This window comes from Dermochelys coriacea, chromosome 8, assembly GCF_009764565.3.
Source record: "Dermochelys coriacea isolate rDerCor1 chromosome 8, rDerCor1.pri.v4, whole genome shotgun sequence".
In the NCBI taxonomy this organism is placed as follows: domain Eukaryota; kingdom Metazoa; phylum Chordata; order Testudines; family Dermochelyidae; genus Dermochelys; species Dermochelys coriacea.
The window spans coordinates 5,867,452-5,995,397 of record NC_050075.1 but is presented as its reverse complement, the minus strand read 5'-3'; the positions used below and the strand labels follow the sequence as shown (position 1 = coordinate 5,995,397).

The window sequence follows — 127,946 nt, the reverse complement described above, 5'->3', positions numbered from 1 at the left end:
CATTAAGCCTTGGATGGTGTCCTGCTAACCACCTATGTCATCCCTGTATCTGAACAGTGCAACCTCTTCAGATTCAAACCCAGACAATTAATTTGGAATCTCGGGAGTGAAAAAAGGAAATAATGCAGATCTGCATATCTACAAAGGAGGGCACCAAATTTCAAAGTCCTTCTTTTGTGGTTTCTCTATCAAAAGCTGGGAATGGGCGATCACTTGATGATTACCTGCTCTATTCATTCCCTCTGGGGTACCTGGCACTGGCCACTGTCAGAAGACAGGACACTGGCCTAGATTGATCTTTAGTCTGACCCAGTATGGCCGTTCTTATGTTCTTAAAAGTCCTCTTTGAAGGCAATAGGCCAAACTCAGCTCTGGTATAAACAGGTCATGCGTGCTTAAACCAGGGCAGCATTTGGCACCTTGGGAGTTAAGGAGCTGGGGAAAGGGGAGTAAACAGCTATTCCAGAGCTGGAAAGTCCTCCTTTACTCAGTTCCTTGCTGAGGCCAATTTCATGAGTCATGGCTACATTAACAATGACTCAGGAATGAAATTTGGGGGGAAATTTGTTTTCAGCCCTACTTAGTTGGCTCGTCTTGGGCTGGTGGCTAAAGTCTGAGATCTGCTTTCACTCAGGCTGGTAACTCACCCACTTTGCAGTAAAGTTGCAGGCTAAACCACTCAAGGGCTGGAAGTCCTCCAATGTCTTCCCACATTTCCCACCACGCGCACAGGACAACTAAGTTCTCCCACAATTCACTGAGCGAGAACCCTAGAAAGGCTCATCTTACTGCAGCCCAAAGACTCATGGGCTGGGTCCCTAGAAGTCCTAGCGACGCAGGTGAGTGCAGCACCCCTGTGGGCCCCGTCACTGGAGTATGGCTTTGCAGTGCAGTTGCTCATAACCAGGTTAAGATAACTCGGGTGCTCTGCAGTGAAGACATACTTTTATGGCTTTCTATATGAACAGAAGATGCACTGATTTAGTTTAATCCTGGTTTGTATCAGTTTAGCTCGCTTCACCATGCATGCCAACAAAACCTTAGTGACAACCAGGTTTTTACAGTGGGGTAACCCATTAAACATCCTATCAAAGAGCAGAGTTCATTGCCAGCTATAGTGTAACGTAATGGATAAGCCCCCATGCAAGGGCAGAAGGTGACTAGCAAATAAAAGGAGAATGGTGTGGGGGAAGACGCAGACTGCATATAAACAAATGACAGTTTCCCAGATACACTACAAGTCAATTGCAATGATTCACATGGGAGGTGTCAAGAAACCATAATGAAACTGCACTGAAAGCACAAAAAGGCCCCCACCAAACCCACGATGTTCCAGAGTAAAGGCCAAAGCTTTGTCTTTAACTTACCCTATGGTGCCTGAGCAATGTACCATTATGTCCCCCCAGCTCCAGAAACAACTCTAGCCTAAAATCTTCCTTAACTAAGAGGGACTGAAGTTTAAATACCTAGATACAACACGGTGAGCTGAGAGGGGGGATTCAATGTGAAGTTAGATTGTCAGCCTTAACATCCTATTCATGGTCAAAATCCTTCATTTACATATTTTCAGAGCCTCATGTAGCACATATCTCCTTTCACCTCATGTTAACAGATGACCCTCAGAGCTATTTGATCCCTCTTCACAACCAACAGAATCCACATAGATGATAGCTGTCATGTCCCGACCCACAAGCAATGAGTGTGGAGGTAAGAAACAAGCATAGGAGAAATGCATGAGCACTATTTCTAGTCATGGCAAAAGCTCACACCCTAAGAGTTGTTTGGTGGTTTTCTGAGCTTATGGAAAGGACCAAGTCAAGAACACAGACCAATGTCCTGCCAAATTTCATTAAAATGTAAATAAAAAAAGTCCCTCTTGAAATCTGAAGATGCGAACGTGAGTGCATGTGTATAAAATATACATTAGAGCACATACACTGAAAGTGTAGCTAAAAATGAAATGGCAAATTTTCAGCCAGAAGTGGCTTTTTCAGGGTTGTGTTATAAATCCCCTGACGCAGGTTTTACAATGGAAATGCCTGCAGACCCTGACCTCTCAGGAAAAGAATAGGCACCGTACTGTCCTTCCCCACCACAGTTGTTGGTAGGATTTACAGCCCAGCTGGACTAGGCCCGGAGGGAATTGTGCTCTTTGTAGCTGGCATCTCCCTAGCAGGAGGCGAGCAGACAGCACCAGGAAGTTTTACAGACCGCAGCAAAGTTCAGCCCTGGCGTATTAATTATTTGTTAAGTGCCAAGAAGGTGGTTAGTTAATCCCTGCCCAAAGGAGCTAGCAATAACCTCCTGTCTATCAAGTTACGTTTGGACTGAATTTGACTCAGCGAACATTATACCAGCACTCTAACTGCTGCCTCTTCTGTGCAATGTTACACCTAGGACAACTCCCCTCCTCATCTCCACCACCTTATGGACTAGACCCATCTAAGTAACCACCTAAACACAATAAACGCCGGGGCAGATTATGACTAGTAAAGTATACAGGAGCGGTGTGGCCCAGGATCCCAATGCAGTCTGCCCCTAGAACCCTGGAGATAAAGTACATGATGACCAGGTTCGAGCCTCAGACTGGCAGAAGCCTGGACATATGAATGATATAAAACAGAGTAGCATATACAAGAGCCGCACCCTGCCTGTTAATCAGCACATGACATTTCCACCTTTTGATCTGTCAGTGGCCAGTTCAAGTGCTTTAAATGCCCATGGAAGACAAATAACAGAACATGGAATGAAAAAGAGTCTCTCCAGTTTATCAGTTGTTAATGCATTCCCCCTTCTCATCATCTACTAGGATGCTTACAGTTGTGTTACACTGCCTCATTCACCAGGGAAAAAGGCAACTCCCTACACTATCAGCAGCAGTCCTCTCTTTCTCTATGGCATGAGCCTCATTCAGATTTATTCCCCTGATGGATCCACATTACAATAGCCAACAGTTGGCATCAAACTGGAATTACTTCCACATTTGTACAATGCTATAATGAATGTACAGGGGTGAGAGCAGGGAGTTCTTGAAAATGACCAAGTTTCCAGGTCTCATCCTTTTAACTTACACTTGTAGTATCAGCAAATAATAAATACTAATAATAATTAAACCAAAATATCAGGCCCTCATTCCAAACCCAAAGACAATTCTTGTCCTGAAATCAAATTTTAATTGCAGGGCAAAGAATATATGGAAGAAAAATCCCAGATTTATGTTGTGTCTTCACTGCAGCAAAAGATGGGGTTTTACCTTGAGCTAGCTATACTGATGTAAAACCCTATGGGTGATAAGGCACAGGTAATTTTTAACCTTGATGTAGCTAGTTGAGGTCAACACTATACTTCCCACCTGGACTTTACCTTGACTAGATACATTGAGATAAAAACTCAAATGCTTTGTCTCTAGTTAGATTTTACTGCTAGATAGCCAACTCAATATGAAAACACCCCATGCTTTGCAGTGAAGACAAAATCCTAGTGGAAAATGAAACCTCAGCACCTTGTTCCAGAAGTCACAATCCAAACTGAAAGAGAGAGAGAGTGTGTGTGGTGGGAGTGGGGGGGGGGGAGAAAAGGATGTTCCAAAGAGAGTGGTAACAAATCTTTGTGCCCAATCAAAGAAAGGAAGTGGTTCATTAAATTTAAAATGGAATTGCTAGGTAATGTGGATTCTAGCTAGCTAATTCCTAGCTAATGAAGATGCCTGACTTGGTTAGATTTGCCCCACAGGATGGAGTGCCTCTCGCATCCGGTAGTGACGTTACAACACCTTTTATCAAAACACGTGTCTTTGGGATTGTACTGTATCCATGACATTAGTTGCTTAACCATGTTTCTTGCTCAGATGAGCTGATGACTAGTTTGGGATAGAAGAGAATGTTCCCAGTAAGGAATTGAGTTTTTTATGTCCTGGAGAGTGGTGAGGAGGGATCACCTGAAAGACTCGGAAGGCCATATTCTATTCTCTACTATCGGAGTTCATGATGAGTGAGAAGGGGCTATATCAAGGGACTTCTGTCCTTTTGTGTCATCTTCTTCTTGATCTTGCAAAGTCCTGGGTGCTCTCAACTCTCCGTGAGGTGAGGGCACTCATAACTTTGCAGGAGGAGCACTACCCTCTGGCAGGATTGGGGCATTTGTTTGCTCTGTAAAACATGATGAAAGTGGGGGCCCACAATAATATTTTGCGTGTGTGTGAAGGGGTGCTTGGACATAGAAGTGTCTCCTCCAGCCCAGCACACTCTTAAATTGAAGCCAACGTAGCAACGCAAATTCAGAAAGAAAAGTTTAGCCAACAAATTAGAGGGAAAGTGTTCCTCAGTCTTGCACCAGGCTCCAGGAATCCTATTTATTTAGATGCCCCTTGGCAGGTATTATGTAGGTGAAACACGATGGTGGTATCAACCAATGGCTCATGATCAGTCAGTGTGAAACAATAGAAGGGACAAGGTTACATTCAGCCATACTCTGAAGGCAATGGGGTCACACCAGGGATAATCTGGGCCCTACCCGTCTCACAGTGGGCAAGGTTCCACCTGAGCCCGGATTTGATACTGGGCTTTGATTTAACATGACACAAGGTCACTTCTGAACTGCCACAACCCACTGGCTCTCCAGTATTGGAGCACAAGCCATGGTGAGTTCAGTCACTCTAGTGGGGGAAGGAGCTCTCATCACCATATTCCCATGTCCTACAGTCATTCCTAGATAGGCTTTTCACAAGCACTGTTTCCTTTATAGCTATACCTGATACAGGCTAACTTTACGCACCGCAGAGCTACCTGCTTGTAGGAGCTTTTTACCCAGCATGCCTTTCTGGGGCTGGCCTTTTAAATTGGGCAGAATCCAGCAGCTGCAGGCCTAATAGGATCATTTTCACATTGTGCTTTTGCTAGCTGCTGCTCTTCTAGATGCTGGTAAGTCCCCTTTAGCTGCTACTATTTTTTCCCTTTCTTATTCTTGCCCCTTCTCCCAGGGCCCTTGCTTTTCGCTCCACAAAAAGAGAGTGAGAAATATCAGCAGGAGAAAAGAAATTCATCTGCACATTCACTGATGCAAAGGTATTTTCTAACTGGGAGAGGACCCATTCTCAGAGAGCTCTGCCGGGGGAGGTGGGTGAACTGGTTTTCTCTGCTGGAGGGTAGGGGAATGGGGAAGATTGCTGGGCATTTGCACATTGGCAAAGTGGAGTGATACCCTGGAAGTAGGATCTTCCTTGTGGGGTGGGATCGGCCTTAATTGAGACTGCTGTGCAAAGATATTATGCTAGTGTGTGTGTGCATCTTTCTTCCAGGTGAGGCACTCAGGCCAAGCTGCAGTGTGACCTTGTAGAATTAGTGAGGGCACATCCCAAGACAGTGACAGCTGGAGGTCAAACATTTAGGTGGGACTCAGTAACTCTCCTTAACTTCCACAGTGCTCCTTAATGAAAAGGGACTGCATCCCTTCAGCCCCGCCCGGACGCTGATCCTGCAGCTGGAAGAGCTGTTCCCTTAAATCAATAGCTCTGGATGGCTCATACTGGGGAAAGAAGGCATCTTATATTCTCTCATGTTCTTGTGCTGGGCAATGCCCCAGCTGCCTATGTAGCGGGGAGACTGTCTTCTGAAGTGAGCCGATGGGTCTATGTGGTATTGAATTACTTGATAGCTGGACAGTCAGTGGGTTGGCCGGTAGAGAAATCTGAATTTGGATTGTATGCTGTTGCCCTGGGCTCCTAGGAGCTGGGAGGGCCCTTATGAGGCATTGTGCAGGGTTTGGGCCCTCATGAGAGGGGTCATCTCAGAGGGCTCTGTCTGCAGCCATTCACCTCTGGCAAGGACAGCGTTGGGGGGTGGGTTCGGGTGAGAGAGAGAAAGATCTGCTTTGCTAGTGAGAGATTGGTCCTGACCCTTTGTGCATCTAGGGTCTGAGGCAGGTGTGGGGGAGAGGGAGAGGGGATGATTCCTAAAAGATAACAGTGAATTTGAGTATAGCCCACGGCACAAGCAGCGATTGAGCAGGGGAGGGGGGATCCTGTGCTGATGATCTCTCTTTTCTCCACTGACTGTCTTGTTTAATTGCATTTTAAAATGTAAAGCTCGAACCCTGTGATTTACAGACACGCACTAAAACAGTTCTGTGAGAAGAAAGAAGGGCCAATAAAAGCCATGCCATGAAAAGGGCACTCTGAAAAAAAAAAAAAAAAAAAAGGCCATTATTCTCTGAATATGTACTAAGCAAGTGCTTTTCATTCCCACATTAGTTATCTGAGGCTGGTTTGAAGCTGTTTAATGGGATTCTGCAGAATATAATTTCTATCAGAGATTGGTTTTTTTCTTACAAGCAATGTTATTTTGGGGTTTTTTTGGCTTTGCTTTGTCTTTATGCTGACTTTGGGATCTAGTGTTCTATTTCAAATTGGAGGGAGAGTGAGGGAAATGGAACATGGAAAAATTGTAGCAGTGAAACTGAGGAACCAAAGTCACTTTGCAAACCCCCAGGAATAAGTAACAGCCTTCAGGTATAGATTAGTTTGAACAAATGAGATGCATAACCCTAAGCAATGAAGGTGGTACTGATCATCAGTGAGAGAAAGGGGAGGGAAAGAGAGATGGGTAATGGCCTTGACTGGTATCAGAGGAAACCTTAATAATCCTAAAATTATTGCATGCTAATTTCCTCTTTGGTGCTAATCTTAATGCCCTCAAGAATGATCAAGTACCTTAATTATCTCTTTAACTAATGAAGTGCCTCTAGTTTAAAAAAAAAAGGGGGGGGGAAATCTATTCAGAAAGAGGAGCAGCGTTAGAGCTTCTTTCCACCAGCAAGCACAGTTTGAAAAGCTTCGTCATGGGAACAAGAGACTGCTAAATGCCTCCTGTAAGGGATAAGAGCCGAATCCTTCTCCCATTCAGCTGCGTGGGTGTTTTGCAATGGATTGAAATAGGAGCAGGACTGGGCCCTCAAAGAAAGGGTTTGCATTCATAAAGGCATGGTGGACACACAGCTTCCCAACTCATTAGGAGTGCTTTCGGCAGTGGGTTTGTGGCCTTTACAACTGTTTTTCCCTGGGAATATGCACTATTCTGCTGATGGACAGGTTATGTCCCATAACTGCCTACTACAGGGTTTCTTGTATCTTCCTGTGAAGCAACTGGCACTGGCCATTGCCAGGGTCAGGATACTGCACTAGATGGACCCCTGGCCTGATTCCAGTGGGGTGATCCCTACATTTTAATCAAGTAGGTTTGAGAATGACAAAAATATGATTTTATAATCTCTATGAAAGATAGTCAGTTTTTTAACATAGTGAAACCTTTTCTCCTAAATGTTCTTTTTAAAAAATAATAATTGTGAAATGCATGGAATCTTTGCCACCAACTTTAAGAACCTGCAGGGTCCCTGGGACTATAAATAAGACACAATGACCATTCTAATTTGAACCACCCTGGTTTTGCCTTGAAATTGACAAGGCTCAAGCAGCACCGTGTGGAGGGAAAAAATGTTTGAAACGTAAATCACTTATTTTCTGTTGGCAGAAGAACTTTCAGAGTTCTCAGGGGTCTCAGGCTTCAATCCCGCAGGGAGCTGAACATGCTGGCCTTGGTTCAGCAAAGCTTTCAAACACATGCTTAACTTAAACATGAGTACTTCCATTGAGATCAATGGATCTGCTCACAGGCTTAAAGTTCAGCATGTGCTTTTGCGGGATCTGAGGTCAATGCTCAGCATCTTGCAGGATCAAGCACTTTTACGGAATTACTTAGCACCTTAAGATACAGCTCAGCTCTCACCGATTTCCATGACAGCAGGATTAAGACCCGAAATGAACTTTAATTGTGAATTACAACTTAAAAAAATTAATTAGGACAAATGAAAATCTATATTACTACCACTGTCTATATTACAATTATTTTTGCCCTTCAATGGTCATATTTACATGTGAAAACATTAATTCCTGATCATGTGATTATACCATTTCAGCCACATGTCTGGAAGAAACAATGGGAGACAAGGGGTAAACATTTTCAGAAGTGCCTTAGTGATTTGGCAGTCTAAGTCCCATTTTCAAAAGAGATTTAGGTGCCTAAGTCTCGTTTGAAAAATTTATCTACAGATCACTATTTGTTTTTCTTGCCATTACATAATATTATGATTTGCCCTTAAAAAACACCTTCTGAGCCCAATTTCCATAAAGGGTTAACTGCTACAATAATGATATAATTCAGTTATGGCAGGAACCGACAGTGCAAATGGGAAACCTGTAGGTTGTTGCTAATAAATATTGTTGTTAGCAATAATAAAGCTGTATACTTTGGAGAGCAGGCAGTTTCTTTTAGTATATACAGGGTAAATACAGTATGTAGAAACATCCTGTGAAACCTTCCATAGTTGTCAGTGTTTAGGTACTACAAGGATGAATACTGTAGAAAAAACTAAGGGCTTTTCTATATGTGGAATGCGACTAGCAGAATTATATTCAATGGTATGATTATACTGCTGTATTTCTGCAGGTCAGTTTCCCATGTAGATAGACAAGCCCTTAGTCTGAGATATCATGTAAATATTAACTGGCTATGTAAGGAAATGACAAGAGACCTGATTGTGTTTACATTGAATGGCAAAACGTTGACTTTAGCACCACAGTAATTGGGTCCAGAATTTAGTTGCCAATCTCTCCCAGTTTGGCCCCTACAAGGTGCTCCATCTGAGTGGATTTATATGGCCCCATGAAGCCCTGTTGAAGTCAGTGGGGCTCCATGCAGGTGCAGCCATCTGCCTGGATTCAGGATGTTTCAGGATCTGGACATATGTCTCCTATTCTCTTCTGACATCCCAAACTAGACAGGACTGGAGATGACAGATGAACATGAGCTGCAAATTTGGCCATGGGTTCAGATCTGGATCTGAACTTCCTCAAAGTTTCAGGGTTGTTTGAGCTCAGTGCTCCTCTCTAAGCTGGATCAGACTCCAGTTAATCAGAAACATGTTTTCCTGGCTCTTGTCAGACCCGGGTTCCCTGCCCCACCCCACATCATGCCCTATACATGGGATGAATTGAAAAAAGCAAAGTAGGATGTAACAAAGTTATAACAAAAGATGTCACAAACTAGGCTCCAGATTCCCTAGTATCGCATACTGAGACGTGAGGTTTGTTAATCATCGAATGGCCACTACTCATAACAGCTAAGCTGTCACAGTGGTTCAGGAGAAAGACATCTGCAGATGGGAACTCTCCCTAGGGGGAACAGTTGACCCCTCCTGTAGTTCCCTTGAAGTTAATGGAGTTGCGACTGAGATGAATTTAGCCCAAACTAGGAATGTGAATTAGAATTTGAAAAGGGAGGGGAAAATCATTATTTAATGGTCAGGATCCAAAATATTAGTGCCAAGGATGGATCCAGAATCCATGTCACCTGACCGAAGACAGACAAATGCAGGCAGGGCTTTCCCCTGTGTTCCTCAAAGGGGACACGTGGGGGTATGGGTGTGTTAACTGCAGAGTCTGCCCTGGTATCAGACAGGTAGGAAATTCCCTCCGTCTGCTCGTTCACTTCAGGTCATGACAAGCTGTTGAGAGCGATTCCCCAGCACACAGCTGGCACAACAAGTCATTCATGCTGCAGAGGGTTCAATAATTCAACAAGCAAACTCAAGCCAGCAGCAGTCTCGGTCCCCAGCCAAGACTCAGTCATCTTCAGATTAAACATCGGCTCTGCCCGACTGATTTGTATTCCAGTGACTTCTCCATTCCTGGGAACGCTCTGTTACCCAGCGACAGAAGAACAAAATCCTCAACCTACAAGATTTATGCTGCCTGAGTGGAGGGAGGGGGCTGGTATTTCACTCCCTGTCCCCACCCCAGCAGTGATAATGAGCCCCTGAAGCTAAGCGATACCTCTTGCCAAGACTTCAGAAAATACTGCATTTTACCTTATTCTGTGCAACAGACCCACTTTTTTTTTTTGCCTTTTTTTCTTCTATTTTTAAATAAAGTGCATTTTGTGCTGGTGAAAGGTGCTGGCCCGGCAGCCCTGCAGACTGATGTCTGTCCACAGAACCGGTAGCACCTGGGAAGCCATGGGCAAGCTTTCCCCATCCTCATCCCTCTCCTTCCCAAGGTGCATCTGGCCTGTGCTAGAGTGGCCTTCAGTCTCCACCCTTGGCCTCTCTGCTCTAAGGTTGGCCGTTGTGACACGGGCTTGTGGACTGGGAGCTGAACTTAGCCCCTTTCACCGCTCTCCCATCAGATGGCTGGTTGCGACTGACCTGGGTCAGATCCGAGTTGGTGTTTGAGGCGAGAGGCTCTCTATTCCATCCCTGGTCCAGTAGACCTGCATAAAAGGGCTGGAGTTTTGCTTTGCGTTGCCTTGTATCACATGTAGAGATGCAACTCCTGAAATTGAACGTCTGCCTCCTACATGGATAGAAATGGATCAGTTCTGCCCCAGGCCAGTTGTTTCCAGCTGCTGAAAGGCAAATCCTGAGCAGGGGTGTTGAAAACCTCCCAAGGCGCCTCTGATCTGGCTACCTTAGTTCAGCATCCCGGTCTCTACATAGCAATCAAGACCCAGCCCGGGTGCTTCAGTGCTAACTGATTGTCTCTTCTTTCCCATTCGCTGCTTCTCTTTTCACCTGACACACTAAAGTGCGCAAAAATAAACAAATAAAATACAGCCATGGCAGCTCGGCAGCCTGGCTACTGGATCGAAGATGGCCCCAAAGACAGGGATAGGACAGCAACTCTGTGCTCATCTGCACTGCTCCTGAGCCTGTCTTTGAGATGCCAGCAACAGAACTGTATAAAATGCCCCATCCCTACCCCGAACACTGACATTACGCTTGTATCACAAGCTTGCCTGAAGGCCAACCCCCCTGCCTATTTGCCAGTGTTCCCGTCCCCTCTTCGGATGCCTGCCTCCTGGAAACCCTTTTCCCACCCCATGTAAACATTAATGGCCTTCCCTTCTCCTCATCTGCTTGGCTTTCTTGGGCTCCCACGGGGACCAGATCCTCCTGCCACCCGCCAAACAATAGAGGGAAAAGAAGGCTAGTTCCTCTTTCCTTGGACGTCAAAGCTAAATGCAGCAGTCAAAGGTTACAAAAATATAGTTGGGCCATCGACCCAGTTTCAATACTATTACTGCTATGCAATGCCAGAAAATAATGATTGCCCTCTCTGTACAGTTACCCCCCACCCCAGCCTTCATCAATACAAGTCGATTTCACTTATTTCTCTATCTTTTTCCTCATTATGAGGCGTGCAGCATTAGAACGCCTGGATTGTTTGTTTAAAGCTCTATTGAAACACAATTGCTCTTTGTTTTTCCCATTCACCCTCCACCCCCCCTTTCCAAACAAATGTGGCATAAAAGGGTTGAAACACAAATGCTGTCTTAAAACAATTTTGTTACTTGTGCTAATGGTAATTTCTGCCTCTTGAGATTGTCATTCTTTTGGTTTGCTGAAAAAGACAGCACATACTCGCACTTTCTTATGCCCTCGTGTTTTCAGATTTCTCATTGGACCAGTGTCTAAAGGGATGGGGACTATATTTGCTTTAACTAAGAGAGACAAAATATTTGATTTTCAAATCCTTGGCCAAAAGAATGACCCACAGCCTTTTCCTTAAAGTTCCCCCAATCCATCCCAACTTGAAATCACAGACACCAAACCTAGGGAAGCATAAATGACTTTCTTGTGTGTATGTGTGTGGGGGTTGGTTTTTTTTTTTTTTGCGTGCTTGGCTGGAAACTGGTATGGCCTTTTATATAGCAAAAGTCAGATTTAAGCATTATTGTAATATTTTCTGCACATGGAATCATGAATCATTCCAGTGGCTTTAGAATTTAAGCTGTTAATAGGCTAAAAAAAGGATTTTTTTTTTGCATTATAATTAAGCATGAATATATATTTAATATATTACACTGCTTGGACTGCCGCTGTAGCAATCCGAACCTTCCTATGCTGTAAAACACCTAGCCCCCTGCAATCCCCCAATTCAAGTTTTGGAAAACTTCCTTCCCCAGCCCCTGGTAATCCTCAGTTTGTATATTTAAAAGTCCCCCCCTTCCTCCCCCCCCGTTTATTTTAAAGTAGATATTGCCACATTCTTAAATTCATGCATCGCTGCATTGCTATTGCACATGTGTATAGAGGATTGCTTTTTCCCCTCTCATCCCGTTTGGCTCTCCTCTCCGGGCGGCCCTGCTCACTGGTTGTGCACGTCCTCCCTGCGGACGATCTTGTAGATAATCCAGTAGAAAATGTTGAAGATGAGGAAAGCCATGGGGAAGCCGATGCGCGAGATTTTGTCAATCTTCTTGGCTCGCTGGATGAAGAGCTTGCGCATCTCATCGGGAGACCTGCAGGCGGCCGGGGCCGTGTTGGCCGTGTTGTTGTTGTTGGCTCCTTTGACCGAGATGCCGTCCTTTGCTTGCAGGCAGGCAGGGCCCATCCCATAGGCGGAGAAGTTGAACCTACCTTCTCCGGCTTCGTCCTCCTGAAACAGATTCATCATAGGGCTCTACTTAAAATAAGATGGAGACAATGCACCCTTGCTATAAGACTCTCCACTGATGGCCTACAGCTCCCTTGATGTATTGGACAAACCCTTTGTCTTAGGAGATCAGCCTTATAGAGGGGTGCTATCTGTATTATGCACAGATGCAAATCAGGGGATACAGCTGGAGTTGGAAAGTGGGATTGACTTATCTTTCCTTATGGTTAGTCATTGGGTTTTTTGTGTGTTTTTCCTCCACACATCCCCTGTTTTGCTTCTGCCTCCCTCCCCTCATACCTTCTTTTTTGGCTTGCCCAGAAGGAGTGGGCTCCATGTAACTCATATAGTAAAAGCCGCAACTTGAGAATTCCTATGGAGTTACATGGACTGGGCAGCATAAAGGGCCGTCCATGAAAAGATCTCTGCAGGTGTTCTGGAATGAGCAATGAGTCCACCTTCCGTTTCTTTATCTGTTCCTGTAGGTCTCATCATGGCCCTGATTCCCCTCTTTCTCGGGAAATAGGTCAACCTGGTTTCATCTCCTCCCCATTTAAGGAAATAGTCATCCCACTTGAAATTCAGTAGTGCACCGATGTTTAGTGCTAGGCAACAGGCTTGCTCAAGAGTCTGCTTCACAATCCAGTGACTAAACAACAATACTGTGTCCTTACATGTCAGTCCTTTTATCTGCATCGCAAAGTGCTTTACAAAGGAAGGAGTTGGCCCCATTTCCCAAATGGGGAAACTGAGACGTGCAGTGACTTGCCTAGGGTAATATGGCAAATCAGTTGCTGAGTCAGGAATAGAAATCCAGGTCTCTTGACTCCTGGTTCTGTGTACTATCCACTAGACCATACTACTAATGAACTGTAATGATGCTCAAAATCCAACTGTCAGCTGGCAAGTCCATTTAACCTCTGCCCTAAATCTCTGAAGAAATGCAGCTTCTCCCGGTAGTGCTTTAGAGGGGCTTAATCTATAAAAATGCAGTGATGTGGCATCAGCCAATTCCAATTCCTCCATGATCTTTCTAAAAATGTCCCCCATTCCCGCCCCATCAGTCCTTCGTTGCAGAGTGTCTTTTATGGATGGCCCCTACCTTGGGCATGTAGCTGCACGGCATGGGGGAATTACACACTCACAGCTGGGTAAGTACACAGTGGAACCAAGAGCACGTCAGCACATCTGAGCAAAAAATGAAATAAAGCCTTGCTTTTATTTTTTAGACAAGCTTAGCAAGCTGGAGAGGTATTCGACTTACTGACACGCTGTACCTACTCCCTGTCCCTTGCTGGGTTCCTTCTGTAGGCCCTCACCCACATCCCCTCCTCTCTTCCTGGGGGGAGGGGTGTCTATTTATATAGCTCCCATTGCTATAGTATCTGAATACCTAGTTATCACCCCCATTTTACAGATGGGGAACTGAGACCCACAATAACTTGCCCAAAGCTGGGAATTCAACCCATCTCCACCAAGTCCCAGGCTAGCACTCTAACGACTGGCCCATCCTTCCTCTTTTGTCTCAGGGCTGTGTTCTCTGCAGCAACATTCCCTTCCTTGATACTCCAATTCATGCCATCCCAGTGGGCCCCTCTCCATCACTGTACTGCTCTCTGAAGTGGTACTAGGTATCTCCTATAGGCCCCAAAGCTCCTGAATGTCCAGCACTGAGAGAAGAGGAGAAACCTCCTCGGTACCATGCACATTGTTCCCAGACAGAAGTAATCAGAGATGAAGGAAACTTTCCCAATGCCTGCCCCCTGATGTCGATTCAAAGGAGCCTGCTGCACCCACATGGCTCTGTGCTGGGGTCAGGAAGATCAGCTGGGGGCAAGGCACCTAGAATCAGAGAAATGTCAGGCTGGAGAGGTTATCTAGTCCAGCCTCTGGCACTGAGGCAGGACCAAGTAAACCTAGAGCATCCCTGACAGGTGTTTCTCCAACTAATGATGGGGTTTCCACAACCTCCCTCGGATGCCTGCTTTAACTCTAAGTTTTTCCTTGCGTCTAACCCATATCTCCCTTGCTGCAGATTAAGCCCTGGTCAGTTGATGCTGAAATCCATGGGAGTTAGGGTTGCCAGTCCTCCAGGATAGTTGTGGAGTCTCCAGGAATGAAAGATTAATCTTGAATGAAAGATTGTCATGTGATGAATCCTCCAGGAGTATGTCCAAACAAAATTGGCAACTGTAGTGGGAGTGAACAGGCTTGCACAATGCAGGCCTAAGAATACAGGTTTTCAGGGCCAAATCCTTCAGTTTCCAATGGGGTAAACTTCTTCCTGAAGTCAATGGGAGTAACAAGGGACCGAATAAGGATTGACCTTAATGCGAATCAGCTCTGGTATGCTGAGGCCAAATGCTCTGTTCTAAATCAGCCTTTGATTTCAGTTGGGTGGGTTTGCTTCAGTGCTGGGAGTTTTGCCAGTGTAAAGACCGTAGGCCAAATTCTCCTCTCACTTACCCTGGTGTTAATCAGGAGGAGCCCCACTGGAGTTGGGGGAGGTACACTAGTATGATGGTGGGCAGGATCTGAACTGGGCATTGAGTCAGAACATCAGGATCTGGCTCATGGTCATTTATATTAAAGCCTAGAGGCCCCAGCTAATATCAGGGCTGCATTATGCTAGGTGCTGTATGTACACCTTGTGAGATACTCTGCCCTCAGCTCAAGCATCCTCCATATTTGCTTTGGGAAGTTATGTTGATACTTTTGAAGACAGGGATTCCTGAATCATGGCAGTACCTCCACTTGTCCCTATCAGTCCCTCCATCAGGCGTGGGGAGAGATGGAGGGAGGAAGTGAAGAGCTGAGCCAACATAACACACAAGCCAGGAATGAGTGAATCTGGGAGACAGTGAGCAGCAGAAACCCGCCTGAGGCCGAGCTCGTTGCAGGGATAACCCTTCATGAAACCCATCCTGACTCTCTGTAGAGCCCATTAAAGTCTCTGTGTGCCACCCCTTGGGCATTTCTGTGCCTGCGTAACATTGGCCTTAATTAGAAACAAGAGAAAAGGAAGTTAATAGTTCATAGAATTATTATTTCTACCATTTTAGTACCAAAAAAATAAAATAAAAATCCAATTTGTTTACTAGGCAGATTTAGATTATGGAGACACTGGGGAACATGGTTTTTCAGCCAGCAAGTGGATTTTGCTATTTTAATCTACATGGTAGAGGAGGCATCAGCAATTAGCATTGAGTAGAAACTGGGGTGACTGGTTTCTGAAGTGCGGGGGCCGCTTTTAACCTCCACATGACCTGGTGCCTCTCTCAAGTCCCGGAGCTTCTCTGAGCCAGCACCGGCACGTTCTCCTTTGCAGCAGATAGGCGACTACTTCCTACTGTTGCCAGCAGGTGGCAGGGAACCAAAGCAAGAAAGCCATGGCGGCCAGTTAGCACCTCGAGGGATGTGCTCCAAGTGCAGGTGAGGCAGATGTCAAGTACCTGATGAGCCACAGGTGCAGGCCTACACCTACAGCATCTCAGTGAAGACTGAAGTGGAAATCTCAATACAACTAGCATGCAGCACAAACACTGTGTGCCTGATTTTCAGAGGTGCTGAGAACCCAGACCCCTCCTCTAATAATCAGGTGCACGGTGCAAGACACATCTCAGCCTTAACTTTGGAGTTCTGACTATATCGCCATTACAGGTGTGTCAGGCAGGTACAAACACACACACAGATCAAACAATTGTGAATAATATTCACTGCAAATGTATCCCTTTTTGTTCTTTATGAACCATTCACGGGCCAGTCTTGATTTTCTGCAAATTTATTCTTCATTGGTGAGTGCCAGGTCTCAAGGGACAATTCAGCCAATCGTGCCTTTTTAATGAACTAAAATGACTTTAACTGAATGAGTATGGGCAACAACAAGAATAAAACCCACAAAGGGATCAAGCGGGCATTATCCTGTTCAGTCTCCAACCCAGCTCCAAGTGCAAATGATGAACCGGTCAATAGTGCTCTGTGAGACCAGAATGTTCTAGACCTTGAAGGGGCAGTAACCATGCATGGTCATCACAGTTTTTAAAGCTGCATACACCATGGTACGTAGTTGCCAAAGGGGGCTTGGACACTCAGTCTATGGCAGTGGTCCCCAAACTTTTCAGGGTCATGCCCCCCCTTACCCCTGTCTGCCTCCCATCCCACTAGAGCTGGGAGCAGGGACAGGAGTTAGGGGCCAAGGCTGAGGCCACAGCTGTGGGTGGGTCTGGGTCCGGGAATGGAGTCGTGGGTCGGGCTGGGACCAGGGCCAGGTGCAGAGCTGCGGCTGGGCTCTGGTCGGGGGCCGAGGCTCGGGTGGGGCTGGAGCAGAGCTAGGAGCGCAGTGGGGCTGGGTGGCGCTCCCTCCCCTTCCCCATGGGGGTTGGCCTGGGCCCTGTTGTGCCCCCCCAAACATTCCTCCATGTCCACCTAGTGGGATGAACCCTCAGTTTGGGGACCTCTGGTCTATGGGGTGTTCGCAAGTTGTTGCCTTTGGCTGTTTGCTGTTCATTATTTGTGGTGTGTATCTGGTCGTATGATATTGCATCTGCTCCCTGACTGGCCATCTCTCTCTCTCTCACTCACACACGCTCGCTGAATTTCACAAAGTGCATCCCTATAAAGTGTGAAATTGCAAATAGTAATGGAATGAAAATGTCCCTCTTACACGGATTGAGCGATCTTCTCTATCTGCTGCTGGCTTGATTGACACCTGCGGAAATGCACAACCCAGTGCTTCCACTGTTAGAAATGCGCCTCCATCCAATTTGCACGTGCTCTTTGCATAGTGGGGTGCTCAACAACGCAATTGGCATGCAGATATGCTTTTTTTCAGATACAAAACAAATGACTAGGCCTTTTTCCTGACGGAACATCATGGCTGAAAACGTGGCCCATTTAATCACTAAATGTATATTTTATGGGCTAGTTATTTGACCCTTTGTGAGGTCAATTGTACCTTCTAGTCCCCATGGAAGGACTCCACATGCAAGGTATAGGGGGGTATAAGTCTGCAAGCAGCTTTATGGGCGAGTTGAGTTTCTCACACTTGTGCATGCTGGAGCCAAGGGGGGGAGGGTGTTACGAATATGGGGGTACAACAGGGGTGAAGGTAACTTAAAGTGCGGCCAGGCTCCTGGGCAAGGGCGGGGAGGGGCGGCTCTGGGCCCCCAGAAAGGGCAGGGCCTTGGGCAGAAGAGGCTGCTGCCAGGATCCCCGGGCCCTTTTAAATCACTGGGTCCTGGGCAGCTGCCCTTTTGCCCCTCCCCGCCCCCATCAGCGGCCCTGCCGGTGTGGTGCTTAAAGTGCTCCCGTGGCAATGCTATAACGTTGGCTGTGTACCGGCCTGTACCAGCGGCCACTTTCTTGCCTGTACTGGCTTACTTTCACCTCTGGGGTACAAATGAAATCCGGAAAGAATTTTTTTGTGGGCAAGTGCCATTGCAGACGGGGAAGTCTAGTCAAGTTACATCGGCCACTAAGTAAAATGAAAATCAAAATGAACAGAATATAGCCGGTGTGTCCAGATTCACCTATGATAATACATCACTGAAGCACCTTGGTCACATGATGTGAAGGGGAGGCAAGGGGGCTAGCAAGTTTTGACCTGTACGGCCAATCTGATCGCTCCTTTAGTTTTGCCCATTTTAATACATTATTTCATTCAGTGTGATATGTCAGTGCTTAGAAGAGAGACATCAGAAGATTCCAGGGCACTGGGATAGAGCCATCAGGTTCTCCAGCAGCTGTACAATGTGCTTTGAATACACGCAATCAACCGCAAGTTTTGATGAGCGTGCAACCCCTGCTTACTGGGCGTGTTTTTATTTATGCTTTGTTCCAATTAAAGTTGCTGTGAGATTATGCAGGGATTGTAACAACAGCCTTGAGTTTGGTTGAATACCTCTGGCAAACAGATCTTTTGAAACGTTCTAACTAGAGTTTTTATTATTAGTTTGTCAACAGTATGACAGCGCGGCTCAGTAGAAAGGGATGCTTGAATCTGGACTGGGGATAAAAGCACAGTGAGGCAGCCGTGCTGGATGGCTGCAGCTCAGACTGGTTTAAGCAGGCAGTTCTCACTCCCTCAGAAACAGAATGTGCTAGTTTTCTCTCAATGACGTGGCTGGATTGTGCACAACTGAAGTTAATGGGAGCTTTGCTGTTGGTTCCCATGGCCCATAGAGAACTTGCCTTTGTGCATGTATATGGCATTCTTCATCCAGAGATCTGAAAATGCTTTACAAAAGTGAGCAACCATTATCACCCATTTTGCAGATGGGGAAACCGAAGCACTAGGTGAGAAGTTGGTTGTCTAGCTGTTACAGAGTTGTGAACAGAACCCAGGTCTCCTGGCATCTTATCCACTAGGTCATGCTGCCTCCTTAGATTGTGACAATGTCTCTGGCAGGTGAGGAACCATTGTGCAGCTAGAAGTCCAGTTGCTCCGTGGTTTGACCTATTTTTCTAGAGTTCTGGGGTGATTCTTCGGAACAAATTAACTCTTGCTCTAGGCCAGTGATTTAGGTAGGGTGCTGAAAATCTGCTGCTTCTTAGTTGATTGTCCTAGTTAATTGAGTTTGCAGCACTGTTGTAGCCCTGTTGGTCCCAGGATATGAGAGAGACAAGGTGAGTGAGGTCACATCTTTTATTGGACCAATGTCTGCTGGTGGGAGATAAGCTGGGCAGAGCCGGACCCAAGGAAGAGCTCTGGGTAGCTCAAAAGTTTGCCCCTCTCCCCAACAGACGCTGGTCCAATAAAAGCTCTGACCTCGCCCACCTTGTCTCTCTAGTTAATTGAGGCTCTTTTACAAGGGCCTCTTAGTCCTGTGCCGAGCTCTGTATTGAAGTTGTGGCGCCTCATTACATTCATGCCACTGCTCTTTGGAGGCCCCTACAGGACAGTGCCTGGCTCAGTGTAACTGCGTGGTTCCTAAATTCTTGTCTATGTCTTTTAAATGTTTACAGTTCTTGGGAGAGTCCCATGGCACTTCATCTAATAGGCTGTCTTCCTCTGCTGTAAGGGACGGGCCAGCTGGAGAGGAGGGTGTAAGACAACTTCCTGGAGAGAAGAGACTGGGAGAGGCGTGGTTCAGCCAAGTGCTAAATCTTCCGGTCTATGCATAGCAAGCCCCTTGGGCTATAGCCAGGGATCCCTGAGGTAGGCTGGCACTCCCAGTCTGAAGCAGTGGTCAGCACCACTAGCAAGTCAGGCTGATAAAGCTGCAAACAAATAAATCCCATGCTTTAGAGAGTCAGATCCCTGGTCTCCACTCCCTTCCAGTTTGCACAATGGGAAAACCCTAACAGGCAGCTGGGAATTCCCCTTATAGAGGGGAATCCCTGGGTGATGTCATCCTGGCAGAGCCAGCTGCATGTTATGGTGCCCTACTCCCTGCCTCAAGCTGCACAGTGAGTGCTGAGCGGGTGGGTGCAGAGAATGCTGCATTCTGCAGATCCTGAGCTGTCTGAGTGGGCCCTAAGCAACTTGTTCCAGGCAAAACAAATTAAAGCATCCCTGAGCCAAATCATCCCCCAGCACTGGGGAGATGGAAGGCGATAGAAAGGCAGCCTTTCATGGCAGGTATGAAGCTGTTCAAAATCCCAGCTGGTTATAGGCTAGGGATGAGTGCATGTGCAATGTCATTGCTGTAATGCAATGACAAACCCTTAGTAAGCCACTATACAGCAACCCTTAGAGCAGTCCTGGGGCACTGAGACAGCTGCCCCTCCCAGAATGTTCATCTGGAAAATGGAAGGTGAACACTGTTGTGCTAAATGCTGGTGATGATGCGTAGAACTGGGATGAAGGTAAAGTTCCCGGATTTATTCCCTGAATGAGATGGTGCACCAATGGCAGAATGGCCTGTAATCAAGGCAGGATCTTCTCCAGAAATAATTATGTACTTCCTCTCTAAGACCTTATTACCTACTGTTGAGTTGTTCTCTCTCAAGAGAGGCCAGGCACCTGCCATGTAGGAGATGACTTCCATTTGCTTATGAAGCTCAACTTCTTTAGTATCTATTCATCTCTGCATTTAGAGCCAGCCTGAGACAGCTATTTATATTCCTCTGCCTCTAATTGTATCTACTGTTATATTTCTCTCTCTAGTTCATTCGGTGGTGTAGCATCTCTGCTGTGGGCACAGTCCAAAGTGTTCCAAAGCTACTGGTGTTCAGACTGTAGATTTCTACCCAACACAGACATGCTCTGATTGATTTCGGCCATGGGGAACGTGCATGGAGCTTGGCTAAGGACATTTTAATGTTTTTGGTTTTTTTTAAAGACTGTTTTAGAGAGGTACGTCACAGTAAATCCGAGCAGCAGATGCTTCTGAACGTTGCGATATTCGGCAAGGTGACAGATACAATGAATGTGTCACTTACCTCCATGCTATCATAAGCTGCCTCACTAAGTTATGCCATTCCATGATAGACCCGCTCCCACCGCCCCCAAACATTAAAACAAGTAGCACTTCCAAATCAGTCCCTATGGAAGTCACTCTTGGGGGAACTGTCTTTTTCGACAAAAATCCCTGAACAGGCTTAGTAAACAAAATAAGAGAGTTTGGTACACCCCGGGAGCAAGCTGAATATTGGAGGAGAAACCAGAATCAGTAGAGCTGGCCATAAGCTCTGATACTTGCCCCTCTGTATCTCCCTGTATGTAAAGGACTTCACTGAGCGCCACTTGCTAGATCCAGCTGGCCATGTGAGTGACCCTCTAAGGTTCTAGAGGGTGGGGACTCCTTGGGTCCAGCTGTGCTCTGCATGACTTGTGTATTACCTTGTGGTGCCTCCTCTTCCTTCTGAATCTGAGCAACTCTTTGTGCTGCCGGGACACAAAGTTGACAGCAGCATACTCCAGAAGAGCTGAGAACACGAACAGCAAGCACACAGCCATCCATATGTCTATGGCCTTAACGTAGGACACCTGTGGATTAGAGAAGGGGACTGAGAGACCTTGTTCCAGCATCTGCCTTTCCTCTCGCTAGTTCCCCAAGCTCTTTGGAAAGTGATAATGAAACAATTGAGGCAGCCATGATATGCTCAGCAAGAGCTCATCGACATTAAAACCTGTCTTACCGAGTGAGGGAATGTTGTCCAGGACCCGATGTTAATCCTGGTTTTCCCTTAAAAACAGTCCCACATCTGAAATTATCTAGTGTATAAATGCAATGGATTGTACAGGGGAAAAATAGTAGCACATACAGAATAGGAAGAAACCCGAGTTTCAGTTGTTCTTCATGTTCACTGAAGGTAGGACAAAAAGTAAAGGGCTTAATGTTCGGCAAGGGAGATTTAGATTTGATACTAGGAAAAACTTTCTAACTATACAGGTAGTTTGGCTCTAGAATGGGTTTCTAAGGGAGGTTGTGGAATCCCCATCATTTTAGGTTTTTAATGGTTGGACAAACACCTGTCAGGGATGGTCTAGGTTTATTTGGTCCTGCCTCAGCACAGGGGGCCAGACCTGATGACCTCTTAGGTCACTTCCAGCCCTACATTTCTGTGATTCTGTGATTGTATCTTAGTGGGCCAGATTCACTATTAATATTGAATGTAGGAGAAACACAGTACATGAATTAATATAACATGCATGTTAAAAATTTGTAGGCACTTGGGGCATGGCCTGAGAGTGCTATTCTCTGTCTTAGAATGATGCCCCCTAGGGGGCAGTTACTGCTAGTGTAACTTAGCGCAGCTCAGCTTTAACTTGCGTTGAGGCTGGACTGGCCACGGGCGGCCCACAAATTTGGGAGCATACAAAGGTAGTGGAAAGCCCATGTGCAAGTTTGTTGACTGGAATTCTGGACATATTTGAAGATCTGGCCCTAACTGTTCAATACATTGGTATGAAGGAATTTCTTCCAAGTATCACGGGTGCTTTGTACCTTGGGCAATGATGCTCGGGAACCTGAACTCTGGGTGGTCATAGTGAGCACAGTGGTGATGCCCAGGCCAACACGGGCAGGTGCAGCATCCATGTTGATCCAGAAGGAGATCCAAGACAGGATGACTATCAGAAGGCTGGGAATGTACATCTGGATCAGGTAGTAGCCCATCTGTCGCTCCAGGTGGAAACGTGCTTCTATGCAGGTGAACTTGCCTGAGAATGACAGGAGTTAAATTAGAGGGTTACTAGTAGGAGGCATGATAATCTCATGGCATCCAACCTCAGCAAACAATGGCTGCCTGCAATTTCCACTCCCAGGCTAAGAAACGGTTCTTGCTGGGCAAAGGGGCATGTGGTAGGGGATGGCTGAGTATCACTAGTGCTAGCACATGCATTAATAACATCAGCACGACAACTCCATGAGTCTCCCTCTAACATCTTTTTTTAACTAAACGATAGTGAATTTGTGCTAGTGAAAGGTGCCAGATTAACAGCCCTGTAGACCGAAGTTCCCCACTGAGTTCTAGAATAGACACACCATGGAGATGAGCTTGGTGAGACGGTCCAAATTAAATACCCCAGCAGATGCAGAGACCTCTGATGAGCACAAGAAGGGTACATAGGAGACATAAGTTTTGGGTTTGTTAGCTTCTTACTGGCAATACATTTGTGTGAAGATTATATCTTCAGCAAGCCTTTAGACAGGTTGTTCTCCAGGATATATTTGTTAGATAAATGCTGGTAGCATGCAACAGATGATGTGTGGTAAATATACAGGGCCAAATTCTTACTGCAAGGAGCTTAGCGAGTAAAGGTAAATGGCACTGAGGATGGGAGACTGGAGTTTATGCCCTGTTACTGACCTGTGTTGTAATGCTTGGTGCAGTATCGTAAATCTTTTTCTTCCTTCAGGATAAACTGAGGCAAGGTTAATCCATCAGCAACCTGCACAGCTCCTTTCTCTTGCCATTCAAATATCAGATCATTCATTGTGTAGCCAACTGTTGAGAGTAGGGAACAAATAGGACACATGAGCAAGAAACCAAACTGTGTTGAAGACAGGTGCCAACAGGGATGGTATTGTGGGGAAGGGAGTCCTGGACAGATGCTGGGAGTTAGACTGGATCACCTATGATAGGATGGGTTTCATGGCTCTCCACTGGTTCGCACAACAAGTTTGCTGAGGCATTCCTGGTGATGAAAGTTTACATAGATGGTATAGGTGGGCAGTGATGGGTAGAGTGGTGAACTTTATGGGTCACAGTGGATTCCTGTCCAATAAATCAGATTTTCTGCTGGCTTGGGCTATTCTTGTATCTTAGCTTAGCTGAGCCTTTCAGCCCCAGCCTCTTCTTCTGCATTAAGTTAATCATTGGCTTTCTTTGTTAAGGAAGCACCTAGGAGTTCCTGTAGGTGCCAGCATGCATCCTAAAGGGGGAAAAAAGCCCCGCTTGGAGAACCTTCACCTTTCTCCTTCAAAGCAGGAGGCCAATGCAAATGCAGGTAAACTAGAGCTCCCCCTTCAGGAGTTCAGCAATTGCTTGAATCTGGCTCAAGCTAAGAGATGTCAGGTAGTTTCCTGGAAAACTGAGAGCTGTTCCCTGAGTGAATGCTAGTGGCAGGAAGGAAAACAATACCAGCAAAACTAACAAAAATTTGCAGGGATCACAGGGGCAGACAGGCTCATGTCAGCATGTCTGGGCTCTTGGGAGGGAACGATGCAAGGAGCGGAGGGATGTGGACCTCTACTTTGGCTTCTGATCCCTGATTTAAGAGCCCACCCCTCCCCAGCTCTGAATGCCCTTTGCCTTTGACAGGGGCTTTATTCCTCCAACACAGGAACAAGCAATAGTTGTTGGTAGAAACTAGAGCTAGGCAGGGCTGTGTGGGTGCTGGCAGGGAAAGGAGTGTGAGCAGAGGATCATACACATGCCAGGTGGTAGGTCCTGGCTTTTATCCCCCTTTGTCTTTCTTAATCGGAGAACCAGCTGAGAGTTGAAGCGGGACAGAGGAAAGGTGGTGGTTATCTTTAGAGGGGAAACCCCTCAGGACTCACAGCTCTCTAACTGCATGATGCACGTCTGCACGTCCATGGGGAAATTCTTCAGATCCATGGGACAAGCCAGCGTTAGTGTAATCCTGGGGCGAGAAGACAGATGGGAATTCCAGATGCATTCTGAACACTGACAAGTAGTTACATTACATCTGAACTATTTAGGTGCCCACTGTTGTATAGATAGGCTAGTCAGCTACCTGTGCAGTGCCAAACCTACCTGGCTTGGGGCATTGCCTGGATTATTTGCATCTTCCTTGAATGTAGTTTCAAGTGTGACATTGCAGCATGTCAGAAATACCGAGCAGTTGGGCTTGTGATTTAATCCCCAGCTGCCTTTTGCAGGTGGAGGGTTGTGACAACAACACTTCTTGGATTGTGCAGAGCAGAAGAGTCTCACACCAAACTGTCTTGCTGCTTCTATCTTTATTTCATGCCTCAGGCTCATAACAATCTGGACCTGTCTGATATCCTGAATCCACCAAATAGGGTATTTCTAAAGGCTAGCACTGGTTGAAAAATTTCAAACAAAACATTTTCCGGTTGGAAAATGGGGCTTTGTCCAAATTGAAATTTGCTTGGGGGTGGGGGGAAATGATAGATTTCAACAAAATTTTCTGTTGGGAAAATTGAAACAAAATATTTTGGGTTAGGTCAGTTCAGTCTCTATGTCTGCCTGAGCCACTGCAGTGCCTCATGGGAGTTGTAGTTCCAGATCCCTTGTGTCCCACTGTCTCCTCTAGCTGATGCCTTCTGGTCAGACGCCATGTCCCACGATGCACCACAGTGTCTCTCTGCATTATGTTTCATTCTCATAAGAATGACCAAACTGGGTCAGAGCAAAGGTCCATCTAGCCCAGTATCCTGTCTTCTGGCAGTGGCCAATGCCAGGTGCCCCAGAAGGAATGAACAGAACAGGTAATCATCAAGTAATACATCCCCTGTTGCCCATTCCCAGCTTCTGGCAAACAGGGGCTAGGGACACTTCAGAGCATGGCTTTGTATCCCTGCCCATCCTGGCTAATAGCTATTGATGGACCTATCCTCTATGAATTTATCTAATTTTTTTTTTGAACCCTGTTATAGTCTTCACAACGTCCTCTGGCAAAGAGTTCTACAGGTTGACTGTGCATTGTGTAAATAAATACTTCCTTTTGTTTGTTTTAAACCTGCTGCCTATTAAAACATCCTTCTGGCTGAGAAGGCCTGGATGGACCAATTGCAGTCCTCTCCATTGTTCCTTAATCAGCCAGCCGGGCTGCTGTTGAGCACTGTGACAGGGTGTCAGAGCAATGCCTGGTTCCCAGTCAATACAGGGCTGACTCTGGTTCAGATGGCTCTTGCTGTATGAGTGTCTGTTTGGAAGGCAGAAGGGAGTGAGAAGATCCCTTTGAGAAAGTTGGCCTCCACACCCAGGAGTCGTCAGACTGAGCTGATTGGTGATTAGCTGATTTACATTCCGGTTGTGGTCACATATCTTCCCTTTTGTTGGTAAAGAGAAACCAGGGGTAACAACCTTGCTTGGATATTGCTGGTATTTCTTCTGCTGAGTCATCCTACCATCTTACAGAGTAATTCCAGCACTGCAGTGACTCAGCACTCCACCTTTGGACCCCTCCCAGCCCCAGCCAGAGAGGGACCATCATGAGGACTCAAACGTGTCTCTTGCCCAGCAGCATACAACACTAACTACCAGGTCACCTGGTACCTTAGCTGATGGCTGTTTTATAACATACACATTATCGGTGGAGAACCGTTTCAAACAGCGATGTGATTTAAAAAGTAGGGGGAGGCATCAGGTCTCCAAACTCTGCCGACACGTTTGGCAGGTTTGATTACTGCTTTGGCTTGCTGTCTGATTGCTGCTTTCTGCACTGAAACCATCCCCCATTTTTGATGGTAGCTGTCTGCATTTCAGCACTGCCTGTTTATTTTCCATTTCAGAGCACCACGCAGCCACCGGAAACATGAGATAGCATAATGGGATGCAACTGCCACCTGCCTTTGGGGATTGTCATGTGAGGTTTGAGTGACCTGGAGTTGACCATGTAACACAAATCCACACTATGAAGAAGGCAAAATGTCTTTGGGACGTCTTTTTGGCTCCTTTCCTCCCTAGCATTTTTAATAAAACTGCTTGTTCTTAAATTTATTGCTTTAAAACACCAGGGAGAGTGGGGCAATGAATGTTTTCCAAAGGCGAATTAATGCAAGTAGGACAGTTCCACAGAAGTGTTCTGGATCCCTATGGCAAGTGAGTGACCCAAAGGAGTAATGCTGGGAAACGGCTGTGAGATTCTGGGGTAGGAAAATACCCCCCTATTCACCCTCCCAGCTCTCCTGAGTGAAAACCACACAGGAGAATGGAATAAAGAGGTTAGGAAACCAGGTGATCCCCAAAGCAATGTGAGTTTGTGGGGTTTCACTGTAAATTCTTAACTCGCACTGGGTTTCTTGCTGTGGTGCCCAAAGTTGGATCAATTACCTGGGCCAGGTGTGGAGCAAAATCTGGGTAGATTGATGGTTCTGGACATCCAAATCATGCAAATTTGCAATATCACCTGGTTTCAATGCAGTGGCAGAGGAAAATGGACCCATTTACCAAGGATTTATCTATACCAGGAGTTTGCCTTAATTCAGCAATCAGTGGTCAGCTGTAAAGGTAGCAAACCCCTAGCGGAGACAAGGAATTGAGGGCTGGGTACTGTAGGTCTTGTTCATGTAACACTCCCATTGACCTCAGGGGGAAAAGCATATATTTGAAGGCTGCAGGATCTGGTTCTTATTTAATTTAAATCTAGGAAAAGTGAAATGCTTGAATTGGGGAAGAAAGGGATTATCTAGAAACCCCCTTTACCTGGCTTTCCCATCCCAGCCCATCCCCTCCTCTGTCCCAAAGTGCAGCTCTAGTAATAGGTCGGGATCACATAGCAGAATCCCCTTCTATCCTCTGCTCACTTCAGTTCGAGAATTGAGTAAGTGAGTGGCTTTCTTCCATCTCCCTTGTGTTAATGTGATTTCCTTCTCCACCCCAAATGCAACCTTGTTTCTGGAAGCACTAATCCCAGCTACAGCCCCTTCCATGTAGACCTGGGGGACTAGCCATCTGCGATTGTGGAGGGACCATACCATAACAAATAGAAGTGCTTTCTTTGCCTGCCACTCAGACTGCCCTGCACATGCTGTGCTTTCCTCCTCTATTTCAAACACAGCGCCAGTGTCAGAGCTTCCAAACTGTCTGTGTATCATATCTCGGTAGGAACTGGGTATATTTAAAACAGAAACTCTTAGCATTATTATGAGCTCTTCCTGCCTGAATGTCTTTCTTTTTATTGCTGCAAGGAGTATTGTTATGTGGTAATTTTAATTGTCAGGGTGCCTAGAGCTTTTGGATAGGTATCTAACTACATAAATCTAAAGAAAAATGATTTTATTCATATGCTTTTTTTAAAGGGACATATTAATATGGCTAGGCCTTGAAGCTAATGTGTTCTGATAGTTTGCCCTATGTAGTTACATTCACCTTAAGAACTGCATTCATCTGTTAGTTTTAAGATGAATACTGCTTCAGCAAGCATATGCGTGCAGTTCTCCTGTGCTGGAGCGGACAGTTTATGTGCTGACTTGTTCATAGGTCACTGGAACGTTCTTTTTTAAGTGTGCAAGGCCTGCTCTTCAGAAATAGACACCTAAATTATATGTGCTCATGAAAAGTGTCAGACGTGCAAACTGGGGAGTTGTGCACTTAGAAGTCTATGTGCACATGTAAAGGCAGGATTCATGTGCTCGGGTTAGGGGGGTGCTTTTTGAAAACTGGGCTGATAGTAGTTGGAGCTATAGAAAGGATGGAACTATTAAAACCCCCCAAACTATGGATAGTGCAGTCCTTAAGATAGAATCCACGTAATGAGACAAATGTCATGTTAGCTTAACGTTATGATAGAACAATCTTGGCAATACCCCTTTGTTTTTCATATCACACAGTACGTGTATATAAGCATTTAGACGTATGTCTATGTAACATACATTAGTATGTGTATATCTATGAGTGCAGATAAAATTGGACCAGTTCTGAGTATATTAGGTTACCTCCTTTGGCGTGTAGACACACAATTGGTTTGCATGCAGATATATGAAATGGCTGTGACTTCCAGAAGGTTAACAGAGCTTCATTCAAAAAGGGCAGTACTTTGACCACCAAGGGAGATGTTAGTGTTTGTAGGAGCAGGGAATGCAGAAGAGAACAGTTTTATTCTCCGTATCTGTACAAATCCTTGGCAATTACTTCAATGTGTCCTCTTAATTTCCTCTTTCCTTCAGACCTGGATAGCTGGGGTTTCTGAGGTTTCTTTGATATTCAAAACCATTTTGATTTGTAACAAATCTGTGGCCATTTAGAAAAGTCACTACTGCAGACCATGGCCACTTGGCTTGTAGGAGCAGTGAGGACTGAACCATCCATCTACTCCAAAAAGCACATCTCTTAACCTAATGGAGAATCTCCTTTTTCTGTTAGGGATGGAAGGCCTATGACACACAGTTGAGAAGTTCTTATGTTCTCCGGTAGAAGGCCCAACCTAGCCATTTTGTTAGCATCATGTGATTGTAAATTGAAACTTGTTTACGAGACCTGAGCTAAAGAGTGAAACACCAGTGTTTGCTGCTGCATCCTTGCCATCGCAGGGCTGCCATCTTGGATTTTACCTCAGAATTGTGAGGATGGAATCAAGTCAGTTTGCTGGGATTTGAACCCAGGGAGTTCAGTGGTTTGAAGGCCAACCCCTAATGCTCTGTTTATTTACCAGCTTCTCAACTCAGCCTCAAGCATATTTAGGCCCTCAGTCCCACCATCCCCCGCCCTCAACCATTCTCTTTAGCCATCTTACCTGATACTGTAGAGGACATTGCCATTTCTGGAAATGCGCAAAAGTTTGTTGTCTGTGGTGATCTCATGGAAATGGGCCCCCTTCTCATTGGCAAAGAACAAGTCAGGCTTCCAGATGGAGTCCAACATGGAGGGGTCCAAATCCAGGGAGTCATCGGGGTACTCGTTGTAAGCCAGCCGCGGGTCATTCCACTGCTGCCGCAAGAAGATGTTCACCCTGTAGTCCTGCAGTGATGGTACAAGAGTTAGCAGTGGGCACAAAGTTAATGGTGCCCAAAAGACACTAGAAGTGGCCAGAAACTGCTAAGTGCAGAAGAAAGGGACACTGAAGCCAGCTGGGTTGAAACAAACAAACAAACAATGTCTTCGGCGTGACTAGGATCACAGTCTTACTCTGTGACATTCCCTACTGGCATTATTTCTCGAGGAATAATTGTATTTTTAGCTCTGTAGCCAAGAGACACATTGATGGGCAAACAGCTGTTGTTCACGACTCCTGCTCTGTTGCAGTGATCCCCAAATCCATAGCATGTCAGGCTTCAGTCTCACCAGAGCTATAGGGCAGTGGTTTTCAATAGTTTTTTCATTTGCGGGCCTATAAAAAATTTCAAATGGAGGTGCGGATCCCTTTGGAAATCTTAGACATAGTCTGTGGACCTCCAGGGGCCCGTGGACCATGGATTGAAAACCACTGCTATTGTGCATTTAGCTTGGAGAGAAAAATTCCATTCAAGTGTCTGAACCTACACCCTCACAAAGTCTCCAGGGCTACTAAAATATTGTTCATTTACTGAGTGTATTGAGGGCTGGAATTATATTTGCAAGATGCATCTTGTGGAGGATTAAGGGGAGGGCACAGAAAGCAAGCGTATTCAGTATTCCACCTTCTTGTTATTTGTAGGTATGCTACCTCCTTGCAGAGAGGGAATTCACCAGGACCCCACATTTCTCCCCTTTTTACTTTGTCATCACCATCCTCAAAGCCTCCTGCTCCATGCCAACCCTTTCTTTGACCAGAGTTTATTACCATCCTTAGCATTGACTGTGAATGGAGGAAAGGATCACTTAAGAACACAAGGTGCCCACCCCTGCAATGTCTGTAGGGCTGAGACTCTATCTATAGTCCCCCTTTTACATATGTTCTCTGTAGATATTATCGATTTTATTATGAATCAACATGGGTCTATCAAACTATTTGTGTTGAGGCCACACTAGTCATGACCGGAACCCTACTGCATAGACACATGGTAAGAGACAGCTCTTCAGGGCAGGGACGTTCAATCGAAATAGGCAAGATGGACAAAGGAAATAGCATTGAGACAGAATGAGATGAGTGACTTTCCCAAGATCCCACAGGAAATCTGTGTGACAGAGCTAGGAATTGAACTCTCATCTTCTCTGACCCAGTCTAATTCCTTAACCATAAGACAACCCTTCTTCTCGATGCTACGGCTCTTTAATTGTGGAGGGCAGATAGGTCTCCACACCCAGGACTCCAGGATTTGGCCACGTAGGGTGAAAACCTGCCACTCTTTCTGACTAGGATGGTGGTGGTGACACAGGGCTGTTTGCAGCAGTGGCAGCAATTGGCAATGGGTTCACAGAGGCCGCAAATTCCATTTCCAAAAGGACATTTAAAAGAGAAAAAAACCCAACCAAGATGTTAGTGAGAGCGAACGAGCACTAAAGGGGATGATCCATATTCCATGTTCATAAACATTAAAACTCTGTCACCAGACAGTCTCAGCTGATCTTCCTCCACACCTTTTGCTCTGAGACTTTCTCCTGTGAGGTGGGTGGAGGGGCAGCATGGGGGATGATGTCATTTGAGACCCCTCTCTAGCTCCTAAGCTAGTACATTTGGTTCTCCTCTCCAACCATAACACATAACGAATGGTATCCATTTTATAGGCTTGGTCTGTGGTTTCGTGTCCCACTAGCAATATCATTTGTCTCATAACCTCATGTCTTACAGCTCTCCTGAGTTCTCCGGACCAAACTGGTTGTTGATCTCTAGCTTACCTTCATGACCCTTTCTCATGGACAATAATGGGGCAACTTTTGTTCTCTGTGTCTGACCCAATGGCTTCCCAAGGCCATCTGTCCCGTTCCCTGCCTTTTGCATGAGAAAGGAAGCAGATTAAAATGAGCGAGAGAGAATCGATTCTTAGGTGGGCGATAAAGGCTCCAAGTACCTTGGCAGACAGTGCCCGAGGAGTGACATGTCATAAACCAATTTCACTTCCCCTGGCCAAACTAATTGTTAGCATCAGGGTCATGGTTTTATTTAGTGCCTTTCTTCCTTGAAGTAGCCTGAAGCTTTTTACAAAGCTGGGAGTCAGACACTGGCAATGAAGTGACTGTGTGCGCGCCAGCCATTATGGGCTCATCAGTGTTTAATATACAGCTTGAACATTTGCACCAATTGGTTTGTTTTTTTCCCCTGAAAGGCAGTGTTTGCCAGGACTGTGGGGTTATTCCATGAGTCTGCCATCTGTTCTTTAAAACCCACCTGTAGAACACAAGGATCCTCCGTTAAAGATTGCATCTCTGACAATGCAACAGCCCAACTTGCAGTGTTGTGCCTAAAATGGAGTACTGATCAGAAATCTGAACAGATATAATCTCTTGTCCCAGAGATATGAATGCTACCAAATGAGCCAACTCAGCATGAGGGATCAGCTGCTATTATTGTGTAAACTTGACTTGCAGTCTGATTACCCTGGGGCAAGATTAGAAGATGACACAGTGGGTGTGTTCTATAGTTTTGATTAGGGCAGTCAATTACCAAAGCTCTTCTAGAAATCAGTTTTAAGACTCTGCCCATATACACCATTTGTGCATAGAAACTACTAATGGCTTGTAATTTTGCCAACAGCACATAGGCCGATGTCTTGATTAAGTTAAAGGGAATAGATTTCTGAACGTGAATAAAATTATATTATTTCCCCTTCTTCTGAGAGCCAGGATGTCACCTTTACAAGTTCTGGTGGGTCTTTCTCACTTAATTATCCATCTCCTTCTCCCCAAGATAATGTGTCTCTAGAAAAATGGCGAATAGCTGTGGCCAGCTAATAATGAGGGGCCTTGTGCAGAACTAACAATAATGTAAATCTGAAAGAAGGAAAGAGAGACAGAGAGGAAAAGGAGAAGTGGATAGAAAATAGCCCTGAATTCATTACACACAGCAGTAACCTGAACAAGTTGCATACATTGATTCCCCCCCTTTCTGTTTGTAAAGATCAGTGGTGGTTGCAGTCAGAGAAAATCAATGTAATTGGTCTAATAGGCAGAAAGCAAAAGGCTGTTTTGCTTATTCAGCTGCAAACCAGCAGATCGCTAGCAGGTCAGCTCCATCTCGGTGTCTATTTCATGTACAACATGAATCAAATCCATGTTTGGAAGGAACTTCAGCAGCAGCTGCCCAGAGTGTGCTCAGCCTTGTGGAAAATGAACCAAACCCCACACAAGGGCTTGTGTTACTCAGAGTTCATGCTACTGGGCTAAATTCATAGCTGCAGCTCCAAAAGTCGCTAGGAAGAAAGGAAACGGAGCCAAGAATGACTTCAGACTAACTGTCCAATGGATGCTACAGGGTGGGAGGAGGCTGGAGTGAAGGATCTGCTATTCCCCAGATGACAGGTGAGATGGTTTTGTAGGCAAACTTGACCATGAGCCAAATGAAAATGAATTTCCTTTTATGAACATAGTCTGGATATGACAGGACTTGGCAGTGTGATGGAGAAGCCTCACCAGAGAACAAAAAATTCCATGATGCCCTAGTTCTATTCTATATAGGTTCTTATTCCACGCTCATCACTGTCCTTCTCGTAGTGCATTGAGTGACATGACTGACATCTGTTTCCCATCACTTCTCAGTGGGTGCACCCATCCAGGAAAGACTTGAACCATTTCAGCTCCCTGCTGTGGGTCCGGGCCACCTCTCTCATATGAGAGAGCAGTATCTCAGCAGTGCTGAATGCTGCAGAGAGGTCCAGGAGGATGAGAATGGATGTCTGCCACTCTATCTATTGACAGCAGGAGATCATCCATCAGTGCCACTAAAGTTGTTGCCTTCCCATGTCCTGGCCTGAATCCAGATTATGTTGAGTCAAGGTACTGGCTTAAATTAGATAAACTTGTAGTGGGCCTTTGGCTAGCTTTTCTCTGAGCTTGCTCAGGAATGGGAGGCTTGACACTGGCTGGAACTGATGTATCTAGGGTGGGAAATAACCAACAGCAACCAGTTAGATTCCTGCAAGGGAGTTGGCTAAAGCTTCCAAGCAATGACTGTGGATCTGCAGCTTCAAATAGCCTTATTTAAACATGATAGTCTGGATTCTGCCCTCAATTAAACCTGTGCAGTGTGACTGGCTGTACTATCTTTTCTGGGTCCCTGCTGGTGTTTGGTTCCGTGACTGAGGAGAAGCCCCAACTGGGGCTCATTAAACTGTTTAGCCCTGCTGACAGGTATCAGTGGAGGGTGTGGAAAGGAGTGGCCAGCATGGAAGAAGGCTGGACTCAACTCAGGGAGACATGTTGCTGTCCTGCTTGGACTGGAATGGGCTCCTGGCACGACTAAGCAGGGGTCACAGCACTCCCCAAAGGCAGTGCATTACCCACTTCTCTCTTACTAGGTAGTGCGCCTGGGGAGGGTTTCTTTTTAATGCTGCACATTCATTATAGGCAGCAAAATTCAGTCCAAGAAAGTCATGAAGGCCAGTGGCAAAGGAATGCTCAATGGGGCTTATAAAATTATGGATACTAGAAAGGAATAGAAACCAGATAAAGATGCTGAGTTCAGGCTACACCTGGATATTTGGGCATGTTTAAGCCAAAATATTAGACACTAGCTTGTAAAGTTAATGATCTTTGCACAAGAGTGCACCTGGTTATAGTGTCTCACACTCACCTCCTTACTGCTAAATGGAAGGACACTTTTCCAGAGCTTAGAGTATAAGCCTGGAAGTTCAGGACTTTCTATCCCAAGACTGGATGAGAGAGACAGGCAGACAAAGCCACATCTCAGAATAGTCAATAGCCCGGGGTTTGGGCCTTCTTCTGTAATGTAGGTGACCTAGGTTCAGGTTCCTGCTCTGCAAGGTGAGTGCCCTAAGCAGCAGGCTGTAAAGTCACACTCTTTCTGGCCCAGTGGATACTTATACATAGTGGAACAGCTCCTACAGGGGAGGGAGGGAGAGCATGTGTGCGTATGTGACTGGCTTTATTGCCCAGTTGTGAGCACGCTCACCAAGGATTCTTAGGTTCAAGTCCCAGCTCTGAATCTGGCACAGCTAGGTCTCCTACATCCCAGGTGAGCACTCTATTGTGTCTCTAACTCAAGAAAGATTTTAGATGAAAATTTCATATGGAAGCTGGTCCATCGCCAGCCACAAACCACTTTGGTTTTGACAAAACAGCATTTTTCAGTGAAAACATTTTGTTGATTTTTTTTTTCACCAGCTCTATTCTCTAGCCAGATTTGCCACTAGTTTGCTGTGTGAGTGTGGACAAATCTCTATATGTACTTCCCCAACTGTAACATGGCTAAATAGTACCTACCTCCCAGGGCTAATCTGAGTTTTAATATTTGCAAAGAGCGTGGGGATCTTCAGGTGAATGACCCCATCTGCTATATGCACAATCAGCTGGATGCATCACTCCAATGTGTATGTAACACAGTAACTGTATACCTTTGGTCTCATCCTTTAAATATCTGTGCTGTATCAATATTATTTACTGCCACTAGTTACATCAAATAGAATCATAGAAGTGTAGGATTGGAAAGGACCTCAAAAGGTAATCAAAGACTAAATAATAACTAGACTATTCCCAACATGGGGTTTGTCTAACCTGTTCTTTAAAACCTCCAATGACGGAGATTCCACAGGGAGCAACAGCAGTTCATTCCGCGTGATACAATAAAATGCTGTAGCCCCGGTCACCCCCAAAAGGTGCAAAGACGAGTGAGACTCCTGCATTGCATCAAGCATTTCCTGCAGAAGCGGAAGAAAAAATAAAAAGCCAGGCTGGCTTGTATTATTTGGATTTCATAAAAGAGAGTCCAGTGGTGACACATCTATCTGACTTCAAGTACAATGGGACCAATTAGAGTGAAGTCATCTAAAGAAACCCACAAATCTGCTTCACTCTACGAGACAAGGCTGCCTATACTTGGAATACAGTGTTGTTATAGCTTTGTCGGTCCCAACATATAGAGAGACAGGCTTTTGAGCTTACATGGTGCTCCTCCCACACCTGAAGCAGAGCTTTGTGTAAGCTCGAGAGCATGTCTCTCTCACCAACAGAAGTTGGTCCAGTAAAAGATATCACCTCCCGCACCTTGTCTCTATAATTGGAATGGCATTTTCCACTGAAGCAGCTCAGGGCTTTCATTATAATTTGGCCACAAAGAGAGTGTTACTGTATCTAAATTCACCAGGTTCTAGACCATTGACCCAGGATCCCTTTCCTGTGAATTTCAAAAAATGTGACCCCCAATTAAAACTATTCCCCATACCCACCATCACGGCATTGCTCTCCATCAACCACCCCAGCACCCCTACTGTAAGCTATTGTGATCTCATCTATGGCTGTAAAATAATGCAGTGCTTTCTTTTTCAATATATGTAAGAGAAGGGCAGCCTGATGTGGCCTAACGGGCACCCACAGAGTGGCAAACCCGATCCTTATGTCCTGTGGGCATGGCCAAATCTGTGGCTGCAGTGGAACAGGTAGGAGAGGAAAAAGCATGGAGAGGAGGCGAAGAATGTCTGGACCACACAAAAGGCATGAGAGAGGCATGTTACAAAGTGTAGCTCTGACCAGTCTCGTTCTGTGGCAATGCGGGGGAGGGGGGGGGATTGGGGAAGCTTGTGGATTCACAGCTAGGTAGACCCACAGACTATTCCCAATGCAAAGTGTATGTGGGGGAGCCCCAGGAGTGGCCCTGAAAAGATTCCTCCCCTGGTTACTCAGGCTGTGAGCTGGGGCAGGATGTATACCGTATGTGTCTCACTCAAAAGAGGCTCTTCCTAACCTTGACATTTACATTAGTAAATAATTTTTTCTAGTAAAATTGGAGGTGCAAATCAGTATGATATCTTGCTGTAAAGAAACTGTAAATACAGAGCTGAAGAGATATTACTGATATGAAAAAATAACCTTAACTCCTGATGTAAAATGCAGAGGTGTATTTGAAAGATCTCACTGCACCCTGGTCATTCACTGAGCTGGTAACTCTGAACGATTACACTTGCTGTGCAAAATATTCACAGCAAAACTGGGGAGCCCTCCACATTGGTGGTTTTTGCATTTGTTTGTGATTTTCATCCAAATAAAATGATTTACTGAAAAAAAAACCTTTTGAGAGTTCACCATTCCCCTCCCTGGTTAGTGAGAAATGATCCTATTTTCAAATGAACCCCTCAGCATTTTTGACATTTTGAATTTCAAAATTAGAAATCTTGGTTTGGGAAGGACTAATATTTTGCAATTTTTGAATGTCCGCATGTTCTGAGTAAAAAGTACCAGTTCTGGACATATTTTGAAAAATAAAAATGTTGCATGTATTAAGTTGAAATTGGAAAAAAAAAAAGAGAGAAATGTCACAAAATGCTCTTCACTGGTTTTTCGCTGCCCTGTTTGTTACATGCGCAGCTGAGCCTTGTTCTATCTGCAGATACTCATAACTCCTGTTGACCTCACAAGCTATGGATCTGAGGTCAGAACATGACCCCTGGGTCAGTAATTTCTCCCGCTGTTTCATCAACAGGGTCTGCTGGATTGAGGCTGGTGAAGTTGTAGTGGATTGTTTAAACCCATTTACAGAAATGATTCATTATGTGATTGCATAGTGCTTGCACAGATGACTCCAAACAACTATATTACAGTTGGATGGTTGCAGCCTCCAGGTTTCTGTGCCCTTATTAGATACTTGCTTAGTGGAGATTGTTGTGCTACAGTTGGCTATAACGTAACAGTTAGTTTTCCCTTTTCAAATGGGATGAATATGGTGTGCAATTCCTTTAAACAGCTGAAAAATATATATATGCAAAGGGTGTTGTGGAGAATCAGAATCCCAAATGTCAGAGCATGATCTTTCCCTTAAACTCTCATTTCTAGGTTGTTACTAAACTCGGCCCACTCAGCTGGGAGACTCAGTTCATGAGGAGTTTGGTTTCTATTTCCGTTTTGAATGAGATATTTGCTGTTGTGTTTAGATTCTTCAGTCCGCAAATGCTGCAACATTCAGTAATAGAAATGAGCTGGAGGAAAGGCACATCTCCTAGTTTGTTAACTGGAATTCTATTGCAGTGTTTCCGGACAAAAGGGGGCCATCTAGTCCCATCCACCCTTCTGTCTGCCTCTTGTACCCTCTCATGTTTTTCTCCTTAAAGTGCTTGTTTTATTCTCTGTTGAATATGTTCCCAATTGCTGCTTCTCTTATCCTGGGGCTGGATTAAGAGCAGGGTTGACGGAGCTGTGATACAAACATCAAGCTGCAAGAGGACCCAACCTCTCACACGATAAGTGTCCCATCAATCACAGGGCATTGTGTATGGATACTTTTCATGGGGTTCCAGTTCTGCAAGATGCTGAGAGCCCTAATCTACTACTGACTTTGAAGGATCATGCCCTTAATCTGGCTCTGCCTCTGGGAGCCCATTCTACACATTAATTTCCCTCTATGCTTTCTCCTAACATCCCTGAATATTTCACCCCTGCACTTTTGCTTTTCTTGTTCTTTGAGCCCCCATTAGAGAGTTCATAGAAGGTTGATTGCTATTCAAATGGTCTGCACCTTTAATACCTTCCTTCTTGCCATTCAATTTTCTAATCAATGGAAACCTGAGTTTCACAACTTCTTCATGTAGCCAAACCCTGCCCTTATATCTTCTTTTCCTTGTTGCCCTTTTCCATACTTCTCTGATTCTTCTCCTCTGTTATGGTGCCCTCAGCCCCTGAACTGGTGATCTCATTAGCGATATGCATGTTGACAATAATGATCCCCACTGATTTGTGTGCTATGGAGCTTGTCGCTAGAATCTTTAAATGTCAACAGTAATGGCTTATGTATGAATGAAAAGTCCCAAAACGTATTTTAAAGATCTCTCTAATTAAATGAATTGATAGATCTCTGTGATTATGCTCCATTGGGTACCAGCGATGTGGTTACTACTTACAGCTTGCTAGAGTGATCCAGCCATCCAAGAGACTTTAGCTGTAGCATCTCTTGAACATTGCGGTCTCTTGTTTTGTATGGCCAGTGATTCTAAAATGTTACTATAACCAGTCCTGTTTGGGTCAACAGTGGGATTTGAACCGATGACCTTCAGGGCTAAAAGCTCCCGCCTCCACTGCTCCAGCAAAAGAATCAAGTCCCGGAGCTGGAACCAGGGCTGGTCAACTCATTTCCTTTGAAAAATGGGGTTGTCAAAAATTGATTTTTTTTTTCATGAAAAAAGTTTACCAATATTTTTGGTTTTTGAAAAAAATTAAAAAATGAAAAATGTTGATTTTTTTTTAAAAAATATTTTGTTTCAACACAGCGGAGGGAATGCCTTTCTCGTTTATTTAATTTTTCCCATTGGAAAAGTGATTTTTTTTAAAGCTAATAATTGATACTTTCTCTCATTTTTGAAATCCCCCCCAACACCTTTGCCCAACTCCACACTTTTCCAGTGTGTAAAAAGGGAGTAAAAAGAAATGAGAAAAAAGGGGGGAACAATTTTTGTTTTCTTTCCAAAATGTTTGTTTTTAATACTCTGTTTCTGTTGGGGAAAACAAGTGAAAAACTTTGAATGAAATTAAAGTGATTTTCTTTTGCAATTTTTCAGGGAATTTTTTTCCCCCCACCAGCTCTAGCGGTGGCGGACTCCAGCCTCCATGAAGACCAGCCTCTGGATTGGTGACAAAGAGCCACCCTTTCCTCATGTCACTTACACTGTCACTGTAGAAGGGTGCTGGAATTTGAGCTGCAGGTCTGGCAAAACCCCTCCCTCATTCATGTGGAAGCTACCTTAGACTCACCCAGTCACAAGCAGGTCTCTATAGTTGTTTTGAGTAGAGCTGCTTGGAGAAATTTTGATGGAACCATACTCTGTTGGAATACACAGTTCTGTCAAAACTGAAATGCTTCACATAATTGGGTCGATTTTGCCAGAATTTAGTTTCAGAAGAAAATTAGTCGGGGGGGTGGGTGGGAGGGGAGGAATGTTCAGATAGCATCAAAATGTCTCGTTTCAACATTTTCAGAACAAAACATTTTGATTTTGCATCTGGAAGCTACTTTCCATTTCAAAGGGTTATTTTGTTGTGATGGATTATATTGCACAAAGTACAAAAGCTGAAATCAAAACATTTTGATCGGTTTGAAATGAAACACTTTGGCTGACCACAAGAAAGTTTTTGACTGGCATTTTCCCATGCGGAGAACTGTGAAATTGTCTGGCTTTGTACTGATTCAGAATAAGCCACATTTTGAAATCTCAGAATCCTCTGTGAAATGGAACGTCTGTCCGCACAGCTCGAGTTTGGAGACAATGCCATTCATGCAATCTAGCTAATCGGCTACATTTAAAAAAGCAGCTGTAGGGGTAGGGGCCAGCTTATTAGCAGGGCGATGGGGAGTTCTAACAGCTGCTCTTCGGTGCTACACTTCTGTTTTTTGATGTCGGCATGGGAAGAATCAGCATCTGTTGCCTTGAGTTCTCAGAGGCACTCAGACCTATGCTTTCCAAGTGGTAGTGGGGATTTTTTCTTCAGAGGAATGGATTCCAAAATGGTGGATCCTGCAGAACAGAGCAGATCCCCACAGTGTGTTCACGAGCTCTGCATTGTATTTCTATTTGTAGAGCTAGGCTTAAGACGCACTTGTTTTATTAAAAAGAAAAGGAGTACTTGTGGCACCTTAGAGACTAACAAATTTATTTGAGCATAAGCTTTCGTGAGCTACAGCTCACTTCATCGGATGCTTAAAGTTTATGCTCAAATAAATTTGTTAGTCTCTAAGGTGCCACAAGTACTCCTTTTCTTTTTGCGAATACAGACTAACATGGCTGCTACTCTGAAACTTGTTTTATTGCATATCCAGTTCACCAGGGTGCCTCGGGATTGTTTCAATGGATTGTGAAATGCCTTGGGGAGCAATATATAACAGGTACGGTATGGGAGCAGACTGTACTGCATGATGTCTTTCTGTATATTGCACAGGGAGGTCTATTGGGGGCTTGCCCCATCTCCCCTGCCATTCAATGGGATGGCTCCACTGAATTTTATGGAGACAGGGACCACATCATGATTTGCTTATTGCACATCATTCCCAATGAAGTTATCCAATAAAATAACAGATTAGTAATAGTTCTATTCTCCAATTCATGAGCAAATAGAAATTTCTAGGTATTTGTAATTTATTCTGCAAATGAATCTGCAAACAAATGTGGTGAGTTTAGGCACACTACAATATAATGTGTGCTTTTAGGATTTGAGATGTTATTGACAAGTGCTGCCCTCCAGCTAAGGATGTTATTTCCTTAAGAATTTAGAGCAAATATAATCAATACCGACTTGTGCCTATTAATAGGACTAAATGTACATTGCATTAGAAAGAATACTAAGCTACAAATTCTGCTGTACTGTAACTAAGCATAGATAGCACCTGATTCTCCTCTAATATCTGATGTAAATCTAGAGTCACTCCACTGAAGTCAATTACAGACAGCATTTTACACTGGTGAAACTTTAAGACCTATAAAATCCTGTTCTAAATGCACAGGACAATTGGAGTTGGGGAGTTTTACATACTTCAATCAACATCCTTCTTAAGAGAGAGACTTACAAAAAGAGTAATTGAACATCATATTTCTGAATTATCTTTAATTAATACAGAGGGATGGCATTGTACCTCCAGAGCTTTCACTGGTGTTCACTGATTATGTAGCAACTGATCTTTAATTGCTCCATCTGAAGACTATTATCTCTTTTCCTCATGATTGTCTCCTTCTAGCTTCTTACAAATTGGATCCAGCTTTTAGCAATGTTCGTTAATTTCCCCTGAAGATGGTCTGAGCTTGCAAAACCTTGCAAATGTTGATTCTGATTAAATGCATTTTAAGTTTTTTTGTGCGGATAGTTGCTCCAAAGAAAATCCAGATGTGAAAACTCTGCCCAATTCTGGGGAATTTGAGGTTTGGTTTAGATTGGATCTGGATTGAGCTGCTGCTCCTTAACTCTACAATGGGCTAATTCAAAATCCCGGATCTAAATGCTCTTGAAGTTTTGGAAATCTTGGGTGCATCTCTGAACTATGTGGCTTGGTCAAGCCTTTTGCAGGAGGTACTAGAAACAATTTTTTCTTGTTTCCTTACTTTTATGTACCCTTCTGAGAACTTCAGCTTTTACTGTTGTCTGTTCAAATGCCTATATTTATGTGCAGATGCATACAGATAGTACAAGATCTTAGTCTTTGAACAAGAAAGTCTTGTACACTACAGCCTTTAATTTAATCACCCTTCAAATACAATTCAGGAACAGAGGAGCAATCATCTCCTTTAGCAGAATAAGAGCAGTGAACACCATATGCACTGGAAGTAGGACATGCCCAAACAAGTTGAACAGCCATATTTAATTTTACTTACCATAGTTGTTTCTGCAATAGAACCAAAGCTGTTGATGAAAATGTTGCAGCTGACGTTTACTGGAGGGCCTGTGCAACAAATTAAGAGCTGATCAGTAATCCACCATATGATGAAGTGAGCTGTAGCTCACGAAAGCTTATGCTCAAATAAATTTGTTAGTCTCTAAAGTGCCACAAGTCCTCCTTTTCTTTTTGCGAATACAGACTAACACGGCTGCTACTCTGAAACATATGATCACTGGCAAACATACTTCCACACTGCAGTGCTAAATCCTATTGGCATGGAAGTTTAGCTCTCTATATGGCACCATAACCTCTACACTGCCCTGCGGCTGTCTGAAAATCTAAGTGGGTCATGCATATATCCCCTGGGTCATATTCCACACTTTTCCATGTTCTGTAGGGCCAAATCCTGTGGTCCTTTGTATTTTATTCAGTCAATATTTGGGAAAACGCAGCTTGATGCTGGCTGGAATTTGCCTGAGTAAAGATCCAGCATGCTGGTTTTAAACAATAAAGCTCTAAAAGCATGAGACTGTGAGGGACAGTTTCATTGAACCTAGTCATACCGCCATAAGGGAGACAGGCGTGAGTGTAAGCAGTTGGCAGGGGGTGGCCCGTGAGGGGTCCTGAATTCTGGAATGCTTTTCTGTTTGGTCCACCAGAGCATGCATCTGTTAACCTTCGGTACAGGCTGTGAAGCGTATTTTAACTTGCAAGCAGGAGGGAGGTTGGGGAGAAGTAGGTGGAGGGGTCTGGAGATGAAGGATGAACTGGTAGGATCTCATGATATGGTTGGATAGAAGGTCTTTGGGGATTTTTATGTGGTATGAGCTACAAATGACAACTGGTGCATCTGGAAATGTGAATCAAAACATTGCACTGATCAACTTGAGGTTGTGTGATGATGTGTTTGGAATTGGGAGTTATCAAAACCTGCAGATTAGACCCAGGTAAATAGAAAATAAAATTAAGTATAAACTTTGAGTAAGAACGGAGTTTGGAACCACACACATAAGCCTTGAATTTTCTTACACCTTTTGCTTTCGCCACCACATGAAAATTCCTGACCTTTGAGTGACCTCAGGAGGATAAACTGGATTTTGGTTCCTTTAGCTCGGATGTGGTGTTGGCTAGATGGTGAGTAGGGCTGTGTGGGAAATATTTTTCAAATCTCTAAAAGCTTTGTGTGACAGGAAACCTTTTTCCGTTCTGCGTTGGGACAGAACTTGGGAGGCTACTGAAGCCAAACCGGGAGATTTTTAGCCCGCTTAAAGTCTGGTGGTGCAGCGGGGCTAAGGCGGGGGGGGGGGGGGCGCGGCTGTTTCTGTGAGCAGCGTAGGGCCAGGGCAGGCAGGGAGCCTGCCTTAGCTCCGCTGCGCTGCTGACTGGGAGACGCTCGAGGTAAGAACCGCCCGAGGGAGCCCGCACCCTTCATCCCCTCAAGCACCACAACCCCAGCCTGGAGCCCCCTCCTGCACCCAAACTCCCTCCCAGAGCCCGCACCTCCTGTCCCAGTCCTGAGCCCACTCTTGAAGCCAGCACTCCAAACCCCTTCCCACCTCCCCAACCTCCTGCCCCAGCTATGAGCCCCCTCCCAAACCCAAACTCCCTCCCAGAGCCTGCACCCCTCACCTCCCCTGTACCCCAACTGCCTGCCCCAGGCTCAGCCTGGAGCCCCCTCCCACACTCCAAACCCCTTGGCCCCATCCCAGAACCCTCACCCCCTCCTGCAACCCAACCACCTGCCCCAGCCTGGTGAAAGTGAGTGAAGGTGGGGGACAGCAAGTGACCAAGGGAGGGGGGATGGAGTGAGCAGGGCGGGGGCCTCAGATAAGAGGCTGGGCCTCAGGGAAGGGGTGGGGCAGGGGCGGGGCAAGGGCGTTTGGGTTTGTGTGATTAGACAGCTGGCAACCCTAAGTGGCAGGCATGTCCAGGTCTTGTTGGCATGCATCATCCAATTCTGTACCCCCTCCCATAATACACTGAGGTGGGGGGAAATCCCTTCCTGACCCTCCTGCTGGTTGGTCCGAGGAAACTCTGAAGCATGAACTTTTAGTAACATAAGACAAACTGGAAGTGAGCCCAGGGCTGTTAAGCCCTGCACCCCACCATCGCAAACAACCCTGTCATTGAGCAGGACTTGCAGGTACTTCTCTGTGCCCTGACAGCACTCCCTACATAAGTCATTCACAGACATCTAACGTGCGCATTTCTGGTTTCTTTAAACTGGGCTTATTTGCAGTCTTCACTGTAACTGGTTCATGTGGGGCAGTCTTTGGGGGGAAAAATGGCATATGGTGGTTGTGGGTTTTTTTTAAAATCCCGATTGGCTACCAGGATGTGCATCGGCATTGCAGATGGTGTCCAGTGGTTTATACTTGATGATAAGGAGGGGAGACATGAAGACATCAGAGGTCACAGCTGCGATCTAACGGCCGCTAAAAGATGAAATGCTCCTTTTTGGCCCAATGATTTTAACAAGAGGCTTGTGGTCTGTAATCAATGTAAACTCCCCGCTGTGTGGAAATTAATGGACTTTCCTGATCGCAGAGCCTGTTGTTTTCTGTCCTGTCCCCTTTTAAAGCTTTGTACCTGTTACTGAGCAAGGCCACTTTGCAGAGACACAGCCACCTCGCTTTGCATAGGTACTGTGAAGCATCGTTAGGAGTTTCTTTGTAACAATTCCCAGAAATCCAAATGGTTGGTTGTCTTCTTGGCAGCTTCCGGACAGCTCTCTGCCAGCTCAGCAGCAGCTCTCAATCTGCACAGTTCCCTCTCCAGACTAGTTAATGCAGGTACAGGCTCAAACATCATGTGCAAGCATGTATCCTTTCCCTGTTACCAGCCCCTCTTAACCAATTGAAACAGATGGCACCCCAGTGTTTGAAGGAGCCCATGTGAAATGGCCCTGGAGATAATCGACCCTTTAGTGGTTGGGGGAACTCACTATGCAAAGCACGTGTCTAGTATATTCCCCTTGCCATTTGTTGGCACTCACTTTACTTCTTCTGTAATGCTCTGATTGGGTTGGGAAGTGAGTGACTGGCTTCCCAGAATCAACCTCAAGGGCATCTGTAAAAGAACAAAGTTTGTTTGTGTGTGTGTGTGTAACTGCTGTTAAAACCCCAGGCTCAAAAGTGTAGGTGATGACATTAGCAAATAATCCATAATATTTTGCGTGTGCATGGAGCCTTTCATCCCAAAGGGGACTGCGCGCGAAATACTAAACTAACATGATAAATGACTGTCTGGGCAACATTTTCCTCTGATGTACATGAAGGGTTTCTGCTCTGCTCTTCGATTCTCGCCACTCCACGTGGAGCTCCTCACTGACACGTATGTGTAGCCGAATGTCAAGCAATATCTACCGTCCGGATCTGAGAGAAAATTTTTGCTTTCGGTGGGTTTGATTTGCAGAAGTGCTCAGCATCTGCAGCTCCAATTGAAGCAAATGAGAACTATGAGTACTCAGCACCTCTGACAACCGAGACCTATATGGATCTCTTCACTCAGCACTAAAATGCAGCCACCTCTGGGGTGGAACACAGCTGTGTAGGAGTCAGGCCTGGAACAGCAGGGAAAGGTACTGCAGTTCATGACAGAGGCAAGGTTGTGGGGGAAAAGGGGCGACAGATGGATGGAAAGGGGGTGATGTGGGGAAAAAGGTGCAATGGATCTAACTAGCACTGTCAGACTCTAACCTTCCTGGGCATAGATGCCAACTCCATGGGTGCTCTAGGGCTGAAGCACCCATGGAGAAAAATTAGTTGTGCTCTGCACTCACTGGCATCCAAGCTCTCCTTGCCCCACCTCCTCCTCCCCCCCACCCAAGTGCGCCGTGTCCCCACTCCTCCACCTATCTCCCAGTGCTTCCTGTCCAGCTGCCACCAAACAGCGGTTTGGCAACGTGCTGGGAGGGAGAGAGAGGAGCGGGAACTTGGCATACTCAGGGGAGGAGGCAGGGAAGAGGGGAGGCCGGGGCAGGGATTTGGGGAAGGAGTTGGAATGGGGGCAGGGAGGGGGCGGAGTTGGGGTGGGCACAGATGGGAGGGGGTGGGGCCTCGTGGAAGGAGTGGAGTGGGGGCAGGGCCAGGGCCAGGGCCAGGGGCAGAGGGGGGTCGAGCACCTTCCAGCAGGAGTGGAGGTTGGTGCCTATGTTCCTGGGTACTAACTTTCTTCCCCCAAATTCAAACAAAACTCAGATGCTACTTCCTATTCTCAAGGTGGAAGTGTGACTTCAAGGAGACGTCCAAACTTTGTGGCTCTTCCATAATCTTCCCCCTTTTTTAATCTTAACCTCCCCAACAATCGATCCGGCTAAGTCTTGGTATTATTTTCCATCAAAACCATTAAAGTGCCTTCATGAGTTACTGCCAGTTAATTTAAATGACATGCTCAGAGAGCTACAACCCCAAGCTCTGCAAAGCTGCGGCTGTGACTTCCATATAAATTGGATACTGATTTATGTGTGGGAGACTAAGCTAGTAAACTGCCCCCATGGGGAAGGTGTAGTTCATTGAAATAAATCTGAAATTAAATTATCCCGAATAAAATTACAATACAGCAGCCTTCAGCAGAAGGATAACGTATATATTGCATTAAATATTAAAGTTTAATTTCTTTTGTGTGTGCACCATGGTGGTAAGATGTTCCAGTGATGCATTTTTTAACCCTCTGTTGCTTCACTGGCATTATGGAAGATGTTGCATTTTGCTGGTCACCCCAGCAATGTTCTTAATGTGAGCATCTGAACATGAAAACTTGGGACAGACCCTAGTGCTTGCAACTGGACTGCAGGAACTGTTGCAATGATTAATTGCTTGTAGGCATTTTGCATTATCATAGACCAATTATTTTTGGAGAGAAAAAAAGACCTGATGGTAAGGGACAAAAATAAGCAACAGAAATTAGAATCTAACAACAGACAGTGGCTTTGCAATTGCTGGTCCTGGTTTGTCTCGGGGAACAGTCAAGGACAAAGCACCTGGAAAGGAGAGTTTAGAAATGAACAATAGCCACTGTAAGAGCTGCATGGGGAGCTATTCAGGAATATTTATTGGGATTTATTGGGATGAGCGAGTAACTGATTTTTTGTTTGGGGGCCAAACCGAAAAATCGTTGGCTCCATGGAAACAGAAACTGAATTTTTTGGGTGTGGGGCGGGGTTCCCAACCAAATTTAAAAAAATCAAATTTTTTATTTTGAGTCAAAGGAAATATTTTGGTCAGCCCAAAACAAAGGGTTTTGTTTTGTTTTTTTTTTAAGTGAAATGACTTTTTTAAAATTACGTTTTGTGGTTTTCTTTTTCCACTTTTTATGTGCATTTTTTTGGTGATTTAAAAACCCCATATTTTGAAAAATAATGCCTTTTAAAATGAAAAGCTAACTATCTGCTGAAATTTTTCCCCATCTCTAAGAATGCCTTACTCTGAATTAGTTTACAAATGGACTAAGCTATTTCATAATTAACTCTTATTTCGGAATGAGAGCATCCACACAGAGAGTTAAGTAGGAATAACTTTTCTGCTTTAAATTCAAACACCCTATCTTAATCTGAATGAACTTTCATGTGTAGACAAGCCCTTAGAAGAGATGTTTAGAAAAAAAATCTAACAAATCCCATAATTTATGAATCAATTCACCATTTCCCAGTACCTTGGGGAGTACTTGCACGGGTGCAAAGTTGATGTAAAATGCTACAATTTGGAATTGGTGGCATTTTGCTCTGATATAAATGACTACACGATGCACAGGGCAGAGGTGAAGTGGGCCCCTAAGTATCTAACACTGTTTCTCCTTAAGTCTATGAGCAAAGCTCCCATTGGCTTCAATGGGGGCAGAAAAATGACCCTTCTTGAGCTTATGAAAATGTAGCTGGTAGATTGGAACCAGAGAGTCAGCTGAGTGGCTCTGTTTTTATCATACAGGAGGCTGGGGTCCCAGGCTGTCATCCACTGGGCTGGTGGCATCCATCTATCTAGCCATTTATCCCACGTTCCCCATCATTGTATCTGAGCACCTGACTTGAGAGGCAGCTCAGCGGAATTATTCTTGGCCCCTTGTAATGAAGATTCGCGGAACCTGCTGCTGGGAGACCGTTCTGGTCCTCAATCCTATTCTTTACTTTATTATCCAAGTGTCGTTCTTACAAGGCTCATTCAGGGGAAGATAGTGATTTATTTATTGTCTGCTGAGCATCAGTAGTGTGCATGGTGCTGCATGCAACGAAGAGGAGACAAAATCCTACTATCAAGGAACATAACTGAATAGCAATGGCAGTGCCCATTTCCTGCACCTCTCAGACTGAGGCAGGGTCCGTGGGATTCATGCCCTGCAGTCAATGAGGGCTCCAACACAGCAGGGAGGAGAAGTTGCTATAGTACAGGACAGTTTACTTTTGAATAACTACTTGTGTTGCCACAGGACGCACAGAAGATATCATTCCCCCTAGGTCATGATGTCCCCTCACAACCTCTCAAGTCATGTCACAAATTGGCTTGAGGGAAGCAGCAGCTGCAAATTCATAGGGACCATTGTGATCATCTAGTCTGATCTCCTTTGTAACACCGGCTGTTGACCTTTCCCAAAATAATCCCCAGAGCAGAACGTTTAGAAAAACATCCAATCTCGATTTAAAAATTGTCAATGGTGGAGAATCCACCAGGACCCTTGGTAAATTGTTTCAATGGTTAATTATTCTCATCGTTAAAACTTTACATCTTATTTCCAGTCCAAATTTGTCTAGCTTCAACTTTCAGCCATTGGATCATGCCACACCTTTCTTTGCTAGATTGAAGAGCCCGTTATTACATATTTGTTCCCCATGTAGATAATTATAGATTGTAATCAAGCCACCCCTTAACCTTCTCTTTGTTAAGCTAAATTAATAGAATATCAGGGTTGGAAGGGACCTCAAGAGGTCATCTAGTCTAACCCCCTGCTCAAAGCAGGACCAACCCCCAATTTTTGCCCCACAACCCTAAATGGCCCCCTCAAGGATTGAGCTCACAACCCTGGGTTTAGCAGGCCAATGCTCAAACCACTGAGCTATCCCTCCTCTCAAGTTTATCACTATCAGACATGTTTTCTGATCTTTTAATCATTCTCGTTGCTCTTCTCTGAACCCTCTCCAATTTATCAACATCCTTCTTGAATTGTGGGCACGGGAACTGGACACAGGATTCCAGCATTTGCACCAGTGCCCAATACAAAGGTAAAATAATCTCTCTATTCCTACTTCAGATTCCCCTGTTAATGCATCTAAGGATTGCATTAACTTTTTTGGTTACCTCGTCACACAGGGAGCTCATGTTCAGCTGATTATCCACCAAGACCCCAAAATCCTTTGCAGAGTCCCTGCTTCCCAGGATAGAGTCCCTTACCTTGTAATTATAGCCGACATTCTTTCTTCCTAGATGTATACATTTACATTTAGCTGTATTAAAATGCATATTGTTCGCTTGTGCCCCGTTCACCAAGCGATCCAGATCACTCTGAATCAGTGACCTGTCCTCTTCATCATTTACCACTCCCCCAATTTTTCTATCATCTTCAACTTCATCAGTGATGATTTTATGTTTTCTTTTGCATCATTGATAAAAATATTAAATAGCACAGGGCCAAGAACTGATCCCTGCGGGACCCCATTGGAAATACAACCACTCAATGATGATTCCCTGTTAACAGTTACATTTTCAGACCTGTCAGATAGCTAGTTTTTAATCCATTTAACATGTGCCAGGTTAATTTTATGTTCTAATTTTTTAATCAAAATTTCTTGTGGTACCAAGTCAAATGTCTTACAGAAGTCTAAATGTATTATGTCAACACTATCACCTTTATCAACCAAACTTGTAATCTCATAAAAAAAAAAGATATCCCATTAGTTTGACTGGATCTATTTTCCATAAACCCATGATTTGCATTAATTGCATTACCCTTCTTTAATTCTTTATTTATTGAGTCCCATATGAGCTGCTCCATTACCTTGCCCAGAATTGATGTTAGACCTATGTTTACTCTTTTAAAAAATTGGCACAATATTAACTTTCTTCCCGTCTTCTGGAACTTCCTCAGTGCTCCAAGACTTGTTGAAAATCTACGTTAACAGTCTAGCCTGCTCCTCAGTTAGCTCTTTTAAAAATTTTCGATGTAAGTTGTGTGGACCAGCTAATTTAAAAATATTTAATTTTAATAGCTTCTGTTTAACAATCTCCAGAGATATTAAGTGGAACGGAAAACATGTTATCACCATGTGATGAGACTATATTATCTGTTTTTGTCCCCAAATACAGAACAGAAATATTTACAGAATGCGTCTGCCTTTTCTGCATTATTATTGGTAATTCTAACATTTCCATAGGAATGGACCAATACTGTTGTCAGGATTCTTTTTGTTCCTGATGCATTTAAAAAAAACTCCTTATTGTCCTTAACTCTGCTGGCCATAAACTTCTCCATGTGTCCCTTGGCTTCCCCTATCAATTTTCTCCAATTCCTATTTCTGATTTATATTCATGACTATCAACTTCCCCTTTCTTCTATTTGTTATCTATTATTTTTTATAGCTGCCTTCAGTTCCCTTCTAAGCCAAGCTGTTTTTTTTTTATCAGTACGGCCTTCTTCCTCAATTGTGGCTTTCTGGGCATCTAATAAAATGTTCTTAAATGATTGCCAATTATCATTCTTTTTTTTTTTCTGATTAAATTCTTCCTCCCAGCTCATTTGACTCATAATTGGCTTTGTGAAATTGGTCCTGTTAAAGCATCAAGTGCATATACATTACTGGTCTGGACTTTATTCTGCTTGCACATTATAAATATGATCAAATCATGTTCACTCGTAGCTAAGCTACCATTCATTTTTAGTTCTATGATCAGTTCCTCTTTATCTGTTAGGACAAAGCCTAATAAAGACTTCCCTTGTGTTGGCTGCAACACTTTTTGAGAGCCCAACTCAGCTGGCATCTGGGGAACCAGAGTTTGCGTGGGTGGATCCTCAAAGGTTTGATGGGACAGAGTTCACTATAACACTGATCCACTCTACAAGATGAGGAAGGAAACAAGATCTTTCCTTTTTAACAGTTAGGGCCTGATTCTTATTTACATTAAGGTCTTTTTACACTCTTTGCACAGTGTACATTGCATTTACACTTGCACTGCCAGTGTAAATGGGCCCTTTTTTAAGTGAGAATCAGGCCCTTAATCTACTCCAGCTGCTGCTTCTCCACTTGAAATCACAGCGCTCTGCCAGTGCCATGACAGTACATTTCCAAAGCTAAAAAGCTACAGCCAGAGCAGAGTGATTGCAGGTGAGGTGTCAGAGACTAGAACCAATGAAATTTTAAACTGCAAAGAACCTGTTTGTGTCTGAATATCCCAAATAACAAAGAAGGGAATAAATGAAACAAACCAACCACATAGGGGGATGTGATATTAAATCAAATGCAACAACACGCCTGTGTGATTACTTCAGCCTCTCAGAGGGACTCTCCTCTCCTGCATTCACCAGCTCTAAACCTCGGTGCTTATCACAAGCAGTAGGTGGTGCTCCTCCCTGTGGTTCAGTACTGAACTAATAGCTGAGTATAGACTGATGGCTTATGAGGCTGGGACGGCTACATTACTGGTGCCATCTTTCAGATAAACTGAGTGACCAAGGTCCTGACCCCTCTGATCTTTTGGGAAGTCCATGACACCGTTCACAGAAGTGTGTGTATACTTCACAATGCCTCTATAATACTGCCCCCCTCCTTCCTGCCAGCCCCCACACTGCACATTGGGAGCTATGGCCACCCCTGTGATAAAGAGTGGAATCCTGTGATCAGTCTATATTTTCCTGCAGCTCACTTCTCTGTCCACTAACCCATCGGCCCTGGGATTTATCCTAATTTGTCAAACCCCTCTGCATCTTCAAATAAAAAATTTATTTTAAAAAATAAAATAATCCCTTTAAAAAATCATCCTGCCACACAAAGCTTTTCTTATTTCCCCCGATGTGGTATTACCCGTTCCTCACTATAACAATAAAAAACCTTGCACCAGGACAGGAGGGATGAGGTCTTGCATCACGGGTGGCTTTTCTCTTCATAAAAACGTCATGACTTTAATGGCTGCAATCTTGTATCCTAGAGAGCTAGAAACAGGACTTTATCCCCTTGGAAAGAGAGATTCCCAGCTTCCCAATGGGCCCAGCTGTCACTCCTAGCCCTGGAAAACCCCAGGGTCTATTGGGCTTACAAGCTACAACAATGAAGTTGTTTTTAGAGGTATTTAAGGCTCCCTCTGAGCCTTGTTCAGACAGACTGTCTGAGTATGTCTACACTGGAAAAAACATCTGTAGCAGCCTCGGTCTGGCAGACCTTGCACTATCGGGCTAAAACTCGTAGTGTAGACATTCCTGTTCAGGCTAGAGCCCTGGCTCTGAGACCTACCCTCCTTGCTGGGTTTCGGAGCCTAGGTTCCATACCAAGCCTGAACGTCAACACTGCTATTGTTAGCCTTGTAGCATGAGCCCCAGGAGCCTGAGTCAGTTGACCCAAGCTCTGAGATTTATGGCCGTGGGGTGTTTTTGTAGCATAGTCATACCCTCTGTAACCAAGGCACCTGGCTTTCCAAGAGGTGGGATGTGAAAAATAATCCCACTGATTTTCTTTAAACTCTAAAATAATAATTCTGTAACATGGGGCAGGTATGACATACATGATGCTTGACACGCATGATGGGGAAGCGTGGGCTAAAGGCTTCCATCAGGACAACCCATATAACTTATGGCTTCACCACTTTTGAAATAACACAATCATTTCATACCCATTCACCATATATATTCCAACACCATGGTTTATAGCCCTTTCTATAAAGAGACCCTGTTTCCATTCCTGGACCCTCTGCTCCCATTTAGCTGGCATCTAAATAGACCCCCCTTTCTTGTTTAGTAATGTGGGGATAGGTAGCTTGGTTATGACCCCATGATCTAGGGTAGTTATATTTTGCCCACCTAGATCTCCTCTGCAGTTTCAATTGGGTGTAATTTTCATCTTCGTGCTCTACCTTTACCTGGTGTTCAGTGTTGCTGAGTGTACTGCTGAAAAGCCATTACATTCCACTCCAGAGGTAGCAGCCCGTCAGTTGGAAATGGACTGATTCCTTGATATACAGTGCTATGACAAGTTAGTAAATGGCTTTTAGGGGTCCCGAAGGATGGAAGATGTACCTAGGAAGTATTTGTAGTTCATTTTCAACTGGGAAGACATTCATGGGGTTGCATGTAAACTTTGTCCTGAAACTATCAAAATGAAATAGCTGGGTTGTGCCTACCTTTAAAATTTGGTCTGATTCTGGCATCGTATCCTGAGGTTCTGCCCATCAACTTATCCAGGAAATCCGAGGGGGACATGGGTTTGGAAGTAGACCGTGCTGCTGCTTCGGCTTCTTTGGAAGCTGCCAGGCTGAATGATTGGAAAGAAGGGAAAGGTTTAGTTTGTAGCATTTATAGAGACTGTGTCCCATGTTGTGTGGGGCTGGGGCTCTGTAGGCAGAGCAGTCAGTGCCTCGTTCCCACTGCAAGATAGGCCAGATATCTCTGTGGATTCTTAATGAGGCTGGTCTTTGTTAATTTGTTTGCCAAGCCCAAACATCTCTGAATATGGAATCCCAAGTACCGGATAGATGACGAGTGAACAAAATCCTTTTGCTAATGTAGGTACAGCCCCTTGGCATCAGACTAAATCCGAAGTGTGACCTCCAGCACTGAACCCCAGTGGGAAAACACAATTGGAGATTACCCTAGTTTTATTACAGGCTGCCACATTACCATGTAATTACATAGCAAATAGCACAGGAGCACGTACAGTGCTCTGACATTCTCTAGGGAGATCTGAGCTGTATGACTCTCATTGGCTTTAATAGGTGTCGCATGGCTTCATAGTTCACGAAGAACTCTGGGATGGTAGGGGAAGGGACTGTGTTTTCTTCCACACTTTCTGGCCAATGCAGATGAAGTTCTCTGCAATGCAGGGATCTGAGTTGGAGACAGCCCCATGGTCTTTCACTGCCAGGCTAACCGGGGCCTGTACCATGGCAGAGTCTCCCACTGGAATGATGCTCCTAGCAAGATAGGACTTTGAGGGTGGGGAAGGCAAGGACCACAGTCTTATTGGAATTTAAGAGGTGTGCAGGTCTTGAAGGCTTAAGTGGCGTTAACTGGTTCATAGGTCTTGGGTGAGGCCACTTATGGACAACTTGGTGACTTTCTAGGATGGAATAAGTGAAGTCATCAGTTGTCCCATAAAGGGTGAAATTCAACCCCGAGAAGAGGCCTAGCCAAGACACATGCACCAGTTAACTCCATTTAAACCTTCAAGAGCAGTATACCACTGAAATCCTACTGAAGTTCCCAGGGTGGGATTTAAGTGGTACCTAGCCCTTGTTGCTGCTATCCCCGCAAGGACGAATTTCACCTAGCGGGAATAAACTTTAGAATCTACACTTTCAAGTTTGCAATAGGATTTAATTTCCAAGATAGAAATGAGCTAATATTTCATCCTAGATGTTGCCGTAATGTGCCCTGTATTCCTGAGCACAGTATATCCTTGAGTTCTGTATTTTGACATTAGGGGGTGTCTGTTTTCATGGCAGTGGGGAGGGAATGTGGTACACCAGGGAGAATCCTGCTTTCCAAAGGAGGACACAGGTTGGGACTCTGAGAGTAATGAATGAAATTTACCCCCATACAGAGGGCCTGTACCACACAAATGTGCCCCTTAAATGCCTCAAGTAGAGCTCAATGGGTGTCTGGGTTTTGTGCTGACCCTCTGTGCAGGGCTGAATATGACCCCTCAGTAAGCTAAATGTGGCAGTAAGGCACCTCCTACTGGATTATTAGTGAGAAGGGCACACTGATGGGAGGCAGTTGTCACTGGTCCGGTGAAGGGAAAGGACTGTGGTAGTAATTGTGTCCTGTGCAAATCTGACTGTTTTCCAGGGTCAGAATGTAGATAGGGGTTGGGAGTTACTGTTATTTTTTATTTTATGATATATTTATAGAGGGGGCATGATTTTTCTCTATGCTCAGGGGGACTCCTCAACATTTACTCAAACTGAGTGAGGGTAATTTACCAATGGAACAATTGACCAAGGGTCATGGTGGGTTCTCCATCACAGGCAATTTGAAAATCAAATTGGGATGTTTTTCTGAAAGGGCTGCTCTAGTTCAACCAGAATTAATTCAGGGATGTCCTAGGCCCTGTGTCCTGCAGGAGGTCATGCTAGATGATCACAATGCTCCCTCCTGACCCTTGACTCTATGAAGTACTAGATTGGGCTCTTAATCTGATGTTTGAATGCCCCTTGGAATGGTGCCTAGAAGTCTCTGTGAACATCAAGTCTCCCATTTCTTTCTGCTTGGTAGTTGACATTACCAGATGCTAATATTAATTGTATGTAGGCTGCCTTCTTGGTTGATCCACTGGGGATTCGACCTGGGACCTCCAGAGACCCAGTACGAGTCTCTACAGCCTGAGCTAATGAGCCAGTTCTGTATCGGCAGGCTGTCACAGATGCAATCCTTTTAAGAATGGGCATGGTGGGGCGGCACCAAAGTGGGTGGCACTGACCACTGGGTTAAATAGTTACAGCACAAGCCATCTTTGGACTATTATCTCCAAAACCAAAACTTCTAGACTGGTATGGTGTGAGGTTAATTTACTATCATTACCCAGAAAAAAACTGAGCTTTACTAGCATCTAAAACAACATGATATATATACTGATGTGTCAGAGGTCACTGGTGATTTAAGGTGCATATAATATGCCTGTGTATAAGGGAAGATTGCATTGCATTGATTCACATCTCTAATGGCCGGCAAATAATTAAGAGCAGGGTTTCAGTTTCTAGGCCCTTAACCTTCATGAACACAAAGTTTGATCTCCAGAAGATTATAAATGGAATAATTTTCTGCAAATTGCGATGGCTGGGTTTTTTTCTCCGTAAATTTGTTTTTGTTCTATTTCAGCAGTAAAAATGTCGGTAGGCCGATGGGGGAGAGAATTTATGACCAGAAATGATCTGGAATATGAAATTAGGAGGTTGTTTATCTAATCTCTGCCTTTATAGCCTTTATGCTTTAATTATCTCTCAATCTAAATCTAACCTGAGCTAATCTGCACACACACATTTTACAATAGAGTATATCTAGTTTTTATATATTTCTGACTAAATTGTCTGACCCTGATTCCCATGTCTGATCTAGCAAATTGCCCCACCCCAAACCAAGGTTTCAGATGAGATTGGACAACAGGATAGGTAGCTTTACATTTTTTTTTATCCTTTATTTGCAAACTCAGTAGAAAAAGTGTATATGGAGGGGGTGATCAATTCTGGACTATACATCTGAATTCAAAAAGAGCCTCTCCATGGAAATTAGTCTGGAGAAAAAATTTCAATTAAGCAGCAAATGGCTCAGTAACTAAAGAATCCTGCCATTTCAGCACAGAGGTGCCAGCTAGTGCAATAAACTGATTTCTTCTCATTAACTATGGGCTTTGGGGAGACTACAGGGAGAAAAATGCAATACAAACCTAATAGGGTTTTTTTAAGTATAAAAAGATTATTAAAAAACCCCTTCTAGTTCCATTGGAATTTACTTTAAAAATGAGATGACAGAGCAGAGAGATTGAACATACAGGAAAACTGATAGCTAATAAAGCAGTCTTGGTTGTGTATATGTACAGAAGGAGGCTTTAATCTATTGCAAATGAATGAGTACACTAGCTTTTAATGGATGCAGTTATTCAGATCCCTTTAAGCCACAAATGAAACAAGTTGTCTGGCCTCAGCTCACATGCAAAAATATCTTTTCTAATATGGTTGTTGCAATCATTCACATGCAATCTAAAATCTAACAATAGTTTGCCTAATCTAATAATAATAATACTTAGAAATAATTGAATTTAGCCAGATACTTTTATGACTCTGATGCAAACATTATTTCCTACAGCAGCTCTGTGAAGGAAGGGTATGTGAAAATGGACATGTTATGTCTGAGACAGGGTGGTTGAGGTAATATCTTTTATTGGACCAACTTCTGTTGGTGAAAGAGACAAGCTTTTGAGCCCCCCGGAGGTCTTCTTTAATTATTTCACCAACAGATATTACCTGTATTTGGAAACAATATCATGGCTGGTATTTCAAAGAGAATTTAAGGGATTTAGGCTCATTGAATTTCAATGGATTTGGACATCTAGCTTCATTAGGCTCCTTTAAATCCCCCCGCACTCTCAGGATAAGGAAACTCAAGCAGAGGGAACTTTAATGATTTGACTAAGGTCAAAGAGTGAGTCACTGGCAGAGATGTGAAGAGAACCCAGAAACCTAATTCTCAGTCCCTTGCTCTAACCACTAGGAAATGGTCTTTCGAGTTTAAAACATGTCAAAACTGACCATTTTGCATAAAATTTAAAATATACACCATGGCCTAATTGATTTGAAATGCATTTACAGATCCATGTCAGGAAACAAAATTATTTGCTTCTGCATGAGAGTGAGGCATTAGGGTGAAAGTGATGAAAAATGGACACAGCATTCTTCGCACTTTAGCCAGTGATGGTGCATTGTGGTGAGGAGGATCAAGAGGGAAGTCTAGATAAGATCTCAGGGCTGCGCCCAGACAGCAGAGGATAAATTGTGCTTGGCATCCAGCTGCCTGAACAGTAAACAAAACTGTGTGACGTAGCGTGTAGCTAGATAAGTCTGGAGCAATCGGGTAGGTGGAGGCAGATGCTGCTAAATGAGAGAGCTTCTACACAGCTAAACACGCATTCTGATAATGGACATGAAAATGGAGAGGAAGTATATGTGGCAAGCTGCTGTAAATTGGGATAGCGCCATTGACTTCAGTTGAGGTGCTAGCCCTGTATTTTTAAAGCTTGCTAGACCTGGAAGGCAGGAGGGAGAGAGAGAGAAAGAGAGAGAGAGAGCCCTTTAACTGTTTCCCTGCCCTCTGGAGCTTTAGTGTGCATCCCAAAAAGTAGCTTCTATCTCTCCCTTTGGACATATGTCAAAATTGCCAGTGGCATTTTGTGCAGGCTGTTAGGCACCTGAGAAAACCTCATAGCCCCTCTGTTTTGCTGCATGTAATATTCAGGAGGTTAAGGAGCACTTGATTGGGCTACTAAGTGTTGCCATGTAACCAATGGGCTGGTGTGCGCTCCAGGAGATCACCATTACTAGCACAGGCTATGCCAACAGCTGCTCCATATAGGGTTGCTATGGGCAAATGTTGCATTGGGGGTTCAGATAAGACAAGCCCCTGCAAGTTTGGTGGTTTTCTGAACTCTGCTTGAGCCTCTTGAGGCTAGAGATGGCTTGAGAAGAGGCTTTCTTGTGCGATATCTGGGATTTCCGCCTTCCATTTGGGCTTGGAAATGCCACCCTAAGTGACCCTTTTATGGTTCGTTTGAGAACTTCTGCTTGGAGACCACTGGGTCCTCCAGATACAAGTCAGGGAAAATCGTCCAGTTAGTCTAAAGTTATTGAAGATAAAAAAAAAAAGTGAACTTCAGGGCTAGTGTTGCTTGTTGGGTTATCCAAACCAGCTCAACTTACCCCTCATAAACAGAACCATGGCACTGCTTCAGTTTCATCAGCACCATAACACAGAGCCTATTAATATTATTTATTTGTATTACATTAATGCCCGGAGGCCCTACTGACATTGTACTAGGTGCTTCAGTACACCTAGTGAGACTGGCATTGTACCAGACAGTTTACAATCCAAACAGACAAAGGATCTAAGAGAAATCATAAAGAATGCAGTATCTATAATCACAGTTTGGTTTGCAGGAAGATGGAAGCCTGCTGTGTTTTAGTACTGGCCCAGGGACAAGAGGACAAAGGAATGCTCCTTTTATTTACACGGCTGCAATCCCAGAACTCCTGCCAGAACAATCCTAACAACAAAAAGAGGGCACATCAAAGGGTCAGTGAACCAGCGTTATCATTTGTGAGATTAAATGCTAGTGCACAGGGAAGACACAGGCTCTGAGCTTTACAAGTTCCAATCAGCCGAACACATCTGAAGGTGAACATCATTGGAAGATGAACTGGCTGGCTGGGAATTCAAGGAGTCCCATTTCCTAAAATGGACTACCCAGGCTTTCTGAGGCTTCAGTTTTCGGAACCCCTCGGCATAGGCTGGCATCTGGCAGGTGTGTTACTTGATTGTTTTCTTTTGCTAACAGAGGGAAGATGCTTATAACAAGGTATCTGAGTTCGAAAGCGGCTCTCTCCCAAAGTCTAGACATGTCCCCAATCCAGCTGCTTTCTGTCCTTTTAATTTATTTGGCCACAATGACGTATTTTGATGCTTGTTTGTGGTTGTGTCTGGGGCTGTCCCCCTGATTAAATCTGACATCCCAGAATCTCCAGCTATGGTGGAATGCTTGTGCAGAGAACTATCAATTCTCTCCCCACAAAGAGGAAAAGCCTAGGAATGTAATCAGCACCCCGCTCCTCTTCCCCCATTAAATAGCAGGAAGGTAATTGTTAATTCTTAATACCAAGAGCAACAATAACAATTGGCAGCAGCAGTACAAACTAGTGCAAAGCAAGTGTTTGTGGAGGGAAATGCGCAACTAAAGTAGTACATGTTAGACAAATGGGGCCAGGACCCTCCTCTGGTGTAAATCAGCATGGCTCCATTAACTTCACTAGAGCGACCTTTGATTTACACCAGCTAGAACTTGACCCCATGGTATCTGGACAATTCAGACACGTAGTACAATGTACATCTAATATGTGTGACAGGATCATTTCCCACAGGTGAGGGCTGCATGGGAACAATGTCTTGGATTTTGTTAAACAAGAAACAGCCATGCAGAGGGTGTGTGTGTGTGGGTGTGGGTGTGTGTGAGACACACACACACTTGGGGTTGCTTTCGACTGAGGCAACTCACATTCCTCTTTTCCTTTAGTCTGTGTTTATAGCAGAGAGAAGCAGAAGACCAGGTCCCCAGGACTGGCCATTTGGTGACCTGCACACAGCTTAGGGGAGGGTGTTAGTCCAGGCCTGAGAAGTAGCATAATGCAGCAGCCTAGCAGCTGAGGGACAATGGAGCAGAAGGTCCCTCCAGTCATCCCTGTGCCCCAGGGTCTCTGAGAGGGGAAGTGATGCAGAGCTATGCCAACTCTATCCTACTGGAGGATAGCTAGCCACTCAAGCTGACACTGAGTCTATGTGCACTGGAGCAGCACAAACCAGACACAATGGGAGCAAGGTTTTGGATCTTAATATTTATTTGCAATAAAATCTGCACTATGAAGCAAACCTTTTCCCTCCTACTTGCATGGACGCAAGAGATCTGGGATGCAGGAAAACCAGCGTGCACGTGCTGGTGACTGGCAGTGAGAGTTAGGCTCCTAAGGCAGTATGACACAGTGTGATCATAAACACGGTATGCAGCAATATAACTAGGCTTGTAAGAACTGGATTTTTATCGGCAAATGTCAATTTCATCCCACACACAAGTGCATGAAAAAATATTTTCATCAGTGATAATCGAAATTTACAGTAGGCAAAATAAGAAACATGCTTCTTCAGAACTTATTAGAGTTTGATTTGAGGAGATTTACTCTGTATGTTTTGACATGGGATGTTGACAATTTGTGTTTTACCGGTTATAAAAGCTTTAATGTTTTGAATCTCAATGTCGACTTTCATGACATAATTGTTGTCCAATGCCCCTGCAATTGTGAAAATTTAAAATGGATAAAAATAGAAAAAAATAAGACTTTAAAATAAGCATCAACGTTATCCGTCAACATTACACAAACATAAAAATCAAATTCTGCCAAGCTTAGCTACAACTAACAGTGAAAGGCAAGTTATCCTCAGAGTCTTTATTTCTATTTAAGATGAATATTCTGTGTTATGTGTATTCCTCCTAGGGCAAATTCCTGCTTTCAGTCACACATGTGCAACCTCAGTGCAGCAATGCCTGAGTATTAACTGAGAGCAGAATTTGGCCAATTATCTGTAAGTGAGAAGATGAATAGAATTCCTATATAAAACACCCAAATAAGGCTGTTACCCATTTTAAAGTGAGGAAGACAGGAGGGTTCAAATGATGGGGAAGTCCCTAGAAAAATCAGGATGATAATACTGCTCTCATGGCACTACTCAGAAGACATCACACACTCTCCTGATGTGAAAGCATAGATAGATGGATATAGATGGATTTCCCTGGAACTCGGCCTTAATTAATGTGTAATTTAAAAAAACCCCTGCAATTTCAGCCCAAGCTAACTGAACATACAAAGGTGGGATATTTAATCCCATGGACAATTTATTTTTCTGCTTGCTGCAATCCAGAGTTGTCCGGCTGCTAATTTTCTGAAGCTCCAGAGAACTAAGACTGAGTTTGTTTGTTACCCTCTCCACCTTCCTGCATTGTAGCCTATTTTAGAGGTGTGTGGTGGTGAGGAGGGAATCTTTGTACTTCCTGATTCTGCTTTTGACCGGGAGACTGGGAAACAGACCGAGATGCTAAACTCATTTCATGCAGGCCAGTGAATAATTATGGAAAGAACTTTCAGGCAACACGGACCTCAGTTGGATTTCAACCAGTGATGCAGAGATGCAAGATTTTTAGCCCACTATTAAGCCCTTGAGTCATCTACTAGCACCTCTTGCAATATTCTCTGGGTAGCGAGTTATAAACAGTTAAAAACAATCTGTATTTGCTGTTGTGTTGTGTGTGATAAATAACATATGAGCCCATTAGCCAGGGGGACCTAGGCTGTGTTTCCCAGTGGGTGTCTGAACACTAGAGCAGACTTACCCAATTAACTGAGCTACTCGCTCCCGATCCCATGACTAGGTCTGCCATGCGTGTGTGTCCTTCACGTTACAGTACAGGAGCCAGAGCCATAGACAGCAGCTCTCCCCAGTGTGCCAGTCCCAAACTGAACTAGTGAGTGCCTAGCTAAGCATCTAGCGTTAGGTTTCTCTCGTGTAGCTTTCACAGCAGAAGCAACAAGTCCATTTCAGGGGATTTCACTGTGCGCCCAGTCTGAGCCTTTGCTGCTGATGGCAATGCCAGGCTGGCTCCCCTTTGATTGGTTCACAAGCCACGACAGCTACGCTGGGCCACTGCTGGCCTGTAGTTAATGTGGAACTGAACAGGAATTACACTGTAGTTCTGAGCTAAGTGATACACTGTCACTGGAAGTTTAGTGTGCCAGACTTCTGTCACATACTGTGCCACACATGTTTGCCCGAAGCCCGTACCACATCCAGAACCCGAAGAGCAGTCGTTTAAATGTGGCAGGTTGAATTTATTTCCCTGCTGGCCGAATAGGGTTTCAGATCACTCAGGCAAGTGAGATATTCTATCGTGGCAGATTTATCAGGTATATTTTTCTTGGCTAGCATCTCTGGGCTGGACAAGGAAGCCACCAGTGCCTTTTGGAGTGTCAGCCCGGGGATGGTTCCTCAAGATCAGCCTGAGTTTGCCTCCGTTGTCCAAACACATACACACAGAAGCATCAGTGAAACAATTTAGACAGACCTCCCCGTCTCATCTTCACACAGTCTCCTTTAACTGTCAGCTATTTTCTTTCTTTCCATCATTGCTGATTATCATCATACTTGTGGCTTAAAAGCTTCCTCCTGTCTAATCAGCCTGTTCTACCTACCAGATTTATCTACAAATGTCACAACAACAGAGTGATGTATCTAAGACTTTACACTCTTATGTACTGCTCTGTTCTGAGGTGGAGTGGGGAGAAGTCCACTTGGATTTCCCCATTTCCTCCATGTTATTCCCCCTCCAGCACTCTTAAATGCCCCATGTCACAGTGACCCTCCCTGGGACCCTAGGAAGGCTGAGCAAGGAAGCCACCAATGCTTTTAGGAGCATCAGCCAGTGGATAGTTACTAAAAGATTGGCTTGAGTTTGTCTCCAAAGTCCCGGGGGACCAAACTCCAACTTCCACATTGCAGCGCACAGTATCCCAAACATACTGCTGGCTGGGGCAACCACAGCAAGCGCTGATGTCACGATGGCCCCTCGGAAGGATTCAAGGCAGAGGAGCCGGCAGTTTCTGAAGGAGGAAGCTTCTCTTTACACGCTACTGTCTTGATGGGAAAAAGAAGCCAGGAAATGGCAGGGTGGCTTCATGAGTGTGCAGGCTGTTTTTTTATTTATTCAGATGTGTGAGGGCCCTTCAAGGATCGCTAGGCTTATTCTTGGACCACTGTAAAATAAGAAACACTGACCCCTGTTAAGTGACAGGACTATTAACCTTTGTAGCCTGGAGCTGGGTCAGGAAATAAACACAGGCTCTTACCAGCACTCCTGGGTGTCACACCCTTATTAAACTGGACCCTTACAGGAGGTGTAAATATAAACAGAGCATTGGCATCCATTAGTGACAGAAATACACCTTAGTGGCCTGATATTAGCTATAGAGATTAGGACTACCAGTGGCCAACTGCCACTAAAGTGGCACCTGGACTCGAACAACAGGAATGGCCGCATAAAAGAGGCCGGATTCAGTCTTGCTGCGGACCCTTCTGTCAACCACCATTTTGTGCTCCCTGCCGGCCTGACCCTTCCATGCAAAGAGGGCATTAGATTATTTTTAGACCAGGCGAGTTTGCCACGTCGGCCCCGGCATGGCACTTTTCAGGGACCTCGGCTTCTGATTAGGAACTTGAATCCAGCGGGCTGGCACCCCCTTTGCCTCAAGATAAAGAAAAGTCAGCCAAGAGTTGCTAACAATCTCCCTGGAGCCCTTCTGAGTGGGTTTGCATGGCCAGTTCCCTTCCCTTTCACCACTGCTTGCCTTCCGCCTGCTTCCCCCTTGTCTTTCTCTCTGGTCCCATCCTTTCCTGCTGCCAATCTCAGACCTGACCCCTCCTTGAAATATGTGGTCTCCTCTCCCACTTCTTCCTTCCAGCTGTTCCCCATCCCTTATCCCCCTCCCCCTGCCCCCCGGCAGTCTGGTCACATTTCCTCCCACCCCTACCTTCTCAACCCTCTTTCCCCTGTTAATTTCTCATCTTCTTTCCTCATGTCTGCTGCGACTGCACTCCTCCTTCTCAGGAGCCAGAAAGAGGGAGGCCTAGAGTCTGAAAGAGGGAGAGGCATCCTAATTGCTGCGTCAGGTCATCCCTGATTTTTGCAGCACGTCAACATTGGATCCTGTGGCAAACCATCAGACAGACAGTGGCCTGGAATGCCTGGAAAAACCCTCCACAAGCAGAGGTTTTTATTAGATTGAATACTGAAATGAAGAGCACAATCAATATTTATATGTAATTCAATTAAAAAGAGCCACACTCATTCTCTGAATGTTTGTCTCTGCAACTCGCATTGCAGGAATCAGGGACTCTGGTGCTGAATTCTTGGGCAGGTGTGCCTCAGAGTACACAGAGCTCTGAGTATCTCTCTCTCGCTTCATGCAAAGTGTCATATAATGCTTCATCGCTGATTGTAGCCCATGCAATGCAGTTAACGGGTGGTGGTTTCAATATATCCTGCCGTTAGCAGCTGTGGAGGTGATGGGGTAAGGGAATGGACTTGCAAAGCCAAGTTTCAAGGAGCATCTGAATTTAGTATTTTCATTAAAGAGCTGGGTAAGAATCACAGGCATTGGTCTTGAGATAGGATGGGAAGATAATCAGGTACAGAAAGGCAAGGAAGATGTTGCTGGACATGAAGACTGCAAAAGAGGACGCATTAGATACTGCCGGGGGTTTTGCATGCATCTCTTAGTCATGCAAAAAAATTTCACATGTGAAATAATCTCATCTTTGTCCTAAGATGCTGGGCAGTATTGCTATGAGCTGTATAAGCAGTTTCTATGTTTCACCCCAGAAGTGGCTGCATTGCACTAGTGGCAGAGTTTTAAAATCACGTTAGGATTCTTTAAGATGCAAGGGGATATATAAATGTAAATTATTACTACATACTTGCATGGGTGCATAACAAGGATGGAGAAAGTTTTCCACTTGGCATCAGTAAATTAACTCTCCAGGGAATGTTAATATCCACTGGGAAACCAAAGACCCTCTAGAAAAGGTAGAGAAAATCATTTTCAGGCTGCAGCATGCAGGTGTCTATGTCCTTCAATAGCACATCCCTGCAGCCACATCTCTTACTTCTTCCTACAAAGGGCCTCATCCAGACCTGTAAAGTATCCCAATAAAACTAACTGAAAACCAAGCAGAGCCACCAGTGGCTGGAACAATCTCTACAAAGCAACTTGAGAGCAGGTCCAGGTGGCCAGAGCAGCAGAAAAAGCAACCCCGGAGCAAAAAAGAAATCCCTGGGCTATATACAACTTCAAAACAAAAGGCACAAGGAAAGGGGATGACAGATTGTATGGGACAGGTCCTCTGTTGCTATCACAATCCTCACTCTCGTGATTAATGACATTGTCCAAGCTGCTTTATATTTACCGTTTTAATTCAGTGTTGCCTGTTATAGTTTTTCTCTCACTAATGAACACGCATTGTCACAGTGCAGAAACAATGCAACCTTCTGGGGGAGAAAGGAGTTCCACACACACCACAATAAACCAGGAGCTACCTCTCTGTTCCTAATGATGTGTATTACAGATATATCTTTTTAACTGTTGCCCTTGAATTGATATTGGTATTATTTTCACTTTAATTTGGGTTTATTCTCCCTATTTGAGACTCACTTAAAGGTATGGTTGTGGAGCTATAAACTCTCATTACAGCCTGCCTGATGACATTCAGATTTTTCAATGGTAAGTTTGTCAGGACAGGGATAAAGGTCTTTGTGTCTTGTGCAGCACTGGAAACACTCTTGTTGACTTTCAATAGGATTTGCAATCCTAATTTGCATCTCTTAAAAATCCCTCTCTTAAAAAATAATGAAGAATAATAATTCAGAACTTCATACAATATTGTTTTTAATTGGCCGTGAATTAGGAAACAAATCCAATAAATCCATGTGTGTGTATACACACACACACACACACACACACACACACAGAGATTTTAAAAATGTTTATGATCACTTCTTCATATAGCAAAGACTTTAAAATCAATAGGACCATTCACATGCTTAAAGTTAGGTATGTGCTTAAACACCTTGCTCAGACAGGGCTACGGTGAATACATTTAAACATGTATGTAAGCCTTTGCAAAGCCAGGGCCTCAGACTCTAGGTAAGTATAGTCTCATCATTTATATGTGCTTTCTGGGCTTGGAATCTGTGAACCTATTTATCTCACAACTAGGAAATTTGGGGCATTTGCTTTGACTTTGGATCTGGCCCTTGATTTCTAACAGCTCTCGAATACTCATCTGAACATAAGAACATAAAAATAGCCATCCTAGGTCAGATCAAAGGTCCATCTAGTCCAGTATCCTGTCTTCTGACAGTGGCCACTGCCAGGTGCCCCAGAGGGAATGAACAGAACAGGGAATCAAGTGATCCATCCTGTGTTGCTCATTCCCAGCTTCTGGCAAACAGAGGCTAGGGACACAATTCCTGCCCATCCTGGCTAATAGCCATAGATGGACCTATCCTCCATGAATTTACCTAGTTATTTTTTGAACCCAAGTTATAGTCTTGGCCTTCACAACATCCTCTGGCAAGGAGTTCCACAGGTTGACTGTTCATTGTGTGAAGAAATATTTCCTTTTATTTGTTTTAAACTGCTGCCTATTAATTTCATTTGGTGACCCCTCGTTCTTATGTTATGAGAAGGAGTAAACAACACTTCCTTATCTACTTTCTCTACACCAGTCGTCATTTTATAGACCTCAATCATATCTCCCCTTAGCCATCTCTTTTCCAAGCTGAAAAGTCCCAATCTTATTAATCTCTCCTCATATGGAAGCTGTTCCATACCCCTTATCATTTTTGTTGCCCTTTTCTGAACCTTTTCCAATTCCAATATATCTTTTTTGAGATGGGGCGACCACATTGCACACAGTATTCAAGATGTGAGCATACCATGGATTTATAGAGAGGCAACATGATATTTTCTGTCCTATTATCTATCCTTTTCTTAATTATTCCCAACATTCTGTTTGCTTTTTTGACTGCCGCTGCACATTGAGTGGATATTTTCAGAGAACTATCCGCAATGACTCCAAGACCTCAACATTATATATGTATAGTTGGGATTATGCTTTCCAATGTGCATTACTTTGCATTTATCAACATTAAATTTCATCTACCATTTTGTTGCTATCCTGCCTGTGTTCCTACAGTTCTAGTATCACTTGCATTTACATCAGAACAGCATACGTAGAGAGTTCACTACAGATGCTTTTTAAAAATAAAACCACTTTCAGTTTAGGAATAGTTAACATTTCTTAAGACTGGGTAACACTATTACAGTTGCTGTTCGTGATGAATTGTAGATTAAATAGAGTTCCTTTTCATTAATAGAAATCTAACATCGACCACAAAGAGCCTTTTATTCTGTGAAATTAGACCACAAATATTGTGAAAGGCATCCTGATACCAAACACAATCCATTGCTTATCTGTGAAATTACGCACTCTCTACTGTAACATTGGAACTCCATTTGAAAATTATATTGTATAGAGGTAAAATGAATTTACTGAGAAATAAATTGAATTCTATCAAAAATAATCCTAGCCATTAAGGGCCCTTTGGGCTCATGGAGAGCCCAGGTGAATTAAAAAGGGTTGGAAAGCTAGATGAGAGAGAATACCTTGCTCTGAAAAGGGGAACTGAAGGTAAATGTTTCCTTTGCCGTTTCTGACTCCTGGTGTAATTAACCAGTTCATTCATGATCTCTAATGAAATATAACTTTGTAAATGAATGGTGAGGCTTTGCAACACAACTGTGAGAGCTCTCCACCCTGCTTCCCTATGCACCCTCCAACTTAGATCTGTGCAGTTTCCTGACAAAATCATGTTTTCACTCCTGCCAGCACTGCAGGGCCAATGCTGCTGCTGAAGAACAAGCTGTGTTTGACTCAGCTGCATGCTTTGACAGTGCAATTGCCGGCTAATTTCAAATCCCGGAATCTTAATGGCAGGGAGCAATGGATGGAGCAGAAAGCATGGGAATGGCTTTGATTTTTGGATGGCAGGCAGAGAGGATGATGGCTGCGGCTCGGGGTGGGGGAAGGCCTTGTGTCGATTCCTAAACTGAATCGATCTGATCTAGGAGTCACTGAAAGGGAGACCATGGGTTTGCTTTAGTGGAGGAAATCAAAAGGAATTGCAGTGAGCTTGGCAGAGATGCCCTAGTATAGAAGTGGTGTCATTGACTGGAGAATTGAGCAGTATGTATAGCCCCCAGAAGATTTCATTTACAGTCCTTTCAAGTGCTTCAAAGTAGAATTTATATGGCGGGAAAAGAACCACATAGCAGGAATTTGACATGTGTCCTCCACTCCTTCTGCCTCTGCTGCATTCATAAGTGTCTCCCATGGGTACCTCTTTGTCTTTTGTACACCTTGCACACTTTTTTTTATACATGTTAGGCCTGATCTTGTGAGGAACCGAGCACCCTGTCAGAGTTGCTGGATACAGTCAGCTGCCTTTCTCTCTTTATTGTCCCCCAGGTGGTTCTACTTTCCCCACCACGATGGTGTCTGAAGAGTTGTGGGTGCTTGGCACTTTTCAGGGGTTTGCTCTGTACCGTCTCACTCAAGACCATAGCCAGAAAAACAAAAGAGCAAGGGTGGCTGGGAGGCAATGGAGGGAATTTTCTAGCTGGTGCAGAGTTCTAGTTATGCTGCACTTCACTGCTGAAATGAGCCAATGTTTTAGGCGTCCAGACTGCCATTGATTTTTGCTCCAGTCCTGCTCAGTATTTTCTGATCTGCATTGTTAATGAGGACAAGGACCGTGGGCCATTGTCTAGGGAGAAAAAATGTCTTTGATTTTGGTGTATCTCAGGTTGCTGCTGCCAGCTTGAGTCTGAAGGCAACGTGTGCAGTGATTGATTGCACTTCAAGCACCACTGTTCCACACATGTCATTCTTCGTCTTGGCAACCTCTAGGTTATTTTCCCCCCCGCCCACAATGAGGCACTGATAAATACAGCAGAGCCCACTGTAGGCTGTCCGATGAGGCTTTTTTTATTTATGGGCTTTCCTTTTTCTAGCGTGCAGTGAGCCAGAGAGGAATTGGAGGGGGGATGAGGAAAAAAGGTGCAAGATTATGGGAGGGTTTCTTGTTTTGTTGCTTTTGCTTTTAAATCAAAATTCCATGTTGGTAAATTAAGGTTTCTCAGGCTTTTCTCAATTGGAATTGGCTGTGATCGAGACATATTTATATGAGGCCGGCTATGCCTACGGACCAACCAGATGCGATGCAGTACTGAAATCGGCAGCTTACCGTGGCGCAATATATGGAATGAATAATTGTCTGCATCATGGGTTGTGCTCGATACGTATAGCTGAAGAGTGCATCTATTTAGATCTGTCTCTATTCTCTGCAGGATATTTCTGTGTGTGCTTTGTAAAAAAGGCTGTTTCTCAGAATCGGTGTGTCAATCCATTGAAGCATCAGGAGAGTTTCAGAAGCTGTTTGTATGTGTATGTGTAATCTGTAGCACACAGGACCAGAACATCAGCTTTTGTAAATCAGCATAGCTCCACTGAAGTCAACAGAGCTAGGCCAATTTGCACCAGCCAAGGAGCTGGTCCATGAGCTCTAAGAATTTAATACTGGTGTAAATCTCTGTCATGAAAATGACCTTTCTACCCTGGGGGTATATAGGCACCAGTGTATTTTTTAAGGTTTCAATTGTTAGGGGAAATGAGCCCCTGAGTTCAGCAATGCAACATTTTACTATGCAAGGTCTGATTAAATGGATACTTTTCTTTCTCTCTCTTTGAAGACAGGTATAGCAGGCATGGGAGGCTAGCTCATAGACAATATGGTGATGGGGTCTCTGCAAACATGATAGATAACGATTTCTGTCGCATATAGCAGGACGCAGCTGGCCATTTCTCTCTAGTAGAATTGCCTCTTCCGATACCCCTAGCTTTTTGCTAAACCACCATGGAATGATGGTATTAGCAGCTTTTTATAAAACTAATTTCCCCAAATCACTTGAGGTGAGTCATTACAGTCACAGCTGGTTAGTGAAGTCATTGTGGGGAGGGGAGAGTGGCTTAGAAAAAAATAATAATAATAATAATATATATATATATATATATATATATATATATATAAAAAAGAAAAGCCACGCATGATTAGATATGGGGAGAACACATGAAACCTTAATATCTAAGGGGAAGAATAGAAATGATTATGCCTACACCCACAGCCAAAGGCTCTCAGTCAGTGGAGAGGATGGTAAGTCAAACTGTCTAAGGTAACAATAGCAAATTAAAAGGGTTACTACCGTAAATAATGAAAAAAGTGATTTAATGTGCCTTCCTGCAGTCTATGAGAGCTGATGCAAACAAAACAGAGAAAAATCAAAGCTCCTTAGTGACCTAGCTATCCTTTTAGTATCAGTCACATGGGGTTTTTAAAGTAAGTTTAAAAATTTCCATGAATGAATAACTGAGACCTGGTGTATGAACTTGCTCTGACATGGTTTGATACGGTACAGGGTGATTTTTGTAAGTATTTAAATAACAGTTATATTAATTAGAAGGTTTGGCATTATGCTCTCAAGTGATTATTAACAATGGAGTTTGCAGAGCCCTGTTAACCTGCACTCCGGGTAGAAATGAGATCAGACTTCTCAGCTGGTTTTACATCTCAGCTTAATGACCATCCGTCAGCGTTAGGATGATAAAGTAATTTCAGTCCAGTCATTGACTAACATCTAGTTCAGATGCTGAGATCATTCATTTTATTCGGCCAAATTCACCCTGTGAGAGTCTGGCAATATGAATTTCATGAGGCTACACAGGAGTATGGGAACGGCAGCATGCTGCTTCTTACAAGTGCTTCCGTTCTGGAGTTGAATAGCTTTGTGGCTAAAGTAACAAACCCCTTAGTCTCCAGGATGGTTGTTCAAATCCCATATGCTTTTAAAAATGAATTGGAGGTCTGTTCTCCTCTTACATCTCAGTTGCAACGTTAACTCAAATGCAAGGCCCTCTCCGATACAGACACCTTTTTCCCCCGGGGAGTGGAATTGGGAACATCCTGGACACTGACTCGGATGTTGACCTTGAAGAAGGTCTTGTTTTCAGCTAATCCCTGGGACCACAAAAGATTTTACATGCTCATCATATGTAAGGGTCAGATTCTGCCATCTGGACTCTCAGTGAGTGTTGCCTTATTCTGCAGGTAGCCCCGTTGTGGCATCTGAACTTAGTGATGCACTGACACAGTTGAACTGCTTGCAAAATGAGGAGAATAAGGGTGGCAAAAACTGGCCGTTAGTACCTAAACAGTGGACTGTGACCATACTTTAGAAACAAGGCTTTTTTTGGCAGACGGGGGGGATGGGACTGGCTTTTCTGCAGCATTCTTTTCAAGTGGCACAATTACATTTTCCCTCTTAAGAAAACATGGTTTCTGTTTGGACACCTATCGATCCTTTGAATTTTGTCTGCTTTATAATGGGGTTTCCTTTGGATTTCGTGGCTAATCAAGGAGATAACCAATAACCCACACAGTTGCCATCCTAGGGAAGTGATGGTGGTGATTAGCAGAGAGGCATCAGGATGCAGCCTGTTGCATACGATAAAGCAGTATGTGTATTTTTAAAATGACCTTTTCTTTCCCTTCATCAAAATGAATATTACAAATATAATTAAAAAAATCTCTATCAGACAACAAACAAAAGTGCCTCACGCTTCTAGCAGGGGTGATTCCAAATCGGTCTGTTCTAGTGGAATGATTTGTAAAGGTTTCTTTGGAGGAGCTGTCCACCTCCTCACACTTTTAAGCTCTGAAGATGAAACCCTTTCAATGGTCTTTAATGGAGCTATTGTAGGTCCTAGATCGAGTAAGTTAAAAAGCCTCTTTACAACCAGGTTTCAGAGTAGTAGCCGTGTTGGTCTGTATTCGCAAAAAGAAAAGGAGTACTTGTGGCACCTTAGAGACTAACAAATTTATTAGAGCATAAGCTTTCGTGAGCATCCGATGAAGTGAGCTGTAGCTCACGAAAGCTTATGCTCTAATAAATTTGTTAGTCTCTAAGGTGCCACAAGTACTCCTTTTCTCTTTACTACCAGTTATTTTAAGGCTTTGCTAAATATTCTTCTTCGGTGATCAAATAAATAATCTCAGAACAAAGGCACAACAGGTCTTGATGCAAAATTTTCAGTATGTTGTTTTTTTTAGTGTGTGGAAATTGCTCCTTAACTTAAGGAAACAGCAGCTCGTCTGTTCAGGCTATGACTTGAGAAGTCTTGATCAGTGCCCCGCTCACAGATTTCACTGCAATGCTATCCAGCACTGCAGAGGTGTGGGGGAAGTTTGGATGTATACCCCCCTCCGCTGTATTTTCATGAAACAGAAGCGAGTGTCTCAAAGTGCATATTGCTTGTTAAAGTCCATAGAGCCAGAGATGGAAGACAAATTTGGGTGCCTTGGTCTCTGCGAGGTTAAAGGGGATTTCATTTTCAATATGACAACTTCTCATTGTGTACAAATACATTCTTTAAAGACATTTTTGATACTTTGAGATGAGTAGGAGGTGCAGGTAGGAAAATATTAGATAAAGCAGTCCAACAAGGTTTTCACACGGGCAGCAATTTTCAGCATGCAAATTACTCAGAACCGTAATCTAATATCATTCCTGTTAGCGCAAAGGACTCGCTGTTCAGGCAGGGCCTGAAGCTGATTTTGTATACACTGGTATAATTCTGTTGCCTTCACTGGAATTACTCCTGATTTACAGCAGTATAAGTGAGATAAGAATTGGGCCTATGTTATTTTAGTGGATCATTTCAAAGTCTATCTCAGTAAAAGTATATTCTAGGTTATCCTTATTTTCTACCCCATCCCAATACTAGGTGCATGTACACTCTATATTGACATCTCGAGTGATCTTTCTGCATCACTAGGTTTAGTGCAGTGGTACAATAGGCAGGAAACACAGGCAAGACCATTACCAGTCAAATTTGAAAATATAGCCTCTAAATTTGTGTTTTGCATGATGTAATTTACAGGATTTGTGCATGCAATTTAGACAGTTTGACTCCTAGACACATTATTTTAATATGTCTGCATAAAGGTAGGCACAGATTAGAGGGTGTATCTGAAAATGTGGCCCTATCCATTATCAACTCAAGAAATATTATTGCCCCTTACGGAGGTCAGTTTAGAGAAATGTTAGAAAACAAACTCAACAATTTGTCTGATACAAACACCACTCCATTCTGTCTTCCCTAGAGACTCCGTAATTGTCTGAGTCACAGTAAAGTGACTGCAGTCTGTGAAGGCAGGTAGAAAAATAAAACACCTTCTTCCATTAAAAAAAAACTTCAGATCAAGCTGATTTAGTAAGGCAAATCTTACTAAAACACCCCAACTGTAACGAAACAAATATTATATTGGCAATATCTTAATGTTTGCAATCAGACACCAGATGTTATTTTTCCTCACAGGATTTTTTTTGTAAGGCTGGCAGAGGCCTTATGGCTAAACAGCAGATCTAATTTTATTTTCTGTATCTGCTGTGTTGATTTCCTCCCCCACCCATCTGTCTTTATTGGTTTTTTCTTTATTATTATTTTGCAGTTGACGTGCTGACACATTACAGATCCTCTTTCCACAATATTTTTGACAGACTGACAATAAAGGTGGGCACACCATATAATTCAATGTAATGCATTCTTTTGTTTTGGATTTTTGGATTACCAGATTGTTTTTTGTTGGATTACACTATGCATGACTTCTGCGTGGGTAGTTGGCATATTAACTTTGTAAACGGTGGTTAATGGAAGTTATCTTATTAAATCTATTAATCTTAAATGATCTTATTAAAGATACAATAACAACACTATTCCTGCCTTGAAGGGCTGGTGGATTTTAGCCTGTATTAAATAAAGTGTGTGTGGCGGGGAAAGATATGCAGAACCTACTCTGTACAGGAATTGTTGATTTGCTTCTTATTTGGAAAATAATTGCAGGCAACAGTTTAGTTTCAATTCAAATAACTTCTGTTGTTAAGGATAATTGTCAGGCATATTTTAAAATATTTTATATTACACCTAAAACTAAAGTACCTTTTTTGTATGAGTGACACAGATACAATTATGTATGTAATACCCAGCATTATATATTAATATATATATTAACATAGGAGCCTGGTTTTCAGATGTACTGCATACCCAGAAGTCCAGTGGTAGTCAACAGGATCTGCAGATGTTCAGTACCTCTGAATATAAATCCCCCCCCCACCCAAATACACACACACTGTGTGATACATATCAAACATAGAGTGTGCAGAATTTGTTTTAGAACAAGATAGGTGAGAGGTAAAATGGGTATACACAAATACCTCTTTTCTGAACCTCAGTCAGCTTAGGAGAAACTGTCATTGTCTATGATATTAGGACCACATCAAATTTTGGTTTAGGTGTTTTCTTCTGTTCTTGCCATCTAGGGGTGGTCGTCTTCTCCTTTTTCTTCTTCTTCTTCCAGAAAAGGGTAGCTAGCATTCCAGAAAGTTTCGGGCAAAGTGGGAAGAGGTGTTTATATTTAAGTAATCTTGTCTTTCATCTTTCTGTTCAATGTTGCCTACTGCTGGCGAAATGAAGGATTTAATTTGCATACAAACGTTATCTATTTGCCTACCTCCACCATGCTTTGCAGTGCCGCCACATTGGAGTTGAAGAGAGACATTTTAAAGTACGGAAGGTTGGGTTGTTTTTGAGTCCCTGAGAAGTTGTTTCCAAAGTCCTTCTTCCTTGATCTACGTTCTAAATACCCCATTATGAAGCTGCGCTTATGCTGTAAAATTTCTGTCCATTTTCTGCATAGTATTAACAGGTGAACTGTGGTTTCTTATCAGGGGTTCCTTATCTTTAATTCTGATTGTGGAAGAATTGGAAAAGGTTTCAAGTTTTATGTTTGGGAAGACCTTGGCATTCGTAGGGAAAAGCCAGTTAGATAATAATTGTTCCACTACTATTGTGAAAAAAACGTAATTAACAATGACCCTGGCAATATACATTATACCTGTAGAGAATACTATTCACTGTCCCTTATTAAAATACAAGACTGGGCATTAGTATGTTTAAAACACACAGAGCTTACCACATGAGAGCCATGCAATTTCAATGACGTGTAAGATTGATGAGCCCTGCAGGTCATAAAAGAAGAATGATTTTCCAAATGCATGTATGTGACATCTATCATTACCATCACGGCCGACTGCATTATTCATTCAGATACAGCAGTGCTGTTATGTGCCACTATTTCCCTTGAGGTGTTTAATAAAAGCATTCATAAGAGAGGTGACACAGAGTCCCTTCAGAGAGTTAGAGTGCCCATTCTCCTATCTTATTCTTTAAACAAGATATAGCTTCAAACTAGAGCTGATCAAAATCAAGATTTAAAGTGCATCGTATTGCAAAAGGACCTTATTAATCGCTTGTCCCCCCCCCCCATGTTAGGATTTTTTTTTTTTTTAAAAGTGGTCTGTAGAAAGTTTAGAAAAAGAAATGATTTTACTTCTGTGTGTCCGGGTGGTGTATCAATTACAGGCTGAAACCCAGGAGGTTGAGTATTCCATAAGCAGCAAGACAATTATTTCTAAAGATACCGTGATAACTGAACATGGAAACAGAGCCCACTCAAGCCCGCAATTTTCAGAAGAAAATGAACTAGTTAGTCGCGCAAGTTCAGATGCAACCTTCTCAGCCACCACTAGTTGTCACTTTCCTACCAGCCTGAGGACCTGGTGTTTTCAGCACTGCGGTTGGAGAGAGAGAGAGAATGCAGTGCTGATTAACCGGAGTAACTCATAAAGCTACCTCAAGTCTCTAGCCTTGGAAGGTTAAATAGTCAGACCCAGGGAATAACCAGAAAGGAAAAGGGAGGGGGCGGGCAAGTGATGGCTGGAGAATCTGAAACCCAGAATCTTAACCCCAAGGAAACATCAGCACATCCATCCATGCAAACTCCGCCTAGCCCAGTGGGCAGCAGAAAACAGCCTACCTGAAGAATACTAGAGTTTCCCAAACGTAGACTCCAAGTGCATTGACGTTAAACATTGTTTCCGATCTGGTGATTTGTAGTCCACGAGTGTTTTTTTTTTTTTAAAAAAAATAAAATAAAATAAAATAAACCAATGAATCAATTGCCACTCAAAGAATAACAGCAACGGCGGTCATAAAAACCGAACCCCAAACCAGGCGGAATAAAGTGCTGGAACTTCCTACTTGGACATTTTCAGACAACCCTCCTCTGAGAGTGTTGCGGCGGGGATCAGCAGGAAAAAGCTGAATTGGGGGCTCTGAGTTCAGGACCCTGGACAGAGACCCCCCCTCCCCCCCTACCGTGGCAGCACCTTGGAGAGAGACTTGGTGTTTAAACTCCACCGCGGATCTTTTTTCCACCCCCCCACACTGCAGTGTGGTTTGGTTGGGCGAGCAGATTCCTGCACAGAAATCTCCTATCCCTTCAGTGGGATCCCAGTCCTGGCATCGAGTTGCTGGAACAGGCAAGATGCAACCAGAGTATATTTGCCATGGGGGAAGGGGGGATAGGGGGGGAAAAACCTAAAAAAACCCCAAACCCCCCCCCCCACCAGCCCAACGCTTTTAATCTCCTCTGCTAGCCGGGGTGTCTTCTCCAGTTAAATCCAAGGGAATGTGTCAGCGCTGGACATTTGCTGGATTGTCCCGGAAATCTTGCTCTCCTCCTGGAGCCTTTGGCTGCGGTTGATTCCTGCTTTCTGGGCTATTCCCCCCCGGAGGAAGTTGTTATTGCTGCAGGGAAGGTGTCCCATTGCTTGGGGCTCAAGTGGAGAGGAAGCCGAGGGCAAGTTTCATGGCTCTGGGACTCCCCTGGTGATCCGAAAGAAAGAAAAGTACCTCAGTGGCCTCTTAATCCATTGCATTGCCCTCCTTGCCCGGATAGAGCTCGCCAGATCTTGGGACTTTCTTGCTGCATTAATTTACTAAACAAAACAAACACAAAAATGGGGGAAGGGGGGGGGGACGAGAGAAGGAGGGGGGGATCCAGCATCCTAAGCCCTTCCCACGGGCTGCACTCATTGGTCAGTGTGCTGGAAAAGCCACGCCGGGATGTGGTTGGATAAAACCCAGGTTAACCTTTAAAGCGCTGGCCCGGGTTTTGTTTTGTTTTTTAATGTACTGGGGTTTTTTTTAACCCCCCCCCCCAAAGCGCTGGCTTTTGAAGAAGCCTCTGAAACCCTCCTCCCGTGTAACACACCTGGGCGAGGCGGCTATTTGAAAAGGAGCCACCCCTCCGCCCCCCCCGGGTTTGGACCGGAGGGTTGGCAAGCCGCAGAGCCGGCGGCCCGCAGGCAGACAGGTAAGGAGCCCGGGGCCGGTTCGAACCGCAGCGCGATGGCTCCAAACCCGCCTCGGCGCTGGGCAGAGCCGCGGGGTTCTCCAGGAGGGTCCCCCCCCTCCCTCCCTCCGCCGCCGGCACGGAGATCAGCAGAGCCGGTGGTTTGGGTCTGCTCGATGCTCTGAGCGAAATTTACAACTCGATGGGGAAAAACAAAACAAAACAAAAAAACAACCCCCACCCCCCTCCGCCCCCCACGAATGCAACCTGTTAGCGGCTGCCTAAGTGTAAACGAGCTTGGTCCTCAGGTCGTGCCTTGGTTCTCCTCTGCTCTGCTGCGTGCAGAGGCTTGCAGCCAATTTCCGACCACTTGGTCAGGTTTCTTCGAGCCCTGTCATCCTCCCTTTGGAGTGGCTGTGCCCCGCTAGTGCCCACAGGCATGAGGAGGAGAGAGTCTGTTTATTTGAGCCTTGCGCCTTCTTTCCAGCCTAGGAAACGATCAAGCCTCTCTGTCTCAGTGGGGAAGATCCCTTTGTAGGGCTATCTCTTAGGAGCCGTCATTTCTAAAACAGCCTCCACGGCAAGCTTTCAGTCTTCCTTTTCGAAAAAGTAATGTCCTTATTTAGACAAGCCCGGGGCAAAATATCCCCTGGCTCCTGCCATTCAAAAAATAGTGAAATCTGGTAGGGATTCCAGCAGCTGCTGGGAGAAGTAGGTTAGTCAGATTTACTCTAGCTATTGGATTTCAGTAGCTGGCCTTGATTAATAACCTGCTCTGATCTGAACTGTCAGTGACTCCTGGGGGTGTAACTGTGTGCAAGGGCATCATGCATGCTGCTTGCTGACTCATGAATATGCATTTACCCTTTTTATCCTTCTGGGATGGGTTAGCCAGTGTCATGAAGCAAACTTTCCTCTTTTGTCCCCGAGTAATCTGAAAGCACTAGGGTGGAGCTCCAGGCAGTGAATGTTAAATAGATCGCCAGTTAACAGTGAAATCTTATTTATGCTGGTTTTTGGTGACTGCAAAGGAACAATAGCAGAGAGGGACAAGGTGGCTTTTGATTTGCGGGCCAGATCCAAGGACCAGCAAACCTCATTGGATCTGATTCCCCAGTAGGACTGAGTATCTCTTGGGATTTCTCTCAATATCCATAGATTCACAGAGGTCCCTTCTAGCCTCATAACCTATGCTCATCTACTCTGACCTCCTGCATAATGCAGGCCCTGGCACTTCACTGAATTAATTCCCCTTTGAACTTTTAGAAAAAAAAATCCAATCGTGATTTAAAATTTAAGATCAAGTTCAAGCAGCAAATCAGTGCTAGAGCTGGGAGTTGAATCAGGGGGACAAATTCAGCAGTTCTTTCTGAATGGTGTAAATTACACCCCTGTTCATTAACAAGGCCCTTGGCAACTCAGAAAGGGAGGGCATTCACCCCAACAGAGTGCTGGTGGCAGGTACCTCCACTGTCCTCCCTCAGGTGTTCTGCGTCGGGAGGGTGAGTAGGGAGGATGGCTTTAGTTTAGACTCCTTAGGAGCCCTGCTGGTGAAGGTTGTTGAGGGGTTGCCCTGGATCAGTGTTTTTCTTGCTTGCCCCTTAACTAGCCAGAGCCACCCACTTTTTGAACTGTTTTATCTTCCCGCAGTGCCCTTGGGAGATTTCTGCCTCTTTATATCAGTGAAACCTTCTCCATCCTCCACTTGAAGGCTCTCCATTTCAGGGCCCTCTGCCAGAGTTTTCTCCAGTATAAGATAGTGTAAACATGGGTGAATTTGGCCCCAGGTTTCATGAGTTCCAGTCCTGTGCTTTAACCCAGATGCATCCCCAGCAATTCTGAAAATAGCTCCAGGGGAAAAGGGGAGTGGCCATAATGCAATTATCCAAATGTTTTTTGGACACTGTGTTTTGTTTTTGTTTTTGTTTTGCTCTCCCTAAAGGCGAGGCAATGAGACTGGAAACCTTCTTCACTTTTATGTAAAGAAACATGGTTGGGAGAAAATCTAATTCTGACTCCAAGTCAGTTCTTCGAACATTAGAGTAAGTAACCTTTGCTGTCAGGATTCCTTTCCCCAGGTTTGTCCTTTGTTACTCTTCAAAATGTATTTAGAATTATATCCCATTTCTGTGGGATCACTTCACCATTTGGAGAGGGTCATTTGTCCTAGTTTTCTAGTAGATTCAGATGCTCAAAATGCTTTTGAACAATATTTAAAAAAAATCTGTCTTTGATGACACATGCATGAAAACCCAGGGAAGTTGCCGGGGCCAAGAAATATACACAAGAATATAAAAAAGGCCATATTGGGTCAGGCCAATGGTCCATCTAGCTCAGTATTCTGTCTTCTGACAGTGGCCAGTGCCAGATGCTTCAGAGGGAATGAACAGAACAGGGCAATTTCAAGTGATTCATCCCTGTCTTCCAGTTCCAGCTTCTGGTAGCTGAAGGTTTAGGGACACCCAAAGCATGGGGTTACCTCCCTAACCATCTTGGCGAGTAGCACTTGATGGATCTATTCTCCAAGAACGTATCTGATTCTTTTTTTTGAACCCAGTTATACTTTTGGCCTTCACAACATTCCCTGGCAATGTGTTCCACAGGTTGATTGTGCATTGTGTGAAGAAGTACTTCCATATGTTTGTTTTAAACATGCTAAAACTGAGCAATTCAAATCAAAGGCAAGGGAAACAACATATATAGGGCAGATTTCTTAACTTTTTGGTTTTATGGAAAACAGATGCTGGGTAAAATTCACCCCCATGCATGGGGGAAATACAAGACCTCTAGCACCACTTTGGCCCATAAGAGAGATAAGTGGTGCCTACGCTTTGTGCTTTGGCTATTTGTAGGGATGAATTTTTTACTCTTTGGGAATAAAACTAAAAATGATTTTGGATGAAGGGATTGCTATTTAATAACACTTTACACTTATCTAGAACCTTTCATGGAAGGATTTCAAAGAGCTTTACCAACTCCTCTGAGCTAAGTACTATTATCCCCATATTACTGATGTGAAAAATGGAAGGCAACGTGATTTGTCCAAGATCACAGAACGCATCAGTGAAAGAGCCAGGAATAAAACCTAAAAGCCCCTGCTTGAGCTGGTTCTCAGTCCCCTGCTCAGCCAGGAGCCCTCCCTTCCTACAAAATAACAGTGAGGTAAAAAGTGCATTGGAGAAAAAGACAGAGCTGAGAAGAGGAGTGCAACAAAAGCCTTAGGAAACCTGACATCTGAGGACAGGTTAAAATGGGCATGGTTAGTCTTGAGAAAAGAAGACTGAAGGGGGACTTGGTAATAGTCTTCAAACACTACAAAAAGGATGTGAAAAAACTGGAAAGAGTCCAGTGGAGGGCAACAAAAATGATTAGGGGGCTGGAGCACATGACTTGTGAGGAGAGGCTGAGGGAACTGGGATTGTTTAGTCTGCAAAACAGAAGAATGAAGGGGGATTTGATAGCTGCTTTCAAGTACCTGAAAGGGGGTTCCAAAGAGGATGGCTCTAGACTGTTCTCAGTGGTGGCAGATGACAGAACAAGGAGTAATGGTCTCAAGTTGCAGTGGGGGTTTAGGTTGGATATTAGGAAAAACTTTTTCACTAGGAGGGTGGTGAAGCACTGGAAGGTGTTACCAAGGGAGGTGGGGGAATCTCCTTCCTTAGAGGTTTTTAAGGTCAGACTTGACAAAGCCCTGGCTGGGATGATTTTGTTGGGGATTGATCCTGCTTTAAGCAGGGTATTGGACTAGATGACCTTCTGAGGTCTCTTCCAACCCTGATATTCTATGATTCTATGTTAATGGCTGTTATAAAGAGGATGGTGATCAGTTGTTCTCCATGCCCACTGCAGGCAGGACAAGAAGGAATGGGTTTAATCTCCAGCAAGGAAGACGTATTTTAAATATTAGGAAAAGCTAACTGGCACGGAAATAGGCTTCCTAGGGAGGTGTTGGATTCCCCCTCACTGGAGGTTTTTTAGAACAGGTTGGACAAACGCTTGTCAAGGATGGTCTAGGTTTACTTGGTCCTGCCTCCGTGCGGGGGGCTGGACTTGATGACCTCTCAAGGTTCCTTCCAGCCTGATATTTCTATGATCCTATAGGAGGAGTGGGTGGGATTGGAGCGGGGTGCGGGGGGGGGGGGAGAAATCAGGAGAACAATGAAAAAGGCAAGTGGTTATAATGAGGGAATAGAGACAAAGTGAGAGGATGAAGAAGCAAGAAGAAAGGGAGCAGAGGGCAGGACAGCAGTAAATGATTATACAGTACCAAGTCTCCTCTGTGACGCAATTACAGTGTGAAGCCACCTCTCATGATGACATTCAAAGGAGGGAGAGAGGAGTGCTAGGTACTTAGATAGTGATTTGACAGGCTTCAGTGATTCTTTGTAAAGAGAGATGGATAGCGGGAGTGTCAGTTAAGGCTTGGTGTGGCCAGCCTGGTTGTTATGAAGCATTCTGATTAGTGTGAAGGTATATTAAGGCTAGCCTGAGGGCACCTCTGCATCTGAGATCACTCCTGGCTTTCTCACAATATTAGGATGGCTTCCTTGGTTTGCAAAAGGTATTTGTTACTGTGGTAAGACACCTACTAGCTCATGAAGGAGGAGGTATTTGGTGGCCTGGCAGGGGCAAAAATGTATGGAGTTTGGGCAGGATTTGCAGATTTGGTGGTTTAAGGATGAACAGAAGAGGAGAAAATATGAACACAGTTGGAAGAGATACTGTACTGTGTAGTGTAGGCTGGTAGGACTACATTTCCTTCTTCAGTTTCCTTTTACAGCTGAGGCTGTATTTGATTTTCCATTGTTTCTTTTTACAGTTATAATAGCTAATACTTTTCTTGAATGTCCCCTCCCTCCCAAAAACACCCATGCTCGTTTCCACATTAACTATCTGAGTCATGCAGAACTAAGGGCCTGAGGCAAAGCCCATTGGGATAGTTCTAGGAAAGAAAGTCTGCTGATGGGGCACAGAATTGTGACTCAAGAGAGCTGGGTTCAAATACTGACTCAGTCTGATGTGACCTTGGGAATGTCACCTAATCGATCTTCTGCTTCCATTCTGCATCTGTAAAATGGGGATAATACTTCTGTACCTCACTGGGATATTGTAAGGACAAAATCTCTTCTGTAGATATTCTTGTATTGCTATCACTGGTGTAGTATCTTCCAGTAGTGCTTTAAACAATGAGTAATTCTGTCACATGTTTGTTCTCTCTTCTTCTCTCCATGGGGAGAAGTATTTGGAATGGATTTGTTTTGGATCTTTGAAATCATATATATATATTTATATTAGGGCTGTTGATTAATCACAGTTAACCCATGCGATTAACTCCAAAAAATTAATCGCGATTAAAAAAAATTGTGGTTAATCGCACTGTTAAACTATAGAATACCAATTGAAATGTATTAAATATTTTTGGATGTTTTTCTACATTTTCAAATATACTGATTTCTATTACAACAGAGAATACAAAGTGTACAGTGCTCACTTTATATTATTTTTGATTACAACTATTTGAGCTGCAAAAAGATAAAAGAAATAGTATTTTTCAATTCACATCAAACAAGTACTGCAGTGCAATCTCTTTATTGTGAAAGTGGAATGTAAAAATGTAGAATTTCTTTGTTACATAACTGCACTCAAAAACAAAACAATGTAAAACTTTAGAGCCTACAAGTCCACTCAGTCCTACTTCTTGGTCAGCCAATCGCTCAGACAAACAAGTTTGTTTACATTTACGGGACATAATGTTGTCCACTTCTTATTTACGTCATCAGAAAGTGTGTTCATATGGCACTCTTCTAGCTGTTGTTTCAAGGTATTTACATGCCAGATATGCTAAACATTCATATGCCCCTTCATGCGTTGGCCACCATTGCAGAGGACATTCTTCTATGCTGATGACGCTGGTTAGAAAAATAATATGTTAATTAAATTTGTGACTGAACTCCTTGGAGGAGAATTATATGTCTCCTGCTCTGTTTTACCCGCATTTTGCCATATATTTCATGTTATAGCAGTCTCGGATGATGACCCAGCACATGTTCATTTTAAGAAAACTTTCACTGCAGATTTGACAAAACGCAAAGAAAGTACCACTGTGAGATTTCTAAAAATAGCCACAGCACTCGACCCAAGGTTTAAGAATATCAAGTGCCTTCCAAAATCTGAGAGGGACAAGGTATGGAACATGCTTTCAGAAGTTTTAAAAGAGCAGCACTCCGATGTGGAAACTACAGAACCCAAATCACCAAAAAAGAAAATCAACTTTCAGCTGGTGGCATCTGACTCAGGTGATGAAAATGAACATGCTTGGATTGCGCTACTTTGGATTGTTATCGAGCAGAACCCATCATCAGCATGGACGTATGTCCTCTGGAATGGTGGTTGAAGCATGAAGGGACATATGAATCTTTAGCACATCTGGCATGTAAATATCTTGTGACGCCAGCTACGTACAAACACCTGTTCTCACTTTCAGGTGACATTGTAAACAAGAAGCAGGCAGCATTATCTCCTGAAAATGTAAACAAACTTGTTTGTCTGAGCGATTGGCTGAATAAGAAGTAGGACTGAGTGAACTTGTAGGCGCTAGAGTTTTACATTTTTATTTTTGAATATAGTTATTTTTTATATATAATTCTATATTTGTAAGTTCAACTTTCATGATAAAAAGATTGCTCTACAGTACTTAGTATTTTTCAATTCACCTAATACATTTCTTTTGTTTTTTACAGTGCAAATATTTTTAATCAAAAATAAATATAAAGTGAGCACTGTACACTTTGTATTCTGTTATAATTTAAATAAACATATTTGAAAATGTAGAAAACATTCAGAAATATTTAAATGGTATTCTATTATTGTTTAACAGCAGGATTAATTGCGATTAATTTTTTTAATCACGCAAATAATGGAGATTAATTTTTTTGATTGCTTGACAACCCTAATATCTATATCTATATCCCTCATCATTGTCATATGTGAGCACCTTACAACCATTAATGAATTGCTGTGTTGTTGTCAATGTGTTGGCCCCAAGGTATGAGAGAGACAAGATAGGAAAGGTAATATCTTCTATTCGACCAACTTCGATTGGTGGAAGGGGACAAGCTTTTGAGACTCACCCACCTTCTCTCAATAACTAATGAGAAAAATAAATACACATGTTGCTACACTGCTTCTGTTAGAGAAGGTGTCCCTGATTTGTTGCCCTTGGAGTAGAAGGCTGCGAGGTTTGTGATGGCCCTTAGTTCTTGGGGAGCTCCTTTCACAGTCTTGCGTCAGCCCCTAAGAAAGCTCTGTCTCATGAAGGGTTATGAGATGCTCAGATTTGGCAATGATGAAGGCCAGGTAGTACCTACATCAGTGTGAGTCTTTCCTTTGATTTTAATGAGCTTTGGGTCAGTCCCTACATCTTTCCCAAAGAGACGAAGTAACAGAACATGCAATAATAAAACCAGAACATGTACATAGTATAGCCTTCTACTGTTTGTTGATTTGGACCATGAAATGGGGGTATAAATGGGACTGGTCAGAAATTTTCCATCAGAATAATTTTTGATAAAAAATTGAGTTGTTGACAAGAGTGTTTTGCAGAAAGTGCCTGTTTTCCTAGAAACATGGGGGGTTTGGGGTCAGAAAAATCATATTCTGTTTTGTTTTTGATGAAACCATCCACCCACCCAACCAACAGCAAATTCAATTGTATTTAACTTTGCCACGGGGGGTGGGGGAAGCCCATTTTCCAACCACTTCCTTTTGTGCTTCTGTCATGGCTATGGTGATACTGAAATGCATGTTATTGAATCATTGAGATATGAGTACTTGGGAGGAGAATGTCCTTGGAAAGGATTAAAAGAAAGTCATGACAAAAGAACCTTCCAGAAGAACCTATCGAACTCAGACCCAGCATAATCATTAATGGGGCCTGCAAGAGCAAGCAGACCCCCTTGTTTGGATGGAGCATCAGACAAGCACTGGACTAAACTGTGCTCAGTATTGAGAAGAGAAGGGACCATGTGGTGTGGGGCACGGTGATATGGCATTGGTCTGGGGGATTTTCAAGCCAGTAGACTGGAGAGAGATTTCTGGCAACAGGTGCTGGACCCACTAGAATACCAGCTTGAAATTCTTGCAAGTGGAATTACCTGTGTGCAGCTTTTCTGTTGTTTTTGCTAACTCCCATTCAAGGTGAATGGGACTTGTGTACGTATTGTGAGTGACATATACTAGGAGGAAGATCCTGGGTATCTGTGTCATTTACTTCATTCTCTGGGAGGAATGGACCAAATATACTGTCTGTCTGTGGATGGGGCTCAGATATCGCAGTGATGGGCATGGTATAAGATCCAAAGTAGAATAGAATCAGACTACTGCTTTCAACTGGCCTGATCAGCCATCAGGCAATATCTAGAGCCTAACACTGAGGAGCCCATATACGTTTTAAACATCATAACCCACAGAAAGATGTGACTGGCACATGAACAACTAGTTATTGACACACTGAGCCAAATTCTCTGCAGTGCCATTGATTGTGTCAATGGCCTTGAGGTCACTGGGTTGGCAAGGAGGGAATCTGTGAATTGTGTTCTGTGAGACAGGGCCATGTGTCAAGTTAGCCTCAGATACTTCAGCAATCTCGTGGCTTTTCCCTCTCTGCCAGCACCTCTGAATTTGTTTCTTCTCCTGTTCCATTACTAATGATGACAATGCCAACTTTCCTGACACCCGTGATTGTTCACTATTTAATCATGATGAAGGATATCCAGCATATCTGACATTTAGTGGCATTTCTCTTCGCTTTCCCTTTAATATTCAATTTGGGAAACTAACCTTTTGTTTTTTAAGTGGGCACCGGTGTCAGAATTCAAGGCAACTTCCCCCCTATTCCCTCTCCACGGTCCAGCCAGGGGACCCACTGTCAGGCTTCCGGCTCCCCAGCTGTCACCTCTCTTGAGTGGAGACACCTGTCTCTTTCCCTGCTAACAGGGGTTTTCCAGGCTGTGCAATTCCCTGCCTGCATTGTGAGTCCCCCAGCAAGTCTGACTGCTTAAGCAGGCTGCAGAGGCTATGGGCAGTGTAATTGCCCTCAGTTATAAAGTACCACACAGCTTTTCCTAAGCAAGCACATTTATTCTTAAGGTGAAAGCATTATAGCAAAAATGTATTAAAAACAATTCAAGGACCTAAACTTATGCTAATAAGCTTACCAGAGATCACCCCAGATCCAAAGGGGATCTGGTTCCAATACTTCAAACCCCACCAACTGGTTTTTCTGTGGTTGCATGTTCCTAATCATCTTGACTCAGAACAAGAACACCCAGGGATCTGTGAGTGGCTCCTTTATATAGTTTGGGCCTCTGATCTTATCCTCATGTAACAGGTGATCAGCAGACAAAGGACCCCCTACTCAGGGGTAAAGCTTCAAACGGCCAAATTCTTGCATAACCATCAGGGATATATTTGCATACACCTCCCCCTAGAGATTTCCTTGGAAACCCATCCAACTTTGTTTGTCCCAAGAAGTTCCTTCTTGTCTGGCACATTGTTTCAAACTGGTCATGTCTCCCAAGTTACAGACAAGTCTGCAGTAATGCATAATCTCTGCATTTTTAATACAATGGACTCCAAAGCTCCTTGAACTCAATTCAATCAGATTTGTCAAAGATATTGCAGAAAATGGCCATATTTGTCATGACCACTGCTTATTTTCCACCTGATGTCATAATATTCTATGCAATCATACTTAACTGCTCTGCTAATCATTGCTGTAATAAGCAAAGGATTGTGACTTAAATAATTTGGTGGCTATTACCTAATTCCTGGGGCTGCTCCTACCTTTCCTTTCTGCAGACAATGGTGTAAGAGAGATCATCTCACATGCTCACCTTCTCTCCCAATCGCCAACGATGTGCTTTTCACAGGGCCACTAAAAGAGGCAACACAAAGGGCTGGGTTGTATGGGAAATCCACAGACCACATTTTAGAACCACTAACTAGGCACTTGGGTTGAAGTTCCCACTAAATAAAGTGAGCTGTAGCTCACAAAAGCTTATGCTCTAATAAATTTGTTAGTCTCTAAGGTGCCACAAGTACTCCTTTTCTTTTTACTAAATATCCTGTTTCATTTTAGCAATGCCTCATTTCCTCTACCAGACAATATGCTTTCCCTATGGCAAAGTCAAGAACATAGGAAGAGGACATTTTATTCATATCTCTTCTCACTCAGCAAATCCAGCAGCTTGCAGACATTCTAAAGGGTCGCTCTCAGGAAGATATTTTAATTACGCCGTGTAACTTTAAAAAGAAATCTACCCACAAACCAAAATACAGGCCTCATTACTGCAATATTTCTATAAAAGCTAGAAGTACTGGTTTGGGGCTTAATCGTGCCCTAAACAATGTAATGAATCAATGAACAAATGAGCACAAGATAGTGTGGATCTGCATCATTGCAGCAGGAGCATTGGGAGGGTTGATGCGTTATTATGAGCATTATTACTTATTACAACAACAACAAAAACTCTGTTAGAAGTCAAGTAAAATAAAGCATTCATGTTAGGAAATGCCAGAATTAAGGTTGCCCGTGCAACCTTAATTCAGCCCCCATATGCATTTGCAGTATCATGGTCTTTAATTACATGATCACATACTATTTTTCCCACAGGTCCCTCATTCAGTGCATAGGATGGACTTGCTATGCGGACAATTCAGGGTTGTCTGGTGAAGTAGACTGTTATCTGTAGGATCCCTGTTTCATTTGTTGCAGTAGTTGGAAGGTATGTAGAGAAGATTCACCATAAGGTTAAAAGAAAAGGTCACCAGAATAGACTGATATGGGCAAAACAATGTATTTTTCCATAGCTTCATTCTTGGAAATGGCTGAATAATTTTGGTTTACATTTAAAAAAAAAAAAAATTCAGCCAGAGGCAAACTGCTGGCATGGAAAATTTCAGCCCAAGTGGTTAAAGTTTGCAAAGTTATGAACAACTGAAAACAGGTTCTTATAATGTGAGATGTCAGCTATCCTTAATAATGGGCAATAATGCTGCCAGCCGTGTCTATAATCCCACAGTAGCACTTAGACATCCCAACCGAGAGTGGGGCTGTATTGTGCTAGATGGTGTGCAAGCTCATAGCAAGACTCAGTCCCTTTCTCAAAGAGCTTGTGCTCTAACTAGAGCAGAGTGGCAAAGGAAAGATTATTATTCACATGTGGAAATGAGACACAGGTCAATTCAACGATTTTCCTAGCCTCATACAAGGAGTCTGTGGCACAGACAGGACGTGAATACTGATCTTCTGAGTCTTAGGTTAGTAACTTAATCTCAATCTTAATCTTAATCCTGTGGTGGAGAGAAGGTACTATCTTTGCACCTGCATTGTGATGCAATAGAGACTGTGGATTCTCTTCCTGCTCTCAGCTCAGAACAGCGCTTAAATAACAGTCGCTGATGGGGAGTTGGGGAATCAAGCATATGAGGAAGTGATTAAGGGGATGCTCGTCACATGAATTTGTAGGGCCATGAAGTGCTTTAAAATTATTTTATTTACTCTGTACTCTCTGTCCCCACCTACACTGAGGCCCTGAGCTTTATGTTTCAAGAGGCCCAGTAGTTTGGTGTGTCCAGCAAGGCTGGATCCTCTTGCAAAGCCTCTCCGGGCCTAGGAGACCTGTTCATTTACCAGCTGAGTGAGCAGAAATGAATCCTGTTTGAAATAACATCAAGGGAAGAGATCATAGTCACAGGATAAGGGTCTCCTGGCACTGCAGGAAGGCTGAGGCATTCACATTTAATGTAAATATCATTGATCTTGTGACTAGTATCCCATTGCAATGACTTTATTGGTGTCGCACCCAAGGGCTGGTGATGACATAATCATTGCACCGGATGGATGGATGGAGGAGCAGCAGTGTCAGTTGCTTGCTGTGTAGCATTCTAAATAGCTAAGAGAATGGACTAACTGGATTAAATTCATGCCTGTTGTAAATGAAGAAAGCTCCTGTTGGCTCCAGTCGGAGTGGTACCCACTTACTCCATTGCTGAAATTCCCCTCCCTTCACCGCCCTGTTTAGCAGGCAATCAGAGAGCAGGTTATGCATAGACCTACTGCTTCTGAAAATCACATGCTCTGGCTTTTTATGAAGCAACTGGTTTGCAACTTTTTTTTTAAGGAAAACAAAACTTCAAACTTATTGTTGAGTAATAGTCAGCTACCTGCTTAACAGTCTGGTCCGGAACAGCTCCCATTTGGAGTAATTAAAGGAGGATCAGAATGAGTCACATTAAGCTTTTGGCTTTGATTGTCTTCTTAACCAATAACCCTGCCATGGCTTGTGTGTGTGTGTTTTTTTTTAATCCTTCCAAACAAGTGTAAGGAGCGATGGATCCTGACATTTCTAGAAAAGAGCAGCTGCTAACCCCCCCATCTGACCCCTCTCTATTGCTGCCCTGGCCAGGGGGAGAATGGAGCATGACCCCTTCCCTGACAAACTGACCAACAACCAGCCCCCTGCCCCTCCTGCAGAATTTACCAAGGCCCTGTGCCCCCACTGCAACCTCACACTTCAAATCTCTCTCCCACATGCCCTGTCATAGGTCACTGACCCCACCCCTCCTGCATTCCCACTGGTGGAAGCAGAAGCAAAGCAAAGGTCAGCTACATTACCCAGAATCTTGTGCATCAGCCACGCATGGGACTCAGTCTTACTCACTGACTCAGAGAGTGGTTGATGTCCGTGTGTGGCTGGCACATATTCTGGGTAATACAGTTTCTATGCAGGAGATGACATTATTAAATCAGGAGTCAGGAGTTTGTTGGTTGCCAGTGAGAGTCCCCCTTGACATGCCAAGAGATTTGGTCAGTCTGATCCTAGGATTGCATTTGCCTTTTTTGCCACCTCATTCCATTGGTGGCTCACAGTCGTCCTGTGATCAAATAACACACCCAGGTCTTTCTCCTCTGTCACTGATGAACCCCCAGCTGGTACCAGAAATTCTTATGATTCTATACTAAGTGCATGATCTTGCGCTTTGAACTACTGAATTTCATCCCAGTAGTTCTTCTGACTGTGGGGTTAGACTGCTCAGGACGTTGTGAAATAGCATCTCAAATTCTTGAGTCAGAGTTGGCAGTAAAAGAAACCAATGTTATGATTTTAGAGAGGGACATGGGGCCTGATCTTGTCTCTGCTTATACCAGTGAAACTCCATTGACTTCAGGGATTACTCCAGATTTGTGCTGGTGTGAGTGAGAGGAAAGTCAGCCCAGGATTTATTTATAATTCCAACCTAATCTTAGTTTTGTAGCCTGGTGTCTACTGAACTGTTTGTTCTTTTTGCCTGTTTTCTTACTGTTGTTCTCTCAAGCCTGGTTTAATTGCAGCTTTTCTTGCTTTTGTGGCTATAACCTTTTACCAGTGTCACATGCTGCAAATACTAGACAAATACAGACCTCCAGGCTGTAAATACTTAAACTTTCATCAAGAAGGTTAAAAAAACCCCATGAAAATTGCAATGATATTCTCCCCCCATCCCCCAACTTCAGCCTCCCCCCTAAATTTAGAAATGTTAAAATCCAAAAGATTCTGGCCAGCTTTCAAATTGGTCCACAAATGGGGAAAATCTTGTGCAAAATTTCTTTTAAAATTATCCTGGTCTCCTTTCAAATTTCCATTTTCTATTGGCCCAGCAGTCTACCCTTGTGCTTTCAGTTGCAGGGTCAGAGTCAGTCCTCTCTTAATGAGCTGGCAGTTGTACTTTATCAGATGTTTTACCCTCTTAAATATTTTGCCAGCTCTTTCATTATTTGCTCCTGGATGCAGGACTAGTAGGTTATTTCATGAATATCATGTCCCCTCTGGGTGAAATTCACCACTGCATGGAGAGCCAGCATAAATTCTGTGTGTGTGAATTTGCATCATGAAATTCCAGTTAAATTCCTTTCAATGTCCTGTCCTTTTCCCACATAATCTCACATCCTTTTTTACTTCTTTATCTTTATACTCACACAGAGAGTCTCGGAGCACCTTAATTCCATTCCACATTTTCTTTACCTCCATGAATTTCCTTCTCATTCAGTTATTCTAAAGAACACTGACATATCTCCTCTAGTCTCTGTGAATAAAATTAGTTTTCCAAGTTCCTGGAATCCATAAATTCATTTTATTTTGATAGTTGGTCCCCAAATTCTTCTCATAATATGGGAAGCCTCAAGACACTCAGTGGCTAAATGCAAGATCACCCTGTGTAATTTTCTAAAGCCTTCAATCACAGCTGTAGCATGATTCCATTTTTAATATATTTTTCATCTAGATTTTATACCAGATAGGTTCACTTCCAAGTTTTTCCCCCCAAATTAAAATCCTGAAATTAAATTAATGTAAAAAAGGAAACAATCCTCTAAGTTTAAAGTAAAACCCACATAGAGAGAATCCCCCCCCCCCCAAATGAATGATAGGATTTTCAAAGGACAAGTGAAAAGAAAAGGAGGACTTGTGGCACCCTAGAGACTAACAAATTTATTTGAGCATAAGCTTTCGTGAGCTACAGCTCACTTTGTCGGATGCATTCAGTGGAAAATACAGTGGGGAGATTTTATATACACAGAGAACATGAAACAATGGGTGTTACCATGCACACTGTAAGGAGAGTGATCAGGTAAGGTGAGCTATTACTAGCAGGAGAGTGGGGGGGGACCTTTTGTCTTGATAATTAAGGTGGGCCATTTCCAGCTGTTGACAAGTATGTCTGAGGAACATAGCTCACCTTACCTGATCACTCTCGTTACAGTGTGTATGGTAACACCCCTTGAATGCATCCGATGAAGTGAGCTGTAGCTCATGAAAGCTTATGCTCAAATAAATTTGTTAGTCTCTAAAGTGCCACAAGTCCTCCTGTTCTTTTTGCGGATACAGACTAACACAGCTGCTACTCTGAAAGGACAAGTGGTTAGTGATACCAGCAATGCATGCTCAGTGCCCTGGGAATACTAAATCCATTATTGTCATTTTGTTGTTTAGAGAACAGCTAATGGGGAAATAGTGCTCGAAGAACTCTCATTGTGTTTCCCAAGGTAGAGATTGAAATTGCTAGCACAGCAATTCTCTCCTGTTAGATAATATATAGACTAAATAAAGCTTTTAAATGAAGTTAAGTTGGGAACCTTCCAAAGGATTCTGTAAAGTAAATTTCTATCTAATTAATCTCTTTCTGCAATAAACTATTGCCATGTGAAGCAGTCATGAATTTCATTTAGTCGAATTCATAGAAACTCAGTTGCCCAGTACTGGGATTTCCCCACATATGCTGATAAAGTCACTCCAGCAAATGTCTCCGTAATGCTGTCTTCAGAAAACCCTTGGTCATTTAAGCCATGCCAATGAAAAACAATCCATTGGCACTAATATAAAGATTGTGACTGCCCATATTCTAAAAACGTGCTGAAAAATTGAGCCCTTAGTGAAATCTTTGAAATGTGCTGCTTCTGTAGCCAATCCAGAGTTAAACAGATACATTAGCTTAAATAGTATTCAGAGGTCACTAACAAGAATGGAACTTTGAAGTAGGACAGGGGCTAAGGTATATAGCCTAGCAGAGTAATGACACTGTCATATCTACACTTGGAAATTTACCATAATAGCTATTCTGAAATAACTCAACCTGTGTCTTATAGCACGGACATATAGCAAAATTACTGGAATAGCTATTTTGGTGAATTTTCAAGGGGTGACGAGCCCTAACTCTTAGAAGCATCATTTCAGAAAAATTCAGCATTGGGGTGGGGTGGGGAGGGGAGGCAGGGGAAAAGTTGTGTCAACATAAAGAACTTTATATGTGATTATATCCTGCAAAATTGGGGGGAGGGGAAGTGGAGCATATAGGCCTATGAAAGATTGAGATGGGGGGTACCAAGGTCTGAGGGGTAACTGTTCCCATTTCTCCATAGTAAATGACACCTCTGTGTAAGACCATAAGTTCACCTTACAGTCCTAGGCTTCTGTTCTCTGGCCCAGTCACACACAGCCTCTCACCAAAGATTTCTTTTATGGCCAGATTGTGATCCCTTCACTCATGCCAATCAGTACCTCATGTCACAGAAAGTCCCATTGAGGCTGTTGGGATCACTTTTGTGGAGAAAGGTGCCAGCCAGTGTGAATCTGGGTATTACAGTCTGGCCTTCAGTGTGATTAAGGGTTAGTGTAGATAGGCTCTGGTTCCTAGATGCTGTCCCTACCACCAGCTAGAAAGATGGTGGCTTCAAAGTGGGGACTGGAGGACCTAGGTGTGAAGAGGGGAATACTGTATGCTCCAGAGAGGAGATGGAAATTCAGAAGACTATCCTCATCCCCAGAGTAAAACAAAATGAGACTTTCTTCTAACAGCTCTAGCCATAAAAAGGTATTGCCTGTTTTTGTTTTTTTTGTTTTTTTTTTAAAAAAAATACATTTCTCATAGGTTTTTTCTCATTTACTGATTGTAGCTTTATTAATTATAAAATGTTACATCTGCAAAGCATATATATATATATATATATATATATATGCTTTGCATATGTAATATTTTATAATTATATATAATCTCCAAGTTTTGCATGAAACTATATATATTTTATATCCTTTATATCTGAACATATTAATGTCTAAATATCCTTTGGACTTTACTATTCTCTCCTATATTTCTGTATGATAATGAGGCAGTTTTATAGGTCCCATGTACATCCCATACTTGGGCATTATATTTCTTGACAAATAGAATAGGGGCTATATATATTTCTGTCAGACAGGTACACAATGCCATTGACAACAGTGGCAATAATCCCTTAGTAGTTAACCCTTTCACAGACGATGTGAAACCTGGTGCACTGGCAAAGTTTAAGACTGAATATCTGTTTGCTGAAGGCAAGGTGAATGGTTCAATGCAGATCTCTGTTTGGGTCTTGCTACACTGGATACATAGAATCAGGTCAGTGCACTAATCCCTGAAGAAACAATGGAATGGATGCTAATTTTTCCCCTATAGTGTTGATTTATTAATATTTTTTCCATAAATCATATTTCATGTAATGACTCTTGGCCTATGCTGTGAATAGTCCCATTGCATTATGTACTTGTCACTGTTATAATTTATGTAGTGATGGAAGGGTAACTAGCAAAAAACCCACAGCACAGACCATGTAACTATAGAGAAAGTACAACATTATTTCTGTTAGAAAACAGAGGTGCAGGTCACAAGTTAATTACTTTCAAACCTGCAAGTGTAATTACTCCGCAATCTGCAGGAACCTAGAATTACTGTTTATTTCCAGGGTCTTGGCCAAATAAAACCTCTTTACTTCCAATACCACATGTATAGTAAAAATATCTATCTATCTCTCTATCTCCTACCCAGTTAGTTTAGTTTGTAGCACTCTTGCATCTGGGCCAGGGTGGTGGGGGTTCAAGCATGAGTCTATGACTTGCACAAAATACTAGAGCTTGGCAGGAACTGGATTTTTTGTTTCATGGGAAATTCTGTGATTTCAAATATTTTTCTGCTATGAAATGGAACAAAAGCAAAACATTTTGGCTATGAAACAGAGCCTGTGAAACGAAATTCTGAAAAAAAATGCCACTTTGGAACAATCAAAACTTTCCATTTTGAGAAAACATTTCCTTCAGATTTTGACCTTTTAAGCTTTTCAAAAATGTTATTTATATATTTTAAAAAATTGTTTTGAAAAAAAAAATCAAAATATTCCATTCCGAGAATGTCAAAGTGAGACGTTTTGACATTATCAAAATGCCTCATTTCATTTTCTTTTAAACTAAAATTTGTCAAAATCAACACATTTTTAAACATGTTGATTTTGACAAAAATGGCATTTTTCACCAAAAAGTCATTTAAGACAAAAACAAAAAAAGTCTGACTAGCTCTATCAAATGCTGCTAGTGCAACACTAGAGGGGTGTAGGAATATAGGCCCATATTAGATTTGGGAGAACTATGGTTTTAAATTGAGTTGGGACATTAGCATAATCAATAGCCCAAGACATGTGACCAATCATGAGATCATAAGAAAGAAGAGATGTGTTAAACTTGTAGTAAGCCTTTGAAATTCCAGTGGTATCTTATTTAAGGTGTGAGCAAAAGTAATAGAAACAAAACATGATTAGTTGGATAACAGTTGCAGGTAATAATTGGCTAGATCAAAAACTGCTTTTTCTGGCCTTAGCTTAGGGCTGATAACTGGCAATGACATTACTTGATTGGTACAAGGGTATAAAAAAGTAAACTCTTAAAGGGTTATTGCTAACAGTTGCCTGACCACATTGGCGCCAACCAATATGAGTTTAAGCACAGCTGGGTGTAGCCCATTTGTAATTATGTTGATCAAATGCTTATAAACGTTTTGTTACTTTTTGGCTGTAGTAAATTGCTTATTATTTAGGCTTTTTAGGCATTGTTAGAGCAATTGTGTAAGTACCATTTGGCCTTTGATTTAATAAATGATGTTATAGTTAAATTAGTGTCATGGTAATATCCTGCATCAATAACGATAATCCCAGCAAAGGGGGAAGAGAATGCTACATGGGTAGAAATGCCAAGCCCAACTAACTTGTTTTTTTCAGGGTATTGGCACTTATGGCTACACTGAGATATTTTGCACACTGATTTCAAACGAAGGCAAGCTGCACTAATCCAGTGCATCTACACTAGAGATTTGCAGTCATGCAGCACCAGTAGCAGACAAGTAAATTTCAGAATAGACAAGATCCTTAGATAGCAGACTGGTAAGTGCTTTAGAATGTCCTAAAATTGACCAAGGCTTGAATTCAGCCAGTATGCAGCAGTATGGTGAATTGACACCTCCCTCAAATTGTTGTCTCGTTCTCCAGAATTTCAGCTTTTGTTGAGATATCTAGATATTAAGTCTTTAGCTGTTAAGATTATGAAAAAGCCCTGGAAAATGTGACTGATGCAGAGATGTTTAAGTCTGCGGATAGCCTGAAATGTTAGCTCAGAGAGCAGTGAACAGCCCCATCTCAGCAAGCTGTTAATACACGATGATTTAAGTGTCCACATTGTTAGTTACTTAATTCTTTATGTAAGCAAGGAGACGGAGGCCCACAGATCTGCACAAGTTATAGTGAGTGAGGTCTCGCTTTGGTGCCACAAATAGATGACATTTTGGAAGTACCACCAGTTATTCCCCCTAATCAACGAGGAACTAAGCCCAGTGAGCCTGGCAGAGCCCAAGGGTATATCCAAGACCCGCTGAGAGGGCGAGAAGCTCAAAGAGCCCAGTGGAGCTGCATCATTATGTCTTGAAAATCTATACAATTCATAGTGAGTGGCCTCTCATTTTGGTGACTCACAGAGACAGAAATGATTTTATGGGTGGAGCTTGGAGGACTAACATCTGCTTTTTTTCTCTCCCCCAATTTAAGCCCTAGACAGATAGTATCCAGTGGGCTTAATCCAGATTTTTTCTGGTATAACTGAGATCAGAATTTGGCCTGCCATCACAGCTAGTGATCCAAAATATCAGTTATTTGCACGGCTCTCTGAGAGGTTATAGAAAATCTAGCTCTTTTGTGATGGCTGTGACTGGTGAAGGAAAGACCTTGCCCATTTATTTAAACCTTTACTTGGGTGATTGGCTCTTCTGCGGGGGCAGAGGGAAAGGAATGGCTAGAGCCCACATGTTATTCAAATAAGGACCATTCAGAGCTTCTTCCCTGTCATAAATATAAAGGGAAGGGTAAACACCTTTAAATCCCTCCTGGCTAGAGGAAAAACCCTTTCACCTGTAAAGGGTTAAGAAGCTAAGATAACCTCTCTGGCACCTGACCACAATGACCAATGAGGAGACAAGATACTTTCAAAGCTGGGGGGGGGGGGGGACAAAGGTCTCTCTGCCTGTGTGATGCTTTTGCCGGGACCAGAGCAGGAATGCAGGTCAGAACTCCTGTAAAGAGTTAATAAGCAATCTAGATAGATATGCGTTAGATTCTGTTTTCTTTAAATGGCTGGTAAATAAGCTGTGCTGAATGGAATGTAGATTCCTGTTTTTGTGTCTTTTTGTAACTTAAGGTTTTGCCTAGAGGGATTCTCTATGTTTTGAATCTGATTACCCTGTGAGGTATTTACCATCCTGATTTTACAGAGGTGATTCTTTCACTTTTGGATATTTTGGGGGGGAGACGTTTCCAAGTGGGCACTTCCCCTGTTCTTTGTGTAACACTTTGGTGGTGGCAGCGTTTAACCTAAGCTGGTAAGAATAAGCGTAGGGGGTCTTTCATGCAGGTTCCTACATCTGTACCCTAGAGTTTAGAGTGGAGAAGGAACCTTGACATGTTCCCCCCCACCCCCTCCAGCTTTGAAAGTATCTTGTCTCCTCATTGGTCATTTTGGTCAGATGCCAGTGAGGTTATTTTAGCTTCTTAACCCTTTACAGGTGAAAGGGTTTTTCCTCTGGCCAGGAGGGATTTAAAAGTGTTTACCCTTCCCTTTATGTTTATGACATTCCCCATGTACATTTCCATGGTTCCTCCACAGCAGCCTGCATTGTAAAAATATAGCGCTGAGGTTACTAAACGAGAGAAGCAAGCGTACACTGTCCACCGGTCACTTCAGGCTGAAGGCTAATTTGCATGCAGAACACCTAAAGGGAAACTCTTTGTAGAAGAAGTGTGACTGCAAACAGCAGACTATTAAAGTGAGTAGGGAGACTTCAGCATTGCAGTGACCTCCCTTGCATTGAACGTTTTCTTATGGTGCAATAGCCAATCTCACAGGCCCCAATTCACTCACAGGACAAACTAGCATCAATTTATCATTAGGCGTGAAAGGAGCAAAGTGCAGCGGTTGGTGGCTTTTGGCAATGGAAATATTTTCTGAAGCATCCAGGAGACTAATTCTATTGGAGATATTATAGATACAATAGTTTAAATTCTTCAAAAAATCTGGCTCTAGGTGTCTTGTTCAAAGACGTACAGGAAGCTGGTGTCACAGTAGGGACTATACCTGGGTCTTTCAAATCCCAGACTAGCATGCTAGCCACTGCAGCATCCCTCTTCTCAATTACAGCTACACTTTGCTGGGTTAAAATCTATAAAAGAGATAAGCCCTCTTCTTTTGTGCTATAAACCAACTGTTTGCCTGGGGCTGGAACAAACTTTCTCTCTTGAGGATGTTGTAAAATTGTTCATTATATTTTTTTCACACCTTCCTGTGACTAACTGACACTTCCTTTGGACACAGGATGTCAGGCTCTGTGCACACTATGAATGCTACAGCGGCACAACTACACCACTGTAGTGCCATAGTGTAGAAGTTCCCTACATCGCTGGAAGGGTTTTTTCCATTGATGCAGGTAAGAGGCTTCGCTGAGTGGGGGTAGCTAGGTCAACGGAAGAATTCTTCCTTTGACCGACCAGCATCTAGAGTGGCGGTAGGCCAGCATAACTGCACTACTCAGGGGTGTGAATTTCTGATTCAGCATGGGCAGTTCCTGTGTGGGGGTGTCTTTGCCCACTTGCTCCTGTTACAGCCTGAAATGACTGAATGTACCTCTTAAACCAAACGCGTACCCACTTCTGTGTGGACAAAAGCACTTGGAAAGGTTCATCAGCATGGTACTGAGTGCCTCACTTGTATTCATGAGAGGAATCTCATGCCACCCCAGTGATGAACCCTCTTAATCCTCCCTCTTAGATGGGGAAATGTGCACAAAGGAAACAGAAGCCAGATCTTCCGAGTCTCAGACTCTGTCCTGTGTCTTAGCCACAAGGTCACTCTTCCTCCCAGAAGCAATAATACCTCCTTACTCAAAGAATGGCTGGTTCTAAGGAATCCACACTCAGGCAGGCTTCCGCATCTACAGTCGCTTGAAGGCCAAGGCTGCATAAGGGTCATTGGCTACAAATTCGCAGGATTGTTTTGCAACGCCCTGTTCCTGCTCTGCTCCTCACAAAGTGCTGAGGTTGCAAAAGCCATGAGAATTCCTATCCAGCATCAGTGGCCCACATTTAGTGGAAAGAAAGGGTAGAAAATGGGATGAAAATAGATTGTTTGTGCTGTGTATTCACAATACAATGAGCTGGTGGAAATAGACAAGCTATGATTTTCCAAGCACAAATATAACTTCTGTGGGTAAAAAGTGGAGCATTGCAGTGCGTTTCCCTTAGGGAGAACAAAAATGCAGCCTATTCTTGTCTGCGTGGAACCAACATTTTTCTTTTACATAGTTTTCCCCAACGAAGGAAACAATTAATTACTGAGCAGATTGAATTAGGCAAAGGGATTTATTTAGGCTGTGTGTGGGCTAAAGGCTTTTGTTAGTTTACAGGGAAGATTTGGGATCCCGGTGACTGGAAAACAGCTTGCTAAAATGTGGAGAAACCACATTCAATCCTCTCATTAAATCTCTGCGCATATGACCAAGCGTGGCCCCTCTTTGCATTTGCTGCTTGATTACTTAAGCCATGATGCTGTTGGGAGGAAATAAAAGACAGTGGGGTCTGTTTAGAATGGGATCAAAAGGAAGCTGTGACATAAAGCTCCCCTTGGTCTTTGGATATTTGCCTGTATGTAATAGATGCTAAAGCTCTTATCTTGATGCCTAGAAATTGTCCATACACATTACTGCCTGCACACTGAAGTGAGAATACAGCCCTAAGCCTCTTAATTTTTAATGCAACATGAAATGGGTTGAGGCTTATTTTCACTTAGAGAAACATAAAATAAACAAACCAACAAAAAAGCCCCCACCCCCCCTCTTTGAAAACAAATCCACAAGGAAAACCAAAACCAAGCCGGGGGGAGTTCTGGCTGGACAGTACTTCGTCGAGCACCAATGCCTTTGTCTGAAGTCTAAGGGAGTCGGAGCTTGTTTACATGGGAAAGTTTTACCTGTTATGCAGTATAATTAGATAACTCCCAGGTGAGGACTATTATTCCAGAATAAGAATGGCTAGGTTATTTTTTTGTTTGTTTGTTTAGCTTAAATCTCATCCAAAATGACACAAACTAAAATGGAGAAAGGCTCTCTTGTTCCAGAATAAGAGGGTCCACATGAGGAGTTATACTGGTAAAATTATAGCAGTTTAAATATACCCCTTAGCTTATACTGATATAACTTCTCCATGTAGACAAAGGTATTGAATCCCAGTACACTCCCCTTCACAGCTGTGCAAATATCCTTTAGTTTCATCAGTACTCAGTGCTAAAGTCATAATTTATTATTATTTTTCTCCTACAAGTTACGAAACTGTCCAAGTGATGTCTTGATTCCCTGTTGTCCTGCATCGTGAGTTGTCATGTGCACCTGTGCAGAGTGAGTAGAAAATGCTCCCAAATCAGGATTCACTGCTGTTGTACACTGGGGGCAGCATTTTATACCCACATGGCATGAATTATGACACAAGGTGCTACGCCAGGGGGAATCAGGTTCCCCGGGTGGATATCACTGTATGTGTGGGCATAAGTACTATTTACCTCCAAAGGAGTCTGGGCATTGTATGACTATCTAGAAATTAAACTAAAGCATTCTGTAGAAGAAAAGCCTTTACTCTGCTATGGGTGAATTTACCAGGAACCTGACATTCATAATGGTTGTACCCCATCTAACTCCTCTGACTTCAGTGAAGTTACTTCTTATATACAGGGGTATAAGTGAGAACAGAGTCAGACTCTAAAAATCCCCCCTTCCCCATTGCTGAGGAATAATCAATTTCATAATGTTAGGGTGAAAGTAGGGTATTGAATGGGCAGTTTACTGAAGAGGGGTTGCAGATGAACTCTAGAGGGGAAAGATTAATGAACATCCAGGAATGCATGGAAGTTATCTGGATTGTAGCACTGAGATAACATTCAGAAGAAGTATCAAAACCAGCCTAGGCTTTGTGGATCGGCAACATCAGGCAAAACCCAGAGTTCACTAGTCGTTCCAAGAGCTGCTGTCGAAGCTCTCAAACTTTCAGGTGCGTGTGATAAATTGCCCTTCAAAGAGTGCCTAAACTGGTGTATTTCTCCCAAGACAAAGCAAGTTCCCCTGGTTTCTCCTTTTATCCACCAAAACCATGTGGACAGCACTTTCCTTTCACAAACAAGGACTATCTGTATTTTGGACCTGCCTGCTGGTGTTCATTGCTATAGGAGGTAGTTGGTATGTCACTTGTCTATTCGTCTGGGCTGGAGCCTCTGACTGGGCAACTGCTTTCAGCTCTGGGCTAAGTGTCCCACCACAAGGATGTAAGACAGCTGTATGCTGCTCCAGGGGCATTCAGGAGCCCTAACGTGGGTGGGAGCAGCTTCTGGGGAGGATTCCCTCAGCACAGGGGCAGCATGAGGCCAGCATATAGGCCCTCATTGTAACTGCTAGTGTAGGGGTGTGCTGGGGCACTTGGCTGGAGGGATCTGGGCAACAGAGCAGTCCCTAAATATTGGGTTAAGGCTGCTAGGCTCAGGATAGGTTCTCCCAAAGTGAGCTCCCCAGCATGGCACCCCATCCCCAGCCCTGGATGGCAAGACTCCTGAAGCAGAGGCCAGCTTAGTTGGGATACCCGCTCCTCATCTGGCTGTTCTGGCCAAGGCAGGTTTGGTTCTAGATATGGAAGCCTCCTGTCCCGTTCTCACTTGCCAACGGTGCTGGGGAGAAGAACTGGCAAAGGATTGCACCAGTATACAACTTCCCAGGAGTCCCTGCCCCCCTCTGGCAAAGGGTTCTGGGTACTAAATGGTGAGCATTTTCAATGAGCTAAAAATAGAACTGGGCCCAAAGCAAAACCCATCAACTTTCAGGAAAGTTCACTTCCAGAGGGGAGCTCATGGTCCTTTCTGGCTCGGAACAGCCTCAGTTCTAAAGGCCGTGGTCACTGCTAGCTAATGACTGAACTGCTTGTTGATTTGAACTGGTTGGGCACTGGTCATTTCAAAGTACTTCACTTTTCTTCCATGAAGGGAGTTTCCAGATCTTGGAGGCAAGCAGTATCCTGGATAATTCAGATGACCAGGCCCAGAAGTGTCAGGGATAATTCCCTTATTGGAATAATGACAGTTGCAGAGCATCATAGGTCTCTCCGAAAGGATCCAGTAGAACAAGTCTTTAAACTCATTTAAGCTGTTCTAACCTAATTTACTGATCCCGATGCCCGGCCAATCATAGGAGCTGGCAGGCTGGATCAGACCTGGGGCCCATCTAGGCCGGTTTCCTGTCTTTGCCAATGACTGGTACCAGATGCTACAGTAGAAGATGCAAGAAACCCCATTGTGGGCAGATGTAATCTGCCCCCCAAGAAGGTCTCATCCTAACCTCTAAAAGAGATTGCACGTCACTCAGCAATCAAAGTCCTATTCTTGATTAACCAATGACAGATCAGAGAGAGCCCATTTCTTTTCAACCCTTCCTTTTTGGGCTAGGCAGGACCTGTAGTAGAGGGAAATGCCATTCTCCAGGTCTGTGGGCTCTAGCAGGGACACAATTCATGTCAACAGCTCTGAATCCAAGTACACGGGTGGCAGCTGTTCTGGATCCTGCCCTGGCCGGTTCTAGAGCTGGGCTCAGAGTGGCAGATTAGAACCAGTGCAGGGACTGAGGTGGACAGTTGGCTCCTGATTCCAGGGGTGCGTTCCCCATGGCCATAGATCCAATGGGGAATTGCCCGGGCACAGAATTCCCCTACTTCCTTCTGCCCCAGTCCACCACTTCCCTCTTTTGACCTGCCTTGTCCTCGAATGCTCCCAACAGACACCCTTTTCTGGGGTTACTGGAGAAAGGGCACTGTGGGCTCCTGGGCCAAGGGATGTTCTTGAGGAGACAGGGCCGCTTAGGCCTGTCCTATGACTCTGTTGACTCAGCCTAGCTGGCACAAAAGGCCATAGGGTAGCTATGAGTCTGGCTCAAAGGGCCTGATCCTGAGAGGGACCTTAACACCCATTGAATTCAGTGGTGCTTTCCCCCATTTACACCAGCTCAGGATCTGGCCCATAGACTTATCTAGGAGTCACAGATGTTCAGTGGCTCCCTCCAAGAGCCTGAAGCTACCCACATCTCGACCCCTTTGCCAATGCGGCAGAAAGACTCCTGCTTTGCCCAGGAGGTACCCATGAGAGGCTGTGATGGGGGGACCCCATTCTGCTCCTGGTCGCTGTGGTTCTTATGGCTGCCTGGGGCTCAGGGCTGGAAAAGCCCGAACCGAGATCAGATTTAAGAAAACAACATCTGCACACACACAAAAAATCTGAAATGTCATTTCCCGCCCCAGCCCTTCCCACTTGATTAATTACCTCACCTCCCACCAAACTCTCTGTAGAAAATCCTTCTCTCCTCTAATTACGAGAAATGCCATTTACCTTTGTTAGCAATGGCTTTCTTCAAATAGGCACTTTCAAAGGGGGAGGTTATGTGTTAATTCTGACTGACTGACTCTTCTTTGTTAATTATTCCTCTGGTCCCAAGGCAGCAGTGAGAGAAAAATCCGTTGCTGGTGAGAAGATGTGTTTGGAGTTAGAGTGCTGGCTGGAATTTGTTTAGTTTATTTTAGAAGTGGCAAATTTGGGAATAGAAAGGCTCAATGCTTGTGCAGTGCTTTTCATCTTCCAAACACTAACCGACTAGTTTTCACAAATCCCCTGGCAGGCTGATAAATAAATACCATTATTCCCATTTTGCAGGTGAGAAAACTGAGGCATGCAAGGCTGGGTTCCCTTTTCTGGCTCAGCTATGCAAGCTGCAGGCACAGGGGAGAGAAGAAGGTGTTTTAAGCCACTATTGCATTTCTCTATTCTCTAAATGGCCTCTTGCGTAATTTAGAGCAGCCATAGAGCTCTTCTAACCTAGGCTCAGCTGGAACAGTCCCCGAGAGACATTTTGACAGCTGAGAATGGATAGTATACAGCAATGCTTTGGCTAATACCCCTTCTCTTGCTTACCCACTGAATGGGCAGGCATATAGTTCTTACATTGGCTCTAGCCACCGGGGCATCCCTTTACACCACTCACAGTTCCTTCCCCTTTATGGCCCCTTTATGCTGGAAGGGTATATGCTGTGTAATAGAGGTTGGGCTGGCATCTTTAAAGGGTCTCACCCTGCAAAGACTTACTCAGGCCAGCAGTCTTCTTTCACACAAACAATCCCATGAGACTTGGTGTGTGGCCTGGGTTGGTTCACAAGAGTAAGGTTGTGCAGGTTCGGGCCCCTAAAAGATTTGTCCAAGGCCAGTTTCATCACGTAGACTCACACTGACATTCTTCCATTTGTGGGTCATCAGCGGGGTTGGGAATCTTTAGATGCACATTGCAGACCACTACCACTTGAGCTAATGGAAAAATTGGTAGCAGTTGAAGGCTTTTATCTTCTATGTGGACCTGCCAGTAGAGGGGGATGGAGGGACACTTTGCTGATGGGTTTCACAGCTGTTTGCTAGATAGCAGAGGAATGTTGGCACTCAGGACCCCCAACTTCATTTCCAGGTTCTGCAGGGATGTGTTCCCTAGTGGTTACAGCCTCTCGCTATTTCCCTCTCCTCCTCCCAGCCTCTCCCTGTTCCTTTCTCTTCCTATCCCATTCCCTCCAGCTCCATCCCCTGCAGCTGTCCCCCTTCTACCTCCCGCTCCTGCTGCTCATGAGCTCCCTCCTTCCTGGCTCCTATCCAACCCTTCCTCCTATCCTGTATTTCTTTACCTTCCTGCCCCCCTGTCCCTCATCTCTCTGCATTTGAGTCAGGCAGCTTCCTCTTCCTTTCCTCACTGTCTGGGCACTGGGTGGGGAGGGGCACTGGGAACCCAGAAGAGACAGGGTTCCTGCTCTCATCTCCAGTGCCCTGTGTCACAGCAGCCCCCTGGAAGGAGCAATTGCAGAGAAAGTCCCTCTCAGCCCCTGCAGTCAATGGATGGAGCACATTCCTGTAGAGATGGTGCATGCGCAGTCCAGTTGCATGTGGGAGCTGTGAGGGAATGGAGAGTGCTCACTCAGTGTGGACAGAATCTTTGGATAATTTAGCTGCCAAACTCTAACAGGTCTCTACTGAGCCTGTGCAAACTCAGATGTTTCAGAGTCTTATAAGATGTCTAAGATTTTTTCGTAAGGACAGCAAAAGGCACCTCTCTGATATCAGGGTTTTCCCCCTGCCAAATGTCAAGCCCTTGCTCCAAAGCACAGAGAGGCTCAAACTTCTCAGTGAAATGATTGTGGTAATTTGTTTATTAACATGGACAAAACAACAGATTTTTTTCTTAAAAATCTGAACTGCTTTGGTTGAAATTAAAACCAAACCAAAACAAAAAAAACCACCACACACATACACCAAATCAACCAACCAAGACCCCAGCCTGAGGCAGACATCAACATGGAAAATTTCAGACCAAATGGCTGGCAAAATTACAAGCAGTTGAAAACAGGGTCTTATAATGGGAAGTGTCATGCACCCTTAACTATAGGTGTTGCTAGCTGTGCCAACTAATACGATATATTGTTTTTTAAATTCCAGTTAACAGCACAACAGCTTTTGGTGCAGGGTATTGCTACGTGTCCTGTAAAATTTGAGCTCTGCTAGATTTTGTCTGCTAAACTCCCGGGTGGGCCAGTAAAATGATCACATGGCCCAGCTGTATATTAGAAATCAATGCAGCTTCATTCCCTTTGTACTTGCAGAGGAAAATAAAGCCACCGGGACTGAATTGTTTCACTTTGCTGAGGGATGCCACTGCATCAAGCGCTGGGTATCCCAAACTATTTATAATAATTGCTAAGATGTTAAGTGTTGCTATTTCAGAGGACTCTGCATTTACTAAGGTGTGTATTGTACACTAAATACATCTTGATTATAAAGAGCCTATTCATTGTAGAGTAAGCACACTTGTTCGTCCATAGATGATAAACCTCAGCAAAATCAATTGGTATTTAATTAGCATGATGAGCTGTCATAGTAAATTTTGATTGGCTGTCTGGGTCTTCTTGATGTCATGCCAGTGTCTATATCCACTAAAAGCATAGGTATTATTTCATCATATTCTCATAACTTAGAGAGAGAGTATTGTAATGAACTGGCTAATGTAGATGACCCTCTGCTGGACAGAATCAGAGCTGCTTAACTTTGTCTCTTAAGCCCTATATTGCTAGTAGCTAATGAGATTCTCCTTTAACTGAAGGAAACTGGAGTGTGTCTATGCTTTTGGAGAAGGAGGATCCGAGTTCCATCCCAATTGTCTCTGTGAAGCTCTAAGTGGCCTTGGTATGCAGTATAGTTGACAACCATGATGTTCCTGGATGGCCAAATAATTCAATGGCATTTGTGGTATGCTGTGGAGTCCTGGGCCCTATTCTTGATGGTCACTGACTCACTTTGAAGCACTTGGCTCCCTCTAAAGTGCCAATGAGCACAGCTTCTGGGCAGGTGGATGCCAAAGGAGAAACACTGTGCTAAGGGCAGACTTCCAGTGGGCCCCGTGGCTGCCATACTCCCCTATCTTTTGAGGTACTTAATATGGCCCCATTCTGACAGTGTCTGAGGACCTCACAGTCTTTACTGTATTTATCCTCACAACACCCTTGTGATGTAGGCAAGTGCTGTTATGCCCACTGAACAAAGGGGAAGCTGAGGCACAGAGAGACTTAGGTTGAGATCCACTAAGGTATTTAGGCATCCAAGTCCCATTTTGAGGCAGGACTGCACTCCACAAAACTCCTGCTTCCTCATGGCTGGGGCTGAAGGCAGGGAATAGAGAGAGATAAAAGATATGTGAATGTGGTAACGTGTGGATAGCTGGATAACTTGCTGTGGGTGACCATGTAAGAAGCTATGCAAGATTCAGTGACAAAACCGCTCACTTTCCTCCTCTGGACAGCAGGTGCTAACTCATTGTACCCCCTGGGCCCATTTCTTAGCAGCTTGAGGGCCCCGGCATCACAAAGGGGCCATAAAAGAGTGGATCTCCTCTCCTCCCTAGCCCAGGCTATGTCCCAGGGAGAGTCTGAAAGTGAGTCATAGCATCCTCAGGACGAATAGGTCTCTGTTCTCCCTCGCTTCCCTGGCAGCTCGAGAGCAGTTCTGATGTGGAAAGGGCAGAAGCATGTAGGTGTGCGGGCGCACACACTTCAGTGCAATTGCCAGTTTACATGCATTTATTTCTCATTTAGGATAAATAAATAAAGAACAAATTAAGAGAAAGGGAGTCTGTTGGTTAAAGATGCTCCATAAATTACTTAGGTGGAACCTCATGCACATGACTTGGATAGGTGATTCCCATTTACCATTCCCCAGGGAAAGGAGAGGGGGAGGAAAAAGGGGACTCACCAGTTAAATTCACAATCTCCTGGTCTTCAGAGGAGTCGCTAATAAGTGTTTGTCTTTTCTTTTCCTCCTTTCCCCAAGGAGCTAGGGAGAGACACACGCAACACTGATCACAGGAGCAAAATTGTAAAGGAATGGAGGAGTCCCCAGTGGGAACCCTTTAATTTGCCCTGGAAAAGGCAATTTGTGTCAGTAGGACAAAACTACAGTATTTAATGCTAATTGTAGGGATTGAGGGAGGAGGCAGGGAAAGGGTAGAGGCAAAAAGAAGAGGATAGAAGGAGCCAGGGATTTGATTGCAACACTCTCTTTTATTACAGTAGGAAATAAAGCAGCCCAGATGAGCTCTGGCTTTTGAGTCAGAGGAGGGCAGCTTTGACTGGTTGGAATTTGCAGCTGAACGCTGTGAGTAGGGAAGCTGAGGTTGCTGTGGATAACTCTGGATCATCTTGGCTCTATTCCTGATGGGGGTGTCAAGAATTGTCAAGTTTTGGTAGCAAGACAATACTGGGGGAGGGGAGCAGGGCATCAAGGGGAGAAAATTACAGGCACACCATGGTAGAATCTAAGCCATGTAAGTGCCTGAGTATGTTTCAGGGAGCGAGAGAGGTGGGTGGTTATAATAAACTAAAGCTGCATAGGCAATAGCCCTGATCCTGCTGTCAGAGCCTTGAACCTGTATGATGCCCAGTGAGTATCATTGGGCTTCTATAGAATGTAAAGGCTGCCCATGTGGATCCCCTTTGCAGCACTGGGACCTAATTTGGGAAAGCTCAGTACCATCCTAACTGGAGGCCACCTGGGAAGGCTTAGTCATTGGCCAAAAGACTGGAAATCACAGGCACCAATGCCATCATCTCCAGCAGTAATCACACAATCACATTTTAAAGCCCCTTTCAGCAGAGGGACTCAAAGTGCTCCCCTAACACTGACAGACTCAAGTGCATCCTGGAGAGACCAGGATTATCAACCATCTCTATTTTCCAAACATGAGGAAACTGAGGTGCAGACTTTCTGGAAGTGACCTACAACAGTGTTGATAGCTATGGGTCCCTGCAGGTCACCAGAGGGTATTTTGAAGGGGTATGGTCATCCCAGAGGAAACCTGTCAGGACAGCTAATTCTGTTTGTCGTATTTGGAACAAATTGGGGTAAGCAGCCATTGGTGAACGTGTCATTGATGCTAGCCACAGCGACGATAGTGACAGCTTCTTTCTCACGCTTATGTGGCGGTCACCATTTTGTCAGATGAGAAGGATTCACCCGGGGGCCCTTCAGAGCAGAAAGCTGGAGTGTCTAAAGCTTAAGAGCTGTAACAGACTCACAGTCTCTCTGGAGCAGGCAAAGAAAGCGAACGTATAACACACACTGACCACTGGGCTACACCTTCTCCTGCGAGATCAATCTATCCAGTATTAGCCTGGGTCCCAAGCATCCATGATACCCACAAAGTGGTTATACTGTAATGTTTCTAATGACATTATAGTGAGCCATACTTGATTTGAATACACAGAGTATAAATGTAGGAATCTGACAGGGAGAAAAAACATTTTGTTAGTATTTGTCATTTCAGTTAAAAAACCTCCATTAATGCTTTGTTGTTTACAAGTTATTTATTTTTCAATGGCTGGTTTAAAGAGAACTTGGAATTTGGTTGAGCTTCTTCTTAGCATAGGTGCAACATGCCTCAGTTGGCACGTGACCAGGATTGATCACCGAATTTGGTCCACTGGTTGGATCATGAGCTTCCCCATCCCAGGCTGGGTACTGATGGGGAACGCAACATAAACGCTGATCCATACCTCCATTGATTGAGCTGAGAGTTTGGAGTTCAGCTTTGTGAAAATGCCCATGGTTGGCTTGTCCCAGCACATCCCAATATCTCTTCAATCCGAGTCTAGAATCTCCCATCCGAGGGTTGAACATCAGTCCAGTGTCTTGGCCAGCACATGGGGAGTAAAGCTGTGCTGGGTATCATTTTATAATCAGGGAAGTACATGTGCCTGTTTGGAGATTGATGATGAGAGACAAAATTTAGATAAGAAATATTGATGGGGTCAGATCGTAGGCTGCTGTAAACCGGAGCAGCTCCATTGAAATCAGTGGACCAGATCCAAAGCTGGGGTTAATTGGAGTAGCTCCATTCAAGTGAGCTGGGCTATGTGAGCTTACTCCAACTACGAATCTAGTTTTAGGGGGATATTATGAAAAGGTTGCCTTAAATCAATGGTTTCTTAGGGCAATAAGAGATCATGGAAACTACTCCGGGTACCACCAGGGCTGGCCTTACCATGAGGCGAACTGAGGCACCTGCCTCAGGTGCCAGAGGGTGTGGGGGGGGGCACCACTAGGACCCAGAGTTTCAAAGTTTTGGCCCAAGCGAGGGGGCATGAGGGCATCATTTCAGCTCCCCGCCTCAGGTACCAAAATGTTGTGGGCCAGCCCTGGGTACCGCTCAGCTTCCAAACTGTTATTTGATAAGGGATTTACAATTATTCCCCACCTACAAATCTTAAGTTCTGTTAAAATGTAGTCTAGCCGCAACACCCCGTGTATTCGTCTAAAAAAAAAAAAGTTACATCCCTGATCGTGTAGGCCAGATATCGCCCTGCTTGGAGATACACGACCTATTGTGACTTCCCTGGGAGACATCCAGCCATTGAACTCTGCTTTTCCTTTGCGCCCGAGTGTTCTGAACTTGGAGGCTTTATGGTTGCTGCTGCTTGCTCCTTGTCTTCTTGACCATGGTTATTCTCTACCGCTCACGTGGCTGGCTGCAAGCATGAAAAGACCCTAATTACATTTGGGCGACATTCCCGCCCACGCAAACAGAGTGTATTTAATTATCATCAGCCATGCAGGCCTTAGCATGATATCTGAAGATTTACTCAGATTATGCACCACAGGTGACATTCAATTACCACACACTGGGGCGGGGGTGAGGGTAAAGGAGCCTGACTGGGTTTCAAATGAGGATGGTGGAGGGACTGGCTTTCTGAAGGAAGGCAGGAGAAGCACTGGCTTCAAGGCTTAAAGCATAAAGACCCAGATCCTCCAGGGTGTTTAGGAACCCATCTCCCATTGTTTTCAGTGGAAGTTAGGAGACTAAATACCAGAGGGTATTTGAAGGTCTGGGTCAAAATGGCTTACATTTCTGTGCGCTTCCAAATGAATGATACATTCTTCTTCAGCACTTCTTGTCCCAAAGCGCAGGCAATGAGCTGTTGCCTAATGTCAGCATTCTCCCCCAAAGGCAGCTGCCTTAAAGTGGGAGATGAAGCAGACTCTCTTTCAGATGGGTCTGGACCAGGGGAGGCAAACTCTCAGTGGCAGAATAGACACGATGCTCTTGCATTTCCTAGTTGGTGGCAGAGTTCAAATCCTTCTTAGCTCACAAACCTCAGAGTTGAAAGTTGCGATTTCCGTGTTCATCCACCAAATCACCACGCAGGGCTAGTCTACGCGATGGATTTATGCACCAGTGCAAATCCCTGGGTGTGGATTTGCTGCACTGATGTAAAAAGTGCCTTGCAGTGGTGTGGTTGATCACAGCGTCAAACCAATGCAAGCCACCTTTTTTACATGGATGCACTGTGTCTACACTAGGGCTTTGCACTGATCCAGCTGCATCCGTGCAAAAATCCCCAGTGCAGAGAAGTCCTAAATCTGGCATGAAGGCTAAGACTCAAACAGTAGGGGGTGCTGTAGTGAGGATGGGATCTGATGCATGGAGGCCTGGCTCAGGATTGGAATACCGATGGGGTGGTATAGGTGTAGACTTGAGGTGCATTACCATTGCACTGGAGAAAGGGAAGCCTGTCTGTACAATGCCTGGATCAAGCCAGCGCTCTGTTTTGTCCCCTGATTCGCTTCGTCTCATGAGCACTGAATTTAATTCAAATTTCTTTCTCCCTCCCAAGTGTGATTAAAAAGATGACAGGAGATTTCGTTTCTAAAATGGGACACACTGGCAGATAGCAAGATGCCAACTGCTCATGAGATGAATGCAGGAAGTTTCATATCAGACGTTCGGTATCTCCTCTGCCGATAAGAAATTTCTCTTAAAAATATAATATATATAAACTCCCCTTTGTAGATGAAGCATCTTGGAGATGTTACATTGTAAAAGAAGATAGAGACCCACCGGGTTTCATTTGACCTTTAAATTACCTCTGTCTTATCGGCCTTGGTTTATCAGCAGCTCTTTAGCGAATGAGCCCTTCCTTGGAATTAATAGACCCCCTACTTGCCGGAATCTGACAGGCTTTTTGAATACCCTGACTAGAGTTTATGCCTCAAGCAGAGATCACATCTGCCAGGAAGAAGCATACAGATAAATAAGAGGGTTAGCTGGGGTTTCTCTGGCCCCCTGCTCCTTCTCCTTCCTTGCTCACTGGACGCAGAGGGCTTATTACCAGCAGACAAGTTGCAGAGGTGCTGGAACCAAAATCTTGCATCCTCACTGGCTTGCCCCCAGCCTGACAATGCTGAGGGGAAGTGAGTGAGCAGGAGCCGTGAGGGAAGGGAGCACAGGGGATTCTCTGCTGAGCATCAAAGAGAGCAGAAATAGCTTCCGAAGCGCCAGTGATGGAAATCAATGAAAGAACAGGGAATGTGAAGAGGTGATCGGGCTACAGGCATTGGTGGGGAATGATACTGGAGTTTTCTTTTATTGTCATGGCCCAGCACTGGCCTGTTTTTCCAGTGCCTGGGAAGAAATGCCAGATTGCAATAGAGCTGGCCTGCCCAGGAGAACTCGCAAGCACCCCTGCTCAGCCCAAGACAGTGATTTGGAGCTGCAGAGGAAGGAGTGACCCTCCCAACCTTTAGGGAAAGCTCTGCTTCATCAGGCCCTGACTCATCTCTCATTTACCCCAGTTCTACACCCATACAAATTGACTGACTGCTGTAATTACTCCTGATTTACACAGGTTTCAGTGAGAGAAGAAACAGGCCCCTGCTCTCTGTACCAGGTACAGGTTCCCGCACCTGATCCCTGCCACCTGATGTCTCCTCTGGAAGTATGAAAGGCAGGAAACATCGTCCAGTGATTAGAGTGCTAGTCTGGGATCCAGGAGTCCCAGGTTCAATTCTGGGCTCTGCCACAACTTCTTCTGTGACTTTGGACAAATCACTTAGTTGCTGTGTGCTTCAGTTTCCCCTCTCTACAATGGGGATAATTGTCCTGCCTCACAGGGGGTGTTGTGAGGATAGATAAACTGAAGATTGTGAGGTGCTCAAATACAACAATAAAGAGGGCTGAAGCAGACAGAGTTCCAAAATGAAGCTTTTTCCTTAGGTAGGCAGATTTCTTCCTTCCCCCAGCCCAGGAAGGTCCTGAAAGCCTCACTGAAGAACCAGTGACTTTTCAGCGCAATTGGCTCAATGGAAGGAGGAGCAGAGGCTTGATCCATTTACAGAAGAGATGATCCCAACCCCCAGACTTTGGAGAAGTTTGGATCTGGATATGCCTGGCATGTGGGAACAAGGAGCTGCACCGTAGTCTGGCTGCTGAAGTTCCAGTCCAACGTCAGCAGAAGGCAGATCCTCGGGGAAATACCACGGCTATAGCAAAGACGACACAGGACAATGCAGCAGCTGCACAGCTATATATCATCCCCATTTTACAGGTGGAGAAACTCTGGCACGGAGATGAAGCGATTCAAACAACACTGCAAGGTAAATCTATCTGGCATGGACAGGAATTGAGCCCAGGAATCCTGACTCACAGCCACATGGCTCAACCACGGGGCCATCTTTCCGGCCCATATCATGCTGGCTTTTGCTTTTTGTGGCCTCGATTGTGAGACAACGATCATGTGCCACGTGGTAATGAAAGGATAATGCTCGTTGCTGGCAAGAGATCTATGGACTTCCAGAAGAAATAGCTTTGTATCAAGTATCTGGATGCTGGTACTGATTGACCTTTTCTTGTGTAAATAGCACCTAGCCACCATAGAATTCATGCTAACTTGTGTGTGTGTGTGTGTCTATAAATCTAGAATCCATTGTTATTTTATTGTATTTCTGAAGTAATAAATCACAATGCAGAACCTCTGTATAATGACAGGTTTATAGTGTTTTCTTCCACATTCATTTTAATCTTTTTGGCCGATTCACATATTTATGTAGCAGAAGTTCACTAATCCAACTGTCTCTCCTGCCCCAGCTCATCCCAGAGCCACGGTAAACAACAATACTCCTGCAGGGAATGGGAAGATAGAGTTTTGTTATGGAGAAATATTCCTTTTGATGGAAGTTAATCACCTTTATGTTTTTTTTTCAGACCCACTTCATCCCCTAATTTAATGACAAATTACAGTTATTCGTCCACAAGGGAAGGTTTAATAAGAGAGGGAATAATAGATGGACTGCAGGGAGGTACGAGAAAATAGGTCCATCAAATGGTAAAACTAGAGAGCACGAAGGCAGAACTTGAGTCTGCAGAAGCATTGTCATCTTCTCCTCCCCCACACATCATTGCACTGATCTTCTTTCCTTGGTTGTTTTTTAAAATATACAAAAAATGATTCAAAGGGAGAAATATTTGAAGTCTCCATGTGTGTTTGTACAGCACCTAGCACAATTGGCTTTGATCCTGAGTGGGATCTCTAAATAAAGACCCTCTCCCAAACCGTCATTCAAACTACTTCGAAATCCTGACCACAATCCCAGTGTAGCTGAACGGATGGGGTCCTGCTCTAGTTAAGGGTCCCGGCAACAGCAGAGAATAGGGCAAGATTTTGTGCTTTTCCAGCCAGAAGCAGGAAAAAAGTCTGAAACAGATGGTACATCTCGACCCCGTTGTGGATCTCATTTACTCTGGTATAAATCTAGATTAACTCCTTCAAAATCCCTTGAAGTCACTGGAGTTACTCCAGATGTACACTGGTGTAATTGCCATCAGAGTCTGGTCCAAGAAGTTCAGCTAGATCAGATAAACATCCAAACTTTTCACATGTTTATCTGATCCAGATTTCTAATTCTTTTGTGGCTCACCCATCCCTCGGAATAACCCAGAAACCCTGTATGAAATCAGGGAAACTTTTCTCTTGATTAAAAAGTCTTTTCACATCGTATCTTACTCCCTACTCCTTCCAAATGAAAACCAACGCATGTCTGTCTCCACAGTGGAACTGCATGGTTCTGACATGGGATTTGTGGATTGTAACCTGATGACACTGAGTGATGTATTGGCTTGTTTATTTCCATGTGAAATCAGGATTCTGATGTGATTATTGCTGACCTCCAGGGATCAGATTTTCTTTCCTTTCTTCTCATTATGTACAGTAGTGGTTGGTTAAGTCCTCTTTAAGCTTGCGTAATGGTTACTGTGTAAAATCCCTTCCCTCCATCACCTTTCCTTTATTTCAAATTAAAGTTACAAAATCCTAAAGCAAGCAGGACTGTAGTCCCAAACGTAAGCCTTAGCCCCCAAGCTCCCTCCTGAGAGGGCTGTTTAGGGTTTCTACCTGCAGGCCCTTCTGTCTCTAGCCTAGCTTTCTTGCCTCTCTCTTTATGTTCCTGAGTGGAGCTAATGAGACCCACATGATCTGACTGATAGGGTGAGTGGGCAGAATAGTTCCTTGCCACACTACAAGGTCCTACAGCAGACATCTAGTCACACAGGCCTACAGGGAGCATGTGAGAAATCCATACCGGAGATTTGGAAAGACAAATCGGACTGGCTGGATGCTGAGTTGGAGGACAACTCCAAGGAGAGGTGAGAATGGCAGTGCAGAGGTAGCGAGATGATACCAGAGAAGGACTAATGCAGAAAGAGATGTCTCCTGGACCTTTGCTAATGTTGCCTTTCAAGTCACCATGTTTCCTTCTTTCTTGTTCTCTGTATCACGAGGGTCCCCCACACTTTATTGTCATTGCTCAGGTTTGTCAGATTTAAATATTAGTTTGATAAGCTAAATCTTCACTCTCCAGGGCTATAAATGCTCATCTGCACTGTCATCACTATTCCAATTTAGCATTTCTTCTAATTGATCCTGCAAGAGTTTAAATTTCAAAAGAACCTAAATAACTTAAAAAAAAATCCCAGCTAAGATCCCAAGAGAATAGAGTGAATACAGGAGAACCTGCCTGCTTATACCAGGCAGGTCTGTTATTGGGGTTATCTCGCCTAACAGCCACTTAACAGCAGCCCAGCACCGGTTTCTACTCTTTGTCTCCTGAAATCTGCTTGCTCCATCAGTTGATGTAGTATAGTTGTCCCTGGACTCACCCCTTTCAGCAACAGTTCTCCCAAAGGGTAACGTCACAGTGAATGGTTGTTGTGGGGACCTGACATACCATTATGGCTGTTGGTATGAGGATATGGAGAGTTGTGTATTCCTCATATAGTCCATCCATTCTGCACTTATTCTAGACTCCACACACAAGTAAATCTGAGTCCATGTGCTGCCATGTATGGTTGCCTTTGTGAACTGCTTTGTGTATGGATAGTACCTAGAGTAGGTGGCAGTTTTGTTTTAAATTATTCAGCACTGGAACCATGTGGTGTGCCAAATCACGTGGTGCTATTGTGGTGGGGACAAATGACACCACTGACAGAGTGGGGACATTTCCCAACTTCAGGCCAGTTTGAACCCAGATCACCTGACATGAAACTGCACGTTCGTGGACCCCGTTAACAAAGTCGCATGGATTGTTCTAACCAGGCCCAAGGAAATGCAGTCATGCTCTGGTTTAGAGAGTGCAAACTCCATCTGGCTATTTCTTCCTTGCATGTGCCTGCTGATCAGGTAATTATAAGTGCAATAACTGAACTAGTCTACCCAGATTAATACTTAGATTGGAAACTCTTTGGGCCAGGAACTGACAATTTTTGTTCTGTGTTTGCACAGCGCTTAGTACAATGGGGTTTTGGCCCGTGATTGGGGCACCTATGTGACATGATACTACAATCCTTAAAATGTTCTATGATGATGATGATGATGATGATAATGATTCTATGATTCTATGATTCTATTGTTTAGTCTGCAGAAGAGAAGAATGAGGGGGGATTTGATAGCTGCTTTCAACTACCTGAAAGGGGGTTTCAAAGAGGATGGCTCTAGACTGTTCTCAATGGTAGCAGATGACAGAACGAGGAGTAATGGTCTCAAGTTGCAATGGGGGAGGTTTAGATTGGATATTAGGAAAAACTTTTTCACTAAGAGGGTGGTGAAACACTGGAATGCGTTACCTAGGGAGGTGGTAGAATCTCCTTCCTTAGAGGTTTTTAAGGTCAGGCTTGACAAAGCCCTGGCTGGGATGATTTAACTGGGACTTAGTCCTGCTTTGAGCAGGGGGTTGGACTAGATGACCTTCTGGGGTCCCTTCCAACCCTGATATTCTATGATTCTATGATTCTATGATTCTATGTTAAGTGGATTTAGTGCTGCTGATCCATTTTGGATTAACCACCCTGGAGACCGAAGTCTTCTGTTTATTCTAAGAACTGCTATGGGCTTTCCTCTCAAGCCAGAGCAGGAAGTACAATGGCCAGAGGGAGAGGGTACGTTGGTCTCAATGCCTTTTCAGCCCTGGGTCTTGGGATCTGTTCCGAGGCTGCCAGCTGTGACGGTGGTTTTGTATATGATGGGACAACTACCCTCTAGAGCAGTATTTCTCAACCTTTGTAGGTTGGCAACCCCTTATGTGAAGTCAAAAGTTTTTGTGTTTTAAACTTATTGTAAAAGTAAGAGTAAAAATGCACCAGTCAAGCGAGAGGTTGACAGAGAATATTTGATCCTGAATGGGAAGGGTATTTGGGGCATGGGGTGCAAAGATTTCTTCGCTTTGGTTTGTAATAAAATATTCAATGCCTTGGGTCTCCCTTGATTGCCTTTCACGATCCACCAGTTGAGAAACTCTACTCTACGACCACTCACATAACACAACACCAGCCATCAGTGACTGCTGGCTGCTAAAAATGTGGGCTGTTTTAAACCAGTGACTGTAAGGGGAAAGGCTCTCATGTCTCGCGACCAGGAGCTACCCAGCCCCCATTGCTTCGTTAGTACCCTTCCATGACCAGATTAATTTTGTCCAGTGGACTCAAATGCAAGGCTGTGGGGCTCCATTTAGCTGGATTACCCTGCGGTCTGCAAAGTGTGGAACTGTGCCGTTGTGACAGCTTAAATGATGTTCAACCAAGTGACTCCCATTAAAAATGAGTACGCTGAGAAGGAGATGACACTTTGCTCAAGGAGGCAAACCTTGGTGTGTTTCTCCCATGTATGCAGTGCGGGAGGTGGCTCTCTTAGCAGGTAAGGGGGTGTTTCTAACCATACACACACAGATTGTGCTTGGCTGCTCTACGGGTGTGTATGGGCTCATTGTGTATGGAGATGGCACAAGCAGGGCCTGCCTTAGGGAAAATTGTGCCCTGGATTCATTTGTATTTTGGTGCCCTTTCTTTGAGTTTGAGAATAGCAGTGTGGGGTGCAGGGCATGAGGACCGGTCCTGGCAACAGTGTCTGGCCAGGCTGCACAGGGGTAGGAGTTTCTGAGCCGGGGGCTCCCTGGGCCAGAAACCCCCTGACCACCCAGCAGGAGGAGAGCGAGGGCGCGGCCACTGCCCGTGTGCATAGGAGTGGTGGACCCAGGGGCTGGTTTGCTGGCTCTGCAGAGGTAAGCCTTGCTGCCTATGCCTCCCTGCCAGGCTGGCAGCTCTGGGCGCCATTGATTGCCCCCTGACCGGCTGGCCAGGGGCTCGCCTGCACCCATGCCCACTCCGGCAGCCCAGGCCACTTGGATGGTGCCCCCTGACCACGGGCCCCTTGGTGGTCACCCTCGTTGCGTACTCGTAAGGCCAGCCCTGGGCACAAGAAGTATCTTTGCTCACTTCACACCCTGCTCAGCAGCTGGGCACAGTCACGTTCCTAGATCTCCAACAAAGCATGGGCACTAGCTACCCCAAAAGGAGAGGAATGGACTCCCTGGAGTGCTGCCCTGCCTCTTGCTCACACCTGAGTCTTCCAGTCATGGCAGCCTTAAGTGTGTCTCTAGTGCAGGGAAACTGTAATTGCCTGTAAGTGCCATGCTGCTTTGCAATGTGGTGGGGATGGGTGAGTGACCCCTGCCATGGGGTCCATATTCCCCGTGGTGGAATGATAACGGCTCAGCACTCACGACATTTCCGTCTGCCACCATCTTGACTTGATGATCAATCTCCCCTGTGTTTTGCAGGCTAGTCACTGCGTGGTTATTAATCACACTCGCTTTCTGGTTCTGCTGATTGGAGGGGAAGGGTGGGGAGGGACATCACAGCGCTTTTATTTCCTTGTGAAGTGAGGAAAGGGGTGTGGGGGATGAGCTGGGAGTGGGGCGAAAGCATCTGCTGAGATCTGAGAACAGAAGACAAGAAAATATATGAAAAAAACTCATTAATCAAACAAAGATGAAGGGAAACAAAAAGCAGCCCTCTCTTAATGACCTAATTCATGCTGAGGAAAGCAGAACCAATGCGCTACCCTCTACAGCCAGGGAAAACTGTATTTTGCTGGATGTGTTATTCTCGTAACTCAGGAATAAAGACAAGTAATCAGATGAAATTAAGCAGAAGAAAAGTTAAGATGAATATAAGTGGTGGAGAGGGGGGACATAAGAGTCTGATCTCTTAGGTCTGGACTGCACATCTTTTTTATATTGGTCTAATAACTATTTCAATTGCATGGATGATTTTTTTACTGAATAGTTGTACCAGTCCAAGCCTAGATGGATGCAGTTATATCAGTATAAACATGTTTTATACAGTATAGCTTATTCCCCTTCCTCCATGGGAATAAGCTATACAGGTCTAAGCACTTTTATACTGATTTGCATCCATGCTAGGGGAACTGTCCTGCTTTAGCTATACTGGTGTTGTTAAAGTGGTACAAGTTTGGTGTATAGATAAACCCTTAGGCTGCGTTAAAGAGACTAAGGGGTAGTCTCCTCACCTGAGCCTTTCTAATTGGGGATTGGGTTAGCAGTGGAATGCAAACCAGAGTGCTCCGAATTCAAAATTTTCCAAATTTTTAAATTTTTGCTGAAATTTCCAATTTTGACAGGAAAAATAAGATGACATTTTTTCATGAAGTTCCCCTCTTCCCCCCCCCCCCCAGCTCCCATGTATAAGGAACAATAATAGATTATAAAGCCAGAAGGGACCACTGTGATCATCCTCCATATTAAGCAGGCCATAGGACTTCCCTGAACGAATTCCTAAACAGGGCTGCTGAAAGAATGCAGAGTTCCCAGATGTTCTTCCGTCCACATGCTAGCCAGGCCCATGACTGCTAAACTTCCAAGATCAGATGAGCTAGGGTATATCCCGTCTGGCATGGCTGGAGGCTGGCCCATGCTGAGCCCTTGGGAAAGGACTGGATAAGGTAACAGGTCTCTTCCGTTGCTAATACCTACACTCCTGAAGCATGCAGAGGGTTTAACCATGAGTTAGATAGGTTAAGACGACAGCCCATTGTGCATGGGCATGACCTGTGAGAGCTCCGGTTGACAGAGCTGCTATACACCTGTTTTACAGTGACAACATTGCCGAGGAGGTAAAGTTTCTGGCCTAAATGGGCATGTTGACACAATTGCTGATTAGCAAATAGCATGGGGAAATACTGCAGCGCTTTTCCCAACGGCCTAGGCCAATCACAATCTAGATATGCTTATGCCAGTATCCTTCCTACTGGTCCCTGTGAAAACGGGCTGTTTGTTTCAGCCGAAGGAAGGGAAAACATAACAGAAGGAAGAAAACTTACTAGCTAGAGGAGAGGAGGATAGGTCAGGCTGCTGGGGACGGGACACAGTGTATCAGTACATCTGATCTAGCAGAGCAAAGTCAGGCCCAGAAGTACTGATGACTCAAAGCCACCGAGGGTTGGGTGGAGGGGGTGCCTGTGTTTCTATCTTGGCCAAAATCCCCAGATCTTGCCTCAGTGGGTGCAAAGGCTCCTGAGGACGGTCATGCTACCACTTCCCAAGGGAGAAGGCTGCATGTGCCTGTAAGGGAGGGAGACCTCGGGGAGGGGGACTTGTGTGTACTGTGTGCATGGAGCACAGCTTTGCATGGTCCCTCTGTGCAATAGTGGCTGGGCCACAGGGGCAGGGGCTGTGTGGTTATGCCCATCTCTTATCCTATGGGGGCCACGTTAGGAGCTGAAGAGCCACTCAGCTGGAGGCAGATCTGCAGGGAGTCTCCCCAGACGGTGGGGATGATTTCTCCCCTCAGCGCAGCATTATCCCAGGGCTGACCAGAGAATTCCAGCCATTGCATGCTCCCCTTGACTGTGACATCGTGATTCGGGAGATCTGTGCTACCGGGCCACGTCCCGGGGACCCAGCCATGACTGCTGCGTAACTGGGGTACTGTGTGAAAAGCAGACCCAGCATGCTAGGGCACTGGGTTAGCGGGGTAGCTTGTCACCAGCCTTCTTCTCGTGTTACTTCTATGCAGGAGGAAGCATTGATGTGGCCCTTGGTTAAATGGCAGCGTCTTCCCCCTCACCCCTCTCCAGGAACTCCTAGTGGACTGTTCCCTGTTGGTAATTGAAAATGACTCTCCATTTTATTATGGACGCTCTCAGATCGATTAGAGGCTTTTTCCTTTATACTTCACCACCTCTTCCTAGAGCTGGAGCTTCCACTGAGCATCCCCTAGAGGAGGGCAGCCTTCTCCCCAGAGGGAGGCCAGGAGAGAATCAGAGTCACCGGTGGCGGCTCAAAGTCAGGATTTTTGGTGATGGGTTGTAACCCGCAGGTGAAGCCACTTGTGCAAGTACTGCTCAGTTCTCTGCTGTGGCTGTTAACTGAACTCAGACTGTTTCTTTGGCACCAGCTGGATTGTGTACTACGTACCCTGGGGCACTGGAGTAGCTGCCCTGGGGTAGACCCTGGAAGAGCTGCTCTTGTTAAACTAACAGCTGTGAGCACAGCACGCCCTGGGGTGGAGGTACATCCACTTTCTCTGTCGTTTCTGAGTAGAGCAGCCCTGTAGCTGTCCTACCAGCAGAACTATCACCACTAGTAACTGGCACAAAAGGGAGAGGGAGATGGATTTCCCTAGGGAATGTTGCTATTCAGTCACCTGTGAAGAATGAACTGAGAGACAGGATCAGTTTCAAGAGCTTTCCTCTGTTTCCTCAGACGCAGCCACCTGGAGGGCTTTCTCCACAGGAGGCCTTTTGGTGTTTTCTTTCAAGCAACAGGAATGTGTGTTTCAGTGGCAGGTGGCCAATGCTGGAGTCTGAGCTGAATCTGTTTGTTAGGATAGAGGCGCTAGATGCAGCAGACAGGGGATGTTTCAGAGGGGTCTTAAGGGGTTGTCTATACCAGGAATTTGCGCTGGGGTGCAAATTCCTAAACTGTTAATTTAATCTGATACAGTGAAGCCACTGCCTAGTCCTGTGTTGAGACTTATTTTGGTTTGAGAGGCTTTTTTGGTTTAGCGCAAGTTGATAAATTAAATGGAAATCAGCGTCTCTTAGACTGAAGTAAGAGTCCACCAAGTTTAACTACACCATTTAAAAACTGATTTAAGGTAAACCATTTAGGTTGGGACTGAGCTGGTGTCATTTATCTCTTCTTCTGTCCCGCTCAGCATGTAAACTGCACTAAGTCCCCTTCCATACACAGGTCACATTGTCCCGCAATATGAATTTCTCTCAGTGGAAGGAACTTGACTCGTAAAGGGGCCTGTAGCGGGGTGGTTACCCCGCTCCGGCCCTGAAGGGCTGCAAACAGCCCTGGTAGAGGGCTGTGGCAGGGGAAAAACTGGGCTGATTGGGGAAGCAGCCACAGCTGGAGCCAGTGCAATCCAGGCCCAGCTGGCCTTTATAAGAGGGCGGTGGGCCAGAAGGAAAGGCAGTCTCTCTCTAGCTTCTTGAGGGATAAGGACCTGGCTGCTAGGGAGCTGAGAAGGGTACCTAGGGTGGAGCAGTGCTGGGGAGCTCCAGTCTAGCAAAACCCCAGGCTGCAGGCCTCGTTAGGGTAGAGCAGTGCCATCATGACATTGGAGGTTGTTACTTCGGCACCACTCCTGTTTGAGTGAGGGCGAATTGCTGAAGGTGACAGAAAATCATCAGAAGTGCCATGTAAATGAGGGCTGCCACCTTGGCAATACCATCAGGGCCTAGCAGAGGGTCTTCACTGTTATGCAATATGCAGTGCTCCCGCAGCCCCTGTTTCTTCTCTTCTTAGGTCCCCTCAGTAAGATGCAGCTGCAGTCTCAATCACAGACAGACTGTCTAGGAGTAACAGGCACTGATGGAGTAGTCAGAAGGGATTGGAGTCATTTCCACACAGATGTCGCATTGATCTTTACGTCGGGGAAGAAAGAAATGCCTTTTTACAGCAAAAAGAACAGACTTTTCCAAACTTATTAGAGCTCAGTTTTTCCCAGCAAGTGCAAGACAGACAGACACATGGCCCTCACTTTTCTGTTATTTATCGAGGAGCAAGCAAAGTCTTGACACCCCTCTCTCAATGCATCGCGTTCGCACACACACACAGGGTTCATGTCCCAAATTGCTCCCTTTGTCCCTACACAAACTATCTATGGTATTTCTACGTCTCCCATCGCTGTACTATCTGAGCACTCCCCCATCTTTAACAGATTTCTCCTCATAACCCCCTGCTAGGCAGAGCAGTGCTATTAGCCTCATTTCACAGATAACCTCTCTGTGGTTCAATTCCCTAAGTGACTTGCTCAAGGTCACACGGGGAAGTGTGTGCTGGAGCAGAGATGTGAACCCAGGTTTCCCAGGTCCTAGGCTAGTTTCTAATCACCAGACCATCCTTCCTCTCAGACTTCAGCCTAAGTATCTCCACAGCTCAGCTCTTTCCTGGGATTTCTTCCTTCACGGCCCATGTCTACATGAAGTGAATTCCATCTTCCCACTTAGATTCACAAGCCTGAATGCGGTTGGGGAGGCAATGCTACGGAGTGCCACTTGGTCCAGCTTCCAGCATGAGTCAGCAGAGAAGCGCTGCTTCTCTCAGCTGGGGCCTACACCCGGACATCCCATTACAATATCCAAGACGAGCTCAGATCCAAACGTGGGGGATGCCTTTACATGTAGGAGAGTTGTAGGGGTGTTCTTCATAGAATATTGAGCCAGGGCCAGAGAATAAAACTGGAGTGAAAAAGACACTGACTGCTGGCCCTTCAGTTTCCTCCTGCCTGTAATGTCCAATGCTCCATGTGACTGTCACACTATGCTCCCTGCATCCGCTTGCGTACGCTGCCCTTTGAGCATGGCAATGGCTGCTGCCAACTCCAGACTGAGTAGTTGTCCCCGTGGCTGTGCACCCTGCCTCCCCGAAGGGTTATTGCTCAGTCCCAGGTTCCCCCCCCCACATCTCTCGGCATGACAAGATGCTCTGAGCTAGAATCCTGGTTGTCAGGCAAACCCTGCTCAGCTGAGGCAAGGGACAGCGTTTCAGGTAAACCCACAAAAGACACTGTTCTTAACCAGGACCGACCAATAACTGGAAAAAATGTCTTGCCAACCCTCTCGCCTCATGCTGGCTGCCTGCTCTCACTTCCTTTCCCCTTCCAGTGGGCAATGGTTTATGGAGGACATTGCTTATTCTTTCAGGTGTTGTCCCACCAGTGATGGAGGAAGGGTTCACTTGTGTCAGCCACAGCAGCTGTATACCTAATCCATGGCACTGTCCTTACTCCCGGCACAGTAGAGCTCCCATGTAACTGGACTTTAAGCTTTGAATCTCTAAGGTATTGATGGGCTGGGTGGGGAGGGGATATGTAGCAACCTCCTATCCCTGCCTTCTCCCCAGTTGTGGATCTGGATCTCTGAAGTCCTGGTAGGTCTTGAGAAGAGGAGCTGAAGGTTCTGTGGAGTCTAACAGTACTTCTTTCCTTGGTCTCCCTGCTCGATGCCACGAGTTCTCCACCCCCTTTGGCCACGGCAGTGATGTGTATGATTCACAAAATCCCAGCCTGCTGGGTGTCCTGTTCTCCGACATCCCAGATCTACACTATTGTATGTGACTTCACGAGCATAGTCATAGCAAGAGGAATCAAAGGGGCTTCTGCGTGGCTTATACACACTGTTATCCCTTTGGGTATTTGCTCTACCTTGGAACAATTCTGGCATCCACACTTGTGTGTTTAGAGCAGAATCTGGTTTGAATGGAAGGGCTGCAGGACATTGGCCAGATGTCTGCACTAGGGCAGCAAATGCCCTCTTGCTAACTGGACTTTAGATCACCAACAGCAGGAACTGATGCTGCCTCTGACATGCCATCTGTCCAGAGTGGCTCCTTTTGTCAGCAGCTGTGTCACTGCTCAGCATAAATGTGCATGCAAAAGCCAGTGCTGACTGCAAAGCTCTCCCCTTAGTCCTCCCCTTCCGCTTGGAGCGGGGATGTGTTTTAGCAAGGACCATCTGCTCGGCAGCCAGGGATCAATAAATACACCTTCAGACAGTAGATAAATCAGAAGCAGTGTGGAGAATGCACAGTCCCACACTTTGCTGCTCTCCTTTCAGCTATTCAGTGTGTGTGTGTATGTGTGTGTGTGTGTATGTGTGTCTATTGTGCCCCAGGGCACAGGGTCAGTATGCCTGCTGCTACACCTGTCAACATTGCAGTGTATTTCCCTCCATCTCTGCACCTCTTTGTTTGCTTGACCAGCTCTGCGGAGTGATGCAGAGAGGGGACTTGGAGCCGTGGTTCTTATCTCCTCCCTTTGTGGTCTTGCATACCTGGGGCCACTGAGAAATCCCTCTGCTACCATTATGGCCAGCTGGGCTGGAGCAGTGGTGAAGGAGCCCCCTATCTTGCTTGCCTTGTGTCTCCTTGGAGCTGTCAGGCATAATCGGACCTGGAATGTCCAGCTTTCCAAGGCACTCTGGCATTCTCTAAATATGGGCCAAAAGACTCCAGTGAACTAGGATGTTACTCCAGCACCGTAAGCCACTGCTGTACCCACAGTGCAGTCTTTTTTGTTTTTAGTGATGGTACCGCTCCCTCTCTGGGTAGTGTCAGCCGGGCAGGGCGAATGTGGTTATACAGGGGCATGTGGCATGTACAGTGTTTTTCTGTATGTGTTGCCCTTCAGCCTCTTCCTTTAAGAGGACCCAGTGAGATCTACTTTGTGCCAAGCACCACCAGGGTCCCGTATTTCAGTTTGGAGGAGCAGAGGTACTGCAGGCTGGAATGAGTTTTCCAGGCAGCAGCTTTGGCAGGGCTGGGGTAGTGCTTTGTCAGACTCGCATGGAGTTTTGTCTAAAGTACTAGCACTGGCTGCAGAGTTTGGGTGCTGCAGAAAAGCCCAAATTATCCTCACTCCCCATCAGTTAACCCCAATTCTATCAGATTGCAACGAAATGAACATACTGCTGACTTCCCTCCAGCCTCTCCCTGCCCCTCCTCCCCTTTCCCTGGTTTAGTACAAAAGCCCTTATCTAGCTAATCAATTTTCTGTCCTAAGTTATGCCTCTCTTGCAGCACTGAGCTGTTTCCAGCAGTGCCTTGAGAGTCCAGAAAGGGGGAGGGAGACAAACCGCTCACTGCTGCCTTTACACTCTGTATGTTCCCAGCTGTATGGCAAAGCGTGGGTGTGCGTGTGATGGGGGAAGCAGTGTTTCACTGGCTCAGCTCCTGCACAACACCTGAAGATCGGCAATAGAGTAACGCAACAGCTGCCCCTCCTGATGGAAGCGGAGTGCATTTCACTGCATGCATTATGCTTCCTTCTTGGTAAGAGAGGGGTTAAGAACCAGTTTTATGCCAAGAGGAAGAAGGAAGAGAAGAAAAGATACGGTACAGATGAAGACAAAGTTCTTGGGCTATGAGGCTGTTATACAAGCTGCAACAGCTGAGGACAAAATGAAGTGGGTTACTGACATTCAGCTCTGTCAAAGGTCTAGAAAGCAACTGCAATTTTCCCTCTTGCATTGCTAGTGTTCAGAGAGTTATTGTCACGATAGACAAGATGCTTACCCATTGGAAGAGGCAGCTTTAGGGATCAAGTCAGGAAGACAGCGAGCCAGACCGAAGGGTAGGTAAACCAAAACCATGCATGTGACCAGAGCCACCACAGAACATAGTAAACTCTAAGCAGGATGCTCTTACTTCTGGACTTGCCAAGAGCTATGAGAGATGAGCTCAGGGCAGCATTAGAGTCCATCATTAATAGATGGGACATGGGGCCTGATCCAGTGCCTACTGAAATAATCAGATTTGCCATTGATATCAAGGAGAGCAGGATCAGATCATTAAAGTATGATGATGTCATTGTGGGATGTTATAGTATATTTAGGGTTTATAGAACATTAGTTATTTGGCATATATCTCTGCTTCTGTCTGGAGCCAGGACTTTCATCCTAGCTACTTCCTCCAAGCCTGTGGAAATGAAAAACAAGAGTCCTTGGTAAAGAGCGAACTAGAGGGGCATTTGATGTGGTCTTCTGAGCCAATAGTGTCTAGAGGGGTGAACAGAAGGTAGTAGCCGGAACGCCTTCATTCCAATCCCATCTCTGACACTGACTCGCTGGATTACCTTGGACAAACCATTTAGTGGCCACTGATTTGGGATCACCACAGGGCGTGTTGTCTAGCCAGGCCCGTTATAAAGTCAGTGGGAGCTGTGGGTGTTGCTGCTCAATGGGGTCAGGCTTGGTGCCTGACTTAAGAAAGTACGCAAATCATTGGCCACTTTAAAAATTGTTAGTTATAACCTGTCTGTGTCTGTCTGCCCATCTATGAGATGGAGAAACCGATACTGACTTGTCCACCTCATAGGGTGCGTGTGCATTCATTAATCAACATGGGTACTTGTAAAAAGACCTAGGAGTGTTAATGTTATCATTAATAACTACAGCTCTCTACACTATGCAAAGAAATGTTAGGTAATAAGTGCTATTTTTCCCCAGTGCTCATCACCCCCACCTCTGTTGCTCAGTGTCTCTGTAAATTAAACAGCCTTCTGCTTTTTTGGGAACATATATAATCAAACTGGTAATAAGGTGTGTGCTTGGAGCTAAGTCATGTGGGATGAGGCCTGGCCTGGCCTATGATTTATGCAGGGAATGTAATCCTTTTTTGTGTTCACAGCTAGAAATGTAATTTGATTTTTACCCTCTTGTAAAATGTTTGAAATACGATAAAAAAACAGATTTCATTGTAAAGGTTGTTTTGATCTATTCACTTTGACCATGTTTCCTGCTTGCCATTATTCTTGGAGTTTGATTGGTTGCCCAAGTGACATAATATTGGTTTTGGACCATGTCTGAATCACTTAGAAATAGGGGAGGGGAATAAAAGAGATTTTAC

The 127,946-nt window shown here is 44.4% G+C and overlaps 1 protein-coding gene across 1 annotated transcript; it reads right to left on the bottom strand.

Annotated features, from left to right (window-relative positions):
* Positions 1–7,286: 7,286 nt before the first annotated feature.
* On the bottom strand, positions 7,287–77,205 carry GLRA1 (glycine receptor alpha 1). Its single transcript, XM_038413635.2, has 9 exons — positions 76,060–77,205; positions 53,270–53,400; positions 41,953–42,020; positions 29,316–29,539; positions 24,433–24,515; positions 23,240–23,377; positions 22,375–22,589; positions 21,267–21,413; positions 7,287–12,487 (listed from the first exon to the last, which is right to left on the bottom strand). Exons 1-9 carry the CDS (start codon positions 76,113–76,115, stop codon positions 12,197–12,199), a joined length of 1,353 nt encoding a protein of 450 aa, XP_038269563.1. The 5' UTR covers positions 76,116–77,205; the 3' UTR covers positions 7,287–12,196.
* Positions 77,206–127,946: the final 50,741 nt, after the last annotated feature.

Excerpts from the sequence above, each read along its gene's own strand:
- GLRA1 (XM_038413635.2), bottom strand. The coding sequence starts at position 76,115 with ATGTTTAACGTCAATGCACTTGGAGTCTACGTTTGGGAAACTCTAGTA. Across the intron at positions 23,378-24,432 it reads CATCATGCAGTTAGAGAGCT|TTGGCTACACAATGAATGAT; the intron begins GTGAGTCCTGAG and ends TACTCTCAACAG. Across the intron at positions 21,414-22,374 it reads CCCGAGCATCATTGCCCAAG|GTGTCCTACGTTAAGGCCAT; the intron begins GTACAAAGCACC and ends TCTAATCCACAG.